Below are 144,179 nucleotides of genomic sequence, written 5' to 3' on the forward strand. Positions count from 1 at the left end.
AAAGCCAAGCTATCTCATCTTCAAATCTTCATCAGATTGGCCCCCGCAAGGCCGGACAAGCAGACAGATGAAAGAGGCGGGGGGTGGGTGGGAGTATGGAGGAGGAGGGTGAAGGGGGAGGGAAGGTGCAAGTGTAGCATGACAAGGCTATGAGCTGAAGAAGAGGGAGGCCGAAGGAAGGGGGAGGTGGATGTGAAGAGTAGCGGCCACCCCCACCCCCGTAGAAAACCCTAGAAGGATAAAAGTTTTTCCTAAACTTAGATGAATGCTGTTTTATGCATCTGGCCGAAATGGGCTTAATTAACGGTTGTTCCAATTTTTTCCGCACCACGTCATTGATCCAAAGACTATGTTTGGAAAGCCGGAATCTGAAGGTGGGATGAGAATACGATTATCAGGATTCAAATATCAAGTAATTCAATATCTGAAATAATTTCATTCGAGTATTTGAAGTAATTCAGTAATTTTATTCAATAAAATATTTATTCAACTCAACCTTTCATTTTTTCAAGGATGAAGCAAGGAATCCTTAGACTTTGGTCTGGTGGTCTGCTTCGGCTCTATGCATCGTAGAGCCTATTAGCCTAAGTGCTATTGCCCAATAGCTCGTGTCTTAGATTTTTGCGGTTTTGGTTCACTCTTGATTATTGTGATGTAATCTTTGCTTTCGGACTCTTGAAATGTATGAAATTTGCCATCGATCAAAAAAGAAAAAGCAAGGAATCCAAAGTTATCAGAGGATAGGGACGGATAAGATTCTCACATAATCTGATTTATAATTGGATGCACATTCTTATTCCGGCCTGTTGTTGCATTTGTGCGAGCCACACCAATGTTTGGTGAAAAAGGCCCGTAGAGCCTAGCTTGCGTGATGGTACTGCTCCAAGATCACTGAATAATCACTCCACAAATAGAGCACCCCATATGCTCACGCATGCTCTGGGCCAAAAATGGGGTACGAAATAAAGCACTCCACGCCCGCATGAAACTTGCTATTTAAAAGCAGATGATCCATGAGAAGTAAAGAACAAATCGAAAGCTACAAACCGCCATTTCAAATGTAACCAGTGAACTTAGCAGCTTTTAACTTTGGTGAGAGCATTCTGCTTTTTATGCCTACCGATCCTTTTCATCCCTCTCCTACTGCACTCAATTTCACCTTTCAGAAGTATTTTGGACGGTTCGGGTTTAGAAAACTCTTCTAGGAAAGAGGATTTTAGAAGATTCTTCCATGGAAGATGTTCTTTTAAAATTCGAACCATTGATTGTTGAGACGGATGATAAAATTGGGAGAGCGGTGAAGGTGAGCGGTGGGGATAACATTGCTCTTTTTAAAGAGGCTGCTCCTGCTTTCCTTAATCTACAAGACTACACGCCCAAAAGTATCTCTCCAAATGCTTTTGGATTCTCTCCAAATCCAAGCTATTGTTGAGCCTAATTCAATAGTGCTTTTGGGTTGTGCTGATTTGTATTTTTTTGTCGAACATTATGTTCCAAGCATTTTTATGGGGTTATCGCCAACTAATTAACCGTTTCAATGGTTTTGTTCCGTTAATGGAAATAAGTACTTATTTTTTGAATTAAATGTGACAAATGGTGAGAGAATGATCTATCTCGTAAAGTAAAAAATAAGTACTTAAAAAATAAGAATATTAACGGAACGGGCCTAAAGCTGTGCTTGAGGATGAGCAGTGAGTAGCTACTCATCTTAAAGTTTGTTACTCCACGTCTAGGCTACAAATGAATCAAATCGTTCGCAAAAGCTCAATGCTAACCTCGTTGTTAATGGTTTCAGCTTGGTTCAATAGTACACTACTAGATCCGAGCTTGGTTCAATATAATACTAGTACAACATTTGATTGGTTTAATAAAAAAAGCGAGCTCGGATTAGTCGTAGTTCGATCTGTGTAGATAAGCTTAATTTGTATGCATGGACTTAACTAAAACTCGAACACACTAATGCTTGACTCATTTGAATTCCTACTCTTGTTTTGGAAGTGTTCGGCAGATCTTAGCCGTTGATTTGTGAGATCAACGGCTCTGAAGGGTGAAACAGGCCTCTGTCCGGATTTCACTCGTACAGGGGATCTAGTCTCCAGTTTTGGCGGGTTGTCTTCAAATCTAAGGGACAGTTGAACTGTCAAAATTACTTTTGGGTACTATTCATTTTGCTTTTTGTCGAGCATTATGTTCCAAGCGGTTGTTCTAATCTAGTACTCCTAGTATTTAATTAACTTTAAAATCTTGCCCACGTTTACATGTTTTTTCAGGAAGAGTAAAAATTTCATTAATGAGAAGGAGATCGGGAACACAAATCTACCGTGTACATCTAATACAGTAAGAACGTACAAATAACTATTGCACACACAATACAAGAACAAAGTATAAAAAATATTAGGATGAATAAAAAAAGTAATAAAAACACCCATAACAAGAAGGAAAATGATTTTGGTATTTCATTTTTTTATATATGTACTTTAAAATTTGTCTTGTAGTGTGCTTTGAAAATTGTGCTGTGTGTATTTTTAAGCACTGGAATAACAAGTTTGGAGTGCATGATCCAAAAAAAAGAAGAAGAAAAAGTTTGGAGTGCATTTATGAAATAGTGGAGTGCCAAAATTAGAGAATTGATTTCCACACTCCCCTTTTATCCATCCAAACTTTTTTATCCACTTGAATTTATAATTTTGCCCTTTATTCAATACATTTTTTTACACATTTATAGATAACATTGTAAATTCATGTGAATAAAAAAAAAAAAAGTACGGATGAATAAAAAGAAAGTGTGAAAATTATTTTTCCAAAATTATTGGCCCAATAACAAATACTATGATTGAGAGATCCCTACACACCAACGAGCATTGATAATGCTGAAACCTGTCAGAGATGTGTATGCAAATAGAGGATGATAGACTCCAAAAGGTAGTTGAGCGGTTCCTCTAGCTAGTTAGTGGAAAGCAATGCTAGGTATACTCATAAAAGGTAATCCGAATGGGGAAATCAACTGTTCAAATTTATTAGTACTCCGAATGGAATAATCAACGATTCAGATTCACTGGTATCCCAAAAATACCTCTAATGAAAAAATTAATGGTTCAGACTCACTGTATAGTAAATTTGAACCGTTCATTTCTTTATTCAAACTATACTTTCAGTGTACCTTTTATAGGTAGGTAGAATTGTTGTTTTGAAAAAGACCGGGGGTATCTCTCAATTAAACAAAAAGTAGCACGCAATCGCAATCACCAAACACTAGACCTTTATTTAAGTTCCAAGCACTTGTACACAAAAAAGTCTAGGAAGGTAGAGGTAGCTAGGTTAAATTAACAACGGATTAAACCGACAAACTCCCAAAAAAATCCGGTCAAAAAGCAACAAGATTAACTCTGCCTCTTTTGTTTTTCCACTGATTATGCATGGGTTTCTGGCAATTAATTTTGACAATTTACAAGCCTTTTGTATTGAGCTCTTGCATGTGGAAAGACTTTTCTTATCTCAAAAGATAAAGAAGTGCTTAATTACTCAACTTTTTTTGTCAAATATAGTTGCTAGACTAAAAGGTCGGGTTTTTCATATACTCCAATTTAGTATTTCCCTTAAATTTTTAATTTGATTTATACTTTTTGCATCTGCCATTTCGCAGAATGAGAGAAAACAAAGAAATGCAGCGATATAATGCTGATGCTGTCGGAGCATCTTACCCGGAACTATTTATATCTATGATATTGGTAAAACTTCAATCTAAGAGCACATTCGTCCGTTAGTATCAAGATAACTTGATAAGCAATTTATTTTTTTTACTTGCTATAATGTCTGAAGTTCAAATATAGAAATGTTGTAGCAGTACTCGTTTTGCGTCATTTTCATACATTCCCAAATTCAGATTATTGAACTAAACTAGTTCCATTTTTCATTTTATCTTCTGTATAGATCAATTCATTTAGGTGACGTGGCTACAAATTAGGCACCACAAATGATTTTTGTCATTTTTAACTGCAATTTGACTCATCGAAAGAAAGTAATTTTACAAACGCTCTATTTGGAATTTGTGAAAAATGGAAGAAAGGAAGAACAATGATTAAGATGGAAAATGGGAGAAATTTGAAATGAAAATTTTACTGTGTTTTTAACTCAAAATTTTCATTCTCTCTCAAAACCAAATCAAGGAAAGATCTTTTATTTATTTTAACTTTCCATTATTTTTCATGACTTTGACAAATATAGCAACCGAGTCGGACCGACATAATCCCTGTAAACGGTGCAGAGCAGCCAATTTGGCTGCTCATTTTGACAATTGATTACTCGGATTTTAATCGAGCAATGGACAGTTCAAATTTATATGTGCTCAGATTCGATCTAAGCCGTGGTGAACTAACCGCTTTGCACCCGCTCGACAGAGAACTGCTAGGCAGCATCCTGGGTCTAGCAACCGACGGAGCGAATCGTAACATGGCCCTCTTGTTTGAGAGAGCTGCCACAGGTCGATCAAGACAAAATCCTGATAATGATATCAACGGTCAGATATATAATCACGCTAGGGCAGAACCAGGACTTAATTCTGCCCTGGGCTAATAAAAAAAAATCGGTGGGCAAAATAGTGTATATAATATGCATACGGTCAATTTCTAAGAAATAAGGCTAGCTTGTAATCCAATTCATGCATCACGCGTATTGGTAACACCATCATACCCTTGACCTCGCATATTGTGAATGTCCAGATTGTAACGAGTGATGACATCATATATCTGTTTATTAAGAGTTAATGCAGTGGTGTCTTTACCATGCACAATATAAAAAAAAAAACGCTCCTGTAAAAACTCTTTGACATCAAAAAATCTCAAAAAATGTTCCATTTTTTTGTCCCATTATAATTTATACCTAAAAGAGTAAGATTGTGAGAACCAACATTTTAAGACAACTTAAGCAAATTAGCTAGTGCTCTGCATCAACTGAATTAGTACAAATCTAAGCACACCAACTTGTGCTCTACATGATAAGAAAATACTTACGGAAGTCTTCCTGTTCGAGGTATTGACAACTGAAGTCATTTGGATGGTGGGTTGGGCTAAAATTATTTAGATTGAATTTTCCGTATAGAGTTTTTTTTTTGTTTTGTTTTCGTGGTAGCTAGTGACATGGGCTACAGCCCCTGGTAGCCTATGAACAGTTCCGCCCTTGTAATCACGTAGGTCCACTTGATAATAACACGTCGGGGATATGAAAAGAACAAACGGAAATCAGAACAGAGAGAGAGAGAGAGAGAGAGAGAGAGAGAGAGAGAGAGAGAGAGAGAGAGAGAGAGAGAGAGGGGCCAAAAATCAAAAAATGTTCCATTTTTTTGTCCCATTATAATTTAAACCTAAAAGAGTAAGATTGTAAGAACCAACATTTTAAGCCAACTTATGCAAATTAGCTAGTACTCTGCATTAACTGAATCAGTACAAATCTAAGCACACCAACTTGTGCTCTACATGATAAGAAAATACTTGCGGAAGCCTCGCGGTTCGAGGTATTGACAACTGAAATCATTTGGATGGTGGATTGGACTAAAATTATTTAGATTGAATTTTTCGTATAGAGTTTTTTGTTTTTTTTTTTTGTTTTCGTGGTAGCTAGTGACATGGGCTACAGCCCCTGGTAGCCTACGAACAGTTCCGCCCTTGTAATCACGTAGGTTCACTTGATAATAACACGTTGGGGATATGAAAAGAATAAACGGAAATCAGAGACAGAGAGAGATAGATAGATAGAGAGAGGCCAAAAAAAGAAAGAAAGAGACGCAGTTTGCTGTGTGCGATCTCATAAAACCTTCTACTGCTTGCTTTCATGAGTTGGATGGCATTACCTCCTTCACAAATAGTTTTGGACTTGGCCGCCACAAGTGTGACTTCAATTGCTTGGTGGGTTTGCTCCCTACGTAATTAAATAGGGTCCGATTCTGAGGGTTAGATCGCAATATAGTAATTTCTCGTTGATGATGCTTTCGACCTGATCGGTTAGTGGATTTGTTGAGGTGTGCGGAAATTGGCCCTGGACATTCCCGATCTTCGAAAAAATTAGTTTTGGACTTTTCAGCTCTATAATTGTCCTTCTCTCTATGGAATCACACCAATATTCTTTCTTGACAAGTTGTCTTGATAAGTTCTTTCTAGCCATGCATAGATGAAAAGGCTGAATACTAATTGTCTTTTCTTTTCTGGTCTATTGAATTGATACGCACCTAAGATTGCTTGATCATGGTGCTTAAGTCCGTTAGTTAGAAGTGCTTTTAGCTATTATTTGTCGTTTTTAGTCAATATTGCTTGTAAGGTAGTTTGTTAAGTGTTTCAGGCAAAACGCCCTTAAAAGGCGTATTTTGAGTGCAAAGTCAACCCCCAAGTTAATTCAAGAATCATCGCTCGGTGGAACTTGTGCCAAAGTGACCAAAGAACGAAGGCGAGGAGCATCGGGCAAGCCAACGGTCGTCGGGTGTCAAGATTGGGAGGCTGGCTTGAAGAACCAGAGATAAGCATTCCGTATCGATACGGATTTAAGGCGTATCGATACGCGTTTGTTACCTTTCCAAGCAGAGCTTCCCGTATCGATACGGCCATAATCTGTATCGATACGGGATTGTTACGGGAGATTGGCCTTTTCAGCTTAACGATGTGGTATCGATACTTTGCTTATTCTGTATCGATACGGAGAGCTTCCGGCCAGATATTTGTTGCTTTTTGGGCTTTCCATTTGTGGAATACTTGCCTTTTATAGTATGTTTTTAGATATTTGAGGAGAGAGAAACCCATTGTGTATAAATAGGGGTCTCCTCTCTCCCCTTTGTTATCTAGTTAATTAATAGCTTTAATTTTTCTTCCATTAATGTTCTTGAAGCTTTTCATAGTGTAATCTCTTAGAACTCAAGTAAGTAATTCTCGTTTGTTAATTTCTCGTTTATTAAAGTTGTTCCTACGGACTAGATCTTTTATAATATCAAGTTTGTTTTCGTTTTTATCGGTTAAAAGTCATGTCTCGTTTTTATGCTTTCTTTCATGCTTTAGCTATGTGTGAGTAGTTGATAGGCCAAGTCTCGGGGTAATCTTTCCCGAGGACTTAGGTGGTTATTTGGTTCTCAAACCTTCGGGCTTAAAATCTTGGTTTTCAGAATTTCATTAACCTAGCCTTTTTGGTCTAAGCGAGGCGTGTTAACTCCTTGGTATGAAGTTTAGTCAAGCGGTCTTGGCAAGCGACATATTGAGGGCTCGTGGCCCCCTACGTGTTAGATACATTAGCAAAAATAGGTTGATTTAATTCCGGTTAATCACATCTTTTGATAAACGTAGTCATTAAAGCTAAATTCTCCGGGCGTGAGCACGCGGTCGTGGCTCTCGCCTGAGTTATATTGAGAACCGGTAACGGCTTAAGTCAAGGGTTAGACGATCCTTAGACTTGCCTCCTTTTAGTTTATTAAGCGTTATCCTAGTCTTTTGCCTTGGCAATTTTCATCGTTTCAAAGCAAAACCAAGTTGGCCGTCTTAAACGCCACAATCCACCATATAAAACCTACAATCCAATTGAGCTACATTCGAATTCTCTGTGGGTACGATCCCGGACTTCCGGATATTATGCTACCAACGACCTAGCCCTACGCTTGGGGTATTCAACCTTATATTTGAAGGCGAGGTTTGAAGGCGAAGCATTTTTGGCGCCGTTGCCGGGGAATCTTAATATAGCTTATTTGGAGGTTCGACAAACCACTGTAAGTACTCCGTTTATTATTATTATTATTATTTTTGTTTGTGTAATTTGAACTCGACTTAGCGGATACCTCTAACCGAGCCACCAATTCGACTTGAGGTGTAACGAAGCTAGATTGAGCATCAATTGCCTTTTCTTTTATTGTCTATATAACGTGGTGGTGGCATAACCCCACGGAACTGTTTTGAGAAAAGAGGTGGCGGCATAGCTCCTCTAGCCTGTTTATTTTATGTCTTATCTATCTAATAGAATGACGGTAGCAAATTGGGAAATACCCCACAAGACTTTGCGGGAGTACCTTTGTCCCAATCAAACTTTCACACCCCACAAGACTTTACGGGATTACCTTTGTCCCAATCAAATTTTTACACCCCCATGCATAGCCACTCATGACGCTAATGTTTTTAAAAGTCGTATGACCATTACCAATTGGTTTGCTCTCAAGAAACAAATTCAAACTTTTGCTGAAAGAGAGAATGAGTCATTTTATGCATGTTGGGGAAGATACAAGGTCTTGCTCATTGCGGTCCCGAATCATGGCTTTGAAAATTTTCAAATTGCTAACTATTTTTATGATGGACTTTCTCACAAGAGTCATGCTTTCATAGATGTGTTGTGCGATGGTAAATTGTTTGATAAAGAACCCGTTGAAGCATTAGATTTCTTTGATCTATTGGCTCAAACTTTGCAATCTAGGGTTTTTGTTAAACATTTTCAAGAGTCCAATTCAAATGCCATGGAAGAGGAAATTGAGCCGCATATCTTTGCTGAAGATGTTAGTTTAGATTCTGACAATGCCTCAGAGTCTGATTGGGGTGGTGAGCCAAATGTTGAGCCTGATATCCAGTGTTCTCCCCATATGGATCCCTTTCTGTGTGACGATCCGGGGGAGAAACTTCTCATTGTTGAGGACACGAATGTGGAGGTAGACTTTTTGAATGCTCTGCTGAATGAGCAGGATGGGAAGAATGTGACTAGACCTGAAAGTTTGTCTCCTTCCTTTAAGGAGATACCATCTATAGAAATTTTGAACCATCCAAAAGTCTCGACTCTTGATGCTGTCACCCTTCATATTGAGTCTCCCCTATTGTAAGAGCTTATAAAAGTCGAATTGATTGATTTTCTTGGTGTTGACGAATTTGATTTGGTGTACCATCCTTTTATAGTAGATTTTGTCAATAGTCTGAAAATTGATTTAGTTTGGAATATGCATTTGGTGGAACTCAAGTTTATGAAACAAATTCGGCACTTGCTTTACTCCAAGTATTTATTCTTGTGGCATGGTCGAATTCAATTCTTGATAAAGAGTATAAATTTGAGTGGTATGTTCATGGTAATAATTTTTGATGCCATATTAAATGTTCGGAGTCCGCGTTTGGTTGAACGTACATAAACTCTTTCTTTTTCTCCCTCTCTTTTCTTTTTTCTTTTTCTTTTTTGATGGTCCGGTATAGCCACCCGTCTCTAGCTCTAAGTTGTTGCATGACTTGCTCTACGACACTATGAGTTGGATATGGGGAGAAAAGTAGTACCCGTGTAATCACGTGACGATTTGGTGGATTTAATTTTACTTGTCATTTGTTGGCGCCCGGATAACACGAGCCGGGCGGTACTAATGTCATTTGCTTCTTTGTAGGTAGTTGGTTCTTAAGTCTTTTGCAGGGTAAGCAAGCTACCATACCAGCCTTGGTGGTTTAGGTCTAAAAGCTAGGGTGAGTGAGGCATTCAGGAGCCCTAAGCATGGGTGCGATTACGTGTCGCGGTTGTAAGACCAAGAAAGCCCCGGCGATGACCTTGTGTGACTAGCTGTGGTTCCAATAGAGGAGCCGAAAGAATGAGCCTTGGAAGCAGTTCCAATGACGAAGGGAAGCACTGACAAGAAAGCCTCCAACTTGGTCGAGGTATACGGGGGTTGACATTCCTCCGGAGGTACAATCTTTTGTTCTTTCCTCTCAATTTTGTTGTTCTTCATGCTATGAGGACATAGCATCGTTTAAGTTGGGGGGAGGGGTATATATATATATATATATATATATATATATATATATATATATATATATATGCTATATATATGTTGTTGAGACTTATCAAAATTTTTGCTCTTGTTTGCAATTCTCCCTTGTTAATAGTGATTTCGCTTGCTAGACACTTTAATTATGCTCAATTGTGTCAATGGCAAGAGTCGTGTATCCCATTGAATTCGGTTGTATGTTTGAATCTTTGTCACAAGCATATACATGAACATTGATGAACAAGTTGAGCCTAAAAGTCAAGTCAAGTGTTGTGCATCGCTAGAGTAGAGATTCATTCTTAAGCAACCCATGCTTTTTGCTTTCATTTTCCGCATTTGCGTAAATAATATCTTTTGTTCATGCTTGAGTAGTGTTTATATCTCTTGTGCATCTTGTTTGGAGTTGTTAGCGTACTTAGGAAATGATTCAAGGCATTTTTGCTTGATTAAACCACATAAGAGTCACTTTGTCCTTATTTTGAACCATAGTCCGAGTCTCTTCCGTTGTGCAAACCTAGGTAACCGGATGTTCGGAGGGTTATATGTCTATAGTTTTCAATGTTTTAAGAAGGTTTGGGGGTGGTGTGAATGTGATAGAAGTGGTGGGGATGCAAAAAGGCGAAAATTGGTACATGATTCCTTATCTCTCCTCTCCCACTACAAATGTTAAAGCTCCAAATTTTCATCTCTCTCTCCAAGCCCTCAACATTGGCCCCTCAATCTATCTCCTTACAAATCTCACCTCAAATGACCCTATTCCTCAAAGAAAAATTAAAGAAATGCTATGAAAAAGCAAAATCATATCCGAAAGAAGATTGAATACTATGATGAGAGGATTGATGTAACCTCCGGGCAAACTTACATTCCGGATGAAAAGAGTCCGATGGAAAGGGGGAGCTCGAGGCTTAATGCCGTAAGAAGCCGGATGAGGATGACAAGTATGTGTGGTTGAGTCGGTGGTAGTAGTTTTTCTTTATTTCTTTTTCGCAATTTTGTTTGGTGTTTGGCCGATATGTGACCATGCCTTGGGTAGTTTAGGGTCGGTAGTGGCCAAAGGTAGTTGACCCGAGCTAGTATATGGCCACTACATTTTTGTAGTCCCTTTCTCTTTGTATCCAAGGTCGTTATAAGCTAATAAAGTCCTCCGTTGATCTTTTGGACGCTAATTAACTCCATTTGATGCATGATTGATATCTATTACTTTTTGAGTATGATTTGTTCCTTGACGTGCATAGTTGTGAATAATTAGCTTTCCTTTCGTTCTTAGTGCTCCTTCGATAGCATGCGTAGCTTTTTGTCTCTGGCTATTGCATTTACTCGCTAGCGCTTGTCATGGGATGTATCTTGTATCTCACTATGTGAAAAGTCGAATAAGAGTGTATCCTTGTGAGTTTTGGAGTCGAAACTCGTTGTGGTGCACACATGCTTGACTACTCTAATATGGCAAAGTTTGTTCATCCTAGTTCATGGCATGCTTGTGTGTGGATTGCATGTACTCAGATTTGAAGGGCTGTTTTGGACTCTTGCCTAGTTGTAGTAGTTGAGCATAATTTTTGTATCTTGAATCTTGGGAAGATTGCATAGCTTAGTTTAATATGTTTTGCTTTAGTTTGCTAGGGACTAGCAAAGTTCAAGTTGGGGGGTGTGATACGCACCTAAGATTGCTTGATCATGGTGCTTAAGTCCGTTAGTTAGAAGTGCTTTTAGCTATTATTTGTCGTTTTTAGTCAATATTGCTTGTAAGGTAGTTTGTTAAGTGTTTCAGGCAAAACGCCCTTAAAAGGCGTATTTTGAGTGCAAAGTCAACCCCCAAGTTAATTCAAGAATCATCGCTCGGTGGAACTTGTGCCAAAGTGACCAAAGAACGAAGGCGAGGAGCATCGGGCAAGCCAACGGTCGTCGGGTGTCAAGATTGGGAGGCTGGCTTGAAGAACCAGAGATAAGCATTCCGTATCGATACGGATTTAAGGCGTATCGATACGCGTTTGTTACCTTTCCAAGCAGAGCTTCCCGTATCGATACGGCCATAATCTGTATCGATACGGGATTGTTACGGGAGATTGGCCTTTTCAGCTTAACGATGTGGTATCGATACTTTGCTTATTCTGTATCGATACGGAGAGCTTCCGGCCAGATATTTGTTGCTTTTTGGGCTTTCCATTTGTGGAATACTTGCCTTTTATAGTATGTTTTTAGATATTTGAGGAGAGAGAAACCCATTGTGTATAAATAGGGGTCTCCTCTCTCCCCTTTGTTATCTAGTTAATTAATAGCTTTAATTTTTCTTCCATTAATGTTCTTGAAGCTTTTCATAGTGTAATCTCTTAGAACTCAAGTAAGTAATTCTCGTTTGTTAATTTCTCGTTTATTAAAGTTGTTCCTACGGACTAGATCTTTTATAATATCAAGTTTGTTTTCGTTTTTATCGGTTAAAAGTCATGTCTCGTTTTTATGCTTTCTTTCATGCTTTAGCTATGTGTGAGTAGTTGATAGGCCAAGTCTCGGGGTAATCTTTCCCGAGGACTTAGGTGGTTATTTGGTTCTCAAACCTTCGGGCTTAAAATCTTGGTTTTCAGAATTTCATTAACCTAGCCTTTTTGGTCTAAGCGAGGCGTGTTAACTCCTTGGTATGAAGTTTAGTCAAGCGGTCTTGGCAAGCGACATATTGAGGGCTCGTGGCCCCCTACGTGTTAGATACATTAGCAAAAATAGGTTGATTTAATTCCGGTTAATCACATCTTTTGATAAACGTAGTCATTAAAGCTAAATTCTCCGGGCGTGAGCACGCGGTCGTGGCTCTCGCCTGAGTTATATTGAGAACCGGTAACGGCTTAAGTCAAGGGTTAGACGATCCTTAGACTTGCCTCCTTTTAGTTTATTAAGCGTTATCCTAGTCTTTTGCCTTGGCAATTTTCATCGTTTCAAAGCAAAACCAAGTTGGCCGTCTTAAACGCCACAATCCACCATATAAAACCTACAATCCAATTGAGCTACATTCGAATTCTCTGTGGGTACGATCCCGGACTTCCGGATATTATGCTACCAACGACCTAGCCCTACGCTTGGGGTATTCAACCCTATATTTGAAGGCGAGGTTTGAAGGCGAAGCATGAATCACAAATAGGTTTGAGCTTTTTGGGTTTTGATTATATTTTCGCTCATAAAATTCTTCTATAAATTATGTTTTTCATATATTGTCCATACAGATTTTTATTTGTGGTTGAAAAGTTTTAGGTGTTTCTGGTAGTAATTAAGTTTTCAATGGGTATGTGAGTGAAAAAGTTATTGAGTTGGTAATTTTTTTTAGGAGTTTTTAAATATCCATCCTCAGACTTCATCCCACGTAAGTATTCATCCGGCACTTTTTGAACAGTTATGTTTTCATCCTTTCAGATGATGAATTACATATCTTACACTTTTAATAAGATATTCATAGGTATGTATATATTTCTTTTCTAAATTAGTGGGATTATAGTAATTAAGTTACCTAAAATCATGAGAACATTAATGGATAGAAATGGGGTACATTTTGAATTCTCAAATTTTCAAATCCTTAATGGAAATATTCTAAATCATTTTCTCTATTTAATTTTATGAATTTTAGTTAGTTAGTTTTTTCAAAACTAACTAAAATTCTTTCCATTCAATATGCACATCGATTTATGCACAAATCGCCATATTTTTCAAACCGGCCATGTTTTTTGTGAATTATCTATAAAATTTATTTCATGTTTGCAAGTTCGCCATTTTTTCATAGTTTGTTTCATCAAATTTAACATAGTTTATTTTTTCATGAATCATGACAATTGAGAATGACAACCATTTTTATGACTATTTTTCTGAAATTCAACATGTACATCGTGACCAAGCTCCATGAAAAAGAAAAATCATGAGCATTCTTTTTATGGCCAATCTACAAAATTACACACTTGGAAAACTCATATTTATCCCCTTATCGGAACCTGCCATGATTTTAAGCTTATGTTTATCCTAGAAATTGGAAATCTCATGGATTGGGGTCATGAATATTTTCTGCAAATTCACCATGTTTTATAATGACCATGCAAGGTAATTTTTGAAATCATGGAAAATTATTTGGACAGGTTACCATGAATCGAATCACCAAAATAAACCATGAAATACTTTTGAAACCCTAAAATAGGTCATGTTATCAATCCGAATGAATTTCTAGATTTTATATTTATTGTACAAAAATCATACAAATCTTACGACTAACGATCTTCAACCCGTCATCGCCGACAATCTCCTCCATGCCCATCTCCCCATCAAAATCGATCAACCCATCAAATCAACCATGGGTTGACGGAGCCGGTCGGGGATGGCATGATGGATGCGTCGGGCAGTGGTGGTCTCGATCAAGAGACAGATAGATCATATTTCACGATGGCTTGACTGTGCCGATCGGCGACGATTTGGTTGACGGCGACAACGGGCCGGAGGAGTTGGGCGGGCGACAGTTGCAGAGGAAGCCATTTGGGATCTTAATTTCAGCGGCAGTTGTCCTTCTTCCACTACCAACGACGTTCTGGTCGTCTTCCATTTGGGGGAAGGTTTGCATGTGGGCAGAATAAAATGGATATGTGGGGTTGTAAAAGGTTTGGCTGTAGAAGGAATTAAATGGATATGGAAGACTGGCGGAAATTTTGGGATTGAGAGGAAATCTTGCGCCGATTTTATCGCGGGATGGGAGAATTAATTTTTGGTCTAAAGGGACAATCTTGCTATTATGAAAAAATGAGGATGAAATTATAAGTGCAAAAAAATTGCCGGATGAAAACTTACAAATAGTGGCACTTGAGAATGATTCTTTAAGCCTCCTTTTTTTATTAGTGGAAACCTATGTAACATGGACATGGACACAAACACGGGACATGACAATTCTAAAAAATGAGAATACGGACATGGTGGGGGACACGCCACCTGTACAAATAAAAAAAAAAAAAAAATATATATATATATATATATATATATATATATATATATATACACACACATATATTTTTTCTTTTCTTCCATGTCTGTTGATGAAAATCTGTCCTATATGAATGTATAAAATTACCATGGTCCAAGACTCCAAATAAAGGCATAATTACAGTTTAACTCAAATATTTTTGAATAATTTCATATTAACCTCTCAAAATTATATATATATATTCGGGGCGGTTCCGGGGACCTTTAAAAAAATCTCTAAACCCCCCCAAGTTTCCGATTGAATTTTGATGATCCGAGTCGCTCAATGTAATCAGAACGTAATTTTAAGGGTAACTATAAGAATCAGCAAAAAAAATGACCGGAAAGGGCTTCATGCGAACAATTTTTTATTGAACTTTATTGAACGGTTCAATAAAAAACTGTTCAAATCAAACCCTTCCAAGTTATTTTTTTGGCCAATTTCTCGTGGGCATACTTAAAATCATGTTTTGAACACATTGAGCGGTTCGGATCATCAAAATTTGACTCCCATCCATGTATAAATAAATAAATATGTGTGTGTGTGTGTGTGTCTATATATATATATATATATATATATATTACATTTTGACTCCCTGGCGTGTCCCCTATCAAAAAATAATAAAAATTATTGGACAAGCCATGTGGTGTGTCCAATAAGTATTTAGGCGTGTTCCCGCCGTGTCCCCGTGTCCAATACGTGGACACAACGCCCTTTTGGAGTGTTGGTGCTTCATAGGTTGAAACCAGTTGGTAAAATGAGTTAAGTTTAGTGTTTTTTGTTAGTGAAAACGAGAATCCTTGTAAAGCGGTGCAGAGCGGCCAATTATTTTTCATGACTTTGACAAATATAGCAACCGAGTTGGACCGACAGAATCCCTGTAAAGCGGTGCAGAGTGGCCAATTCGGCTACTCATTTTGTCAATTGATTATTCGGATTTTAATCGAGTAATGGATAGTTCAAATTTATATGTGCTCAGATTCGATCTAAGTCGTGGCCGAATTAACAGCTCTACACCCGCTCGGCAGAGAACTGCCAGCAGTGGCGGAACCGGTATAGGGCAAGCGGGGTCACTTGACCCCGCTGAGTTCCAAAATACCTCTAGACAGGTATAGTTTTGAGGAGTATTTTGTAATTTTGCCCCCAACTATAATATTTTTCCCCAAAAAATCCCACAAAATTACATGTATTGTAGATATTTGACCCCACTGTAATTAAATCCTGGGTCTGCCCCTGACTGCCACGCAGCATCCCAGGTCCAGCAACCGACAGAGCGAATGGTAACATGGCCCTCTTGTTTGAGAGAGCTGCCGCAGGTCGATCAAGACAAAATCCTGATAATGATATCAACGGTCAAATATATAATCACGTAGATCCACTTGATAATAACACGTCGGGGATATGAAAAGAACAAACGGAAATCAGAACACACACACAGAGAAGCAAATCAGAAAAGCAGGAAAATGGAGTAGTAAATCCAAACTGTTTTCATTGGAATACAGAGAAATAATAAGCCAGAAAAAAGAAAGAAAGAGACGCAGTTTGCTACGTGCGATCTCATAAAACCTCCTACTGATTGCTTTCATGAGTTGGATGGCATTACCTCCTTCACAAATAGTTTTGGACTTGGCCGCCGCAAGTGTGACTTCAGTTGCTTGGTGGGTTTGCTCCCCACGTAATTAAATAGGGTCCGATTTTTGGGGTCAGGTCGTAATATAATAATTTCTCGTTGATGGTCTGCTTTCGACCAGACCAGTTAGTGAATTTGTTGAGGTGTGTAAGTTAGCATGGACATTCCCGATCTTCGAAAAAATTAGTTTTGGACTTTTCAGGTCTATAATTGTTCTTCTCTCTATGGAATCACACCAATATTCTTTCTAGACAAGTTGTCTTGATAAATTCTTTCTAGCCATGTATAGATGAAAAGGCTGACTACTGATTGTCTTTTCTTTTCTGGTCTATTGAATCACAAATAGGTTTGAGCTTTCTGGTTTGATTATATTTTAGCTCATAAAATCCTTCTATAAATTATGTTTTTCATATATTGTCCATACAGATTTTTATTAAAACCTCAAAATCCAATTTACTATTCATAAATCAGGGACAACTGCGATATTATCTAAACACATCTACAGGTTCTGATTATAATTCTCAATTTATAACAAAAAATATTGAAAAATTAATAGCTCCTCAACACACCTTAATATACAATTAGATCGCTCAGAAAAATTATTTGGTGGGTTGCGGTGCGCTCCAACACACTTATCCAACAAACATTTATGTGAGACCAAGTAGTACTAAGGTTACAGACCCTATGGAAATGTGTGGAGCATAAGAAGAGTATTGGAGCACCATGTGGCGGTACCCAAGACCCTGAATAATTACTCGATCGCTCATGGTCTTGAGTTTTGAATGGGTGTTTCCGGTAGTGAAAATTTTATAAATTTTTATTTGTGGTTGAAAAGTTTTGGGTGTTTCCGGTAGTGAAAAATTTATAGATTTTTATTTGTGGTTGAAAAGTTTTAGGTGTTTCCGGTAGTGAATAAGTTGTTGAAAAATGCATGTCAAGTTGTTTCCGGTAGTGATTAAGTTTTCGATGGGTATGTGAGTGAAAAAGTCATTGAGTTGGTAATTTTTTTTATTAGTGGAAACCTATGTAGCACGGACACGGATATGGACACGGACACAGATATAGACACGGGACATGACAATTCTAAAAAAATGGGGATACGGATATGGCGGGGGACACGCAACGTGTATAAACAAATAAATAAATATAATTACATATATACATATATTTTTTCTTTCTTCCATGTCTATTAATGAAGACATGTCCTATATGAATGCATAAGATTATCATGGTTCATTACTCCAAATAAAGGCATAATTAGAGTTTAACCCAAATGTTTTCGAATAATTTCATATTAACCCCTCAAAATTAAAAATATATTACATTTTGACCCCCAACCGTGTCCAATACGTATTTGGGTGTGCTCCCGCCGTGTCCCCGTATCCAATACGTGACCACAACGCCCTTTTGGAGTGTCAGTGCTTCATAGGTGGAAACCAGTTGGTTGAATGCGTTAAGTTTAGTGTTTTTTGTTAGTGAAAACGATATGATAAAATGCGTAGAGTTTTTTTTTTTTATATAGTGAAAACGGGGTACAATTGGAGGATGCTAAAGCACATGGGCTGCTGCCGCTGCCAAGCTTTTGGAAGTACATACAGAAGAACCATGCTTACAATTCAATGGACTCAAATAAATGGAGATAAAAAGATTTTTTGTTGGTTCTCCCAATGTAGAAACAGCTAGCTTCTTCAATCATCTGTACATTGAGAAGTTTTTGGGTGCTGGGCACGGGTCCCACAAACGTGCATGGTATCCCGTCGGCAATTCCAGCCATTCAAATCAAATTTTAGAAAGAGAAAAAGAGGAGAGAGAGTGGTCGGGTGAGATGGGAGAGAGAGAATAAATCTGGACCGTCCCAAGACTCCCAACATAGGTACGGCCACGTGGTATCCGCTCGGCACCCCAAAAATTTCTCCTGTAAATTACCTCCGTTAGAAAAAAAAAAAATTCTTCTGTAATTTGGCTACATCATCCACATGCGGTCTTCTCTCTGTCCCTCTGTATGTGTGTTCCTGTGGGCTTGTGAACAAAAGGGTCTGCAGCCTAACGGATGGTAGTATTGAATTGCAAGTCAATTTTTCCACCGTTTCGCTCGTTTTCAACGATTCGGTAATTCAATAAGGCAGGCATGCAGGAATACTCTCGCGTGAATTCTCGTTTGAGACAGCTTATCAGAAATTGGAATCCATCGTAATGACAAATTTCCATTATATGAGAAAATTAGATGACTAGACTTCCAACCACAAAGGGTGGTAGTTTTGTGGTTCAAAGCCTAAACATTCATGGCTTTGGTTTGGGTGGCCACAAGGTCTAAGGTTCGAGTCGTGCTGACAATGTCCCTCGACTGTGTTTGACTAGTTTTAGGCGAGGTGGTAGTTGTTATGGCTCTTTGGTCCCTTTCAAGGCTCGCTGTTTGTCTGGAGTTCCTACGATCATGCCTAGGAAAAAGTTCCTACGCTTGGTTGCTACCTTCTCACCTTTTAGATAAGGAAAAAAAGAAAGATGACCAGACTTCGACTGTTCATTTTCTTCGGACAAACATGATTCAACCAAGTCTTTGCGAAGTTTACATGGATTTATTTTCTCTCTCTTTATGAAGAGTTCTTGAGTAGTTTTTTTTTCTTATCGTTATGAGGACTGATGTTGCTGTAGTTGGGAATTTTTTAAGTGTTGGACATTATTATTACCCATTGCCCTCAATGTAATTCTCAACATGCTCGTAATTATAACTTTGCAACATTTTAAGTATCGTTCAAGCTGCTCAAGTAATAAAGAATCACTTTGTGGTGTACGTTTGAATGTTCTTCAACAACTTCAAAAGTACAATAGAAACAATGTTCTTCACCTAGTACTTAAGTTTGTGTTGGACTTTTGACCAATAGTAAAAGAGAGAGAGTTTTGTCCGGACTACCCTGACCACACATCAGCATTTTTTAGACAAACTCGGGAGAACTGCTGTCCAGCTTAGAACGGCGTACGGCACCGTTTCACCCCATCCCCCAATTTCAACCCTTAAGTCCTAGTTTAATTTGAACTGAGGAAAAATAAAAACCTTTGTTGAATATTTATTTTTTTGGGTCCTACAAAGTTTATTTAAATTGCAAGCAATTATTAAAATGTTTTTCTATGGGTTTTTGAAAAAAATTAGCTCAATTCGATATCGGTAAAGCTGTTTTAGAATTCGTAGGGTCTATTCTAGCCGATTACTTCGATCTGAACTCCTCATTTTATTTTGCTTGTCGAGTTTAAGATGTATGCAAACAACGAAATTGATCAAGTGTCGGTGACTATATGAACCCACATACGTTTCTTCATGAAATAATTTAATGGGTATGATTTTGAGTATAAACTTCAAGAAAATGTGTCTCACGCATATGACTACAAATATTCGATCAATGCAATTTTTTTTCAAGTATTCCTTACTCGATGAGACATAAAACAATAAAAAAAACATAGTAAATTAAACACTTAACTATATTACAACTTGGGCTTCCCACATCCACATCGGGAAGTTTGAGTTAGTGTGTATTAAAAGGGGTCTTCTTGCCATCACGACTCACGAGTAAGCAATTGCTCAGTTGAGTGGATTAAGTGGAATGACTCTCTTATCCTTTACTAAAAAAATCAAGTTCTTGGCCCACTTTCCTATGGATTAAGGGCCAAGCTCATGTAATTGGGCACGTCTGAAGGATGGGCGAGGCTTTTAGACTTGTGTTATGGGCTAGCTTCCTACATCAGGAAAGTTTGGGTTTTGGTGTGTGTGTTAAAAAGGGTTCTTTTATCTATCACTTGTCAACAATTAACTAATTGAGGGTTCTCTTACCCAGAGCCGATCCTGACTTTTCAGAGACTTAAAACAAAAATTAAAAATGAGGCCCTTTGGTTGGACGATTATAAGGGGTAAAAAAGTTTGAGAAGCTCCTGAAATTTAATTTTTTTTGAAGGTCTAAAGCGGTTGCAGCACAAGTCTTTAACTCAGGGCCGGCTGTGCTCTTACCTCTCACTTAACTATATTGCAACTTAAATAAAACTCGGACCTTAAAGTTAAGCAAGGGAAATAGAAAGTATTAGAAACACAACCCTTTTTTTTTTTTTTTTGAATGGAGAAACCCAACTTGAATTTACAGGGAAAACTCTTTTCCTTTCCACATAGCTATTATACAAACACAACTTTCGTAAATCATTTTTCAGAGGTGGCTCTTCTCGCCTTCGCCCAACTTTTTTGTCTAAATTTTTTTTCGTTATTTTTATTTTTCGCTATTTTTTGTTAAGCTTTTCGTCTAATTTTTGGGATTACTCATTCGTCTTGAAGCGAGAAATTAAAAAAAGTATAAGAACGTGGATTGATGTTGAAAAAAGTTCGTAAAAGACAACACTTTACACAAAAAAAGACAATTGTTAAAAAAGACAACAGTTTATAAGAATGCAAGCCATTATATAAAATATTGAGGAAAAAAAATTTAAAAAAATCAATGTTCTTCAAATTTGAATTTTCCCCAAAAAGGCTTAACGGCCACCTTGAAACCCACGTGGTTTGGAGCCAAAAACAGAAAAGTGGCTACGTTAAAAAGAACCGGGTGGTTGCAGCTGGCCGTTCCAGGCCCCCACAGACTCGAAAGCAGCGTCCGTTAGTCGTTGTGACGTTCGCCAAAGCAAGAAAAATTATTAGAAGCCCCCGGAGCATGGTCACATCGCTTCTCTTAAATCCTTGGAGTCTAGGGCTCCAAACAAACGAACAAAGTTGCTTGTGAGCAGTTCGTGGCTCAGTTCGGCTCGAATCGTTTAGTAATCGAGTTTGAGCTCAAGTTGTAATCTCGTTTTCTAATTGAGCCGAGCTCAATACTCAAAAGCTCGGCTAGTTACATAGGCTGGTTAAATAATTGGCCCGACTCATTTGCCGAGTTGAGCTCAGGCTGTTAAGCTTGTTTGGTTAATGGGCCAAGCTCGAACACTATAAAACTCGGCTCGTTTGCATCCATCACTAAATATTTCGTTCCCATTTGTCGGGTCTTGTTCTGTCCTAACTGGATAAAAATTGGATTATATTTTTTACTTGATAGTACTTTTCCATTATAATACGAATATTGTTTGATAAAAATTATTTAATTCCATTTAACAAAGTTTTTAAATTTACATAAAACATTGACAAAGTATAAACAATTGAAATTAACACAAACTCTAAGAACTCTAAAAAATGACTAACAAATTGGGACAAAAATTAGCTGGTACAGACTCTAGTGAGATTAAAGTCTCGGAACGACCACAGAATAATTTTACTCCTAAAGCAGACATCTTCCTCTCTTTCCCATTCCCCCAAGCATCTATTTATTCTCACCTCACCCCCTCCCAATTTCCTCACAACTCCCTCCCATTCATTCTCTCTCTCTCTCTCACACACACACACACACATTCTACCTGCTTTCCAAGTTTTGGAAGTAAAATGACTCTTCTTGGCCTTTCCATAGTGGGATTTCTCTCTCTATTTTCATGTGTTCGTGGGTATGATGAGGGATGGGTTGATGCTCATGCCACTTTCTATGGAGGCGGTGATGCTTCTGGCACAATGGGTATGTTAATTTCAACACAAATATCCACTTTAATTTCTCTTTGTGTCACCCAGTTTTGCATTGTGAGAACTGCAAATTAAATACACAATTTCAACCCAAATAGTTGCAGTTTTTAGAATCTGTTCTTTTTTTTTTTGTGTTTAGTTTTCCCAAAAATAAAAATAAAAAAATTCCATCGAAAACTTCTTTGATTCAGATTTTCAAGAGTTGTTTCCAAAGAATATTTAAAGAAAAACCCATTTTTTGAAACGTTAACTACCTTGTTTTATCAAAACCCACTGTTTTATAGGCTCACTTTTGCCGGTCCAGCTAAGATAACCGTAACCAGTAGTACTAGTTTCTCCGAAGCCCTAGCTAGGGCTAGTTTGGTTGATTGGTGCCTTTGCGCTCCACACAATTGACTAGAATTTGATTCTCATGTTGAGGTTCTTGTGACGTTTTTAATTTTCTTGCGACTTATTTAATCTTGGCGTAGATGGCCTGCTTATGACCGGATAGGAAAGGAAATTAGTTGAAGTGTGCGTAAGCTGGCATGAACATCTTTGACCGGCGAACCAAAAAAAAAGTAGTTGCTGCATTAATGTTACATACCCAAATTGCCCTTTATAACTAATTCGCAAGTCCCCATAACCAACCTTTTTGTTTCTTTCCTAGTTCTTGATTTTGGAACCTTGTGTGTGGTTTTGCAGGTGGGGCATGTGGGTATGGGAACCTGTACAGCCAAGGGTATGGGACAAACACAGCAGCCTTGAGCACAGCACTGTTCAACAGTGGCCTGAGCTGTGGGGCTTGTTTTGAAATCAAGTGTGTTAATGACCAAAAGTGGTGCATCCCTGGCTCTATTGTGGTCACAGCCACCAACTTCTGCCCACCCAACAATGCCCTCCCAAACAACGCAGGAGGGTGGTGCAACCCTCCTCAGCACCACTTTGACCTCTCCCAACCTATTTTCCAACAGATTGCTCAGTACAGGGCTGGGATTGTCCCTGTTTCTTACAGAAGGTTTGTATAATGCACTTTATAAATAATAATACTAATTCCGAGCAATGCTACACGTACAGATTTATGTCCGAAGATCTGAACACATGAGCTTGTTTGTTTTGGTATTTGAATTTTGAGTGGAGAGAGATAGAGAGAGAGAAATAAGAGTAATAATTGAGAGAAAATTTATTGAAGACCGTGCGTTGAGAGAGAATCAAAAAACCAAAAACTCAAAACGAACAAGCTCGTAGGTTTTTGGAACAATTAGACGACGGTTTCAACACATTTGTGTCTAGATCTATGCCCTCAAATTTGAGTATACGTAGTTTCCTTTAATTTCTGCAGTTAAAAGCATTTATGAACATGCACCGCAATCTATATGTTACTTTTTTCTTTGGTAAATAGGTCACAGCATCTTGTATGTACAGAAGTTGTGTCTTTTTGAGATTACCCTTATTGTAGGGTAACATAAAACCTAACTTAAACCCTTGTAGGATGTACCCATTATAGGTCTGAGAAATGGTTGGGGGTAAGGTTAAGGTTAAAATGGTATTTTTCTTGTAAATTCCGGCCCACCAAATTCTGTTGTGTGTTTATGGATGCATACATATTTTGCACATACATACATGGCTTGCAGCTGAAATGTAAGTAGCATTTTGTGAAAATATTGGCAAGGAACTTTAAAATCGTCATATTTGTGTCGCTCGTAAAATTTTGTGGTAAATTTGCTCAATCGCAGGGTATCCTGTTCTAAAAAAGGAGGCATCAGATTCACAATCAACGGCCACTCGTACTTCAACTTGGTCCTAATCACAAACGTCGGAGGTGCAGGAGACGTCCATTCCGTTTCGATCAAAGGGTCGAAGACTGATTGGCAGCCCATGTCCAGGAATTGGGGTCAAAACTGGCAGAGCAACACTTACCTCAATGGGCAAAGCCTCTCTTTCAAGGTCACAGCAAGTGATGGCCAAACCGTGGTCAATTACGATGTCGCCCCTGCTGGCTGGTCCTTTGGCCAAACCTTTAGCGGTGGGCAGTTCCCCTGAATTCGGGAACCCACCTCTAAACCTAGTAGTTCCTCCATATTAAATTGGAACTACCTAGTAGTAATAGTCTCGTTTTTTCCATTTTTCTTTTTTTAACTGATAGTCAAAGAAATAAGCAAGAATACTGCAGCTTGCAGTAATGAGACTCGAATCGGATCGGTCTCAATTGTACTAGTTTTTATGGTACCTTTCATTTTCAGAGTTGGGTTTCGGCAGAAAATGGGAGGGAAAAAAAAAGGAGGTATATTTCTAGGTGGTCCTTAGGGTAAAAGAGTCATTTTCAAAGGTTGGTTTGGGTCAAAAAATGAAAAGAAAAGGGTTTTATTTTATTTTATTTTAAGATGGCTCTTAAGGTAAAAGAGTCATTTTAGGAGTTGGGTTTGGGTTGAAAATGATATAAAAAGGGCCTTAATTTAGGGTGGGGTCCTTGTTTTTTTGGGTCATTTTATACTACCCCAGTTTGAGGTGACTATGGAGGTTTTGGTTTCTGTCTCTGAACTTTTTGGGGAAGGCAGAAATCAGGCAGTGGTGGATTCATCAAGTACCCGCCCCTTCATAAGTTGCTTTGTGCGCGCGTCATCTGTCTTTCTATTTGTATTTGAATTGTTGTTCATTTTCCCTTATTGAAATGAAGTCAATTGTAATCAGCAGTTTGCTTGCTGAAGTACTCTCTGTTTTACCGTTTTGTTATACTCCTATAGGTTCTGTTTTCTCTCTACGTCGCTAACATCGATCGATCCGATCTTAATTGCATCACCGTGCGTCAACCTATGACTCTACCTACCCTGATTTCCTTCCAACAACAATTTAGAATCTGTAGTGCGGGAGAGGACCGCAAAACCAATAGAAGATTTGCAATCTCGCACAGTCAACCTCTTTGTATTTGCTTCACTCTCTGATGTAAAACCGTGAACGAACAAGCTGAATTCTTAGGGAGAGGTATAGGTAAGAGGGACGGCTCTGTTCGTTGGCATGCTCGGGAGACACCATTGTTAGTAATTTATTTTAATCAACGGGTATCTGTAATCTTAACGTGGAGAGATTAATGAGTATTTAATATCATGGAGCTCATAATATAATTGAGATAAGGACGGGAGTGCAATTATAATTCTGTAGTGGGGTGAATTATAATTAGTGAAATAAGAAATAGAATCCTGGTGGGATTAAGTTTTCTTATTTACACTGGGAGCCCATACTTATTACTCCTTAGGTCCCTATCGTAGCCCTATATATACACGTTATGCTCTCTAGGTCAGGATGATGTTTTTCTATTATTCAGTAAATAGAGGTAGGCTTAGAGAGAGCAAACAGATCACGAAAGAGTCCACACTTGGTTCGTGTTTTAGACGTGCAGGGAATACGATAGAAGATCGTAAGGTACGGTCGAGCAGTATTCGTGGTTTATAGCAAGACGTGCTATAACAAGTTCAACCAGCGTTCGTGTCGTAGGGAGTTGAGGTAGAACCCTAATTCCGCTTTATAGGGTTTTACAATTTTTGTTGTCTAATCTGTACACGTCATTACTGGGTCTTGGGGATTCAGTTTCCCAACAACCATAACTTTCTTCTGGCGTGTAAGGAGCACAATGTATTTCACAAATAAATGCCTTATTCTCTTCTATTTTCAAAAAGGATTTTTTAAAAATTCCCTTTTGATTTCTCCTATTTCCAACATTTCACTTTCTATCTCTCTCTACTTATTACCTCTAGTATTTTTCAAATTTTTTTTAAAACACAAGCCAAACAAAGCAAAAATCAAGGGAAAAAAATCGAAATGGTCCCTGTAGTTTAGTGTTTGTGTCAATTTGGTCCCTGCAGTTTGAATTAGCTCGATTTACACTCTGTAGTTTCCATTTTGTTCCAATTTGGTCCAATTACTAACTGTTGTTAGCCTCCGTTAACCCTAGAAACAAATGGGTCCATTTTCTAGTGAATTACTGAACTCTTCCTTCTCTAATCTCGCAGACCTAAAGCTTTTTCCTAAAAAACAAAATGGAGTCACTTTTTTCTAAAAATCGGGTTCTTTGGCTGTTGTTTTTTTTTCTAAAATACTTAAATTATTTTTTCGATATTCAAGAGGTGACCAGACACACCTAAACTCTATACCCGATGGAGACTCTAAGTTTTTTTCTAAATCCCTTTTGTGGCCTGAACTATGGCCGGATCTGATTCTCCTTTACTCGGAGATATATAAACAGCTTGATGAAAGCTTAGTCTCTTTTTAAAATAAAACCCACTTCATTTTTTAAAATTCAAACATTTTTTAAAAATATCTGAACCTCTTTTATATAACACAAAACTCCTCACTTTTACTTTCTTTTCAAGAACCAAGTTGCAATTCATAGGAATCAGATCTCTTATTCAGGCCCTAATCCCTCTCACTCCTTCCTCTCGAAGGCGAACGAGACACGTTTCGGTCGAAGGTAAAATCCCAGGCGCAACAAATGGAGAATAGAAACTATGAAAAAAAATGGAGAATGGAACAATGAAGCTCTGTGTTTTAATTCAGAGGTATATTAGGATAAGAGGAAAATGACAAATTATGGTTTTAACCCTAGAAAAGGGGCCCATTCGTGTCTGGGGTTAACGAAGTCTAACGGCAGTTAGTAATTGGATCAAGTTGGAACAAAATGAAAACTACATAGTGTAAATCGAGCCAATTTAAACTGCAAGGACCAAGTTGACACAAATACTAAACTACAAAGACTATTTCGGGTTTTTTCCCCTAAAATCAATTGAGACCTACTTCCCCCCCCCTTCCCTACCCCACAACCTATTTCCACATGGAATTCGAAAATGATACACCCACCGAGGCTCCCCCACCACACGCACGCCGGGCCCACTCCGGCCACCGGACGGCCGATCCGAGCCGTCCAAAAATTCTAAAAAAAAAAATCGAGTGGGCTTATGCGAAAATTAACGGCATCCGATGTGTATAGGTGCTCGATCCGAACTTCCATTTTTAACGTCTTAGATCATCTGATTTTTGGAAGTTAGGATTGAGAACCTACATACGTCGGATGCTATTGATTCTCGCGAGGGCCCACTCGATTTTTTTTTATAGAATTTTTGGACGGCTCGGATCTGCCGTCCGGTAGCCGGAGTGGGCCCGGCGTGCGTGCGGTGGGGGAGCCGCGGTGGGTGTATCATCTTCCGCATTTCCACATTTACCCCCCCGTTCTTTCTTTCCTTCCAGTTTGGTTCTTTTTCTTTTCTCTTTATTTCTTTTTTTTTCCCCAGTTTGAATTACTCCTATTTTTCCCTTTTTAATTTTCAATTATTTGTTTCTTTTCCCATTTACCTCCCTTCTTTTTTTTTTGATTAACTGAAATTCTATTTCCAATTAAAATTGACTTTATACTTAATAAATTTGTATTATTTTAATTAGTTAATTAATTTTTTTTAACAATGAATTATGGTTAGTGGTAAATTTCGGTGTATAATTGCGACTATTTATGGGAGATGCTCTCCCCACTACGAACATCATTCTCAAATGACCAACTATCTGAAATTAAAAAGTTGTAGTCATCCATTGTTCTGCCCCGAATTTTTCACCGTGGCGTTCCTAAAATTTTTTTGTGTACATAGTCTGTGAGGAAAGCCTAAGTAACCATGCTACTAATCAAACTATTATTTCTTACATTTAAAAAATTTGTTCTTTCTTTCTTACACAATAGGTTCAAGTCTAATTCTAGGTTTTGTAAAGTAATTGAGAGAAAAAAAAATGTTTCAATTGATTATGTTTATCCGACTGTTTTTTCCCCTTTTTTTGTCCTTTATAGATTAAAAAATATAGTTACAAAAATAAGTGTTCCAATTTTTAATCCGTTTGAACCGGTGCAAAGTTGTTATTTTTCTGATCATTTCATCCTAAATGGTTATAACAAATTTTTTGCTCCAAGGCCTTTCAATGGACACCCTAAGAGAGTCTTGAAACTAAATAATGAGTCTTAGGGTGTTTGTTGAAAGGTTTTAAACCAAAAAATTCATTATAACCATTTAAAATAAAATAATAATAAAAAACGATCTTTGCTCCGATTTAACTGAATTGAAAATTAAAGCACTTAATTCTTGAATTATATTTTTAAATATACAAATGGTGTATTTATAGAAATTAAATAAATAAGATATAAGTAATTAAATAAAAAAATAAATTAAAAAGTAGGGGGACCCGCAGGCTCTGCTGCCCCCATGGGCATAGTAGCCCTTATGAATCCCCTAAAATGTTGCCGTTTTAGTTTTAAAAAAAAAAATCGAAACCAGCCATTTGCAATCCTATGGACTATGGAGTAGAAACGTGATTATAAGAGCCCTGGAGACAAAATTTGATTATGTTTCTTTAGAATAATATGATCAAAATAATAAGATCAATAAGATCTTCACACCCGTTCAAATGGATTAAAAATTGAAACACTTAATTTTTTAACCATATTTTTTAATATATAAACGGTCTCAAAAAATTAAGTGCTCAAATTTTTACTCCATTTGAATCGGTGCAAAGATCTTGTCAAAATAATCAAAATAACAATATCTTTGCACCGATTTAAACGGAGTGATAATTTGAACACTTAATTTTTTGAGACCAAATATATTAAAAAATATGGTTAAAAAATCAAGTGCTTCAATTTTTAATCCGTTTGAACGGGTGTGTAGATATTTTTATTCTGATCATATTATTCTAAAGAGACATAATCAAATTTTGTCTCTAAGGCTCTCATAATTACGTTTCTGCTCCATAGGATTGCAAATTGATAGTTTTGATTTTTTTAAAACTAAAACGGCAACGTTTTAGGGGCTGGGAGGAGTGCGGGTTTGTAATCCAGAGTGTGTGTAGGGGGGGGGGGGGGGGGAGCCGGGGTAATCTGGGAAAAGTGTAGAAAAAGTGCTGTGGGATCGGGGGTGGGGTGTGGGGGAATAGCAATTTACAATCAACTAAACTCGTTCTTGATAGACAAACTGGGAGTTTGAGAGCCCGTGTAAGTTGATGTGATGGGGTTCTAGGAAGGACTCTTGCGAAAGTGTACTTTTAAGTAATGACCTTGTAGAGACCATATCTATCTATACGGAGATGAAATTATGTCAAGGCAGTGGAGCCTTACGAGTTCAAATGGTACTTCGAACTGACCTTCGTAGGCAGGCCAATTACCAGAGAAAGGGAGAAGATTTGCCAAATTTTTACGAATTGCATCATCCAATTAGGCACAAAGTTGAACACCTTCAAGTTTGGTTGCTGAACTACAATATGAGCTAGAAGAACAGTTGCATCTATCAAAAGTTTGGGCTATAATTAAAACAGGTGATTTGGTGCAGGGCTGTTGAACGAGTAGGCTACCAAAATAATCTCTCATGATCGTTTTGGACTTGACTTTTATCAGAGCTTGCTCTTTTTTCTGTCTGGGCTAAAGAGGCAGCCTCTTATGCCGGTCGCAAGCCCACGATTCTTGATCCAAATCTGTTGACGTGAATCTTTAATGATCAAATCGTGGTCTGATAATTGGCTAAGTGGATGATATATAATTTTCTCAATTCGTATAATTCTTCGGGAAAATTCGCTCGGAAGGTCACAAATCCAATAACAGGTTTTCCATATTACTCCACATCCAGTTGATAAGATCGAATGTTCTACTTCTCCCTCGTTACATATCCTAATTCTATGGCTTTAAACCTCCTCCTTCATCTCTTCCAAATTCATGTTCTATTACTACCAGACAAACTAAGATGGTTTCGAAGTACAACAAGAGAACACGTATTGTTTTGTAGGGACTAATTATACGGGTATCGACGGGTGGGCAGAGAAATAAACTTCATCATCCATGTGTGGGGTTAGATAGCATTAAGGAGAAATTTTTCGGTGCTAGATGGGTACCACGTGGTGTCCGAGCCGTTCGATGCGATTTTGGACGGCTCGGATTTGGAAAGAGAAAAAAGGAGAGAGAAGGGATGAGAGGAGAGAGAATGTTTCAATTTGAGCCGTTCAAAAGTGCATCGGATGGCTCGGGAGTGCCGAGCGGACACCACGTGGGATATACCTGCTCCGGCAAAATTTCTCAGCAGTAAGTGCTTGATCAAAATTGGTTTGGTTTTTGTTCAAGCTTTGCAGCATGAAGCACTAGTGGATATTTGATTGAACTGGTTTTTTACACGATGTGCTACTAAATTACTATATTTTATAAAATGAAAATCTCGAATCATTTTTTTTTTTTAATCATTTGCGTGTGATCGGGATGAACCCCAGATGAGCTAGATATATTTTGTGTACCCTAGTCTATGCCCATAGTGGGATTGGTTTTGGATAGGGGTGTGCACAGGTCGGGCTGGACGGGTTTGACCCCGAACCCGATAGATCGGGTAACAAAAATCTTAGGCCACAAACCGAACCAAATAGGGGTAGGAACCGTCCGCGAATCCGATTTGTCGGGTCGGGTCAAAAACCAAATTGATCTTTATCGATTGGTTGGTTTTTGGTCATGTCGGGTAAGAAACGCACCACCCCGAACCGAAATATGATTTTTTAACAGAAATTGAATCCGTACCTGTCCAAATCACATGTTCGGCCCCGTTTGAAACCCTTCGGATCGGGTCGCGGGTAGGTGGGTTTTTTTGCACAGACCTAGTTTTGGGGCCTTGGGCTTGTGAAGTTCCTTCGCGGAAGCAGAAGAGAAAGGGTAGTAACTTACAAATTACAATCTATTTTTTCCTAACAAGGAAAAAAAAAATTACAATCTATTTTTTGGTGTCTTACAGGCTGAATTAAACTCAACTAAAAAAAGGGGAAACTAATTTTATTTGATTAGTTTTTTCCTAGTTACTTTATGAACCATGCTACTGGTACATACAATCTGTGCACAGATTGTGCACAGATTTTGTGGTGGGGCCCACTACGGGTCTCACACAAATGATCCGAACCGTTTATTAAATGTAAAATATTTTTTTAAAAGTCCTCGTAAAAAATCAACTCAATCTAATACCTATAAGTGCTCGATCCAATCATCTAAATTTTCATTTAGGTTTCTGGGTAATGAAAAGTTAGATGATTAGAAATTTAGAAGTACCTATAGGTATTGGATTGAGCTGATTTTTTGCAAGAACTCTAGAAAAAATATTTTACATTTAATGAACGACTCGAATCATTTGTGTGGGACCTATGGTGGGCCCCACCACAAAATCTGTGCACAACTTGTGCACAATTTATATGTACCAGTAGCATTTCGGTTACTTTATAGAGAAGAGTATGCATCAGCATATATGCACAAGTAGGTTTTCTTCCCTTGCATTTGTCAGTTTTGTTATGAATTTTGATCTCGAAACCGAAGTCTGAACGTGTATTCGGTGAACTACACAGAAATGCGTGATGAATAAGAGTGTTGAGGTACTACATGGCGGTGCCCCAATATACCATCAAATAATTTGGATTGGGGGATGATATTGTGCACATCAGGACCGTCCGTGAGACGGAAATCAATGGTTAGGATTGTCGAGACGGTTGGACGGTTGAGATTACATACAACAATGAGCAATCTAGACCATTGATTGCCGAGACAAATGGTCCGGATAGTTTATCAGATTTCATAAAGAATTGACAACTATATAGATATGTGGTGTTGAGTTTCTGTCTGAGCCAACCATATGTCATGCATTGATTGGACAGCAAGGATTCCAGATGGCATAAGGATCTTCCTACGTGGCAATTACCTAGGACCCACAAATCTTTCCTTGACCAACAGCTACAAAGAAATAGATTTGTGGATATGGCACCGAGATAAGAGGATAAGGAACACCAGATCCCATTGGCTAATCTGAAATTCACAAACCAAATCACAACCGTTGGATCCCAAAAATCTAAGCAAACCAACCATCACAATCCCACAACGAACACAGGCCACAAGTGTGCCAACTCAAATGAAATACATCAACCATATAACACAAAACGTTTTCATTTTGTGTCAACACCACCACAGTTAACAACCTTATACACCAGGAAATTCAGGCCGGGAAAGATGTCCGCGGTCAGCGCTCAGGCGTCCACTGCCGTTTTCCGGCCATCCACCCTGAGATCCGGTTTTCTTTCTGGTTCTTCCGGTAAGCTGAACCGACAGATCTCCTTTAAAACCGCGACATCTTCATCGCGTAGGTCATTCAGAGTCGAAGCAAAGAAAGGAGAGTGGTTACCGGGTTTGCCCTCACCAGCCTACCTCAATGGCAGGTAATTCTTGTTATTTTTATTAATGCCGGTCTAAGTTTAAAAATAAGTCGAAGTGCACGTAAGTTGATCCGCATATCCTTACTGCTAAATTAAAAGAAAAAGGAAAAACTTCTCTTAGTTAAACAACCGACTTGCATATGAACAAAAAATCCAACTAAGTTGCGTTGTTTGTTCTGATCCAGTCTACCAGGTGACAATGGGTTTGATCCACTAGGCCTAGCAGAGGACCCTGAAAACTTGAAATGGTACGTCCAAGCCGAGCTCGTCAACAGTCGGTGGGCCATGCTAGGCGTCGCCGGAATGCTACTTCCGGAAGTTTTTACACAGATCGGTATTATCAACGTCCCTAAATGGTACGACGCGGGAAAAGGCGAGTACTTTGCGTCTTCATCGACTCTGTTCGTGATCGAGTTCATCTTGTTCCATTACGTCGAGATCAGAAGGTGGCAAGACATCAAGTACCCTGGAAGTGTAAACCAAGACCCCATTTTCAAGAGCTACAGTTTGCCTCCCAATGAAGTTGGATACCCTGGAGGCATTTTCAATCCCCTCAATTTCGCTGCCACTGAGGAGGCCAAGGAGAAGGAGCTCGCTAACGGTAAAACCATATACCATACCGATCTTTTTAGACAAATGAACTTGACAGAGAACGATGTGACAATAACGTATTTGAAATCACGCGTCCTAATGTCGTGTGACTCTTTGTGCAGGGAGGTTGGCAATGTTGGCATTCCTGGGATTTTTGGTTCAACACAATGTGACCGGAAAGGGGCCATTCGACAACCTGTTGCAGCATCTCTCTGATCCATGGCACAACACAATTGTTCAAACATTTGGGGGAAACTAATAAATGATTGAGAAATGAAAGGAAGTTCTGGTTTGTAGTGTGTGTAATCATGAGTGAAATGGGTTTTTGAGTGTGTTTTGGGCTTCATTGTAAACAAGTACTATTGTTCAATGTACAGGGGAACTACTAAGAAGTCATTAACAATGTATCGCCTTTTTACTAGTATTTGCTCAACTGTAATATTACAAATCAAACTTCATTTGCCAAAAAAAAAGAAAGAAAACAAATCGAACTTTGTTCTCCCAAGCAACAATCTAAGGAATCCGAGGAATTCGATCTGTATCTAGACAAGGGAACTGATTATTTTGCGTAACTAGTTTCATTTTTGTGGTATAGAGTGTTTTTTTACATCAGACAACCGAACAACAAGCAACTTTCTCAGCCAAATAATGTGAGAAATGAAATACATGGACCAACTTACAACCGTGTATGATTGTATCTTACACTATACGGTTCACAGTTCGCTTACCAAGTTCATTTTTGGGTTATATCACAGGCTCCATCAAGCGGTACTGCAAAAATGAGTTTTTTTCCATCTGATAGTGATGCAAAGTGAAACATGGCATCATCAATAACTCTCCGTTCGAAGCAAGGCAGTGGTGGTGCAACTTGAGTTTTGCGGGTACCATTCTCGGTGCCTCAATGAACGGTGCAAGGGATGTGGACTTAATTTGGTTGCTGCAAGCAAAGAAAGAAAGAGAACATCTGATATGAAACCAACTGGAATGCATAATAAAGACACAAAGAATAACTCACCTCGAGTTAGCTGAAATGCACGAACCAAAGTGATTTATCATCTTAGATCAAATGTTCCAAACCCTAAGGGCTTGTTTGTTTGGGGATGTAAGGGTAGGATTAGAGATATAATGTTTTTGGCCCCAAAAGCCGGGAATTTGTTGCCACCGTTTTGGACAGGATGACATGGCTTATATCCCGCTGCCGGGATATGAAATCACATTGGAGGGGGTGGGATTACGTATCCCCTCTGTCAAAAGCTTATTGATGTGACCGTTTTGCAAACCTGTTTTGTCCTTGTGTGATTTGCACAAGGACGAAATTAAAATATGCATATCACAATCCCAACCACACCGAATTTGTTTTTCCTCCACCATTTCTATATCCCAGGGGATTATAAATCCCACCCATATCCCATGGTTCTGTATCCCATCTCTTTATCTCCAGGCAAACAAACGAGCCGTCAGACAAATGAAACTTTGTTTAAAGGACTTGGGATGAGACAGTTAAAAATATAAGCCATGTCTTCCCTAAATTCAGTCACCCTTTGTCAAGAAAATGATGCAGTATCAGAGAACTGAACTCAGTTCATGGGGTGAAGAGACAAGGCATAAACTAATTCACCAATATAAAATCTTGCAAATCTATTAGAAAAAGAACAGTGCAAAAAAAGAAAAAGAAAAAGAAAAAGAAGTTAACCTGTGAGAATGGGTTGCCATTGAGCATGGAAGTGGTAAAAGGCTCAGATGGAGGAATCCAAGCGTGATGAACATCGTCGTCACACATACGTCTTAGCAGTTGAAAATTGCTATTAATCTCATAATCAAATGGATTTCCTTGGAAGTTCATCTCTGAATCAGGCTTCAATTTCTTTGCATCCGGCAAATCGAGACCACCATACGAAGGGTATGGATATTGCTCATCGAGTTGTAGTCTCAACCATGCAGTGGTATCTTCCACTCCAGTATTATGACCTTGTATAGTACTATCAATTGCTGTTTTGCCAGATCCAAAATAACTGGAATACTTTGGAAGTGAAGGATCAGTAGAGCAATCCATATCTCTGAAAAAAGGGAAACATCATTGAAAACCTTTGTGAATCTGGACATCGGAACAAGGATTAAACTTTATGGATGCTGGTTTTAAGAAGTTAGTGGTTCCAAAATTATACTCTATAAACATACAAGCAACACAGACTCGCAAAACAGAAGACTTTTCCACGAAGGGAGATATATCTTAATATATTGAGGTGACAAATACTAGTAATGTTAAACCAAAATAGTTATGAGTAGTCCACACCTTGGAAGCAGAAAGTTTGGCTCTCCAGTTAACATCATATGTTGATTCTCATTATTTGGAAGCCACGACAACGCTTGGGATTCTTGCATAGAACCCATCATCAAGGGTAAATGCATACCATTCTGGAACTGTGAGGCAATATTCGTCCACATTAGATTTCATCCACATCACAACATAGACAAGTGCAATTTCCTACAAGCTAAAAGATTCATTACCTGGCTAGTGCATTCTAAGGGCATAAGAGGGTGCTTTGCGAAACTTCCCTACAAGATTAGATCGAGGACTAAGTATATTGTTATCTGGTTAACTTGATAATTCAAGAGAATGAACAAGGGGTATATAAATTATTTACAGATTTTTGAGTTATAAGTTCGCCAAGTGATTTACACATGATGTAAATGAGATGTTCTAAGCATTAAAAATGAGAATATGCCTACTAACTTGGTTTTCACCATCCACTAAAGTGACTGTTTACATGTCAAAATAACTGAAATTACGCAAATTTATGGTAATTCCTATACCACATATAATGCTTCCACATCCCTCCTCTCATATGGTGGGCCTCACCTTGTGAGCCAGGGCTGGTTGTCCATAGAAGCTGGTAGAAGTATCAATTTCCAAATTTTGCTAATCAAAACTTCTTAGGGTTCAAGTCCACAAAAATAATACTCCCTTCCTCCACTTTGTTTGTCCAGCTTTGAAATGTCAATGCCTTTTGTCCACAAACATATGTGTGTCTTCTTGGAATGGTGAAACTCCCAAAAGAAAATTTGAAATGTCAATACCTTTTGTCCACAAACATATGTGTGTCTTCTTGGAACGGTGAAACTCCCAAAAGAAACTAACATTTTGGAACTGAGGAGTATTAACATGGTATATTTGGGCAAAAACCAAGTAACCAACCAAACTATCCACAGTCCCAACTCCCAAGTTTTCCATAACTGTCAAGCTGTGAACTATGACACCATACCTTTTGCATCCGAATACGGTTGAGTGATTCTCTTAGCGAGTCTTCCATTTGGCTAAGATGTTCAATGTTGCCAATCTTGTCAGGATTATTCCAATAGCTGAAGCAACACAAAACAGAATAACAAATTACTTGTTCTGGCCACTTCACATGTATGCCCCTTGTTAAAGCATCAAACCAAAAACCGATTGGCAATGAGTGGCTTAGGCTCCTATCTTAGTTCGTAGATTGTAACAGAGTGATATTGGATAAGCTCAAGCACTTCCTCTACACGTACACTTTTTTTGGAATCAAAATCATCAATCAAAGGATAATATTTTATTGGGATCAAAATTAAACAAAAGAAGGGGGAACCAATCACTAAAGAAGAAATAGAGACTCATTCAAAACTACCTAAAGTCCTGCTAAATACCATTTTAACAATCAACAAGACCAAAAAGAAAAAAGCAATACTTTATTCATAAGAGGTCCAAATTTGCACCTCAGTCTCTTGTGAACTTCTGAAAGTTGAGCTTGTAGTATCTTTACTTGATTGGACAATTCCTGTCCACAGCAATTTACATAAAAGATGTCAGGAAAGAATCTTATTAGGATTCTAGAGGTGAATAACAACTCAATTTCTTCTTAAAATTGAGTTCATTTATAGCAAGGACAAAGTGCTCACCTCAACTGATTGAGTGCTGCAAGTATAAAGAAAAAAGAACATCAAATCTTTCACAAGGACTAAATACTTTAAGTTCTTATAGATTCGTCAAAATAATGATCACACACCTTGGACCCAAAAACGTTTGAATATTTACATCATGGTCTACCTTCTTAAAAGTTTTCTTCAGTGCCTATATTCCAAGCCAATATGTTTGACCGGGTGTTAGTCATACAAGCCAGAAACAAAAAGATAGTGAGACAATGGAGAAACATAAATTGTTTTGGAGAATGGTGGTATTAATCTTACTTCAAGGCTCTCCAGCTTCCTGCTCCAGTCAAATGAAAATCACTCAGCATCAATTAGTCCAAATAAATATAAAATAACATATTAGACATCAATAATCACAAATTTAGTGTGATTTTTCGTTACCTTTTCTCCCTTTCATGCGGTGTCAACTGCGCAAATTTCGCAATGACCTCTTCAAAGCTGCTGACCAAGGAAGTAAATACATGATTTTAGAACATAAAATGATGCCGTGCTGACCTTACTATTCACTTCATTTCAATAGAGAGAAAAAACTAAATTTGTACTATTCATAATGGGAATAATCCGACAACACTAAGTTTAGCTTACGCCTAAATTCAGAACAATAGTCATCATTTAGCTCACTCTGGACCTTCCCATTAAAGTGACTTAGAAGAGAACCAATTATAAAATATAGAAACAACAGTGTTCATAACATAACGTCCAGCGAAATTTCCTACTAAGTGTTCCCATGAGATAAAGCAGTAGTCACATGATCACATGTTCTTCACTCAAGCTGGAAGAGGGTTGAATTCATTACTATAAAGCATTACAACAATTTCCATGTGCATGACTTGATTACCTCCAGCAAATTAACATTTTCCCTGAACTACCAAAGAAGTATCTGCAACTTGATAGAATGTATGATGATAATGAAATAGAAGTCAAGCTGACCAAGTAGCTAAAGTTCATCTCATTGTCCTCACAAGCTATTGGTGTGACTTACACTTCGAAAAGAACCTAGCTCATTCCATCTCATACAACCCATCAGCTGGCAAAAGTTTCATGTCCCAAGCAGAATAAAAGGCTGTCAAACCTAAACATTTGTTAATGTGCTCAAGTTTTGCACCATCTCTTATTCCAACGTGTTGAAGATACATACTTCGGTGCCCTTGGGCGTCAGCATGGGCCAAGACGGTTTGACAGGTCTTTTGCACACCCCTACTCCATTAAGTAATGGGTCCCAAACATAGCGTACTTATCTGGGGTAGGGGAAGGAGAAATGCACTGCAAGCTTGTCGTTTTCATAGTTTATCAAAGTGAAGGATTTCAGTATTTAGACTTGTATAGGACAGGGATGAATCATCCTTTGTATCAAGGACCATTCAGGGATGTGTTCACCTTTTGTAACAAGTAGACCCATGATAGTTGATAAGTCTAATAGAAGTTCCCACTCTTACCGGTCGGTAAGATCTATTCTAACTTCAATTTTCTATCATCACATATGCACAGAAATAATACGGAAGAATTCACGGCCAACGAGTACCTGCGCTCCCCACGGACCAATGTTGGCTTCCCAGTTGGAGAGAACATCAGAAGGATAAGGTCGATGTCACATAATATCGATAATTCTTTAGCTTTCTTCAAGATGCCATTCCTTCTTTTTGAATACGTTATTTGCCGGTTGCTTGTGCTTTCTAACCTCTTTATCTTTAGCTTAACCCTCCCCATACTGCAAACAACGAGATATCAAAAGTACTGATGCCCTCTCAAACACTCTTATCTTTAGCTTAACCCTCTCAAACACATATCAAAAGTACATGTCTTTCAAGATCTCCAGAAATATCAAAAGTGCTTTGCAATAAGTACATATCATTTCTACGCTACTGTGATTATGCATAGGAATGATATGTACTTATTGCAAAGCATTATCTTTAGCTTAACCCTCTCAAACACTACGCCCCGCAGCATTTACGCCGTGCCCATACATTATGAAACCCCAAGATGACTCAATACAAATTGTCTTCAGTTTTACAAAATTTACGTACATATCTAGCCCTATAACCCATTTCAAGAAGTACCAAGAAAAGCATGGAATTTCAAAATTATCCACGAAGAAGACAAGCAATGATTCAATATATCTTTTTGATAGAACGCTGAAGCTATGAGATGTAAAATGATTTAATTGTGCTTCAGAGCCTAATTCAAGATATTGAAAACAGGGGTTAACTTATATGATTGGAAACCGAAAACCGGGGTTAACTTATATGATTGGAAAATTAAGTGAATTTCGTGATACCCAGAAAGGAAAATACGAAATATGATTATCGAATACCTGAATCAAGAATACCCAGCGGAAGATTTTCCAGTTTGCAACCACTCTAAACTCCAAACGATAGCTAGATTATAACGAGATAAACTTTAATAGGATCAAGAAAATTGAAAACTCGGGAGGAAACAATTCAGAGAGAGAGAGAGAGAGAGAGAGAGAGAGAGAGAGAGAGAGAGATTACGACTGGGCGAAGGGCTACGCTGTGATTGCGGGTGTTGAGACGAGCGAGAGAATCGGCGAGGTGTCGGAAATGTGAAGAGAGAGAGAGAGAAGCGTGTGCCGTGGGATCGCCGGACGGTCAGGGTTTGTGAGATTCCGACGGTCGGAGGGAGTCATAAGAGGTTAAGTTGGGCTGGGCTGTTTGGTTTAGAAACCGCCTTAAAGCCCATAAGTGGAGTTTTCTCCAAGTTTAGACCAGGGCCAAAATTATACTGAGAATTCCCAAAATTATTGTTCCCAAAATTATACTGAGAATTCCCCTATAAAAGGACCAAAACAAAGTTTTTTTTGGATATGATATTGATTTCCATTATGTGTTGTCAACGACATATATTTGCTTTGTTTTTGGTGGAAAAGGAGATATTCATATAGACTATTCCAAATATTCGCTGGAAAATACTGATTTTGGCCCGGGCCCTTACGGACCCTACGACGCCTAACCTATATAGATTTTGGCACCACGTGGCTATTACAGAGACCTCATTGCACTTACATCGAGACAAAATCTGGGACTAACGCAGAGTTTCACCATTAGGTGAATGAACATTCAAAGAACACTATCATAAATCTATTGGGTATATGTACTTGAAATATTTAAGACTATTAATGTAATTTAACGAAATCAGGTAGGGGCCGGTACCCCTACGGGACACTACATAGATTCGTCCCAGGTCGTGGTGTTTTTAAAGAGGTGGGTGGATGTAGAGTTGGAAGGTGGTGGAGGGAGGGGGTTAATTTTTCTCGTTTTTGGCATAGCGAGCCCCAGTGCTAATTAAAGAGATGAGAGGTTGTAGCATTCGATGGTAGTGGAGAGATGACGGTTGTTGTATTGGTCGTGGTGGTGGTGGAAATGGCGACTGTACAATGGTAGAGATTGGTTATGGTTGTAGTTGTAGAGGTAGGTTAGTGGAGAAAAAAAGGCTTGGGAAGTAGTGGTAGCGATGGCAGAGTGATAGTGGAGAGGCGGGGTGGTGGTATTGGTAGTGGTGGTGGCAACGATGGTGGGAGGGTAGTATAAGGAGAGTGATAGTGGAGAGGCGGGGTGGTGGTACTGATAGTGGTGGTGGCAACGATGGTGGGAGGATGGTGGTGGCAACGATGGTGGGAGGGTAGTATAAGGAGGTGGTATACAAGTATTAAGTAGGTAGTATGCTACTTAATCTTTATGAAACAATTTAACTTATATTTTAAGAGGGAAATTCAAATTTTAAGCAAAGAGAAATATGATTATTAAACCTACTTAATTGTTTATTGCTTACATCCAATTTTGAATTGGGTTATCAAACAATTCCTATGTTCTACAAAACATATACAGAAATTTAACCCAAGTGTTAAGTGACGACTCTATTGGTTCTTTTTTAATGATGATTTTAGGGGAGTGTATTGGATTATGAATTTATTAGGTCCTCTATACGGGTGTTTGAGGCCCCGTTCTACTTTCTCAATTAAGTACTTAAAAAATAAGGATCTATTTTCAAGTTTAAACATAATGAACTTATGAAAATAATTTTTCAATTTTTTTTGTAGGGTTTGAGATCTACTAAACAAAATCCATATTGTATATTTTTTTTAATTTCAATAAGCCTATTATTTTTAAGCTGAAAAATTTCAAATAAATACCTATTTTTTAAGAGGGTAATTCAGAACACCACCTGATTCGAATTTTGAGGGAAATAGATATATACTCTGGAGTACTACAAATGGCCCCCAAAATAGGGGTTATATGAAAGGGGAGGGGAGGGGGAGGGGAATTTGTTACTAGCAATTCAGTCCAAAGCTTAGTAATTGAAAGGACCATAATATCCTCTCGTTTGACCAAACCTAACCTCACCTCTCTCTCTACACTACAAACCCTTGGCTGTGAATAGGGCTGTAAATGAACTGAGCCATTCGCGAACTGTTCGAGGCTCGGTTCGGTAAGAACTCGTTCGAGTTCGATTCGTCTGCTAAACAAACTGAACCTGAACCTCAATTCTAGGCTCGTTCCGTAAATGAGCCGAACCTGAGCCTAACGGTATTCGGCTCGGTTAGGTTCGCGAACCTATACTTAAATTTAATTAATAATTCAATAGGGGTCTATTTGTAAATGTAAAAAATTTTAAGCTTGTATATATAATTCAATACTTATTTTTCTCCCAAATTCTATACGATCAATGAGAGAGTTTGGGTTCGTTTGAGTTTAATGAGCTGAGCCGAATTAAACCTGAGTCTTGACGAGCTCAATTCGAGCTTAGATTCGGCTCGGCTCGACGATTCATTTGAGTTTAACGAGCCAAACTCGAGCCAAGATGTTCAAGTTTGAATCGAACCCGAGCCGAATCCAAGCTGAACTCGAGCCAGACTAATATCTTAATGAACCCAACCAAGCTGAACCCGAGCCTTGAAAAATTTTAACGAGCCGAACTCGAGCCAAGTTGTTCAGGCTCGAATTGAACCCAAGCCGAACTCATACCTTGACGAACTCGAGCCGAACTTAACAGAGTTTGGCTCGATTTGATTCGTTTTCAGCCCTAGCTGTGAATGAGACCAAAACAATCTCAAGCCATCACTCCGTCGACGACGAAACTTCCATTGACTTGTGTATCGCTAATTTGACACACACGATGGTGTTAACTTAATATTAGAAAATACTTAAGTTATCATATTTTTGTTGTGTTTTATTTCTTGTTCAGTCTAAGGTTTTATTCATGTTTTCTAAATAGTTTTGGTTTTCTTACGGTGCATGTTTCTTTAATTTGTTTGGATTTTAGCATATATAAAAGAATATTAAGCCTAATTTTAGATACAATCAATAATGCATCAATAAAAGCAGAATTCTTGACGAGTGCGAGAAAAAGATCATACACGCATGTCCTAGAGCTTTACCTAAGCAATCCCCTCATTGACTCGGAGGTCAAGTTGAGGAATATTAGGCACTATTATTATATTCTCCAGGTCGTATTTTTTTACTTTTTGCAATTTGTTGAGTACTATACTTTCTTCAAGGTGCCATCATGATGAATTAAGGGCAGGGAAATTACTTAGTGCGATCGAGTTCATTTCATTTCCATAGACTTTCCATGAAAATGAGGTTCATTTTTTATTTTCTCGATCCCAACTTGTACGCCAAAAGAAAATATTAGTAATTAATTTGACTTAACTGGTGTTCCACTTTCTTTTTTAAAAGTTTTTTTTTGAAAAAGAAGGTTTTTCAAGCTCAAAAATCATGTGTTTACGCAAATAATTTTCCTACCAAAATATGAATCTTGTTTGATAGATCTCATCGAGATCTTTTAAACGGTGTAAAAAAATTAAAAAATTAAAAAATTATTTTTACTATATTTGAGCTTAAAAAACTTTCTTTTTTTAAAATTCTTTTTACTGCGCATCCGGAGCACTCCTTTAAAAGTCAATTACCTTTTGAAACTTTACAATATTTCTCCTATGCACTTCCACTCCATGCGACGTAGGTACCCCGAAATTCTATACATTCTTGTCAAGGTAAAAATGTAAAAATAATTAAAAAAAAGGAACCCAAATAAGATAAGAAAAACAAAGAGAGTCGTCCAAATCGATAAGGATGGAAGACGGTGCGGAATCGGAATGATCGGGTTTACTCCCTTTAGATGCGATCACCAAACGCTGAGTGCAATTTTGTTCACCATTCCTCTTATTGGTTGAGAAAGGTGTATGTCTCATCCGTGCAATATACTTTTTGGTTAGAATGACATCACTTTTGTGGTGGAATCCACACCGCTAATTTCAACCAATAAGAAAAAATATAGTATATATTCATTCTCTTGAATAGAGAGTGAATAAAACTCTACTCCCAAATGCTATGCTTATGTCCATATCCAGCTGGAGATATACCAAGAAGTTATCAAACCTTTACCCAAATGGATAACTATCACTTCATCACCACCACCACCATTACCACACTGCCACCATCACTACAACACCGTCGCCGCCGCCACAACCACAATGTCACTATTGCACAACTATCACTCCACCGACACCACTCACTGTCACCATTACACCATCACTCCACCGCCTCCACCACCACCACCACTCAATGCCACCGTTACATCACTATTACTCCACCATCACCATTACACTACTATCGTCAGCACTCCAACACCACCACCACTGCTGCCACCACTCTATCACCACTACCACACTACCACCACCACAATCATCATTCCACCATTATTATAAGTACATTGTGAACATTAGTAAATTAAGAGAGAATCAGAACTAAAATTAATTTATCTTTTTTTAATTCAGTACTTAATATGTTTACCAAACAACTTTTCAGCATTCAGTTTTATCAAACAGGCCCATAAGTTAGCAGAGAAATAAAGGCGTGGAGAGTAGTATATATGTGGTAGCGATGGCAGAGTGATAGTGGAGAGGCGGGGTGGTGGTATTGGTAGTGGTGGTGGCAACGATGGTGGGAGGGTAGGACAAGGAGGTGGTATACAAGTATTAAGGAGGTAGTATGCTACTTAATCTTTATGAAACAATTTAACCTCTATGTTAATAGGGAATTCAAATTTTAAACAAAGAGAAATATGATTATTAAACCTACTTAATTGTTTATTGCTTACATCCAGTTTTGAATTGGATTATCAAACAATTCCTATGTTCTAGCAAACATACACAGAAATTTAACCCAAGTGTTAAGTGACGACTCTGCAAGCTCTTGTTTAACGATGATTTTAGGGGAGTGTATTGGATTATGAATTTATTAGGTCCTCTATATGGGTGTTTGAGGCCCCGTTCTACTTTCTCAAATAAGTATTTAAAAATTAAGGACCTATTTTCAAGTTTAAACATAATGAGCTTGCGAAAATAATTTTTCAATTTTTTTGCAGGGGTTGAGATCTATCAAACAAGATACATATTGCATTTTTTTTTAATTTCAGTAAGCCTATTATTTTTAAGCTTGAAAATTTCAAATAAGTACTTATTTTTTAAGAGAGTAAATCGGAACACCACTTGATTCGAATTTTGAGAGGGAATAGATAGATACTCTGAAGTATTACAAATGGCCCCCAAAACTGGGGTTATATGAAAAGGGAGGGGAGGGGAATTTGTTACTAGCAATTCAGTCCAAAGCTTAGTAATCGAAAGGACCATAATAGCCTCTCGTTCGACCAAACCTAACTTCACCTCTCTCTCTACACTACAAACCCTTGGCTGTGAATGAGACCAAAACAATCTCAAGCCATCACCCCGTCGACGACGAAACTTCCATTGTCTGTGTATCGCTAAGCTCAAGACACACATGATGGTATTAAATTAATATCAGGAAATATTAAGTTATCATATTTTCTACGTTATATTTCTTGTTTAGTCTAGGTTTTTATTCATGTTTCTCTAGTTTAGGTAGTCTTAGTTTCTTTACGGTGCATGTTCTCTTAATTTGTTTAAGTTTTTAGTTTTCGAATTTTGTAGACTATATAAAAGAATGTCGAGCCTAATTTTAGATACAATCAATAATGCATCAACAATAAAAGCAAAGATTTCGGCGAGTGTGAGAAAAAGATCACACACGCATTTCCTAGAGCTTTACCAAAGCAACCCACCATTGACTCTGGAGGGCAAGTTGAGGAATATTAGGCAATATTATTATATTCTCCAAGTCATGCTGTTGTGATTTACTACTATTATATTATATTATAGTAGTAGTATTCTCCAAGTCATACTTTTTTAACTTTTTGCAATTTGTTGATCATGATGAACGAAGGACAGGGAAATTACTTAGACCCGTTCCGGAAAGGAAAATAAATATTTATTTTTTAAGAATGTAATTTTAAGCTCAAAAATTATGTGTTTATGCAAATTATTTTCCTATCAATATAGATCTTGTTTGATAGATCTCATTGAGATCTTTAATACAGTGCAAAAAAAATTAAAAAATTAATTTTTATTTATATTATTTTTAAGTTTGAAAATGTGAAATAAATATTTATTTTTTAAGAAGGTGTTTTGAAACGGGGCCTTAGTGCGATCGAGTTCATTTCATTTCCATAGACTTTCCATGAAAATGAGGTTTACGCGGAAGTCCTCTTCCATTTTTAATTTCTTTTCTCGATCCCAACTTGTACGCCAAAAGAAAATATTACTGTAGTAATTAATTTGACGACTTAAAGTCAAATTACCTTTTGAAACTTTACATTAATATATTTCTACTCTGCAATTCCGCTCCATGCGACGTACGTGCCCCGAAATTCTATACTGTATATTCTTGTCCAGGCGAAAAGGATAAAATAATTTAAAAAAAAAGAACCCAAACAAGATAGAAAAACACAAAGAGAGTCCAAATCGGTAAGGATGGAAGGCGGTGCGGGAATCGGATCGATCGGGTTTACTCCCTCTAGACACGATCACCAAATGCTGAGTGCAATTTTGTTCACCCTCCCTCTTATTGGTTGAGAAAGGTGTAGGTTTCATCCGTGCAATACGCTTTTTGGTAAGCATGACATCGCTTTTGTAGTGGGATCCACACCGTTAATTTCAACCAATAAGAATAAGGGTAATATTCACCCTCTTAAATGGAGGGTGAACAGAACAAAACTCAACTCCCATGCAAACGCTATGCTTACATCCGTATATATCCAGCTGGAGATATTGAGAAGTTATCAAATTAACCTTTACCCAAATGGACAACGATCGAATATATACAACCTACGAGCCAACCCAAATATTTAGGAAGTACTTAGCTGTCGTATTTTCTACGTTATATTTCTTGTTTAGTACTCTAGGTTTTTATTCATGTTTTCTAGTCTAGATAGTCTTAGTTTCCTTACGGCGCATGTTTCTTTAATTTGGTTTAGGTTTTTAGTCATCAAATTTTGTAGCCTATATAAAAGTATGTTAGGCCTAATTTTAGATACAATCAATAATGCATCAATAAAAGCAAAGTTTTTGGCGAGTGTAAGAAAAAAGATCATACACGCATTTCCTAGAGCTTACCTAAGCAATTGACTCGGAGGTCAAGTTGAGGAATATTAGGCAGTATTATATTCTCCAAGTCATGCTGTTGTGATTTACTACTACTACTACTACTACTTTGATTGGCTGGGACGACAGTAACAAGACTCTTGTTGATAGTGAAGGGTGTATGGAAAATGCTTCTACGTTCGTTTTTAGTGTTTTAATTATTTAATCACAGTGAGCTTGATGAGGGTATATGCTTATGTGTGGTATTTGGCTGAATGTTGTGTAGAGAGTTCATAAAGGTCAGGGTAACCACCCCAAAAATTAGGGTGCATGTGCTTATCCAAAAAAAATAAAAAAATTTAGGGTGGATGCACGGTATGTACTTTTGATTTTGAGCCATAAAAACTGTATTTTACGACCTCGGATTTGAACACCCAAATAATTGTATTCATATTACAAGCAAACTGGTCTCGAATTCTCTTCTTTTGCTACAGACAAAGTCTGTTTTAGAGTAACAATAGGGGCACACAAGCCCCCGACTCCCTTCAAAACAATGTATGCGTAAAGTAGCTGAAATCTTTCATACTCCTTTTTAAACTAAAGTTACTTGCATGTTTTTCTCCGATGCAAAGAAATTAAGCATGCACCACATTTGGAACCGACCAAGTTGTTATTTATTTTATTTTTTGTTACTTTTTGCAATTTGTTGACTATACTTTCTTCAAAGTGCCATCATGATGAATTAAGGGCAGGGAAATTACTTAGTAGTTAGTGCGATCGAGTTCATTTCATTTCCACAGACTTTCCATGAAAATGAGGTTTACGCCGAAGTCCTCTTCCATTTTTTTATTTTCTCAATCCCAACTTGTACGCCAAAAGAAAATATTAGTAACTAATTTGACTTAAAGTCAATTACCTTTTGAAACTTTACAATATTTCTGCTCCGCACTTTCGCTCCATGCGACGTGCCCCGAAATTCTATACATTCTCGTCAAGGCAAAAAGGATAACATATAATTAAAAAAAAAGGAACCCAAACAAGATAGAAAAAACAAAGAGAGTCCAAATTGGTAGGGATGGAAGACGGTGTGGAATCGGATTCATTGGGTTTACTCCCTTTAGACGCGATCACCAAACGTTGAGTGCAATTTTGTTCATCCTCCCTCTTATTGGTTGAGAAAGGTATAGGTTTCATCCGTGCAATATACCTTTTGATAAGCATAACATCACTTTTGTGATAGGATCCATACCGTTAATTTCAACCAATAAGAAAAAGATGTAATATTCACCATCTTAAATGGAGGTATGGCTGTTTACCAATTTTTCCCTCGATCGAAATCGATAGAGATTTCGGAAAACAATGCCAACAACAAAAATAAGGGCGAATGCGGCTATGTCTCCACAAGACGGATCCGTGGTTCCACGCCGTATTTCAGAACTTCACTGGAAGAGAAATGGCAGTCGAGTCAAATGTGACATTAAGAACGAAATTGAAGACAAATGGAAGAGACTTCTGTTAATTTTCAACAATTGATCTATCGCCGTAAGCGACACATTAAAGATCCTAAGTTAAGCTTAGATTATGAAATTCTACTCCTACTCCTAATTATAACCCGAATGGGTTAGTAATGCCAAAAATTAAGAAAAATAAAGATAAACTTTGATTTGTTGGAGAGAGATTATAATGAAGTCTTAAAAGATTGTTTATCGAAAACAACAAACGTAGGAAATAACTTCCTAACTTCTCCAGTAGTCTTCATTTAATCCTTTGCTTCCACTTGTCAAAATAACTTCCCACTTTCCTTCAAATGTGTAGGAGCATGACAAGTGTCATTTTAACTTCCACATGTGTAGGGGCAAGCCAAGTGTCCTGCATGCAAATAACAATAATAAAAGAAATACTAATACTAGTTCTAATATTAATAAGAATACTTAATAATAATAATAAAATAAGATGATTTTCATAATTGCCACCTTTCGGTCGATCATCGACAGACGGTGAAATATGGTGTAAACAATGGCGTAGCAAAATCACACCCTACCCGTACTTGACTAGATATTCTATTATCCCATGTATATCTGCTGCCATTAGGTGAAAAATCGGGTAATACCCGTCTCCAAATGACTAGATCAGATCAAATTGGGTATTCATGTATACGGATATAATTCTCGTCCCTATAAATCGAGTAAAAGAAGGAGAGAATAAAGAAAAAAGACAATAAAGAAAACCTATAATTAGGTTATTTGCACTCGTGTATCGTTCTGCTATCTTAGGGCCGTAAAGGGGAGACAAGCTTTTCAAAGTTGAGGTTGCTCAAATCTTACATTTAATTAACCCCCGTGAATGGATTAATTGTGTTTTTTTTTTTTTCAATTGTTGAGGAAATTATTTACATCATATATGAAGAATAAAAGACAAATTTAAGACACTATATTAATTATGAGAGTTTACGAGACAACCAAACCCAACAACTTAATAAATACAAAAAATAAGCCCAATGTAGGATAGGAACAAAAAAGAGCGGAAAAGCGCATCTAAGAGAAAAGGATCCACACGCAGGTGGAGAGATTCAAACTTCTGATCTTTTAGTGAGATGCAATAGTCCCGACCAACAGAGCTAGCTTGCTCCAATTGATTGATTAATTGTGTTAAACGAATATTGATAATATAAGCACAATTAGGAGTACTTTTGATACCAAAAATGCAAGAAGAGTAAATCTTTACAAGAATTTAATTAAGTTCTTGTAATGAATGTATAATTTTAAATTGTTATACTACTGTACTATTTGATCAACAAATTTATACTAATATAATTTGACTTTTGAAGTTGATTTATCTTTTTATCCTTCTTTTCGTGCTGATACGTGAGGGCCCTCTTTGTCGGTGATTAGCATAAAGAGAAGTGAACCAATACCTAACTCCTCTAATCTCTATGCTCTTGATCAAACCAACCCCCCACCTTCAAATTAATTAAGGCCCCGTATTGTTAAGATTCTTATTTTTTAAATACTTATTTTTCGTTTTACAAGATAGATCATTCTCTCACAATACATCTTCTCTAATTTTTTAAAAAGTACTTACTTGAAAAATAAGTATTTTTATTTTAGTTAATGGAACACACCATTATTTTAGTTAGTGAGACAATTAAACAATTAAGAAGTAAAGGAGTGAACTTTTGGCTCTTTTTTTAAAGACTTTAAAAGTAATGATCATGATGCAGAGAGAGAGCTGCACATTAAGCAGACATGCATTCTTTTGTGGCCAGCCAGCAAAAAAACATTTCGCGTGGGAAGTAGACAGATCTTGTTACTAATATATTGTATTTTGTCACAGTATAGTTGTGGAATCGTGAATTAAATTGTGAATCGTTCCGATTCGGTATTATTAGTTCTAATGTAGATGAGCAATTTAAATTTATGCATTTGGGTTACAACACTACGTAATGTTAATGAGTTTTTTAGGTGTATAGAATTATAAATAAAAAAAGCTTGCATTTGGGCCATCGATGATGTACACCTATGTCAAGTCACAGTTCGTGCTGGTAATGTATTATTCACTACTCCATTACCATGCATTCATATCATGGTTTACTCCTTACCCCACATTCTCTATCCTGTCACAAAAACAAACAAACCAACACCCACAAACGTCTCCATTGCATGCCAACCACCATACAAAAAACTTTCCAGCTATTATTACCTCAAAGAATAAAAAATGATACCGACATGAACAGGGACGGAGCTAGGATTTCGTAAACGCGCGCGGAGGCCGGATTATGAACAACAAGATTTTGAAATTTTAAGATTCGAAAATCTTATAGTTTGTTTGGTTTAGATTTCGAGCGGAGTTTTTGGGATTATCGGTGGAGAGAAATAGAAAGACAAGTGAGATTGATAATTGAAGAAAAAACCTATGGGAGACCATGAGCAAAGAGAGAAATTAGATTTTGGGACCCAAAACGAAAACATTCTTAAGCATTTAAGTGTCTAAATAAACACCCAATACAAAATAAAATTCTTAACAAATAAAAAATAATTAAAATTTGAAAAAAAAAAACTCTGAAACAACGCAGTGACCGTGGCCCCCATACGCCCACAAGTAGCTACGTCTATGGAAACGAACGAACATGAAGAGTTCCGCATAGATATTTGTTCGAAACCCGATGTGTAAATACCTCCACGTCTACCATATAAGTAACTCCACGTCTACCATATAAGACTCGCGTGTATTCACGAATGATTCTGGAAACATCTATATCCCAATACGTATGTGTGCGCAGCATTGCACTTGCTATTTGGTGGAAACTCAACCTCACTTTCCCAGTAAATTAATGCTGTTTTGAAAATCTAGTCCATGGGGTATGATGAACCTCACACTTGTGTATCCCCAAGGATCAACAGAGATCTCATTGTAGATCCGATAGGTCTTGACTTAAATTACTAGTAATTTGGTTATGAGCTGTCCCTCCACTTGAATAGTCATGCCCATCTAATTTTGTTCACATTTTGACTTCTTCTTCTTTTTTTTTTCCATCATCATCATCATACCTTCCACTAAAACAATGCCGTAAGTTTAATGATTTTGAGACGGAGGGATTGACCTTCAGGCTAGTGACACACCCATTTTACACACGTTTTACCGTGTGTGGTCCTCTCGAAATATGCGAGAATGTGCATGTGGCCGAACTTACGTGTCTTGTACGTGTCACCAAGACGCCACATAGAATATTCAGACCGGTTGCCGAGTCGTTCACATGGGCCAGTCATGTACCTCTCGATTGGCCTGCTCGTCGAGCTCCCCTCTCGATCGGCCCGCTCGTCGAGCTCCTCGTCTGGCCTCATGGGACGGTTGGGCTGAGCGCACCGTCCGGCTCATGTGCGCTCGACCCAAGCAATCTCCAGCGAAAATGGGGGTTCCCTGTGGTGCCATGCCCAATGGTTAGTCGGCCCACTACACCTCTATTGTGCACACAGCCACGCACAAAACAACAACCATTTTTGTACGGTTCACATTTCACACGCAATCACATCATATTATGTTGCTCTGAATGATTTGTTTGGAAATTCGTGTAAACAAGGGCCTTTTAGTCAATTTAATTTAGCAGAAACGCATCCTCAATAATGCTTCGCTTGCACCAAATATCCAGACACGGATCCATGCGCATGAAATTGTTCCATGCCGGCGAGTTCTATAGTCATTCATAGAACCTAAGCACGTACACCAGATGATTCTAAAGACATCTGTGTCCAAATTTGTGTCCGAACGTTTAATTTGTATCCCCACTTTGTTGCTACAGCCTTTTTGACTTTTGCCATTTGATAGCAACCCCCAACATTCCACTAATTCAAAAAATCCGTCTCCAATAAGAATGTGCATATAAATAGGGTGCTCTCCGGCCTTTTATTAGACAGCAAAACAAACACTATACCAATAGCCCTAAACAAGTGCCATAGCAATGCAAGCCTCTCTGCTTCGTCCGCTAGTGGTTCTTTTATGTATTTCTTCACTTATTTGCTCGAATGCTGCCCCAGTTTCGAGTAATGAATCCTCTCTCTCTCTCTCTCTCTCTCTCTCTCTCTCTCTCTCTCTCTCTCTCTCTCTCTCTCTCTCTCTCTCTGTTTCTTCTTCCTCTGTTCTTGATCATGAAAATTACTCAATTTTATGTGCAGGAACAAGAAATCTAATGCTTCTGCCTGAAGTTTATCGAGTTTCGGGGAATGCCTACTTGGTATTTCACTGCTTCCATGATCCAAAGCTTAGTTTCGGATTAAGTAGTGCTTCTTACATCATGATTCTGACGAGGATTTTTGTGTGTGTCTTTTTTGGTTTGGTTCTCAGGAAAACAGAGGAGAAAGATTGAAGGGAGAAAGGGTGGTTATTGGAAGGATGGACGTGGAGCTGCATGATTATCCGGGGTCAGGGGCTAATCCTCACCACACTCCAATTCCAAAAACAGGGAATTGATTGCTGATAAATAGCTAGTCTTTACTTAGCAATTACTACAACTTAATTTAGTGTGTCTGTATCAGTTACTACTTGAATTAAGAGAGAGAGAGAGAGAGAGAGAGAGAGAGAGAGAGAGAGAGAGAGTAGTTGTATAATTGGAGTGGATTTCAAGCACAAAATGAGAGTGCTTTATAAGTTCATGTATTTCTACTAATTCTCCCCAGCAGTTCATAAAGCTGACTTTGGTAATGATGGAATTACGTTCTACTATTTATAACTCCGGTGTCTAGTCCTACTTACGCAAATGCGTTATTTCTCAATTACCTTTCTGGTTTTTGGTAGTGATTTTGCACCACTCGTTTGTATTTCTGCACTCCTTTCTGTTTTCCAAAACACGCTAGGCACGCGTCTAAGTTTACATGATCAATTTTTGCATCTCGTCTCAAGTGATAAGCGAACCCTTTTAAGTAGTATTGTAAATCTTACCATCATTCGTGAGAGAGAGAGGATGTAAGAATATAGGGTAAACTTAAGATATATTCAAAGCATTACTTTTTTTGTTTTCGTACATGTGAACATTCTAGAATATTATGTTATCAGTTTATTTTAGTAGAAAATAATTTCGGCACTCCAATTTTTTATAATGTCACTCCAAAATTTATCTTTTAATGTGTCTTGCTATGTATAATTTTTACACTAAAAAATAAATTTTAGAGTGTCATCATAAAAAAGTAGAGTGCCAAAATCATTTTCCTTTATTTTTCATCACATTAGAAAGATAATGTAACCTCAGATGCATGATTGACAACAAACAAAAAAAAAAAGTAGGTAAAAAAAGAAGAAGAAGGAAAGTTCGAAAGTCATTAGTATTTTGTTTGTGTTCTCTTTTCATACGCAAGCTCCAAATTTGGAACATGGGCCTTGAACTGTTGACGAAATAAGGCCCAGTGGAGACTTTAGTTTTGGGGACCAGTGTGCACTATGTTGTTTCTGTTTAATTAATTTACACTGTGCATGATTTTTTTTTTTAATAATCGGATTTCCGGGTCAGCTTACTCGCACATGTACTAGTTCAAGTTCCTCAAGTTAACGACCAAACGGACTCTTCAGTAGCTACAAATAAATAGAAAATAATTTGCACATGAATAAATAAGTAGAACTGACACAGCCAGGGTTACCCTAATTGTAAGAGCGAGTGCTAGACTTAGGGAGTAATCCCCTTAGTCTGGGGTTCGATTCCCCACCGGATGAGTACCTTGATATTTTGAGCGGGAGGCCGCGGCTGGTGTGCTATAACTAGCTCTCCTCGAGATTTGGGTTGCGTAATTGGATCTACTTAGTGACCTAACTGTAAGGCTGTTCCTCGGTTTTTTTAAAAAAAAAAAAAAAAACAAAGGTAGTACCGCCACTGGTTGGTGCAAGACAACTAGATTGAGATTCCAAAAAGGAAGTCAGAAGTTAGGTAAAGAACTTGCCTTATATGTAAGTTCAACTAATGTTTTTAGTGGAGGAAAGTGGATTATGTAAGGAAAGCACTTTCTCACCACTATCTTTCCACTGCATTTTGCGATTTTGGGGGCTTGACAAGTATAATTCAAAAATTATTCCCATTAGTTGGGTAAAATAGCATGATTCCTTTTCGCGAATGAAACCCTATTCTACTTGTTTGATCAATCGGTGAAAATGATTTTTGAAACTACCGGTCCCTACCATAAGGTCCGTATAAGCTATTTTGTCAATTGTCTCACTGTCTGTCACGTATAAACATATGCATTCATAAAGTGATAACTTGAGAAATTCTTATTAAGGTGTTCATGAAAATCAACTGTGCTGGAGTTATTAAATGATAGAATATAGGGTGACGACTCCATGAACTTCTTGTAGTGAGGCCGGATTTTTGGAGAAAAAAAGAAAGGGTAAAAAACAGAATTTCGTTATTTTGACGCTCAGAGGTTTGTTTGTTAGGACCACGTGTGTAACAATTAAAGGAAGTAAAGAAATACGTCGACTCGGCTTCCTTAAAACCTACAAAGTATATTTAGAGACAATAACAATCTAAGCAAATGCAAGAAAACAAACTTTGCTGATCAGAAAAACATACAACGAAGACTCAAAGGTCTATAAAAATCTATGCAGACTACAAGGAAAAGCCACCAAAAGAGAAGTTATTGTTTAAGAAGCCATCTTTTTCTCACACCGGAAGTGGCCGTATGGTAAGGAGTGTACATATATCTACATCAAACTAAAAGCCCATTCCCGGCGATGTCAATGGTTGTTGCCGCCACTGCTGCTGTAAACATCTAAGGATCGATCCGCTCTTTTGATGGCTTGAAAAACCGCCAAACGCCTGTTGTGGGCCAAAGTTCATCGAAAGTCGTCGGGACATAATAAGACCAAACAAGAAACATGCATTCACCCACTAGATATTTCTCTCAAGCTCACAAAATTAGATATCAAACCTAGATTATTAGGGCAAGGTCCTAGGTTCAAGTCTTACCATAGAGTCTAATTTCCTAACCCCTTAAGTTAAAGGGACTTTGGGTGGGTGGGGGGGGAAGCCAAACAAGGAATAAGTGAAAAACGAAAGGACACGACGTACAAAAGCCTTAATTGAAAGAAAAAGGACCCTAGTCCAAGGATTCCTGTACAACATGTCCAAAACTGGTGGTGTTTCCAGCCATGATCCCTCGAATGATGAAGTTAGTCAAAGGATGTCGAAGTGTCTTAATTACTGATGCTTTGTAAATCAGGATTATTACGAGGTGTGTAACTTTGGAAGGTGGTGTTATGCTAGTAGTATCCGATATGGATCCCCTGGCCTGCAATTGTGTGATCACAAACATAATTCAATCATTCCTTCACATATATCGACTTATTCTGCTTAATAAGTCATTTGACTTATTTTTTTGTTTTTATTCAAAATATTTTTCACATTTAGTTAGTTTTTCATCAATTTTTTTTAAGGATTATTGCTGCGTAGTGACGAGAGGAATCTAAAAAATAAAAATTTACGATCAAAACCTAATTTCTTTGAATAAAGACAAAAATTGGCTTATTGGCTTATTTTTGTCTTTATTTAAAAAAAAATTGGGTTTCGATCGTATTTTCTTACTTTTTAGATTCCTCTCGTCACGACGAAGCAATAATCCTTAAAAAATTGACAAAAAACTAATTAAATGTGGAAATTTTTTGAATAAGGACAAAAAAAAACCCAAATTACTTATTAAGCCGAACAACTTAACCATAATAAACGCAAGATAGATATGGTCATATATCCTCAAGACTTTTGCTACCATGATGAATTTTGTTAATCATAAATTCTATCTGTTTAATTCACTAAATTTAACAAAATTTGTACCAAAAGTAATAGAAATCAAAGAATTTATCACTTTTTTTTTGGTACACATCAAAGAATTTATTACGTTAATAATACATAACTGTGGAGTATTTTTTGATTTTTGCAACTTCCAAAACACACTTCCAAGTTCCAAGTTAAATTCCATGCGAGACTTAAGGGCGGTTTGGCAAAACTGAAATAAACGCTAAAAAATTAAGTACTGAATGCTAAAAAAATTTTAAGTTGAGAAGTTGTTTAATAAACATAGTAATCAATGAATTGAAATAAATTTTGTTCTATTAGTTATTGGAATTCTCTTTTAATTTTATTGATGGCCACCATGTATTTGGGGTAGTAGTGGAATGGTGATTGTGGTGGCGGTGGTGGAGTGTAGGAGTGGTGATGGTACTAGAATGCCATGGGAGTGGGATTGGTGGTTGGGATGGTGTAGTGACGACGATGGTGGTGAAGTGGTGGTGGTAGTAGTAATGGCGGCAACGGCATAGTATTTGTGGTAGTGGTAGAGTGATGATGGTACGTAGTGGCGACAATGGTTGGAGTACTGATAGTGGCGGAGTGGTGGAGGGAAAGGTGGAGATGGTGGTGGTGACGACAATGATAATGGCGGTGGTGCATAGGAAATGACTAATGTCGGCACTCATGAATGTAGTTAGAATTAAATAGCTCAAAGTTGCTTAATTTTTATCAACTTTTTAGCAATATAAAATGTGGTTAACAAATCTGCTTAATGACTTACTACTTAATTCTTTCGATTTTAAGTAAATATACACGTGCAAACACAACATTGGTGATCTATAAGATATCTTGAGCAAAGTAGTCACAAGATGCAGATAGAAAAAATATTTCCCCCACCAATAAAGTAAACTAACGTGGATTAAAAAAACGGTATACCCAACCCAAAAAGTAAAATAACGTGGCACAATTCTAGCCACTTTTAACACATCCAAAAATCATAAACTTGCACCCTTTAAAATTTCGTACTGAACTAAGCCAATTGGCTAAACTTGCACTCTTTAAAAAAATATTGAGTAAAGATAAAAATCAGTCAAAAAGTCAAAATTTTTGACTTTATTTTTGAAGAAAAATGGTGTGGATTATAATTTTTCATTTTTTAAATTGTTCTCTTTGATACGAATCAATAATTCAAAATAATTTGATGTCAAACTAACAAATGCGAATTTCATACTTTCTCCGTATCATAATATTTGTTCGGTCCGCAAAACGAGAACTATAAAATAATGTATTTTTTTCAAAAAAAAATTTAAAATTTTTTCATAAGTTAAAAGAACTCGTCAAGATCTAGTAAATTGTTGAATTTTTTTCCAACTTTTCTTACAAAAATTGTATTATTTTTACGTCTCTGTTTTGCGAACCGGACAAATATTATGGGACGAATGGAGTGATATAAAGACAAAAAATAAGCTACATTAATTAACTTATTTAGCCAAAACACCATTCAAACCAAAATCTACTGGATAATTAAACACCACTCACTACCCTCTTCCTATTCCGCCCATAATGTCCTCCCTCGCCCTCAACACCTTCGCCCGCCTCCGCCACCCCCCCACCGCCGCCAACCACCGAACCACGGCGGAGACCCACCACACCATCTCTCTCCCCAAACCCATCTCAACCCGCAAGAGATTCATCGTGAGGGCGGGAAAATTCAGCCCGAAAGTGATGACCGGCCGGAACCTCCGCGTCGCCGTAGTGGGCGGCGGCCCGGCCGGCGCGTCTGCCGCGGAGACCCTGGCCAGGGGCGGCATCGAGACCGTCTTGATCGAGCGCAAGATGGACAACTGCAAGCCGTGCGGCGGGGCCATACCGTTGTGCATGGTGGGCGAGTTTGACTTGCCACTGGACATCATAGACCGAAGGGTCACCAGGTTGAAAATGATTTCGCCGTCCAACGTGGCGGTCGACATCGGGCAGACGTTGAAGCCCGACGAGTACATTGGAATGGTCCGCCGTGAGGTCCTCGACGCCTACCTCCGCGACCGTGCCGCCACGGCCGGCGCCAACGTTATCAACGGCCTGTTTTTGAAGATGGATGTGCCGAAGGAAACCGGGCCGGGTTTGGATGCGCCTTATGTGCTTCATTACACGGGGCAAGTAGTCCGACAGTTCTCAGGAGCACAATTTAATAACACAATTCCGTCCGAGCACAGATTGTGATAAGAATTTACATGCATGCATGCGAACGGTTTTGAAAACAACTGTAGCTGAAGTTGTGTTCATAGACTTTTTATAAGAAGGAAGTTGAGGAACTAAACATGCAATCATCACTATTAGACCCCTAAAAGGAAAATCTAGTAAAAAAGTTTAACCCAACAAGGTAAAGATCGATCATTTTCACCCCCTATTTTATTTTCCACTGAAATTTTGAGTAAAAGCTTCATTTGTTATGATGCACTCAATGGGCAAGTTCATATTTGAGCTTAAATTTAAATAAAAGCTTCGTTACTAACATAGTTGTAAATTAAGAGAGATAAAATGGCTTCCAAGAATTTGAGTTGCTTTGATTTGGTGAAAATTTTGGGTGAAACTAATTTGGTTTGAGTTGAAGTTAAAGGCTGGAGTTAGATGTAGGATACTTCACTCAAATTTGATTCTATGTTTTAAAAAGTGTAAGGAGATCTAGATGGTTTTAACATAACAACCTATAATAGTAGCATTGGAGATGTGTACATTTTAAGAATATTGAGATGTACTCAAATGAGTTACTACTATATGTGTAATTTTACAGGAGTCAAAAGTCTACAAATCAAGAAATTCTGGGATTTCTAAAATTGAATTCATAGGCTTTGTTATATTTGGAGACGATTTGCTGGGAGTTCCCTCGGTCTCATATTGCCCATCTCCTATTAAAAGTCGTGCAATTTTCGAATAAAAAAATTAAATACTTTCGAGCATTATTTTTAAAGTATTTCACGAGCTCTTAATATGAGGCAAAGAAATTCAAAAAAATATGCTAGGGTGTAATTTAGGATTTTTTTAATATCAAAATTGCATGTGTTTTGGAAGGGGTTCTCGAGACAGAAGCAGCAGCACGCTCGATTCGATTCGAGTGAGAGCAAATATGTAGCGATTCTATATATTGCCTCGAAGTCCGATTCTTTCTTCTGTTTTGCTACAATTTCCCAACAGGTACCACGCGAAGACCGGCGGGGCGGGAGAGCGGCGGACGTTGGAGGTCGATGCCGTGATTGGCGCCGACGGGGCGAATTCTCGCGTGGCAAAGTCGATCGGGGCGGGGGATTTCGAGTACGCGATCGCGTTTCAGGAGAGGGTTAAGATACCGAGCAAGAAGATGGAGTACTACGAGAATATGGCAGAGATATACGTGGGCGATGATGTGTCGCCGGATTTCTACGGTTGGGTTTTTCCGAAGTCGGACCACGTGGCGGTGGGGACGGGGACTGTTGCTCATAAAGAGGATATTAAGAAGCTTCAGTTTGCTACTAGGCGTAGGGCGAGGGATAAGATTCTTGGTGGGAAGATTATTAGAGTTGAAGCTCATCCGATCCCGGAGCACCCCCGTCCGCGGCGGATCTCCGGTAGAGTTGCACTCGTCGGTGATGCTGCTGGGTATGTGAAAAATTTATACTAATTGTCTTACCTTTTAGTTTTACCATGGAAAATATGATTATTGTTTTAAATTCTTATCACCGACAGTCGAAAATCTCACTTTTCTATCATCATTTTTTTCAGTTTTACCGTTTGTTTATTGTTGATCTGAACCGTTCATCTTGTAGATTCCAAAATTCTATTTGTGATACTCCTATTGATATTCGATCAAGTTTGTTTTTTAAATGGCACTACTATATTATACTGCGGGTCTTAGAATATGAACGGTTTGGATCACAAGAATATGCATTTGGTAGAGCTCATAATAAACGATGATAAAAAAGTAAGATTTTACACCGTCGATGAATAAAGCTCGTACATCATCATCATATAACCATCTCAGGAGCCTTTGCATGATTCCATTTCCATTGGATCCTAGCTCGAGCCCTTGGTATATTGGACTAGCTACCATCGCACTTGATTTTGTAACTCCATTTGACCTTGACTTGCTTTAGTCCTTATGATCACGTCATGCATACGTACATATTCGAGAACAAAAATAAAATAAGACCCATATTTATGACTCTCACATCTATTACGTGTACTTGAGATTAGGCGTGTGAAAAAATTCCATCACGCTGCGAATTCAATTCAAACCGAAAGGTTTTTCAATTTTTTAGTAGTATGATTTAGTCATGGTTTTAAAAAATCAAAAAATCTTGTTATATAGTTTAGTTTGTGGATTCACGTTCATGGTTATAGTTTCAAACCAATCCGAACCGTATAGTACATATATATAATTAATTAATTATGATTCACCAAATAAATATGGCAGCCTTAGTTAACTACTTTTCTAATTTATTGATCCTATTAAATTGACTGCAATATTAAGTTTTCCTTCCTTGTCAAGATAACTTAGACTAACCTTTTATATGTCACAACCTATTCCTAATATCCTATGATTGTTAATTTATTATTATACACAAAAGCACATGAGATCATTAGATTAGTCAACTTGCACGGCCCAATTTCTAAATCTCTCTAAATTTCTGCACATAAGGGCCTATTTGGATGCAGCGAAGGGGGATTATGATATCCCTCCTCCTAATACGTGGGTCCGTGCATATGGCGTGGTTTGAGAAGTTCAAAACTAGGGTGGATATCTTAATACCCCTGCTCCATAATCCCTCCTAATACCCCCTGAGGGGGGTTTACACATGGCTAGGGTGGGAGCCGACTATGTGGAATCCCCCCTTATAATACACCCTCTATCTTCCATTCAACTACAAAACAACCTTATCCCCCCATTTTATACCTCATCCAAACCATGTATTATTTAATCTCCCCATCACATCAATGTGGACCCACCCTTCTTACATAATACCCTTTACTATCCAATCCTCCCTTCTTACATAATACCTCCAAACCTAATACATCATCCAAACGAGCCCTAAAAACCATTTCCAATTGTTATTCCTATAATTCCTTCACTATCAAGGATCCAAGAATAATTACCCTTAACTTTCTATATAGGAAAACTTATTCCTTTTTTTTTATAAGCTAACATGGTAAATACTTTAATTATCCTAATTTATCTTCGTAATTTTAAGTACTTTAAATATTTTTTAAAGACAATAGCTTAGTTCAAAGCAAACTTTACTTTAAAATCGAAATCAAACCGTATTTTAATGATTTTGATTAGTTTGGTTCTATGTCTTTTGTGAATTGGTTTGATTTTTCAAATTCCTAATCCGTATGTATTGATTTGGTTCTTGATTTATTATAAAAAAAAAAAACCCGAATCAATCCAGACAATGTTCACCTCTATTTGAGATGTAGTAAGTCCAATAGGCAAAAACCAAACTATTAAAACACTTTCGGACGGGTGAGATTGTTCACCTCCGTGAAAGCCTTCTTTATGGAGCCTCCGTAAAGAAGTTTTTCTCATGGGAAAGACTACAATACACATTTTTTATTTGGGTGTGTATCATATGCACCCCCAAAATATTAATATGAATCGAATTGCTAAAAAATTACGAATCGTATACATATTACGAGATACACCAAAATGTTATGAATTATAATGAAAATGTTACGAATCGTACTGCTGAATGGTTATGAATTCTAGAACAAAAGTTACTAAACACACTAAAATATTGTGAATGAACCATAAAATAGATGCATATGGTACACCATTTTAAGGAAGGTGTATCGTAAACTTTCCCTTTTCTTATTGATGATGAACATAAATACAAAAATTATGTTGCTCGATCTCTTAATTAACTGTATATAATCTTACAGGTACGTCACAAAGTGCTCTGGCGAGGGGATATACTTCGCAGCCAAGAGCGGGCGGATGTGTGCAGAGGCAATCGTGGCAGGCTCGGAGCACGGGAAGAGGATGGTGGAGGAAGGAGACCTGAGAAAGTACTTGGAAAAATGGGACATGACCTACTGGCCGACGTACAAGGTGTTGGACGTGCTTCAGAAGGTCTTTTACCGGTCGAACCCGGCACGCGAGGCGTTCGTGGAGATGTGCGCGGACGAGTACGTGCAGAAGAGGACATTCGATAGTTATTTGTATAAGAAGGTGGTGCCGGGGAACCCGTTGGACGATTTGAAGTTGGCTGTGAATACTATTGGGAGCTTGGTTAGGGCTCATGCTCTGGGCAGAGAGATGGAGAAGATCAGCGTATGAACGAGAATATAAGGGTGTTTGTTGTTGTGATCTCTGTTGTTGTTTCAATATTGGTTGCGAAATCGGGAATTGATAATGCCAAAACCCTTTTTGTTCATGCCAAAATTCATTCATTGTATGACTTAATTGCCCTCCACTACATCACTTACTTCACAAAATACCCTTTAAAATCCCATAACTGTAATGCGTTTTCCAGTTCCACGTTTCAAGCAAAAAATGCAAGGATTCGTGAGCAAATTCTAGAGTTAATTTTAGAAGAGAAGCAAACAAAAATTAAACATTAAGCAAAAATGCAAGTAACAAGCAAAACTAGAGGTAATCTGAGAAGAGACGTAAACAAAAATAATCCCTGAGATTTGAAGGGACATTTTCGTAAAGTAAGTAGTGTAGTGAAGGGCAATTAAGTCATACAATAAATGAATTTTGGTAGGAACAAAAGTGGTTTTGGAATTATCAGCTCCCATAAGGAATCCTAGAACTGAGACAACATTAAAGAAGCAGAACGGGAAATTACAGTATACCATACTACGATAAGCCCATAACAAAAAAGTAGAAGCAATATGAAGCATGAGAGGTGCTATTCACACAGACAAAGGGGGCACAGATCGTGCACAGATCTTAATGTGGAGCCCACTATGGATCCCACGTAAATGATCCGAGTCGTTCATTAAATTTGAAACATTTTTTCAAAGGTCCCCACAAAAAAATCAGATCAATCCGATACCTATAAATACTTGATCTAATCATCTAACTTTTCATTTAACTTTGAACTGAATGAAAACTTATATGATTAGATCGAGTACTTATAGATATCGAATCAAAATAATTTTTCACGGGAGCCTTTGAAAAAATGTTTTAAATCTAATGAACGGCTAGAATTTTTTGTGTAGGACCCGTAGTGAGCCCCACATTGGGATCTGTGCACAATCTGTGCACGTTTTGTCTGTGTCAACAGACTTACGCATGAAGCATCGTGTAGCTATTGCGTCAAGAAGTATCTTCAATACCAATTACACAAAAGATGGTAATATAATATTTTTTAATATTATGTTAACATTTTCCCTTAAACTCAAATAGATCTATCAACTTGGATTTAAAAAAGTCAAGAGAAACTTGGAACATCCAAGCAAAAAAAACCCAGGAGAGCCAAAGAACATCCAATCGCTCAGCGACTTGTCTGTCACCTTCACGTGCATTCGGGTTGCAAATGAGAGGAAGTGTTAGACTTGTCTCACATCGCCCATTGAAGCCATCTAAGCTGGTTAATAAAATTTAGAGGCTGCTCTACCTATGGCCAATTGATTTTAGGTTGAAACCCTCTACAAAAATCTAACAAATTAGAAGGAATTTAAAGAGGAGGTTGTGTGTGTGTGTGTTTATTGATCTTTTGAGTATGGGACCGTGGAGTATTCCTCTTTAATAAATTCCTTCTAATTTATGTAGAAAGTATGTCCACACAGACATTATATGCACAGATTGTGTATAGGTTTTTTTGTGGGGCTCACATAAACGATTCGATCCGTTCATTGAATATAAAATACTTTTTCAAGAACCCCGTGAAAAATCAGTTTAATACGATACTTATAGGTGTTCGATCCAATTATATATTGAACTTTTCATTTTCTTGAAATCTCAACGAAAAGTTAGATGATTGGATCGAAAATTTATAAGTATCGAATTGAACTAATTTTTCACAGAGACTCTTGAAAAAGTGTTGTACATTTAATGAACGACTCGGATCGTTTGCATGGAACTTATGGTAGACCTTACAAAAAAATCTGTACACAATTTGTGCACTTTTATCTGTCTGGATGGACTTGTTCTAATTTATGCAACTTCCAAAACACACTTTCAAGTAAAAATTCATTGCCGGACTTAAAAATTCAAATATGTGCGTGGAAACACCACATTAGTGATATCTTGAGCAAAGTATAGTCCCTAAAAAACAAAAAGGTAGTCCCCACCAAAGAGTAAGACTAATTTAAATTTTTTTTAGTGTCGGGTGGGTACCACGTGGTCCCTGCTTAGTGCATACAAGCCATGTATTGCATTTCTTGACAGCTCGAATTTGAAGAGAGAGAAATTGAGAGAGAAAGTGTTGGGATGAGAGAAGATGAAATTTTAATCTGAATCGTCCAAAAGTGTATTGAATGATCCGAATGTACCGAGCGAATACCACGTGATGTAGCTAGCCTAAAAATGAAGCTGTATCACAAAATTGTACCCCCACTTTTTTTTTTATCTTTCCGTATCGCTCCATGTATAACTTCCCGGACAAAATTGTAAAAACATGTGAACTCAACTGCCAGTCTTGCCACTACCCACGTCCCCGATCGATAAGTTTCCCCTTCAGCCACGAAACCTGTCACTCTCACGCTACAAATTACTTCATCCGTCTCGATTTGTTTGTTCAATCTCAGATTTTAAACTTATTAAGAAAATTAAATCTGATTCATTGATTTGAAAATTTACATAATTTAATCCATTGATTTTAAAATTAGACAGTCAATTTAAAACGTGTATAAATAAAAAAAGGAAACAAATAAATTGGAACGAAGAAAGTTACACCGCTACAATGGCTTTAATTTCCTTATTTCCCCTCCGTTGTACTACTTCCTTCCTTCCACGTTGTATATACAAGTCGATCACTTTCTCCTTTTTGGCCTAGGCAGTGAGGAAGAAACTCCTTTTAACAGGTCTCCCTGCCATTTTTGGCCTTGGCTGTGAGGAACAAACTCCTTTAAACAGGTCTACCTGCCACTTTCCCTACTTCTTTTACTTAATTTCCATTTTCATTGACAAAACCAAATTTTATGTAGCCTACATGTGTGTCGTAGTGTCTTCTTCTCCTTCAGAACTCTTACAACAGAAATTGTTTGTTTAAAATAGATAGTACTCCGTAGTAGTACTGTATTACGAAATGTTCCCAAAAATAAAATAATAATAATTTCAAAATTATTTTTTGTTGGTGTGTAGAAGAGACTTGTACCATACTACCATATGCAGTGTACAAGAGATCGACTTTTATGCATGGAAATTTTGACACCGACAAAAATAATTTTAGCATTATCCAAAAAAAAATATTGGTATATATATTACTCCATTCGTTCCACTTTAAATGTCTCTTTCGGCTTTTTGTGCAATTTTAAATATCAAAAAAAATATTATTTATTTTAAAATACCAAATTTCTACATATTATTATTTATTGAGTAATTTAATTTGATGGAGAAAAATCAAATAAATGATTTCTGTATGGAACATTTAAAGTGAGACGAGAGAGTATAAAATAACTCGAGGCTGAATTAAAGGTACTTATTTTTTGAATTAAAGATAGTTTATTTGTAAGAAAATGATTTGTCTTATAAAACAAGAAATAATTACTTAAAATATAGAATCTCTTAACAAAAAGGAGCCTGAGTAGAATTCATAGGCTTTGTTGTATTTAGAGACGATTTGCCGGGAACTTATTAGCAAACTCAATTCGAGTGAGAGCAAATATGTAGCGATTCTATGGTGTGCCTCAAAGTCTAATTCTTTCTTCTGTTTTGCTACAATTTCCCAACAGATACCACGCGAAGACTGGCGGCGTGGGAGAGCGGTGGACGATTACGAGTGGCAAAGTCGCTCAGCACGGACGATTACGAGTACGCGATCGCGTTTCAGGAGAGGATTAAGATAGTGAATTTGTGTATATCTCTTTGTCTCCTATATCATACTACTAGCGAATGCCCGTGCCCGAAGGCACGGCTCGAACATTCAACACACGCAAATTAAAACTAAACAACAAATTTAATCAACTAAAGCGCATAGAACAAATTCAAATGCATAAATCTTGATCAAATCAAAAAACACCATCCAAAACACCGATGAAAATAAAAAAAATGATATACATTAATGAAAATGCATGCCTCGAGGAGACATCTAAAAAAAGAACATAAAACATTTCAAAACTAAAAATCTTCAAGCATATTGATCCTTTTGAGCTTCGAGCCTTCTTGATCACAATCTTAAAAAAATAGGTAAATGACCTCATAAATCATGGGATTCGGCCGGGGAAAAAATATGGGCCATAATTTTGATAGTTGATTTGGATGAAGTCTAGTGTAAGATGATTTTGGTAGAGGCAGAGCTTATCCTATTTGGCTTATTTCAATCCCTTGTAAAACGTTTTTCTTCTTCTTTTCCTTTTATAGGATTCAAGGTTCTATTGTATCTAGAGTTTGGTTTTCTCGAAGTACCCTTTGTCAAGTTCTAATAAAAATTTGTTGCTTATCAAAAAAAAAAAAAAACCAAACCCTCCAATACAAAAAATAAATAAATAGTAGTACCTCGAATTTATTTGTATTTCCATTACAGCACTCACACAATCAACGGCAAATTCAGAAATCACCCATTTGTATTTCGGAAATACTCACCCAATCAACGGCAAGTCTTTACAATCAAGTCTTTAAGTCCACCCAAATCAACTACAATTGGCAATTTCTGAAATTTCGAAAATCATTACAGTCTGCAAATATGGATTTTTAAGTCCATAATTGAATAATGTCCAACCAATCAACTACAATCGGCAATTTCGGAAATTTTGCCGATTTCAAAAAAGCCAGAGGAAAAAATGTCAAAGTGGCGCACATATTTATAGTCCATTTTTAAAGAGAGGTTAGCACTTGCCACAAATCTAGACCATGACCAAATGAACTGTATAACAGGGAACATAGAGCAGGAAATGCCTTTCTTCTGTTATTATATAGATGGTTTCGTGACTTAGCGGGTGTTTGGAAAGATAGTATCTTCCACTGAAGGACCATATTCACCAAGGAAATAGAAAACAAAACCAACCACCCACGTCCACATATTATTAGAAAATGCATACAGACAGAGGCTTAAACAGAAAAGTAAATGAGAAGGTAAGCTCAACGCTGATCGAAAACACTCTTGATAAATTGATGTGGTACTGAAAACATGAGTTAATACCAACCAATCTTGCAAATAAAATTGACATACCAAAACAAAGATTAAAGAGAACACCCTACAATCCAAAAAAAAAAAAACCTTAGTAGTACCTCGAATTTAAGCTTGATGCAGATTTAGAATACGATTGCGAAGAGAATTGACACACCAAAACAAAGATTAAAAAGAAAACCCTCCAATCCAAAAAAAAAAAAATAGTAATACCTTGAATTTAAGCTCAACGCAGAATTTCTCTAAATATATTTTTGCTGATCTTTCCTGTAGTAAATATTAGAAAGTAAGAAGAAGGTAGAAGAAAACAACAAAGTTAGGAATAACATAAAAGACCTAAGGTTGTCAAAAAAAAAAATCTATTATCTCACACTCATATTTTTTCTCCCAATATTCGGCAAAAGAAACCCTATATGAGTAAAAACCGTTCAAGAAAAAAATCGAACTTGCATGAGAACTGGAAAAAAAAATCGTTCAAGAAACTCCCAATTATCAGTAAAAGAAACTCAATATGAGTAAAAATCGTTCAAGAAAACAACAAAATTAGGATTAACGTAAAAGATCCAAGGTTGTCAAAAAAAAAAAATTCTCTCACACTCATATTTTTTCTCCCAATATTCGGCAAAAGAAACCCAATATGAGTAAAAATCGTCCAAGAAAAAAATTGAACTTGCATGAGAACTGAAAAAAAAATCCTTCAATGTTTGAATCCCTTGCATGATAATTGAAAAAAAATCGTTCAAGAAACTCCCAATTTTCGACAAAAGAGATCCAATATGAGTAAAAAACTAAAAATCGTTCAAGAAAAAAATCAATCTTGAATAAGAACTAAAAAAAATCAATCTTGAATGAGAACTGAAAAAAATCCTTCGATGTTTTGAATCCATTGCATGAGAACTGAAAAAAATCGTTCAAGAAATCAAACTTACCTCAATATCGGTAATGGTCGTTCAAAAGTTGGAAAATGTGGAAAACGTATGCCTGTGACAAACAAACCATAAAAAAACGTGGACTGGCTTGGTTAATAGAAAATTTGGTAAATGTAGTAACATTATTTCGCGAAATAACAAGTAATCAATTACCCAAAATCTCATTATCTTTTAGAAGGTATATTCCTTATAGCTTTCCACGCGCCTATAGCTTTCCACGTATGATTCCTAATTTTCAGCTAGGTTAATAGAAGTTTAAATCTTATGTGATAATAAAATAGGAGGTTTCCTTTAGTTTCGAAAATTTGGTAAATGTGGTAACATTATTTTTCGGAATTATAGAGAACCAATCTCAGCAGAAAATGTGGCATTATAGTAGTAAGCATCACTTCCCAATTTATCGCTAGGTTTCTTATGCTGTAATCTCAGTCGTAGAAAAAATATATACCGATCCTATGATCCAAAATATAGGAGAAAATAGGGAATTTGAAAACCATCCTGTTATATTATATAGATTTGAACTAATAATAAACAATTCTGATGAAAACGGACGTTACCGAGCCTACGTATCAGGCCTGGTCACTTAAACGGTTCCGATTGTGACTGTCTCCTCGAGCGCAAAACATGAACTGAAAAAATTTCCAAATCTGGAGGGGGAATCTGTACTTGCAGGAAACCTTGGGGGATTTCAGTGATATTTACCTCTAAGAAAAATCCACTGCATTATCCACGATAAATCCCCACCGTCCATTCCCACAATCCAACGCTCAAAACCCCCAAAATATCACAAACCATATCCACCAAAATTACATAAAACAAACAAAACTTAAAGAACTCTCACTCCCCTCTTCCAACTCCCACCCAAAATGTCCTCCCTCGCCCTCAAAGCCTTCGCTGGTCTCAGCCACCGCACCACGGCGGAGACCCACCACACCATCTCTCTCCCCAAACCCATCTCAACCCACAAGAGATTCATCGTGAAGGCGGGAAAATTCAGCCCGAAAGTCACCGGCCGGAACCTCCGCGTCGCCGTCGTGGGCGGCGGGCCGGCCGGCGGCGCCGCCGCCGAGACCCTGGCCAAGGGCGGGATAGAGACCGTTTTGATAGAGCGCAAGATGGACAACTGCAAGCCGTGCGGCGGGGCCATACCCCTGTGCATGGTGGGCGAGTTCGACCTGCCGCTGGACATCATCGACCGCCGCGTCACCAAGATGAAAATGATTTCGCCGTCCAACGTGGCAGTCGATATCGGGCAGACGCTGAAGCCCCACGAGTACATCGGAATGGTCCGCCGTGAGGTCCTCGACGCCTACCTCCGCGACCGAGCCGCCGCGGCCGGGGCCAACGTCATCAACGGGCTGTTTCTGAAGATGGATGTGCCCAAGAGTGCCGGGCCGGGTTCGGATGCGCCTTATGTGCTTCATTATACGGGGCAAGTGGTCCGACAATTCTCATTCCTCCGTTCTCTTTCTGTCATCATTTCATTTTATATAAATTCTTAGGAACACAATTTTAGAACACAATTTGGGACACAAATTGTGTTCAGAATCTACATGCATTGGACTGCTCTGAAAGCAGTTGTGGCCGAAGTTGTGTTCCTAGGCTTTTTATACGAAGGAACTAGGATCAATGCTATATACCCCGACAAATTACCCCGAAAAGATAAATCAATGGTTCAGATTCTCGCATCATCTGAGCCATCGATTTCTCCTTTTGGGGCATTTTCGGGTTAATTGTTCCGGATACTCAGAATTATTGTTGCAGTATGTATGTGGGGAGCCCACATGTGATGTGAGTCTTTGTGGTTCTGGACTTGTTGAACACCTAAAACGAGAATCTAGTAAAAAAGCTTAACCCAACGAGATAAGAGCATCTCCAGCCCTTACTCAATGTTCCACCCAAATTTGACTGAAAATTTGAGTAAAAGTTTCATTTGTTATGTTTGCACTCCAATGGACAAGTTCAAGTCTAAGCTCAAATTTCAATAAAAGCTTTTATTAATGGCATAGTTGTAAATTAAGACACAGAAGATGGCTTCCAAAAATTTGAGTTTCCTTTGATTTGGTTAAAAATTTGAGTGAAACTAATTTGATATGTGTTGGAGTTAAGGGCTGGAGTGAGATTCTGGATATTTTACTCAAATTTTGATTCTAAGTTAGAAATGTTTAAGGAGATGGCCTAACATGACAGCCTATAATAGTAGTAGCATTGGAGATGTGTAAATTTTTAGAAACAGAAGGGGATATACTACAATTCTGATGTACTCAATGAGTTAACTAGTCAACAATCTACAAATCAAGGAGTTCTTGATTTCTCAAGTAGAATTCATAGGCTTTGTTGTATTTGGAGACGATTTGCTGGGAACTTATTAGCAAACTCGATTCGAGTGAGAGCAAATATGTAGCGATTCTGTCGTGCCTCGAAGTCTGATTCTTTCTTCTATTTTGCTACAATGTCCCAACAGGTACGACGCAAAGACCGGCGGCGCGGGAGAGCGGCGAACGTTGGAGGTTGATGCCGTGATTGGCGCCGATGGGGCGAATTCTCGTGTGGCAAAGTCGATTGGCGCGGGGGATTATGAGTACGCGATCGCGTTTCAGGAGAGGATTAAGATACCGAGCGAGAAGATGGAGTACTACGAGAATTTGGCAGAGATGTATGTAGGTGATGACGTGTCGCCGGATTTTTACGGTTGGGTTTTTCCAAAGTCGGATCACGTGGCGGTGGGGACGGGGACTGTAACTCATAAAGGGGATATTAAGAAGCTTCAGTTTGCTACTAGGCATAGGGCGAGGGATAAGATTCTTGGTGGGAAGATCATTAGAGTTGAAGCTCATCCGATCCCGGAGCACCCCCGTCCGCGGCGGCTCTCCGGTAGAGTTGCGCTCGTTGGTGATGCAGCTGGGTAAGTGAAAATTTATAATTGTCTTACCTGTTTGTTATCTCCTTTTTGTTTTACCATGTAAAATATGATTCGATGTGATTCTTGTTTGCATTAATGTTTTGTCAAATGTATAATCAACAACAATCGATATAGTGACATACTCCGTAGAAGAATACGGACTCCAATTTTCATTACTCTAGAGAGCGAAAGATCAGAGGTGTAAAATGTTAGATAACTATAGGTATAACTTTAATGTTATTGTCATATGAAAATGATGAAATGGAGATTGCACATGGTGAAACCTAAGTTGTTAGAACCATAAGTAGATAGAACCAGGTTGAAATTACGATCATCAAGGTTTGCTTTTGGCACTGTGTCTTTAAGATAGATTCGTCTGTCGCTCTTTGGACCTCGTTCATAATCCGTTCAAATCAGGATCACAATCGACATGTCTTGCAAACCAAACTAATGAGGTCTCAAATGAATGTTCTAAAACTATTGTTTCCAACACGAAATGTTTTTAAGACTATGGACTTCTGCTCTCTATCACGATAAGTTTAACAGGAGAGACTACAATGGAGAGCAGGAACCAACTCCAGCAATTATAACTTCTACTGTTCTACATTCCAGTCCTAACTGTAGAAACATTACGATTGCATCACTCATTCATAGTCCAACAAGGAAAATAATACTCGTACACATGACTTACAAGATCACAGATCGAAGTAAGACTCGTACACATGACTTACACATACATAAAGGTGTACTTGATGTGCGGATATTAAGTGAGTAGCCAAAATTGGTCATCAAATGTGTATCGAGCTAATTTAATGCACTCTTTTAAACTCAATTACGTTTACAATATTTACTGAACTATGTTGCCCACTCAGTAATAATTATCCATTTTACAGGTATGTCACAAAGTGCTCTGGCGAGGGGATCTACTTCGCGGCCAAGAGCGGGCGGATGTGCGCTGAGGCAATCGTGGAGGGTTCAGAGAATGGGAAGAGGATGGTGGAAGAAGAGGATTTAAGGAAGTACTTAGAAAAATGGGACAAGACCTACTGGCCAACGTACAAGGTGTTGGATGTGCTTCAGAAGGTCTTTTACCGATCGAACCCGGCGAGGGAGGCATTTGTGGAGATGTGCGCCGACGAGTATGTGCAGAAGATGACATTTGATAGTTACTTGTACAAGAAGGTGGTGCCAGGGAACCCGTTGGATGATTTGAAGTTGGCTGTGAATACTATTGGGAGCTTGGTTAGGGCTAATGCTCTGAGGAGAGAGATGGAGAAGATTAGCGTATGAAGGAAAATAAGGGTATTGTTGTTGTAATCTCTGTACCTTGTTCTCTTTTAAGAAGCAAACTGATGGAATCCGAATCAGTTGCGAAATCTTTCCGCATGCGGAATTTTCTGGATTTGGAAATGAGGAGTCATAAAAATTGTAATGGTGGTGGTAGGGGGTTATATAGGCGTGGAGTGGGAGTCCATATGGTTGTATGCAGTTTTCAATTAATTCTGAAAATTCTAAATTTGTTGATTTTCTAAATTCATTTTGTCTACAGAATTCACAACTGGAGCTACAAATTTTGGCTGGAGTAGGAAAGATAACTACTTGGTCATTTAGCATCTTGTAAAACCTGTGAACCAGTGGAATGCAGGTTTTATGTCCGCTTCTGTTCACTACAAGAAAACAGGCATTTGCCGGCATTTTCAAAACGCCGCTATAAGACTGAAAAACACCGGCTAAATGTTTGGCGATGTTTGTTGGTACCGTCAGACTATGATAGGGGTCGGCTAAATGTTGGTGCTCGTTGGTATGGTTAAAGTTGATTTCCCATGGAATATTTACAATACAGTTCAATTCCTAACTCAAGATTCGTGTTTTGATTTCGTTGTCATTTTCAGGTAGGCAAAAAATGGTCGAATGGTCCAGGTTTTGTTCACCTGGCCAGAAAATGCAGGCACTCTGTTTGTCCTTGTGGGCTGTGCACATCCTGCAAACCTTAATGTGCACAGCCAACACCATACTGTATGTGGAATTTGTGAACGTATTGTACGAAATAGCTGTTTTGGGGGTGTTCATAACCCTGTTTTCCTTCGGATCTCTTGTTTGGATTTGGACAGAGCTGAACCTTCTCTGGCCGTCATCTGCAAGACAGAACACTGTTAGTGCACAGCCGACCGTAGTTAGCCAGAAGACGCTCCGATGCTTAACTCAGTCTCAGTGAACGAAAACTCTAGGAGTGAATAGTAATGTCGAATCTCTCTAAGATTTGGAGTTGTACTTTGTATAAAGTGACTTGACTAAAGGTTCCAATTAAGCTCGTGCTAGGCACGTGCCATAACCGCTTCTTGGTATGACATTATGACGTATCGTCGGTATCGAGTGCCACGTGACCCTCCTCTATCCACTTGAACCCTCCGTCTTCACTTGGATCGAATGAGACTCTCTAAGATTTGGAGCTGTACTTTGTATAAAGTGACTTGACTAAAGGTTTTAATTAAGTCCATGCTAGACACGTGTTGTAACCGCTTCTTGAAATGACATCATGATGTACCAAGTGCCACATAACCCTCCGGTATCGACTCAAACCCTCCGTCTTCACAAAGACCGGGATTAGACCTCATCCGATCCGGCCAGCCCGATCTAGCCCCGTAATTGCACGGACATAGACTCATACGTGACATTTGACAAGCCATGCACCCATTATCAGCATGCTGGCCCAACATATCCGGGATGGCTCAATTAGAGCTGAGCAACGGACACGAGACACAATAACACGACACGAACCGGACACGAAGTTAGCGCGTTAGGGTTGAACATTTCTGACACGAAACACGAAAATGACACGACTCGAGAACACGAATTCTAAATGGGTTGGATTCGGGTTGAACACGCGAGACACGAAATTGACACGATTAACACGGTTACTAATCTGTGTCACCCATTAACACGAACGTATATACATAATATATGGTATATCTGTAATTCTATATAGAGTTGGGCAACAGACACGATAACACGACACGAAGTTAACGGGTTAGGGTTGAGCATTTCTGACACGAAACACGAAAATGACACGACTCGAGAAACACGAATTCTAAATGGGTTGGGTTCGGGTTGGGTGATTTGTGACACGAACCCGACTAACACGACACGAACACGACCCGACACGACCTGTTACCCAAGTCTAGGCTCAATCACCCAACGCTTTGGGCTGCTAACTTGCTAGGCCCAATATGCATGTTGTTTTGGCCCACTAAAGGTGTAAAGTGGACAAAACAAGTGGAAAATCACGGAAAGCCAGTTACGGAAAAGAGAGCTATATCACGGTGATCACATTTTGAATACTATACGCATCAAATATGCATTGCTAGAAGAATATGTTTCGCTTTATGATGCACATTCTATCAATTTATATGTGATACTTTATATGATACTCGAAATATGATAATTAAAGTATTATTCTAAAAAAAAAAATTAGGTGGTTTTTCTGAAACAATGCATGGTTTCAGGAGATCTTTATGTGCAATTTATAAAGGCAGGTGTGTCCGGATTTATGTATATCTATTTGTCTCCAAAATCATACTGTTTGAACACTCCTATCGATTGCTCTCGACTACACCATTTTCGCATACGTGTGGAGCTCATCTCATAATTAGATGTGTGGAGTTGATATATATGTGAGAGGAGTGTGGTCAGGAAGTGTTCGGTAGGAGTGTACGCAGTAGAATTGTTGCTATTTGAACTACCACTAAGCAAATTCTGACACAAAGCGGACGTTACCGAGCCTACGTATCAAAGCCTCGTCAACGGTCTATCCGAGCCTCCCTATATTCATGGAAACACAAATCCGAGCGAATCATAGACCCCAATTCTCCAACCCACCACAAACGTGATTTCCAAGAAAAAGACGGTCGCGACTTTCTCAAGACTCTTTCAACACCCCCTCGTAAACGCGATTCATTGATTGCATTTTTCAGGTACTGCTTTAGATTGGATTGTTTTGAACGCGTTTCAAAATTGGTTGTTTCTTCGGTAAGAATTCGTGTCTAATTGTCCACATTTGCGTTTTTTTGGTTCTTTATTTTGTTCTTATCTGCACCGCATAGACAAAGTTGAATTTTCCGGGCTATTTCAGGTTTAATTTTGATCGGAATATCTGTTATTCCTCAGATATTTTCTGGTTGTTTCTTGGTAGCGAGATTTGTTTGGATTTCCCCCAACCTGACAGTTTGGGAGGGTGCAAGTGAAAAGATGGATCTGTTCAGTTTTCAGGATTGAAAGATGTATTCACATAAACGAGCCTATGCGGGCGTGTTTGCAATAACTATGGATATAGATTTTAGATTGTAGCTTCAGATTCTGCTACAAATTTTAGATTTAGGATTTTAGTAGAAGTTGAGAAATGTGTTGTTGTAGCTGCAAAATTATGAGAACTTCATTCCTTTTTTAGAATTTGTGTTGCGGAATCCCAAAAGCTACCCAAACCTAGCTTTTGGATTTTGAGAATTTCATTCTTTTTTTAGCTTTTCTGAGTCTGTCGAATCCGAGAATCTGTTATCTAGAATTTTCTGGCAAACACTCTAAACTAATTTTGAAAAGCTAGAATCTCATAATCTGCAAAAAAAAATCTCACAAACACGCACTATAACCAACATTTGGCTTCCTTGGACTATGTTTGGTAGGCGAGAAAGGGAAGAGATAAGAACAAATATTGAAGAAGGAAGAGAAGTATTTGGATATGGTTGATTTCTCTTGTTAGGCTGGTAGGATAGAGCCCAAAGAAAGAGCAATGAAATTGAATTATAGCTCCACTCCACTTTCGCGGGTGAGCACCCCCCACAGGCTACACCTGAGCTGTTGAATGTGGCGGGCACCGTGAGAACAATCTGGGTAGGGCTTACCTTTACTACCCAGAAGAAGACCTACATTTACGGGTACCCTCGTCCCTCAAAGAGATGATTAGTGAGAGGATGTACAAGGTCTCACCGGTTCTATGATAAGAGGAGACAATACCTTTGGATATTAGGTTTCCCACTTTTTCTCCTAATTGTCCTGTTCAGTATGAAAGAGAGCCTTTTGCAATGTTTTAAGGGCTTTCTTTCCCTATGTTAAATTTTATTTAAGTAATTAACCTATGATTTTTGGCTTTGATTTGGGGGCATGGTTCTGCAGCAAAACAGGTATAGGGGGCCGAGAGCAGCCACTTTGTGCATATTGCCAAAGGTTAGATCTGTCTCCAATCCTCCCCCGTCCATACCCCCAATGATTGGGGACTACATGGGTTCTGTTATTGTTGTTGTTGTAATTAACCTATAATTTTTCAAAGATCTTCTTAAGGTATTATTTGAGATGCGGTTCATTGTTGTGACTCGTGACTATATAAATTGTTTGATTTTAAATGGGCTCATTAATGGTTTTTGGTGATCAGGGTTTCTTTTGGTCTAGAATAGTGATGGGAGACCATATGGTTTTGTGTGTTGACCGCCTCATTTCACCTGAATCATTCCAAACACTGCAAGGGGTGGAGGCCCCAAAATCATCTGGTGGGGGTTCTTGCCATGACATGCCCAATCCTTCCACCTCAATTGATATGAAGGATGTAGAGGAACATGGTGGAGTTGATGAAGAAGAACCGCTTATTCAGATGGTGGAGTGCCGCATTTGCCAAGAGGAGGATAGCTTCCAAAATCTTGAGATCCCTTGTGCTTGTAATGGCAGTTTGAAGGTATCTTGTCCTGAAGTTTTTAGATCCTCAATTTGTGGGTCGCCATGTACTCTGTAATGTGTAATTTCAGTCTCACCAGGAGTTTTAACTTTTTTTAGCTTTGAATGTCAATGGCTATGTGTGAATTCTTCTATGGGCATGACCACTGAAAACTCTTCAAAAAAAGATGTTATGTTCCTCCTTTTCCTTTTGTACTCATGAGGGCTTTCAGTGGACATTATACTGCAAGAACCATTTAGCATCTGATTTTGGTATGTGTACAGGTTGCTGTAAATTGTAATAGCCTAGCTGTTTTACAAGGTTAAGGCTGGAGATGCCTACATCACATTATACTCATACTTCTTTTTCAATTTTGTACCTTGTTTTCCTGCTTTTAAAACTTGATTAATTTTAAGAATTATTCGGCACCTAATCTGCTCTATGTGGTGGTCCCAATTTTCACTTGATTGATAGGTCTGTTTGGGGAACTCACAAGTAGATAACCTTTTCTTGGTGATAATTTGGATAAATCTGAAACTTTACAAGGAAAGTTAATGGATGATGCATGCGGTCTTGGTATTTGTTGGAGTGAGCGGAACCTTCTAAGTGGTTTCATCGACAATATCTTCCATTCAACTTATAGACTAACTCCTATGTTAATTGGTAGCATGCACATGCATCAGCATACTGTTTAGGGTACAAACACAAATGGCGACATCCACCTTCATACATGCCCTTAACCACATCAATGTTCCCTTTTATCACACTCTTTCTCTCTAAGACTCACCATATAGCATCTCTAGGCACCTTATCATAGGCTTTTTCTAAGTCTGTGAAAACCATGTGAAGATCCTTCTTTTTCTCTGTGCATTTTTTTACTAATCTCCTTAACAAGTATATTTCATCTACAAGGCATAAATTCAAACTGATTCTCCGATACTATTTCCCACAACTTAATTATATGGCTCATCAATTTAATACCTCTATTATTATTGCAACTTTTATTATCCCCTTTATTCTTCTACATAGGTACTAGGATACTCTTTCTTCACTCATTAGGCATCTTTCAATTTTTTTTGATGAGGAATTAAATATATTAGAAACAAGGTATTAAGGGAATGCCACTGAGATACAAAAGAAGGCCACAAACAAAAAGGCCCTATACACTACCAAGAGAATGGAAAAAATCAAACCAATTTATGAATTGGTCAAGAGAAGGATTACATTCCCCCTTGTCCCAACTATACAAGCTATTAACCAAAAAGCTTTTTATTCTAAATAAAGGCTTTTCCACCCCTTCAAAACATCTCATGTTTCTCTCCCACCATATTTGACATGCTTTGTTCTTTTCCCCACCCTAGCACCTCTCCACACAATTAGAAGTTCCATGATATTCCTTGAAATAGCCCATTGCAACCCAAACGAAGAAAACACCAAAGCCCAAAGCTCCCATGCTACCAAGCAGTGGATGAGGAGTGATCAACCGTCTCTACATCCCTTTTACACGTACAACATCAGTTGACAAAGATGGTCAGGCATATTTCAATTTGACTGACATAGCTTTGGCCACCCCTTAATGACATTCTATTTGAACATTTTTGTTCTAACCCAAAGTTGGATTAGATACCTTCATTCTTGTTTTCATGGATTCTTAATATCAACAGTGGATATGTCTAGATCTGCTCACATAGTCGACTTTAGTAATTTTTTTATTTTTTTTTGATGTAACAAAATTGTATTTCTTCAACTTGCTTTTTGTACCCGACGAGCAAGGGAGGGGCATTTTTTTCCCAATGGGAGGCCTGGCATAAGATGATCCCCTCCATCCAATGCCATGTAATTCATTCACGGTTGGCACAACCTCCTATAAACTCCTTTTGCAAGTGTCCTAAAGTTTCAAATGTTTGTTTATGTTGTCTTTGGGTATGTTTATCTTAGATCAACGGCTAATAACTTTGCATTGTCCAGTTTGCACACAGGAAGTGTGTCCAGCGATGGTGCGATGAGAAAGGAGATATAACTTGTGAGATCTGTCACCAGGTATTGCTATCTTCATGTCCTCTTTATTTACTTGTTTATTGTGCTGCAGTGGATTTAATTCTGTTAATATGACTGGTAAATGACAGTTTGTTTACATTCAAAACTATTTTTCTTTGGTGGTTGAAAAACTAGCGTTGTTATAAACTTGTCAGGGCCATTCATAAGGTGACCGTGGTATGATGGGCAATGGCAAAAGTTTTTCAGTAAAAACACAAGTAAAAATCTGTTGACAAACCCTTATAGCAGCTACGAAAATTCGTTGCCCATGTAAGTGTATGCATGCTTGAAACCGTTGTAGTTGGTTAGGAAGCATGAATCCCTTGTTTTGATTCCTTTTTCTTCTTTCCCCATTTTTTGATTGCTTTGCAATTATGTCAATCATTTCCCCTACCATTTTGCAAGAAAAGAAAAGGAAGTGCTTCAGCTTGGTTCTGTTGGTAAATCACACACTTGGTCTTCACTAATTTGTTTCTTTTGGATAACTGCTTCAGGTTGTTTCTTTTAGTGAATTGCACTAATTGTCTTTACTAATTTGTCTCCTTTAGAAAATTCTCTGTTTTTCTATAAGGAATACAGTCGTGCTTTGTAACATATGTTGGGTCAATGCAACTTGTAAGATGTGGTGTTTTTCTGTAGTTTCTGATTACGTTTTTCTGACATACAGCCGTACCAACCTGGTTATACTGCCCCTCCACCTGTTCCTTGTTCAGAAGATATTACCATTGATATCAGGCAAGTTTAAGCTCATACTGTTGTGGATTAACTGTTGTGTTTTATTATTATTGAAGATATACACCGTCTTTGACATTAAGCCAGTCAATTGTGAATGCAGTTGTGTTTAAGAAACCATTCTTGGTTGAGAAACAACAAGTTTGATGGCTGATTAATAACTTTCTATGAGAATGCTTAGTGCTGTAGAAGAAGCTAGAAACCATCAATTAGGAGGTTCACCATGTTCGCATTGATGAAAACGGAAAGTAACACATATCCACACGGACCGCACCAGGTTCAGCGTAATTGGAAATGTTCTCTGTGTGCCGGGGATCACCATTTGAATTTTTTGTCTGTGTGAGAGCACAATATTTCTCTCATGTTTGCCCTTCCACTTCCTGTGGTCCAGTCAAATCACTCCTTGTTGGTGCACTCACTGGTCCTTGATACCTGTCCGGCTGTCTCTATACTATTTTAGATAACTCTGTCTAACCTACTTGCAATTTGTGTCACGTCTAGCTTCTCTTGATGCTTTATATTTAGGTTATTTCCCTTCCTTTTTTTCCTTTTCTATGCTGCATATATCTTGCACGCAGATATTTCTTGACAATCTGAACTTTTTTTACCACAAGGCATGTATGCTTTTTTGACTCTCTTTACTTTGTCCCTCCATTCTATATTGGTTTGAGAACTGCTAATTTGTCTTGACTAATGGGTCAAATCGATTGTTTACTATTGTTAGTTCTCTGCAGAAATGTTGGAACTTTGACTAATCACCCGTTTCCATGTTTGATGCCTTTTTTTCCTCACAGTGGGGTTTGGACAATCTCTGGTAGTCCTTTGGACTTGCATGACCCACGACTCTTGGCTATGGCAACAGCAGAACGACATCTTCTAGCAACTGAATACGATGACTATGATGCCAATGCAAGTGGATCTGCATTTTACCGTTTTGCCGCTCTGATTGTAAGCTCTTGTAACCGTCTCATGTCCATTAGTAAAGATGGACACTAATAATTCTTATTTCGTATTTATCATTTGTATCATGCAAAAATGGCGATGAAGGGGTTCATTATTAGTTGGCCAGTAGGAAGGAATGCTATGGGTGCAGCTATTCAGTGTCTTCTCCTACATGTGTTTTGTACTTTTGTTTCAAATTATGTTTGTTTACTGGCAGTTAATGGCTCTTCTACTCTTGAGGCATTCTCTAACCATCAGCAATGGTGAGGATGATGATGATGCTTCCACCTTTATCTCTGTAAGTGGAGTTTCTAGTATGTTTGGCCCTACTATATGTTTTCTGTGGTTGCACTAATACATAGAGTTGTTCACTCTGGACAGCTGTTAGTGCTGCGGGCTGCTGGTTTTCTTCTCCCATGCTACATTATCATCTGGGCTATCGGTATATGGCAGCGTCGCAAGCAGAGACAGGTTAGTGGAGAAACTTCTGAAAACATTTTGATAAGATCATTAGGGGTGGTTGCAGGAACAACTAAATGCTTCTCTTCATGTTGGAAAATGAAACTGGAGACACGTTGCATAGAAGGGTACATGTGTTTGATTTCCAAAGTACTGACAGGCAGTTGACCATATGTGGTAGTAAAACAGTTGTTGCTTGCATAACTAATCGAATTTACAACCAGTAACAATTTTGCTGGCCATTGATGAATCGTTGGAATTTAGACCAGTGGTGGTTGTGTTTGTTATTTGAGTTCTGAAATGTTTGGTTACGTGTATTGTGTATACATGCTAGAGATGCCCACATGCATTTGCAGTAGGTTCGTTTGGTGCATGGAGTGGGGCTTTGGAAGGGTATAAGAAAAGGGTGAGTTTTCTAGGTACACTAGAATGAAGGTAAGGAAGGGGACGAGGGTGAAATTTTGGGAGCATGTTTTGTGTGGTGATGAGAGGTTGAGTGATGTTCATCCTTATATTTTGCAATGGGCGGATTATCTTAAGATGGATGGGGGAGGTGCAGGATTTGGAGTTGGACGAGTTGGTGGCCCTTTTTGGCAGGTTATTTGACATGCAGGGCTTGGGGGTGGGGGAGATTCCTTGAGGTGAATTCTGGTGGCAAATGGGTCTTTTCGGGTGAAATATTTTTGCCAAGTCTTGGTTGGAGGTACTAATATATACTTTTCTTGTAAAGCCATTGGATGCACTCATGCTCCAACGAAGGTTCCTTTCTTCGCATGGTGTGTGGCTAAAGACAAGATTCTTTAATTTTCACTTGTCATAGATAATTTTATTTGGCGTAGGAAGTTTATTGGTAATCGATAATGTTTGTGCTTGAGAGATGGGGATTAGTGGGCTCTTGCTTATTCACTGTCCGGTTGCGAGGGAGCTACAGGCTACAGTTGCATGGTGGGACATGTGGGTTTTTGGTGGTAGAATAAATTCATATATGATTCGGGGCTAGAGTGGGTAGAAGACAGAAGCATTGGATTTTGATCCCGCTTTACTTGATGTGGCTTTTTTGGAGAGAGAGGAATATGAGATATTTTGATTGAGTGGATTTGCCTATGTTTAGGCTTAAGAGTTGTTTCCTTTTCTAGTTAGCATAGTTGGGAGTCGAGGGAATGGAATCCAACTCTTGACTCTTGACCAATTTCACAATATGATAGATTTTTTTGGAGTTCAACGTGGCGTACAAGTACAGGGGGGTTTCCTTTCATTGGTTTTAGGCTTTTGAATGTGCATTGTCTTTCGTCCTTGGTCTTTCTTTTGTATGTTGGTGGCATCCCTTAATGCCTTTTCTATGAAATTTATCGACTATCATAGATATGTACAGATATTAAATTTAAGCTCACCAAAAACTGATTCTTGAGTCGTAAGCTTCACAAACGAAATGTTACAATTTTCTAATAAGCTTGGTATCTACGAATTTGCAAAACCAAATTATGCTGTTGCTACACAAAAGACTCACGCTTGGTTGGAGTGGATGCTGTAAGCTGTACACTGTGAGGGAACTTATATGGACTCACCACTGGCATGCCAGAAGTCTTATCATTTCAAAGAAAAGAGAAACATCTCTCCAGAAAAGCTATTGACTGAATAGTTGTGGGTGGAGAGATGGTGTCCATATACTACGGCATGGTGCAATTTCTAGATACCAATTTGGCCACCTATCTTCCGCAATCATGTAATGACAAATTATTATCTATGACCAATAACATTAAAAAGCATTATATTTTTCGGCTTTTACTTGGTTTATCTCTTATCTTGAACTTTGCTTACAACGATATGGTGGTCTTGTACTCTTCTTCCAGTATTGTTAGCTACACCCATCTTAGTTTGGTGGTGCCTATTTACCCAAACCCCAAAGATAATTGCAAACATTCTGTTAATTTTCATCATTAAAATATAAATGAAACAGATATCATTTGTCATACTTGTCCTGGTTTTTCTCTTGGTATCCAGTCATATCATGTGTTTGACATCACAATATGAGGACAAACCTGTATATGTAAGTGTCTAACAAGCAACAAGCTGATACAGACGCTGGAGGAAGAGACATCGTATCCGATTTGACTCTGGATTTATCCACTCTACCTCGATCATTTGTTTACTTCGTGTATTTTGGTAAATCAGGAAGCAGAAGCAGCAGCTGCAGCAGAAGTTGCCTTCGTGATACAGGGAGTGCAACGCAGGGGTTTGGAGTTTGCAATACCAGTGGGACTTGCACCACCACTAGGACCTCCAATGAGTCCCCTTCAAGAGCCAGTTCAGTAATGTGGTGTCCTCTCCAACTCTGTTAATAAACGACTGCTGAAGCATATAGCTACAGCTTGGAAATTGAGTGTACCCGTGTTACTCAGTACACTGGCAGCGAGACACAAAATTTTAGAACATATATCTGACTGTTGACTTGTATTTTAGCTCGGCTACTCCCGAAAAAGCTGAGTTAACTTATCTTGGTTTCATTTGAACTATATTGGTGTACATAACTACACATATATTCGGAATCAGAGCAGCTTCTATTCCTGCTTGAGGAATAACGTTTTCTTCATTTGGGTGTTATTTCACGTGTGACAGCAAAGTAGGTTCGATCGTATAAACTGTTATCATACCGATTCACGATATGGGTTACTTTGTACTTTAAAAAGCAGCAGAATAGCCCGATCGAAGAGAGAAAAAGAAGCAGCAGCAGAATGCTAATTGAAAATGCTACTCTTTCTTGTGATTATCTTTGCATCCGCTGCTTTATGTCTGATCTGATTAACCTTTCGTTCTTCATGCTGTTCTGCTCGTGAGTTTCTGGTGACCCGGCAATTGTCTTCTTTTAGTTATCTCGTATTATCCGATTCCATTAGAATCTCGTTCTGTTACATTAAGCTTGAATCCACTTTTATGTGCGGTTGGTATCTTGTCGGCTACACTTTTTCGTTCTTTTGTCGAGTATCTTTTCTTTTTTATGTTAAACGAGAGGCTAAGTTGTAGGTTGAATTTTTCAGAAAAATGGTATCAGGAGAGTTCAATGTTCTTTTTTTTTTTTTTTTTTTTGACCAAAGATAAACTGCATATAGACGAAACATAACTTTACAAACGCATTAATGCCGCCCTAGCTTTAACATGGGCAGCTTTAACGTCTAGTCTACAAACTTTAACAACTTTTACAGCACTAAACTTAGAACACAAAGAACAGAAATCAGAAAGAACAGCTTGAACATCATAAGGGGCACTCTGCCGATCTACAAGCCCTTGGACAAACACTGCACAATCTGTCTTCATGCAAATACTATCCATTTTCTGTCCGAGTGCCTAATGTAACACCATCAAATCTGCTCGAATCTCCACAAAAGAAAGCAGATAAAGCCCTGCATTGTTCACACTGATACGGCGAGTCCTCGTCACTTGATTCCAGTACCCAAGCCGCAGCCCCTTTATGAGACTCAACTAACCAAGTCCCGTCCGTGACAAGCGTAACCCAACCTGTATAATTCTCCCCAAACCCAGGCTTTGAATAATAAAAGCTAAGGGGCTGGCTCATAGCACCCCCTTCGTTGACGTTTCTACACCTCACCACACTATTCCTTTGAGAAGACCTGAAAACACTCATAAGGCCTGAAAAAGAGTGTAAAACATTATCAATATCTACATTAGCTCCTTTAAATAACACATCATTACGCGCACACCAAATCGACCACATAACGAGAATGGAGTCCTGGATCAACTCCTTGTCGGGAGCTTCTTTGAGCCAATGACTAAACCATTCATTAAAACCAACTGGACTTCCTTTCGAAAAATCAAAACCCAAATGAGAAGCTCTCCATACTCTAATTATAGACATCACGTATCCAGACACCATGCATGATCCACATTATGCTCCATAAAAATAAAACAATCATCCGCAAACATTAAATGGGAAACACGAGGGGAACAAGAACTTACCGAGATACCTCTGCAAATGTCATGAGAAGCAAATTCCTCTAACCCATCCGAGAAAGCTTGAGCCACCAATATAAACAAATAAGGCGAGAGCGGATCCCCTTCAGAATAAGTCAAGAGTAATTTAGTAAGACCGCCTTCAGAATAAATTAGAGCCACACAATAGCGCTAAGTTAGTAAGTTAGGGGCTGTTTGATAAAACTGAAAACTGAAACTGAAAGCTGAAAAATTAAGTACTGGAAACTGAATGCTGAAATTTTTAAGCTGAAAAGCTGTTTGATAAATATATTAAGTACTGAATTAAAAAATGATGAATTAATTTTGTTCCAATTCTATCTTAATTTACTAACGGTCACAATATACTTTTGGTAATGGTGGTGGAGTGGTGGTGGGGGAGTGGTGGAGGTAGTAGGAGTGCTGGTAGTGGTGGTGGTGGAGTAGTGATGGTAGTGGTGGTGGAGTGGCGGTGGTGGTGATGGTGGTGGAGTGGTGGAGGTGGTGGTAGGAGCGGTGGTGTGTGGTGGTGTAATGATGGTAGTGGTGGAGTGGTGGTGGTGGTGGTGGAGTGGTGAAGGTCGTGGTGGTGGTGGTGGTAGTGGAGGAAGTGGTGGTGGTGGTGGAGGAGTGGTGGTGGTGGTGTAGTGATGGTAGTGGTGGGGGAGTGGCGGGGGTGGTGGTGGTGGTGGTGGTGGTGGTGGTGGTGGAGTTGGTGGTGGTGATGTGGTGGTGGTGGTGGTAGTGGAGGGAGTGGTGGTGGTGGTGATGTGGTGGAGGAGGAGTGGTGGTAGTGGAGGTGGTGGTGGTGGAGTGGTGGAGGTGGTGGAGTGGTGGAGGTGTTGGTGGAAGTGGTTGTGGTGGTGGTATGACGGTTGAATGTAAGTACACAAAAATTCAGCCAGAATTAAGTAGCTCAAAGCTACTTAATTTTTTTCAACTTTTTAGCTTATATTTTAAGTGGTACTTAATTTGTTAAGTAATATGAAATGTGGTTATCAAACCTACTGAATCACTTATTACTTAATTGATTCAGTACTAAGTGCTGAATTTAGGTTATCAAACAAGCCCTTAGTCTACAAGGACTCCTCCGAGGGAGGATCAGGAAATATCATTGGGCTATAAGTCTTTCGGCAAACCGCAAACCATCTAGAGGTTTTTTTTGGGTGATCCGCCTTCTAGAGTTTGATCGGTCTTGATTTAGCTTTCTTCATTATTGATCATTTTTCTTCATCCTTTGTGAACCGTTCTCTAGTATTTTGTCTAAATTTTATTTTGCAACTCTTCTCGACCAAATAAACCGAAACAATTAATATAAACTAAATTTGAATATATGTACAAAGGACAAAAATTAAGCAAATACGATGGGTTCTTTTGTGTTTTAACCAAAATAAAAATATTTACAAAAAAAATCATTTCACTTTTTTTAGTCCAAACTCGGGATATAATGGAGTTTTCAAACATTTGATTCCCTTCTCTCCCCTCTATTGGAATTTTTTTTCTAACATCGGAATTTTTTTGCCCACTTCGGATTTTCAATTCGAGTGGGAAAAACCTTCATCCCGCCTAATTTTTTGGACAATCAGGGTCAGCATCACATTGGGTGGGTGGGACACATTTTTTGCATATTTTTTATAAAAATAAACAAGATTATCGTAGCATCTTCTTTTTCTACCACTCTACCTTAGGCTATACAAAAAATGTGATGCCCCGTTGGATGTTATCTCCCTTTCATTGGTAGGCCACCTACCTTGGAATTAGGGCTGGCTCTAAGATTCTCAGAGCCTAAGAAGAAATTGTGAGGGAAAAAAAAACTCATAAGGAAAAGCGAGGCCTTCTAGGACTTGAATCATGTACTAATTGGATAGAAAAATTAAGTTTTTCTACCGGATTAGCTATGCCATCTGTTATGTAAGTGCTATATTGAACATATATTACACACATACGTTGTTATTTCTATCTGGAGCCTTAATTTTGAGCCAAAGTTCGGGGCTTAAATCGACGGCCTCGTTTGACTTAGCTAAAAGCCGGCCCTGCTCAGAACCTTTGCGTAAGGACATGCTCTCCTGCCCTTGCCTTTATTTCCATCATCTCTATTTCTTAGTATGTTTTAGAGAGTTTATTAACAACTTTAATGTTTCTATTTCTTGAAAACAAAAACACGCAGGGCCTGTCGTACTTATTTATTTTTCGGAGAAAATATAATTCTTGCGAATTCGGGATATGTTTTTTATTTTTATTTCTTTAATTCTAAAATGGGTCATCTAGCTTCTAAACAATTCTCATGGTAGGTCCATTCATCATTTCATAGAGATGAGAATCACTTGTACAAAACCTTAATTTATTTTTGCAGACTAAGGCAAGAAAACATGATTAGATGTGTGTGGGGCAATTGCATTTAATATAAATACTGAATAATTCAAAAAGAATAAATAAAGTACTATGTGTTTCCTTGGATTCTAAGTTCTCATGTCACGTGGGTTGACAAGAAAATGGAGTCATCGTACCAAATAAATTAATGTTATTGTCTGTGTAATTCCTGATAATTTTTCGAGACGATAACATGTGATATTATAGATTCAAAAAACAACACACAAAAGGAAACTTCATCCCTAAACAAGAGATTAAGAAACCAAACAAGAGTTTAGTTTGGTCAATACAACACTTTCACGTAGCTAATTAAAACCGTACATACTTTAAAAAAAAAAATCGCACCAATTAAAATATCTCAATTAGTTCTTTTAATTGAGATAAAAGAAATTTAAAAAAATTATGCACCTAAGTGCTTTAATTTTTTTTCCAATAAAAAGCCAAAATATTTTTGTTCTTGTAATGGATTCAAATGGGATGCAGAGAAAATAAAGAACACCTCATGATCATTAATAGTTTGGGTTTGAATTGAAAAAGGAAGAAAAATTCAGCACTCCAAACATGCATGGAATTCAAGGATGGTGTTGTGCAATGGTGTGCGCAGCATCATGCTGCGCACCTCCGAGCCGTTGGATCGTGCGTCCGACGGCTCGGATCTCATCTCGGTAATGAACGGCTTTCAGTTACAAGCTACAGAATTGGGTATTTTGAAGTTAGAATTAATTTTTGTCTATGTATTTAAATGATTAATCAAGATTTTATATCGATACAAATTTTTGGAGCCCCCACCGAAATTTCTATTGCAATACCATTATCTCCCTTGAGAACAATATTAATCCATTCTGGCTAGCTGGCCTATATGTCTAGCTTCAATTATGGAGCCAAAAATGCTAGACAAGAACAGATAGGGATATCGATATTCCACAACCATGAAGGGCAGGGAACAGATAGGAAGTATTATCATTATTTTATATACCATCTGCTCTAGATCGTTTGCATATATTTAAATATCGGCCACTACGTAGTGGTTTTTTTGGTCGATACTGTTACATCTCGTTATACCACTGTTACCCAAAATTCACTCCAATACCGACTGATTCGCAATACGCATTGCTTTAGGTCTGATTTTTTGATCACTTCAAGATCCGCTGCGGCCGCTACAAGTACTCAGGCACCAATTTGTTTCCTTTTAAAAAGTTTCACGATCTTTACACCTGATTCCCGCTACGTCTATAATTTGATACCCCGTTACCCAATCCACTGTCGCTATTTAAAACCTTAGTCCTTTGAGCCTCGTGTCATGTCAGTAATACACGACATTATTACCGGTTCATATCGATTGGTCAGACATGTTGCTCAACTAATTATAAAAACTTGGTTTCTTATCATTCCGGTATCAATGCCAATTTCACCGTTCACTCATGGAGCTCCAACATTAAACTGGTGTTTTAAATATTTCTTGGCCGTGAAAAATTATTTCTGGCTGCAAATAATTACTTCTCGCCGCAATGTATTGAACTCATGATTACTACGCACGATTCTCTTGTGTTTTACATACCTCTTGACCGTGAAGAATTACTTCTGGCCGCAAATAATTACTATTGGCCGCAACTAATTACTTGTGGCCGCAGTGTTTAGGTCGCGTGATTACTATACACGATTCTCTTGTGTTTTACATGCTTCTTGGCCGCGAAAAATTACTCTTGGCCGCAACAAACTACTCTTGGCTGCATCGAATAACTCATGGCCGCAATACTATGCATGATTCTCTTATGTTTTATATGTCTTGTGGCCGCTTCGAATTACTCTTGGCCTCATCGAATTATGCGGCCAACAGTAATTCTTCGTGGCTACGAGTAATTAGTTGCGGCTAATAGTAATTATGTGCGGCCATGAGTAATTCTTCGCGGCCAAGAGTCATGTAAAACACAAGAGAATCGTGCGTAGTAATCACACGTTCAATACTTCGCGGCAAGGAGTAATTTGTTAAGGCCAAGAGTAAATATTTGCAGTCAGGAGTAATTCTTTTTGGCCAAGTGTAATTTATGCTAAATAAAGATATATACTTGCCAAAATTGATATCATGCTGGTGGAGATCGAACTCTAAACCAAAAACATTTTGTGTCCAACTCCATATACTGCAAATTTAGGCTCCATTTGTTTCGATGTAAAATGTTTTACAATATAAAAATAATTTATGTAAAATAATTTTTCAAAAAACAAACCTCAAACTTTTATTTTCCAATGTTTAGTTGGCACTTGAAAATATTTTCAGAAATCAACAAAATAGTGCAGAGGGGGAGGGGGGGGCCTTAAATGGTGAAGATATCTGAGAATATTGGAATTGAACAAAAGTAATTAGAACTGACAATTGAAAAAACTGAGCAGTGAGAATTGCAGTAGAAAGCAATAGGTTCATTTTGGAAAATAACATACGGAAGATTTAAGGGTAAGTTATTTTCATCCAATTGATGGAAAATGTTTTACATGTAAAATATTTTCCTAATTTTTTACACAACCAAACACCGAAAAATAGGTAAAATATTTTACCGAAATACATTTTACGTCTAAACAACCGGAGCCTTAGCCACTTTTCAAGATGCATAGATTTTGCTGTGCGACTTATTATAACATCTCAAGTTTCAACTGCCATTAGCTATGAATAGACTCTGAATTAGTTAGAACTTAGATGCTAATACTCTATTCTATTCGATCAAAAAACTCACTGTCAGCTCTTACAGGGCCAGTTTATGCGAAGATTTGCTCCACCTTTTAATTGGGTTCTCCGCAAATTAGCAGTGGGATTGAGCCCCATGATTGGTGGAGGTGTGCGAAGATCGATCTGGACACCTGTGTGAGTTGTCAAAAAAATCCTAATTTTTTTTCCTCATTTTCCCAGATGCCCATACGTCTTTTATAAGACTTCAAATTAATCTCTTTGAATTACGAAAAAAATGGTTTGTATGCGGGAAATTATTACAAACAGTAATTTCCAGTAAATAATTGATTCGTACAAATTAATCAACAATATACTGTATGTTGGGTTTCATAAAAAATGACATTAATTAATCATCACGAACACAAAAGCTAATTACCAATGACAAAATTAAAGGAGCGAGATTAAAACACCACTTCAAATTTACTTAATTTCCTTAATTACAAATCCATTTTGTTTGACAAGGGCAATCATTAATTTACGCAGCCCACTATAAATCTATACAACAACAATCTCAAACATAAAACCGGGAAAAAAAAAACTATAACCAAACTTTCACATGTAAATTTAGTAAGTATACGAGCCACTTTGATCGATCTCGACACAATTACGATGCTAGAAACTAATCAGAAGAGTCACAAACTACCTCAGTTTCCACCTCCCTTCTGTGGAAATTCCGATGGCAACCACAAGCGGCGCATATTAGCGCCCCTGTCGTCCCCTCCTCCCCACTCGCCATGAACTCCCTGCACCCATCCACCGCGTGCCCTCCAATGCTGGCGGCGTGATTTTTCTGACACTCTACGTATCGAACGGTCTGAACAGCTGAAGCGCTGGCGGTGCTTTTGCGGTTAGATTCATTTCTTCTCACTACCACTTGGTGGTTCTTCATAATATTCTAACTCTAAAATTCTCCTTAGCTAGGAACAAGAAGATGGTATCAATTGTGGTGTGGAAAGATGGACCGGGGGGGGGTTGGGTTTGAGTAGGTTGACAACAAAACCTACCCCTAGAATGTATATTTATACTAGTGAGTGACTAATGAACTACCACAAGAGAATTGCCATATGTGGTATTATTTTAATCATTTTCCCTCTCTTTTTAGGTTTACTTTAGTGCAGGAGTTCTTTAGGGGCCACTCACGCCTACTTTAGTCTCCCACTTTGTAATTTAGTACTCCAACATCACGCACAATGATTTTTTTTTTTTTTTATCATTAATTCTCCCTTGTGGCGGAGAAATTTTTGGGTGTAGAGCGCGTATCACTTGGTAGCACTCATTGGTGATCTTGGTCATCCAAACATGTTTTGGATGGCCAAGATTTATTCCCTCTCTCTCCCCTCACCTGACTACTCTCTTTCCTTTTTTCTCTCTGAAATTCGGATAGTTTAAGACACGTTTGGACGACTGAGATCGCCGATAGCCGATAGGATACCATGTGTGTGGTACCCACCTGACACTCAAAAACTTCTCCTTGTAACCTGTTTTTTTTTTGGTAAAAAAAAAAAAGAGCATTGTAGGAGGGTTTCATGCTATGTGTACCAACGAGATTTGTAGGGAAATCGTACCGACCGGCCGCGTCAGGCCGTCTTTGGCCACTCGAAGGCTGATCCAAGCCATCCAAAAATTCTAAAAAAAAAACTGAGGGGCTTTTATGAAAAAAAATGTGTTTAGATCAAGCATCATACACATATCAGATGCCGTTGATTCCCGCGTAGGCCCCTCGGTTTTTTTTTAAAATTTTTGGACGGCTTGGATCGGCCGTCCGGTGGCCGGAGACGACCCGATGCGGCCCGTCGGTACAATTTCCCTACACACGGTCGGTATGTATATCATTTTCGACAATATCCCCCCAATTTTGCCCGAAAGCGAAAACAAGAGAGAGGAGCTAAAACAAGCAGATTTTCCGTGGGCTGTTTTTTTTGGTCAAAGGCAAATAATCCTGTGGGCTGTTTGCTCGATCCATAGAGAGTGGAATTTTTAAAAAATTTGCAGTGCAAAGAAAAAAGTTACAAGGATACTATGGTCATTACAATAAGATTCGTTGTCACCTTACGTGGTACTACTACCCTTCTTTTTTTGATCCGAAGGTACTAGTACTACCTAGTTCCTCTTCAAAGTAACTATGGGCAAAGTATGACCGTACGTGCGGGTCTCGTAGTAATTTATTTATTTATTTATTTATTTGTAAATTTTCACAAATTAACCTTTTTAAATTAAGAGCAAAGAGAATGAGGGGTGCTATGTAAAATTATCTCCTTAAAAAGTTGAGACTCCAAATAGAACGATCAATATGGGACATATATATTATCAAAAATATATCGGTCTTACTATTGTTAGCCCACTGAGCTGACGATAAACACACTAGAAAACAAGAAAAACGCCTATTTCTGTATACTTTATATATCTTTTAATACACATTTACACACTTACTCAACCCATGGGGCTAATTTTAGAATTTTCCAAAATATATACAGTGTCCTTTTTTTTTTTTTTTTTGAATTTGTAGTGATTGATTATACAGCATATAATTTGTAGTGTGACATGATGTCCCCCACTATACTCAATGAGTTCTACCTAACAAGCGGGAAGTTTGACCAGATTCATTCATACCAATACACGCGAGTACTATATATATTGTATAGAATTTGAATGGAATAAACACAACACATGATTAAAAGAAAATTAAGAATAGATTTAGAACTTCGACGTTGAATGTTATGTACCGAAAAAGTGCCTGCAGCAGTACGAAGAGAATTTTGTGCAATCCTACGACCAAAACTGCGCAGAAACAGAAGTTGACACTTTTCATGATGTCTAAACACTTGGCTACCATTCCACCTGCGCGCCTTCCTGCTGGCATTAATCTCGTTATGCTCGTGGGTGGGTGACTAGGCCGAGCATCATGGTTCTGCAGACGTGTCGTGCTTTTATTGGTTGACATTAAGGTTAGGAGGAGACAGAGAGAAGAACCCAGGCGATGGCCCTCATCCATACATAAGCCATGGGAAAACCCCAGAATTGTCGTTGGAAATGATCGCCCAACCGCCTTGCAAGACTTTGGACCACAATCGGCCAGATGCGTTTTGCAATTATCTAGGTTGATTTACGCATACTTCAACTAATTATGGCAACCGGTTACGCTGTTCATTATCAACGGGCCTCAATTAAAATTGCAGCAAAGTTCCATATGAACTGTTCCTAAAGAAATTAATAGCACTTCACAGCTTTTAAACTTGAGACCTTGAAAAGAAAAAAACTCCTAAATCTCAAGACTAAGGACCAGACGTGAGCCCATATGATTAGTCAAAGTACGCGTAAGCTGACCCGGATAACTGAGCTATCGGAAATAAAGGAAACACAATATATCATTTCTACCATTAAATTTGTACACCGGTTGATTTGTTGTGGATTGACTCATTCCATTGGTTCTGCTTATTCTGTAGGTTGGATCCGAAATAATACTTACAGATTAAGGGAAAATGACGGCCAATGAAGTGTTTTGATAATTAATACCTGCCAATGACATTTTCAGTGTTAACAAATGTTTTCAGCATGTTCATGGCGGGTATTAATTATCAAAACACGTCATGAGCCGTCATTTTCCCACAAATTAAAGATAGGTTTCTGCGGCCCTTTTCTTTGACTTTAGAACACAAGATGAAGTGTAGACGAGGACAATGACTCTTACGTCTCACTGAAAGGTCAGGAATTCGAGTTTTCCCATCTGCGTGTAGTCATCTACCCATTTCCAAATTCCAAATTCCCTAGCCTCCTAGTCCTACCTATGAGAAGATAAACTAAACTACTCTGGTTTTTCAATCGCATCAAATTCAGCGCTGTGACAATACATCCACTAAATAAAGCAAAAACAATATTATGTTGGATGCTGTCTCCGGTATTCAAAATTGGAAAATTCATTCCAACTATTTGTCCCATTTCATTGCATGGATATATAGTTAGTCAAGAGCTCCATGATTAATGGATGCACACCATTTCCAAACAAAAACAAAGTGACAAATTAAGCACACTCCATATATATGCAATCATCAATAGAAACGAGTGCACGAGTTGATTTGACCAACAAATTAGTAATAATTAACTGGAAGAGGGGAGCTGGTACTATTTGTGAATGAGTTGGGGACATGATAAAGGTGTGAAGAGGGGAGGTATTTGGAAGCTGGCTCGGATACCTGCCAATATTTATATATCTATATATAATGTGTTGTGAGGATATTGATTTGGTTACTTTCCGGATCCTTCTCGCGACATGGATCCGAGAAGGAAACTCAAAATAACATTTTTAGCCAACAATAACATCAAAATAACATTTTTAGCCAACAATAACATCAAATTGATAGTATATTCTAGCAATGGTGTTTCAAAGGTGCCAAACCATTTTTAACACAAAAACAGCCTAGCTAGGAGAATATAGTTTTATTTCCCCATATCAATGTTATGTTGGTAACCTAAACAGGTTGAAGCAAACCAATGAAACAATCAGTCAACACCTAACTACTTATTCAAATCAAGGGTGCCAAGCCATTGATTTGGTTACTTCTCCGGATCCTTCTAGTGAGATGGATCCGATCTCCCTTCGTCTCTAGATCACCAACACCTTCAAAAGCAACAATCAGTCAACGCCTAACTGCTTATTAAATGATGCCATGCTTAACGCACCAAATGCCACGCACATAGTCAGACTCCACGTGGCCGAGCCATGCGACCTGGTGCCCATGTTCCTAATTGGCTGCAGAGGCACTTCAGGCCGAACCGTGCATGTCTATTGCACCCGCCATATTCCACGGGCAAACTCAAAATTACATTTTTAGCCAACATTAATAACATCATGATTTTGATAGTATATTCTAGCAATGGTGTTTCAAGGGTGTGCCAAGCCATTTTTCAACACATAAACAGCCTAGCTAGGAGGATATAGTTTTATTTCCCCATATCAATTAATGTTATGTGAGTAACCAAAACAGGTTGAAGCGAACCAATGAAACACTCAACATAGAAAAGTCTGATGTGGATTGTGAAGAAAAATGACTGATTGGAGGGTAGGATTTAGGGAAGATGAGACATTTAACTTGTTTCTCACCAACCCTACCAAATTGTGTGGCCTAGGAAAAATACCTATACGGCAGGAAAAAATGGGGTAGGATCTTTTGTCTCCAAATCAATTTTTTTTTTCTCCATTTTTCAGTTCAGTTTCTCTGTCCATTTGTTTGACTTGTTCAGCTGGGAAAACCCTTACAGCTTGATTGATGCGACATTGGCCAACTAGAAAAGATTTCTTTGGTATAGAGCTTAAAGACTAAGACTTACCAAATTAAGTTTTCCACTTACCAAATTAAGTTTTCCACGTGCGCTCTTAATTTGTTATCCTTTGATTTCCATTTCTATACAGAAAAAATGCTAAAAGCTCTCAAGTGTTGAAAGAACATTTGCGAATACAAGGCCGGATCACAATAAAAAAATGAGATTATAATGTGGCGTTTTGACAGCACATTTTATACTTTATACGACGATCGGTGCGAGGCTAACCCCTTTGTCGTATTGTTACTAGGCACAAAGGCAAGGAATGATGAGGTACAAGTGTGGTAGGTCAGGTAACCATTGGTTGCCCATCCGAATGGGTGTACGTACGGTGCTTATATATAAATAGGCCATGCATGTTGTAACAATCCAGTTACCTTAAGAGGGCACGTTGAATTCAGACTTTGATGTATCTTGAAGGCAAATTTATTATAATCCGGTGTCAAATATCGTCCTTAAAAAAAGTGACCCAATAAGCGTCTCAAATTGACTTTTTGTTCCGAAGTGATTGAAAGAGGATATAGACAATGAGCATCTGCCCTTAATTGCATATATCGGGTGGTGGAAGGCCAAAAGGCCCATCAATCAAATCCTCTACCACCAGCACTTAACCTCCTCCGTCCTTTAGCCTTGCATTTAAAGATTCTTTTGGTTATTTGATAACTCCGGCATCCATATCAGTTTTCGCACAACTCAATTAATTTTAGGAGTCTTAATCTCACCGTTCATTTGTGGGAAGACCAATTACTATAAATGGAGTAGAGTCCCGTATGGTCTGGCCACAAAAAAACTGATAGAACCCAATTAAAATTGGAGGAAAACACCGAACTTAAGATCTTAGAAGGTAACGAATCCCTTGGTAAGATCTTCAATAAATTTTCTTTATCTATCTATCTTGATTCATTATTCTCAAAATCCAAACCCAACAAGACCAGAGATTCTTTTGATTTAGCTAACGATTTTGGGCTATGCCCCATTCTAAAGAAATCCTAACCCTTTTGCTCTTCCACGCTGAGAGGACCATGTACCCAACCCCACCACTCACATTTTCTTCATTGTTGTTATAATTTCAATTGGGTGGGCCCAATTAAGGTCATTTAAGAACAATAACTAAGTGCTTTGAGAATACTCTAACACTCACACAACTGGTGTAAGTTTCATTACTAACTGTGTGACACAAATAATACTAGAGAGACAGATTGAAGCATGTCTCAAAAGTACCGAATAATCTCACTAATTATAAGGTATAGTTGGATTTGGGCATAACCTTTATTTCTTCCTCTCTCTTTTTTTGGGGAAATTACAGTAAGCCCCCTCCAACTATACCTCGGTAACGAGTTGCCCCCTTCATCGTTTAACTCGGACACTTAACCCCCTTCATCGTTTATCGCATGACACTTAAGCACCGTTCGTTAGTGAGCCGTTATGAATTTAACGGAAGAAGGTCATGTGAGCAGTACATGACCTTATTAATGACAGGTCATGCCCTTATAAATACATTAGTGTTCCAAATTTCAATCCGTTTAAACCGGAGGAAAGATTTTAGTTTTCTGATCATTTTATCCTAAATTGTCATAATTAAATTTTGACTCTAGGACTCTTGTTGATTAGTCTTAAGAAAGTCGTAGAATCAAATATCTCTTAGGACTAATCAACGAGAGCCATAAAGTCAAAATTTAATTATAACCATTTAGGATAAAATGATAAAAAAACTAAAATCTTTCCACCGATTCTAACAGATTGAAATTTGGAACACTTATGTATTTATAAACCTCTTTAGACAGTTTATATATTAAAAAATATGGTTAAAAAATTAAGTGTTCCAAATTTCAATCCGTTTGAACCAGTGAAAAGATTTTAGTTTTCTGATTATTTTATTTTAAACGGTCATAATTATATTTTGGCTCTAGAGCTCTTGTTGATTAGCTTTAAGAAAGTCGTAGAATCAAATATCTCTTAGAGCTAATCAACGAAAGCCATAGAGTCAAAATTTAATTATGACCATTTAGGATAAAATGATCAGAAAACTAAAATCTTTCCACCGGTTCAAACGGATTGAAATTTGGAATACTTAATTTGTCAATCTCTTTAGACAGTTTATATATTAAAAAATATGGTTAAAAAATTAAGTGTTCCAAATTTCAATCCGTTTGAACTGGTGGAAAGATTTTAGTTTTCTGATTATTTTATCCTGAATGGTCATAATTATATTTTGGCTCTAGGGCTCTCGTTGATTAGCCCTAAAAAAGTCGTAGATTCAAATATTTCTTAGGGCTAATCAACGAGAGCCATAAAGTCAAAATTTAACTATGATCATTTAGAATAAAATGATCAGAAAACTAAAATCTTTCCACCGATTCAAACGGATTGAAATTTGGAACACTTATGTATTTATAAGGGCATGACCTGTCATTAATAAGGTCATGTACTGCTCACATGACCTTCTTCCGTTAAATTCATAACGGCTCACTAACGGGCGGTGCTTAAGGGTCACGCGATAAACGATGAAGGGGGTTAAGTGTCCGAGTTAAACGATGAAGGGGGCAACTCGTTACCGAGACATAATTGGAAGGGGCTTACTGTAATTTGCCCTCTCTCTTTTTTGTCACAGCTTATACATCCAGTAGGGGAGTTAGGGAATTAGTAAGTTAGTTCACAAGAGGTTTAAAGGCTATTCATAACCTTTATTTCTTTAGTTCTGTTTTCTTTTGTTAATCTGCTTTACCGGTTTTTTTTTTTTTTTTTGAGACCAGACTTCATCATTGTTATTTAAAATGCATGGGCCGAAGTAGGGTTATTCAAAAAAAAAATTTACTTGGTGTATTGGGAATACTGTAATACTCACACATCGGACGACTTGTATAGCACCAACACACATTAGAGTGACGGCTTGGAGTGTGTTTCAAAAGTATTGATGAAATGAAAAGCATACTGGGGTGCTAATTAGAAAAGGAAGATGGAAGATTCGATGAGTGATGGAGGCGGCGGTAGTCTCACGAAGCACCTGCAGTTTTTCTCCCCAGTGGGAAAAACTCGAGGAAAAGCCCCATACAAAACGGAGTCCTAGACCCGGCCTCCGCACACATTTTCGTTATTTCCGTTTTTCTTTTCTTAATTTGCTTTATCGGGTCGGGTTTTTATAACAAGGACTTTTGGTACTATAAGCGTGAAACTGCAATCCAGGCTGGGCTCGCTTAACACATGTGATCGTCCTATTGGGCCTGGGAGTGCTTTCTCCCGTGAAGAAGAAAAAAAAAATGCTATTGGGCCTACTATGAGCCCAATCGACTACTACAACCCCCATTCTACTACAGGTATAAAACAAAACTTATTTATCGCTCCAATACTCAAGTAGTGTACTACTCTTTCAGTTCCTAATTGATAATCTAATACGAAAAGATGTATAATTTTTAAATAAAAAATACTAACGCACTTCCGTGAATAACTTGTAAAATTTATCGATACCAAATTAAAGAGCTATATCAGATCTTTAATTCAATGTCGAGAAAATTAAAATATTACGGAGTATATGCATGAAAGTTCTTATTTTTTTATTTGAAAATTACAAGTCTTTCTGTAGAACTATTTTTTTTTTTTAACAGCGTCTTTCAGTAGAACTATTGGGCTATCGTTTAGGAACGGATGGAGTTTTTGTTTTGCTATTTTGGAAAACAAAAGCAGTTTAAAATAGCACGGCGTTATTTCGTGCGCCATATAAAATTTGTTTTATGTATTCTCAAGTGAAACGGGTTTTCCTTTCAAAAGTAAAAAAATGAAACGGGTTTGGGCTTAGACTTTACTGCTCATTTGTTGAAGGTGGCCCAGCTTGAAACTGTAAACTAGTGAAAATGGGCTAACCCAAACGGCCCAGCCCACCAGACCCATTGCCACCCTTGATACAACACCTTCTTCACGAAATCATTTCAATTTATCTCTTCAATTTTTTTTTTTTGTCAATCTATAGGATGGAATGGGGGAAGGGGGGTGCTGCAATTCGCAGCGATGAGACTCGAATTTAGGCATTTTACCTGGTATGAGAGTGTCACAACCACTAGGCCAACCCCTTGGTCTTGTTAAAGGATATTTCGAAAAGATGTTTTTGTACAAATTAATTTTATATCTTTATAATACTCTATATAAACTGAACACAAACACCATACGTAATTTTTGTGCATTATCCATTTATTACTCTCTCCATTCCAAATTGCTCAACGTTGTTGGACAACCGTGCATTTTGCACACACACAAAAAAGTATTATAGCATGAATTTAACCATCTTGTCTTGAAGATAGACGAACCATTTTTAACTTCACAAAACCCTAGTGAAACACGTTACAGGAAAAATGAATAAATCAACACTCTTGTCTATTGAGGATAGATCTGTTTTTTTTTTTTTTTTTTAACCAATTATTCAATGCCCTTGGAATACGACAACGTGGTGTCCCACATGCAAGACCCTTCTTCACCACATGTTGTACGTGGGGTCCATGCACTTTCTCTTGGGCTTTGCAACATTAATGTGTGGTGGAGAAGGCTCTAAAGCACCACGTGGCCGTGGCCCGGGGCATAGAATAATTTTTTCAACTTTACCCTGTATAATAATAATTCAAGAATAGACATGATTTAAATAAGTGATAATCCAAGAATAGACATATTTAAATAAGTGAAAGCTAATTGATGCTCACTGGTAGCATATGGGGAGGGGGACCATATTAAATTCCGCTTTTGTAACGTATGATTGCCCCTGAACTTCAAGTTTTTTTTTTTTTTTTCCCCTATTATTTAAATTTGAAATGAAATGAGGAAATTATTCAGTGCTCTTGTATTATTCCCTTCTTTCCCGGATTAGATACTACATTGAATCATATATATACTTGAATGTGTAGGAATCATAAAGCTTAACACTGAGATGGTTGTTGCTACGTTACAAATTAACTGACAAGCAAAAAGGCTGGATTTTAGTGGCTTATTCCGACTCCCAAATTGCGGTGAAGCTGTTCAACGAAGGTGCTCCTGGGAATCATCTCGAAAGCCATATCATCATCAACGACGCAAAAATTCTCATCAACCGTATGGGAACCACCATTTCCCACGTCTACCACACGAAGCAAATCAATTTGCCGGCCACCTTGCATGCTCGTGTAGGGGCTGAACATGAGGAAAACCTAGTTGTAATTGTTGATACTCCCATTTCAATTAGGGAGTACATGCTTAGGGTCTGTCTAGGTACTAGACAGGTTCTAGACTAAGGCTGTGCTTGGCCTTCTTGTTTTTGTAGTTTCTCTTTGTATTGCACGTTTGATGCGGACTCTTTTGTCGGTTTAATGTTATGAATTTCCAATTTACCCAAAAAAAAAAAAAGAATCCAACACACGTTTTTTGTACCACTGTTATACTAGAAATATTGTTTCTGCCGCCACCATTACCACAACCATTACCTTACCCTTCAATCACCACCACGCTGATAACATTGCCACATTATCATGACTGAGATTGGCTCAATTAATACTGAAGAAATTAAGTGACGACGTACTGTCATCATGTCATGACAACCACCGCACACGATTGCCATAAAACAACCAATGTTGCTATCATCGATCGGCATTTTCTCATGTAACCAATTCCATCGACCACCAGTACTCCACCTCCATTTTCACTACCAAACCTCACCATGACAAGACCACCGCCCCACCGGTGGATGGGCCACCGGGGTATAAATAGTGAATGACTCTAATTGAAATATGGTAAATAAAGTTCAAATCTGAATGCGTTTTTTCACATAAAGTGAAATCCAGCACTTTAATTTTAGTACATGCAACACGGTAAAAATTTCGAATTGTGTTTTCAATTCTTGAGTTCTATTGTGTATGTTTGGTTCGATAGAATCAAAGTTAAAATGAAATAGTCATTCCAATGGCATACCATTAAATGAAGGAATAATCAATCAAAATGGAATCACTGTTCATTTTAGTAAATGAATTGTCATTTCACTAAAACAATAAAGGAATTGCCATTTCCATTTCTTTGTCACTCCAAAATTACTAATGTCGCTCCAAGATTCACTATTATCATTCCAAAAATTACTATTGCCATATCATTCCATTGCAGATAAAAATGGCTACTACTCCTAAGCACAACTAAACTTAGGAAAGGGAATGGATATTCCAATCTCATTTTCTTCAATTCCATTCCATTGTTAATTCCATCCTGTCGAAATAAACATACCTTAATAGTTTTTACTTTCCAGTCTCCATTCGATCCCCTCCGGTCCAATCATCATAATCCAATATTTCTTGTTAAACTCATCAATGTTGTACCGTACCTAGCAGTGAACATGAATGCAAAACATAGAAAGTCATCTCGATCGACATCGCATGTACGTAATTGAACAAGTCAAGTATATCATATCAAGAAACCCTAATATATAGCTACCTCCCTAGTACCACTTATACAGTACAAGAAAACCAGCTGGGGCATAAATATTTTTGGTCCCATATCCATGTGGAGTAATGGGTTTGGGGACCAAAGCCAAAGCCAAAGCCGACCTGTGAAATTCTTCATCACATTATTTGCTCAAAAATAGTACAGTTTTGTGTGGCATATACAGCAATGCAAGGTCATGTCTTCGAATACATGCATGTGATTGTGTCAACTTTTATTGATTACAAATTATTAGTATTATTTTCTTGGGAAAATTTTTTATTTATCGGATAGAGATATATAAGTTTTGAGATGCTAAAGTAATAGTTGTTTAGAGTATTTATTTAGAGCTGGTCCACCCATTGATGATATGTTGATTGCAAATTAAAACCATAATATGGTAAATTTTCTTGATAAAATTCATGTTCATTGGTTTTTTTTTTTTGGTAATGCAGGGTGTCTCGGGCCAGCTTGCGCGCAGCTCAGACTAACTCTTATAGTCCCACCTACAGGCATTTCACACGCTTACGTGTGGGGTAGGGTGAGGTGAGGTAAGACAAACTTGTTTGCTAAGACCGGCAAAGTCGTCTTCTGTGCAAAATTTGATAGGCTTTGCCAAATTTATCACATCACCCCAAGCCAACAAATCTACATCAACAAATGAGATGTGTTTAATTCAACAATCTGATATGGTGGCAATTAAAGTGGCACCTAACTGGTGCAAAAATATTGATATTAAAAAAAAAAAAAAACACTCTAACAAGCCAAAAATGACACTATCAAACACATTTTGATACTAACAAGTAGATTTCGTCAACAACAAGGAGTTGGCATGGCGGCTAATGCCTAAGACTTAGAAGTTTACTTCCTCTAAAGGTGTCAAGTTTGAAATCTCTCAGGTGTTATCAAATCCTCGATTAGGGGCCAGTCCATACAGAGCATTTTCTTGGGCTTTAAGTGAGTCCCCTGCCAGTGCAGGGACGGACCTAGGTGGGAGCATGCGCCCACACTCGAAATTAAAAAATATATATTTTTATATTTTTGTATAAATTAACATAATTATGAAAGTGGCCGCTAATATCTAAACATACACACTTACATATATCTCAAAAATACACATATAGATTAGTTTTATGCCTAAATTTTATCATATGGTACATTTTAATTGTTAGCTTTCTGAGCTGTTTGTTTATTTGGAGCTATTCTTTTTTTATTCTTTTTATTTTTAACCGTCTAGGATAAATATTTTAAAATAAAGTCATTAACAAAACTAGTTCAATCATTCTAAAACTTGTCGATGGTCATTTAAAACATACTTTAAAAATTTTGTTTGAGATTTTGTACTCATTTTTGCCTAATCTAACTTAAAGTGCGCGTTATAAATTTTGGTAGTTTGTAATACATGCGTTAATTTTGTACGATCTTAATGTGGTTGACTTAAAAAAATGAACTTTTGTCATTATGATTAACATGTGCCCCCACTAGACTATATTCCTCGATCCATCCCTACCAGTGGACAGTGAGTTTATATGTTCCCTAGGATCAGTCGACATGCGCGTAATTCAGCTCGCTTGCACACATTGCTATTTTAAAAAAAAAAAAAAAAAAACAAGCAGACTTGGTCTTAGGGTAAAAAAGAAAAAGTTGAGAAAGTGCTGGCTGGTTTCCTTTCTGGGAAAGAACATGGGTTTTCATAACCTTCTGCACCATATGCCAGCTGATCGAGGATCCATTACTGCATCCAGCATGCGCACAAGCACTTAAATGATTGTGACTTGTGAGTCTACACACACACAATCTATGCATAGATTGTGTACAGATTTTGTTGTGGAACCCACCACGGGTCCCACACAAATCATCCGAGCCGTTCATTAAATGTAACAAAAAATTTCAAGGGCTCTCATTAAAAATAAGCTCAATCCGATATCTATTGGTGCTCGATCCAACCATATAATTTTTCATTATCCGAAAATCTAAATGAAAAGTTAGATGGTTGGATGAAGTACCTATAAATATCGGATTGAGATTATTTTTTACGGGGACCCTCAAAAAAATATTTTACATTTAATGAACGACTCAGATGATTTGTGTGAGACACGCGGTGGGCCCTAAAACAAAATCTGTGCACAATCTGTGCACGATTGTCTGTGTGTAGCAGGACTCTTTGTATTCCAATGAAGCTTCCTATCAAAGTGGGATTATGGCTTTTTCTCTGTATGTAGTTATTGTACCAATCTTTTACGTACGTACGTGGCTATTCTAATTAGCTAGCTCCATTAATCAGTCTGTCAAGAAGTACAACGGTGCATGCTCTCAATGAATTCCCTAGCTGCTGTTTCGTGGTTGCAATAGAATCCGTTTGTTTGTCCGGATATCAACGGAAGGGATCGATGTAAAATACATCATCGAGACACATGTATGAGATGGAGATATAAAATCTCGTTTCAATTGGGATTGTGGCATGCATTTTATATTTTGCCCTCCTTCCAAACTATACGTTTGGTAGAGACAAGGGGCAAACTATTAATTCATGGGATTACAAATCCTCGCTCATACATACTGTAAACGGATATCTTAATTCTGAAGATCATGTAACCCCATCTCATGATTTTGTGACACCAAATACGGGATTTATCATTTATGGAACTCGAGTGATTACATCTCTGTAGGGAGGTGTTCCCGAGCAGAGACATTTATTCGCCGAACACGTGATGTTTAGGAGTGCAAGGTGAATACGACGGGATTCATCGCCGGGCAGTATGGTGAACGGAAGTACGGATCAGTAGCATGGAAAGTCATTGATCTGTGAAGTCTGTTCGACTAGTTAAAGGTCAATGGCAAGTGAAGCCAGTGGCGTGAAACTAAGCTGTTCGGCACATAGTGACATTCTTATTACTGCTTGGACCAGATTACATATGAAGTCATTGGTCCAGGCAGCCTGATCGGCAACGAGATTGCCAAACAAGGAAACAACCCCAAATTAATTGTTGAAACATGGGGAACATTCTGGAAGAATCCAGAGTGTTGTTATTCCATTAAAGGAATAAGATCCCATGAATAAAGGATCTGAGAAAGATACCCAATGAGAATGGGATGTTCGGCCAGTAAAGGAAAGGAATCCTAAAAAGGACTCTTTTCCATTAAACTGATAAAGGAAACGAGAGTCCTTGATATCCTTGGTTTCCTATACGAGTTGGGAGTCCTATGGAAACAGGGATGCTTGGGAAACAAGCATACACGAGATCTATAAATATGAGGTGAACCTAGAGGAAAGAGGTACGCAATAGACTGCATTATTATTGCTTTCCTACTGATAATTAGGGTTTTTGTTCTTAGTACGTGATACTAACAAAGGCATCGGAGGGCCTTTGCCACGAGAGGCAAAGGTGCACTCACCCCCTGTCTATTTTGCAGATTAGGGTTCAGACGTCGAGCTAGGGTTCCGGTGAAGAGGCACGAATAAGCCGTTGCAATCCAGTTGAACCGAGCCATCAATTGTTTTCATCCCCCTACAATCTCCTATTCCGTCCCTAAATCCTCCAAGCAAACAAGCCCTTGGAACAGTTTTCAAAAGACTCGTTCTTTAAGACATTTGTAAGAACATTTGTTAAGAAAAACCCATTTTCAATTTAAAGAAATCGAGAAAAAATGAGTTTTTATTTTTATTTTTTTAGCAGAGGGCAAGAGGGTACGTACGTAAGTGGTAATATTTTCAAGAAATAATTTCGAGAAAGTTAAATCATGAAAAAGGAGTACTTTGCATGCCCAGCAAGCGTCAACTGGTGAAGGTACTCATGGGGGACTTATGGCCTCCTCCACTGCCTTTACAGTGTGGGTAACACATGGGAATTAGGTGGGTGGTATTTACTAAAAGGATGAATCTCTAGCTCTCTCAATCAAAGAGTAGTCCAACTTGTTAAAAGGGAGAAGAAGAAAAAAAAAATACATAGATATAACGACAGAAGTCAATCCCCTCACATGATGTGCATGCATTTACTAGCCAATTTGCATTTTCCCAATGACAGACCTGCGGCAGGCTATGGTGTTTCCCCCTGATCAATTCAAATATCTACCCACTGGTGATCTGAATGAGAGAGCTAGGTCGGTCATGATTAAGATTGAAGATCCTCGTTACATCAATGTTGGATTAAAATATTGTCTTGTGAGCACTTGATTAGAACTACTATCATCTTAGATTTTTATTTTTTTTTACTGATAATCGGGTGTCAGAACCAGTTTGGGCATGTCGGCTATACTAAAATTGCATGAGTTAGGCTTTCATCTTAGTTAAAACTGAAATAACATGAGAATTAACCCCTTGAGTATGGAGACAAATTAACCAAATCTAAAGTTTTTGCTTCCACAAGAGGGTATAGCGGCTCGGGTTGTTACTCGGTTGCATGTTTGGAAGCTATGCGATCGATGGGCAAAACGGAACGACATTGCCCAAATTACCGATTACACAGATGCCCTCGAATTGGTTAACGTATTGTGAAAGTCTAGGGCTGCTAAACGAACCATACAGCTCGAGCTTGGCTCGACTTTCAGCTTGTTCAAACTCGTTTATAAAAAATATAAGTCAAGTTCAATCACGTTTTTTTCCGTCTATTTATGAATTCAAACCAAGCTTAAGCATATGGGTGTTTGGCTCGATGGGCTCGTGAGCAATGGGGTCATTCCGTAAATACTAAAAATATAGGAGTAGATTAATAAATATCTCAAAATATAAGATATGAGCGGCATATATTTTACAGTACTCTTGCATCCAAATAGAAAACCTCCTATGTGTCTTGGGTGTGTTTTGTCTCTTCTTTCGGTTTTTGGCCCGGGTTGGCTTCTTGTCATTCATGGGTGGTTATTTTCCCTTCTGGTTCCTAGCGGCATGGCATATGATTGTCAGAGTTCTCTTTGCTCTATTTGATGCCTCCTGCTTTAAATCCTTTTAATCTTTGTAATCTATTTTCAAAGATTAATAAATTTTCTTTGCTGTTCAAAAAAAAAAAAATAGAAAACCTCCTATGTGAGATATGGAAATTTAGGGTTACATTAAATCCTATATAAATCTTCCATGGAGCAATTCAAAGGGTTTATTGAGAAAATTTGGAGCTACTATCACATTTTTCTAGCTAGGATTTTTATTTAGTTCATTTCATCTTGGAACTTAATGAGTTTAAGCTCAAGCTTGAAAGTTTGAAACTTCACGAGCTTAAGCTAATGCTTGGAAGCTCGAGATTGACTTGCATATTTCACGAGTCAATTCAAGATTATCACGAACACAAAACTTCAAGCTCAAGCCAAGCTTGAACACATGCAACAAAGAATCGAGCCAAGCCTGAACAATACTGTGCTTGGCTTAATTATTTGGCTCGATTAACACTCCTGTGTAAAACATATCAAGTGCGGGCCAGCTTACATGCACCTTGACTAATCTTGGAGAATCAATCCAACCGTCAACTAACGTGGGTCCTAATTGAAGCCAGAGCAAAATTCGGTATGAACTAGCCCCATTAATCCCAAAGGAATTGATAGCAAATAAGGGATTTCGAACAAAAGACTTTAGGAGGGAGCAAATCTTATGTCCAATAAGTACATAATTGAAACACATATTGACAAATAAAAAAAAAAGGTTCCAATTCATTAGTAGGTGTGTTTATTTCCTTTTTTCAAAATAAAACGTATTCCAATTAGATCATTCATTTAGCTCCATGTACTATGTGTTATTTGAGTTAATAAATCTTTTTTCCCTTAAAAAAAAAAAAACTTATCTCTAATATATTGGACACAAGTAGAAATGGGCAAAAGAAAGCTTTACGGCTATGGATGCCCGGATTCGGGGTGCTGTAGTGCACCCCGTGTCGTGTGCGTGTAGGACAGCACACAATCGTCAGTCTTATCGATCAATGGTTTATATTAAAAATCAATTATGACCGGTAATAAATGATTCTTAACGGTCATAATTAAAAATCATATCTCAATTATTCATTGTCAAAATCAATAACTTATGTGCGCCTTACAGAGTGCCTTGTACTATAGGATTTCCAAATTCATGGATGTCCACGCAAATAAGTGTGTATCATTGGATTGGATTGGATTTAAAGTGAATTATAGGGAAAAAATCAGCAACTTGAGCTAAGTCTATTTCATTGCCGACAAATGTGAAAGGTTAAGATGGGACAATAAAGTCAAATCCCTTCATCCTCTTCTTCTAGAAAAACACATCACAGTGATTGAGAAATCTCTATTTGCATGCTCATCCATTTCTACTACCTTAATTTTGTGGTGAGCATGGACTAAAATATCGGCCGCTATGTAGCAGGTTTTCGGTTCTTCAGTACCCCTGTGCCCCGCTATACCAGTGTTATGATTTCATGAACTGCTTGTTTTATCCAATTTTTTGCCTGCTTCACAATCGCTACAGTCGTTTCACGTGCCCTAGCACCAAAAATAATTTTAAAAAAATTCATGATTGGAGACACCTGACTCTCGCAACGTATCATTCGATACTCGTGCTATAGCTACGTAGATCACTACCATAATTTAAAACCTTGATGGTGAGTTTCCATTTAATTTCAAGCTTATTTCAATCAAACCGATATATACACTAAATAAAGAGTACTGACAATGCTACGCGCACAACCAACACAACGGTTGTGCACCTAATTTTGACCGTCCAAATGTGTTTGGACAGTCTAAATTTTAAAAAAACTCTTCCAGGGAAAAGTTTAACCTTTTCAGGAAAGAGTTTGAGCGAATCCTGACCATTTATTACAACAACGGATGGCTAGAGATTGATTTTGTATAATAGTGTTTTACACGACCGTTGTGCGAGTATCATTTTGGAAACAGAAACAAAGAAAAATTAACATTCTGATGACGATATCATTTGGTCCATGACACAAAGAGAACCACCGTACCGAACGGGTAAACTGAGTCCTCTAGGGTTGAAAATAAAATGAAGCTTTTAGAAAAACAAAATAGATATCGAAAGGCTATTAGAAAAATAATAAAGGCTATTAGGAAAAGGTTTTTCCAGTCTATTTCTCCTCGGAATGTGAGAGGTTTTCAAGACTATCTAGCCCGCGAGGCAAGATTTGCCGTGTCTTCAAGGATTCGTTCATTCAGAAGCGGATAATTCCTTTCGATATCGGTTAAACTTCTCGATGGATCTCTTTTCTTTAGAAGTTGTCTATCTTAGTTATGCTTATTGTATTCCCTTATTTATCTTGTAATCTTCTAGCATAGTTTTAAATATCGGCCGATACGTACCGTATCGGCCGATACGTACCGTATCGGCCGATACGTACCGGAATTTTCGGCTTCCGATACGGATATTGGCCGATATATCGGTGAGATTGAAATTCACAGGCGTATCGGCCGGTTCCCGATACGTATCGGTCCGTAACCGATATTTGGACCGATACGGCCGATACGGCCGATACGTATCGGTGCTGAAAAAAAAAAAGAAAAGCAAAAAACAAAAAACTCCTTCCACACAGCTTTTTTCACAGCTTTTTTCACAGCTTTTTTGCAAAAATTTTGGATCTTGTCTTGGAAAATAAGTAAATGTGATAATTAAGCCAATGTTTGGGGTAAAAGTATATTTTTCAAGTTTTATACATGTTGCTGATGATTTTTAAAAATTCACGACCGCGACACCCGATTCCCGCGACGTATCACCGATATGTCCCGATACCGATATACCGCGACCGATACCGCGACGGCGACCGATACCGCGATTTAAAACTATGTCTTCTAGTTCTTGTTCGCTTGTAATAAATTATTTTCTATATTGACTCTTTGTTTATCTATGATGAAGTTCATCTTTGATGTAAAAAAAAAAAAGACTATCTAGCCTACTAGACATGCTTATTTAGCCTATCTAGCCATGCTTTTTTGTGTGTACACTATGTGTGGAGACAAGTGTACATTACAATGAGGCCGCAAACGAGCCGAGTTTTGTCAAGCTAGGCTCGTTTAATAAACGAGTCGAGCTCGAACTCGAGTTTTTGGTTTGTTCGGCAAAAGTTTGGCTCATTAAAGGAGGTTTGGCTCGATTACTCGTTTAGTAAATAACTAAGCTCAATTCGTTAAGGCTAAAGTCTAAATTTTTTATTCGTTTAGTAAACAAGCCTATGTACGTATAATCCTTTCGTAAGATCTTCTGCTTGCACTCGTAATTTTCACACTGCGCATACAAAAATGTCCTAGCCACATTGTTTTGTTAAGAACTCTACTTAAAAATCCCCAAAACAATAAGTGGAATCATTACACTAGAAAGATCTATGAAGAAAAAGCATACCACTCCGACATTTCAGTTCTGAATTTTAGCAAATAGAAGTGACCATAGTACATACAGATTATACCAAGCTCCAAGCAAGAGCTGCACAGAGTTCCAAAGTAATCTAACTAACCGTTCCGCTAAACAAGTCAGTTGACTTATTTAGCCGAACGGACAAGCAGTACATTACATGAGATTTATTATTAATACACCATTCATAGATATACTAGTTGTAATATACACTTTCTGCTATTCCAATACTTGAAAGATCACATTTTCCTGCTCAAAGCTAGAAACAAAACCTATCAGGCTGTATTTGGATCTTGTACTTTCGGAGCGATATCCGAGAGGAAAAGAAAAGCAAATTGATAAGAAAAAAAATTAACTTCTAAAATCGATTTGTTTTCTTTTTTCCTCTCGCGAGTTCCTCTGTCCGCACTCCGCAGATAAAAGATCCAATGACAGCCTCGGTTTCAACCCTAAAAAGACTCAAAAGATAACAAAGAAAATACCCAGGATCTAAAACAAAACCCCCCCAAACTCAAAACAATGTCCCATGATCATCTTCTCCCAAAGACAAGTCCATCATTAGGTGATCATCACCTTCTACTTGTGCAGCACCATCATCAAACAGCCAATTCTCTAGAAATGTCAGAGGGACTTGGTTGTCCAAGTTTGGCTTCCTTTCATGCCGGAAAAGGGCATTTCCGGGTGTGAAATTTCGAGCCTCGTCACAATTGGAAGAACTGAAGCAGAAATTAATCGAGTCAAACCCCTCCGCGGTTGCAGTGGTTCCTTCACTAGGGCTAGAAAGATTTCCCATTGGGTTATAGAAGGAGTTTTGGGTGGTAATTTCTGAGCTTGTTTGAGATGATTTGGATGAACTCTTCATCCAACTTTGAAGCAACCTAGCTATGTTGTCAGTGCTGGATGCATATGTGGTGGATGATTGGGCAGGATCTGTGGAAGGGCAAACTGGGTAATTGACATTGGATGGTTTTAGGTCAGGCAAATTATTGGTTGATTTGTCTAGGGATAGAGCCTCACACAAGGCCTGCTTGGCCGTGTGGATGTCTGTTTGGAGCCTCCTCTCCCACTGACCCTTGGAGGTTGATTGGGAACTGGGTGAGAGCCCTTCCAGGAAATGACCGTCTTGCCCTTGAACCTTCCTGAGCTTTTTCTTCAGATGGGTGTTCCAGTAATTCTTGATGTCGTTGTCTGTTCTCTCTGGTAGGTAAGAAGCTATTGCAGCCCACCTGCACTCATACGGTTAAAAAAAAAAAATTAATTGGTTTGCAGTACAAAAATCTCACTGGTAAATGAAGAACAATAGGATACTCTATACGGGGAGAAATTTTTCGGTGCCGAATGGGTATATTTGACGTGGTATCCGCTTGACACATACAGGCCGTTCAAATACAGGGGTTTGAAAATTTTAATTTGATCCAACCCTTCTCGGGGAAATAATAATGCTATGAATGAATTGACTTGAGATAAAATATAGGTAATCCTCTCCGGTCTCGGACGGTCCTATTCACGTCATTTATGAGTCCTTCCGGAGTTTAAATTTGATGATTGAAACTCTGCAGGATCCCCAGCCATAAAATGAACGTGGATAAGATTCAATATATTAAACTTACACACTTCCTGCCCTCTTTGATTGCAGTTTTCCTAACCCATGTTACAGAAAGATACCTACAGCTATGTATAAAAATTTCATTTTGGAGATGAAAAAAAAACAATTCAAAACTACAACCAAACAAGGCCTTGACTTTTTATTGCTTCAAAATTCATCATCCAGTATGGCCATATCGCTTTGAATTTTTCTTTTTTCTTATTTATGCTGGTATCGTACCATTTCGGAATTAGAATAAAAAATGAGCTTGTTCACAAAAAGATGATGCGAAGATTTTAAATAACAGTATCGGAACACATAACGACAATCGGAAGTATTTTAACAATACATTAAACGGGGATCGGTTGTTGCGGTCGTGAATTTTTACCTGTTGCCGAGAAGGGCTTGGAGGTGGATGATCATTTTCTCTTCGTGATCAGAGAAGTTGCCGCGTTTGATGCCCGGCCTCAGGTAGTTCGTCCACCGTAGCCGGCAACTCTTGCTGCATCTTAGCAAACCTGATCCAAAAACACAAAGACAAAGGCCAAAACTGTGAATCTTTTGCAACCAAATCACACCCAAAAAGAAAAAAAAAGAAAAAAAAGAAGAGAGAATGGGAAAAAGATGACTTTTCTTTATCTGGTAGAGACGGTGATAGAGCTGTACAGTATTAAATACACTCTTTAATGATGAAACCAACTCACACCAACCCTCCGTTCAAAAAAAAAAAAAAAAACTCACACCAACCCCAAAAAATTCCAATATATATTACGTTGAAGGCGGTAAATCAGCCAACGAGCTTCAAAAATATGTTTCAAAAAGCTATTGTAATTTGTTTACGAGACAAGCCGATCTCATAAGATTGTTAATCGGGTCGATTCATAAGACTATCCAGCTGAATAATAGATTATTGAAATATAGTTGGGAAATTTAACAAGCTTAGAAGATAAAAAACAAGGTGGTTTTGTTTATATATTGTTTAGAGTGGAACTCGAGTAATTTGGTTCATTTGAATAGGAAAACTGATCATCAGAAAAATCATTGGAATCATGTTTAGTTACCTGTATTAGAAGGAACGCCTCTCCAATTCCCAGGACCATGGTTTTGGATATAAGTAACCAAGACTATGTCTTCTTCAGGAGTCCATGGCCCTTTCTTCACACCGACTTTATCACAACAAGGTGGTCTTCCCATTTCTCTCTCTCTCTCTCTCTCTCTCTCTCTCTCTCTTTCCAAGACTTCTTTTTCTTTGCAAGAAATGTTGAGACAGGCGTCCAAGGCATGGGTACCCTTTGTTTGTGACTTTATATATATAGAGATAGAGAGAAGAGGAGAGAGAGAGAGAAGAGACCAAGGTGGTGATGGACGCGGATCCTCTATCCTGATTTTCCTGTCCGAGTCCTCTGTCCCACACTTACCCTTTTGCCACGTAGCCACACCAAACATCCATCCAACTTCCCTCTAACTCTGTAACATACCAGTTAACTCTATTACTTACAAAACTTTCTGTTACTTACAACACTTTCCTTTGTTGAGTTTTTATTTTTGATTTTTATGGGACCCATTGCGAGTTTATAAAGATGATTTAAATTACAAGTTATTCTTAAAATACTTTTTTATGGGTTCTTGAAAAAAAAAAAAAGCTCAATCCGTTATCGATATGGCTCTTTCAGGATTCGTAGGCACCCTACGAATTCTTTAAGTATTCCAATTTTCAATCCATTTGAACTTGTGCGAAGATCTTATTTTTCTTATCATTTAATCCAAAAAAGTCGTAATGAATTTTTGGCTTTAAGGCTTTTCAAAGAACACCCTAAGACTCTTTATTTAGTTTCAGGAGTTCTCTTTGGGTGCCTATTGAAAGGTCTTAGAGCCAAAAATCCATTACGACCATTTAGGATGAAATTATAAGAAAAATAATATCTTCGCACCGGTTCAAACGGATTGAAAATTGGAACACTTAATTTTTTAACTATATTTTTTAATATATAAATAGTATAAAAAAATTAAGGGTTCCAATTTTCAATTCGTTTGAACCGGTGCGAAGATCATATTTTTCTTATCATTTCATCCTAAATGGTTGTAATGAATTTTTGGCGCCTTTCAACAAGCACCCTAAGATTCTCTTAGGGTGCCTATTGAAAGGATTTAGAGCCAAAAATTCATTACGACCATTTAGGATGAAAGGATAAAAAAAATAAGATTTTCGCACGAGTTCAAACGAATTGAAAATTGGGGCACTTAAAGAATTTGTAGGCGCTTACAAATCCTAAAACAACCATATCGATAACGGATTGAGCTTTTTTTTTTTCAAGAATCCATAAAAAGTATTTTAAAATAACTTACAATTTAAATAATCTATATAAACTCATAATGGGTCCCAAAAAATAAAAAATAAAAACACAACAAAGGAAAGTTTTGTGCGTAATAGAGTTAACTGTATGTAACAGAGTTAGAAGAAAGTTGGATGGGTGTTTGGTGTGGCTACGTGGCAGAAGGGGAAGTATGGGACTGGGGACTCGGACAGGGAAATCAGCACAGAGGATCCGCGTCCGGTGGGGACGACGCTGACCAAATCAAGAAGAGGAAACAATAAAAGGGGGTATATCCCGAAAGAGTCAAAAGTGGACAGCAAGAGCCATTAACTCTCTCACTCTTCAAAAAGTCAGCTCTGTGCTTGAGAGAGAGAGAGAGATGGATCCGTTCACTTTGCAAAACCATGTGGCAATCAATGGCGTCACTATTTCTGGCTTCATTCGCAAAACCCTAATCCTATTATTATCACTCTAGTTAAATGATATCCATCTATATAAAATAGTAATTGAAAATTTCTGATTAGTAAATTTGAAATAAAATATTAATTGATGCTCGTGTTGTCTTTGCAAATTGTTTTGCTAGGCCTATATATGTGTGTCTCTTTTGGTATAGATCAATTTTTGTACTTGTAGGGCTGAGTGAGTCCAGGGTCACTTGTTACTGTGTAGTAGCAATGGCCGATTAAAGGCATGCTAAAAGTCCGTGTGAATTGGCCTCATAAAAATTTATATCAACTTTTTTTTTTTTACATTGAACTTCAAACTTAGGAACGAGCAAACTAGGACAAATTTAAGCTATGACCATCCAGCTAACTCATTTGGAGTTGTAAGTTTGGATGTTTAGTAGACTTTTCGCTTAATTAGTCATTCATGTGTATACATATCTACTCATAAATTATCATTCTTTTTTTTTTTTGCTCAGTAAAGAGAAATATTTTATAAAACTCGAAAGGGTATATCGAGGGGAAATGCAGATGAGCTAAAACTTACTCACCCACAAAACAAAATAGAAATAAGCATAAAATTAGAGCATCCAACCGAAAGTTAGATGTTACAACACCTCAAGCTCGGATTAAAGTTTCAACTTGCGAATTCCATCTAGAAAGCCCTTAAAATCTTTCACCGAGTACACCTTGATTTCGAACTTTGTTTTCATCCACATATTCATAGCCACCCTAGATAAATTATCATACTCATTTAAAGGAGAGGATATCTATAATTCTTTTCAAGTTCGCTGGTTAAAATAAATAACTTGGTGAGACTTCTTTGAAGTATTTGTCTTTGCGAGGATCCAATGAAATGAAATATGAAATGTCAATGTCAATGCACCATATTGATTTCTATTTTTTCAAGCTTTCATTGAAATAATAAAAAAGGAAATAAGTTAGGCAATCAATATTCGGTAAATAAAATAATCAAAAACTAGTTGTACAATCCCCCTTTCTAAAACTCCTAGGATAGAATAGATTAGAATTAACGAATGACAAAAACAAAAAAAACAAAAAGAAGAAGAAAAAGCTAGCCTTTGTGAATAATTTCAAGGGTGGTTCGGTAATTTACAAATTCCATTTAATTGTTGTTTTAATTTCTAAGAACGGCGGTTATGCATTAACTAGGGAAATTAAACCTGGTTAGCTACCTCGTTAACATCATTTAATTTGGAAGTACTTTTTTGCCATACTCATCATCTCAAAGGATCCACAGATTCTTCAACTTCTCATAAAGTTACATTGGTAATGATTGATACTTTGAAATCGTAATTGAAAACAAATTAATTCAAGAAAATATATTTTATTTTATGTAGAATACAAATGCTTACACTTTTCTACATAAATTTTTTTAACCCACATGAAAAGTAAACAAAATTGTACAGTAACTTTCTTTCCTAAAAAATTATGTTGGAAAGTGATTTACTATTAAGGAAGGTTCAACGAAAAACAAAAACAAAAACAAAAACATCAAATTATCAGACATATATATATTGGCCCGAAGAAGTGAAAATGTGGAGGAAGAAAATTTTGCTTTGAATTAATAACCCTGGTGTGAACTCAAATATTAGGGCCGGTCAAAAAAAAAATCTCGAATATTAGGGGTCTCTCTCAAGTCTATTTCTATGTTTAAAATAGTATATCCTTGTTGATAATTGGAAGCAAAACAACAAAAAGAAAAAAAAAAAGAAGGAAAGAACAAAAAACAAAAAAGGGGGGGTGGCCACCGTCAACATTTAAGGTAAGATTTGTCAGACTTGGTCGTAACGGTGTTAACACCGCATCGGAAACGTTTAAGTCTTTGTTTTATGCTACAACCCGAAATCCGTATGCGATGCTTCTCCATCACAGAACAGAGAGAGAGAGAGAATCCTATGGCCACCGTCTTGCACCACCAGAAACGCGGGGCCCTACGGATTTCGCACGAAAAAATTCGAGTCATTTAAAAATTTTAAAAAATAATAATAATAACAATAACCGAGTGGTTCCGTGGAAATTCAGCTCAATCCGATATGTGGAGGTGTTCAATTCAACCTTCCCGTGTAATAAGAATTTATTTTATGAATTAATGGGGATGTATTGTGAAAGAATAACATGTCTCGTAAAATCGAGAACAGAAATGCTATGGACAAAGAAAATTTATCCCGAAACTATCCAAAAAAGATCAACTAATGGTTGAGATTCACTTTGATGTGTGTGATACAATCATCAAAGTGATTCTCAACCATTGATTGCTGTTTTCCCTCCATTCCACTTTGTTTTATCCTTTTTTTTTTTTTTTGAGACGTCCCAAAATGATGTGTTTGTTTCAAAACTTTTCAATTTTGAATGTTCATATTATCCCTCATTTCTCTCTCCCAAATTCAAATTCAAATTTTGAATTTGATCTAAAAGGAAAATGGAGCAAATTAATGACCTGACAAAAAAGTTGACAAAAGTCATAAGTTACAAAAAGATAAAATGATAAAATTGACACAAAGATAATTCAATTATGATCTTTCTTTAAATTACGTGAAAATTAAAATAGGGGCAATAAAATTGGACGAAAGAAGTACTTAAAAATAAATAAAAATCTTAGTTTTTTTTTTTATCCTAAATAAAAATCTTTGTTGAACCGGCTTTAGTATTGACTATTGCGCGCAGAAGCCGCACATTAATTGGGCATTTGGGCCTAATTAATGAATTGGGCCGTCGACATGAATTTAGGAAAAGGATAGCTTTTAGATCGTGAGAAGTTGACTTTACCTCTTCTTCTTTTTTCGAACGGCAAGTTAACTTTACCTCTTGAAGTTGAAGCTTATGAAGAGTTCCCCTTCCGCGGTAGCGACTATGACCGAATCACGGATACTTTCATCATCTGAAATAGGGCCATAAACAAAGCGAGCACCTCGCGAGCCTGGATCAGCTCGGCTCATTTGACAAAACTCGTTGAGGGTAGTTCGACTCGATTAAGAAGGCTCGCACTACAACACGAAAGGGCTATGACGAGAAAATATGGTGAGGAAAATGGATTTCCTTGCTAAAAGTATATTATTTACGAGGAAATTCAATTTCGTCGCCTTTTCCAGCATCGCTAAAAGGCCTTTTCTAGCGAGAAAAATAGATTTTCTCGCCAAATGTAACCTTTTTGCGAGAAAATCTTTTTTCGTCGCCAAATGTAACTTTTTGACGAGGAAATATTTTGTTAGCTGTTTTAGGATTCATTCATTTTTGATATATAAGTCATTATCAATTATATTCCTATGTGTTTTGTAATATCACAATGGTATGACATAATAAACTATATAGTGCAATACCATAATGAAATTTATTAAAATAAAAAAGTGATAAACGGAAAAAAATAGGTTTCCTCACCAATCGCATTGAATTGGTGAAATAACCTCATATTTGTCAGAACATCTACATAAAAATACATTATTACATATTTGTGCAATCATGCTGTAAAGATTTTTTTTTTTTGTAAACAGTTTGTTGATTTTTATTTAAACCAACTTAGGTGATTCTAATGGCATTCCTTTATAACCATGTCAAGTATTAATTTCACATGCAATTTTGCAAGTATCATGGATATTTTTATTTATACATATACATATTGTGTGTGTGTGTGTGTGTGTGTGTGTGTGTGTGGGGGGGGGGGGGGGGGGGGGGGGGGGGGGTGGGTTTAAAATTTTAAAAAATTCGTTAAAGATTAAAAAATTTAAAAAGTATTGTCTTTAGTGCTTTTAGGATGATCTTATATGAATATTTATAAATTTTGTTCATATTATTATAGCGATAATGAAAAAGACTTAAGAAAAAACTACGAATCTATAATACCCTTTGTATTTGGCAAAAAAAAATGTCAAACTCACTTTTAAAATTAGAAAATGAGAGTAATGCCTCTTGTCATTCATAATCTGATATTAAAATATTAGTACTAAGTATAAAAAAAATTTATCCCGAAAGTGTCCCGAAAAAGCAATAAGTGGTTGAGATTCACTTTGATGTGCGAGGTCCCACACATCAAACTGAATTTCAACCACTACTTGCTCTTTTTGGGGCACTTTCGAGGTAAATTTTCTTTGTCCCTAACATTTCCGTAGACATATATCTCGAGCTTTTGACGACAAAAATCTCATTCCATAAAATCTAGGATAATTCCATCAAAAAATTAGAATAATAATACATATTATTAGTCCTTCAAAAGTTGTTGTTAGATAAAATTGTTGTGCTAGCAAAAAATTAAACTTGTTCAAATAAAGTTCAGGCACTATATATAAGACTACAAAAAATAGAAAGGCTATAATTAATGTTGAAGAAATTAATTTGGAGAGGTGAAAGAGATAATAAAACGATAATATGTAGAAAAAGTTTCACCATTTTCACCAGAATTGCTACGGAAGAGGACCAAGGTTCGATTACCGGGAGCCGCAGAAAAAGCAGAGAGATTGCTTCCGTTTCGGATTTCTTTTTGTTTAGCGAGGAAATTTTGTCCTCACCTATTGTTGGTAGTAATAAATTTGTAGCCTATTTGACGACAAATGGTATTTGCGAGGAAAACATTTAGCGAGGAAAAAATTCCTTGTAACTGTGTCAAAATAGGCGAGGAATTTTCTTTTCCTTGCTAATACCTTTTGCGACGATGTTTTGGCGAGAAAAACTGACGAGGAAATTTTTTCGCGCTAATACATTTTGCGAAAAAAACATATGCTTTGACGAGGAAACTAAATCCTCGCTATAGCCCTTTCGTGTTGTAGTGTCGAGCCGAGCTTGAACTCGAATTTTTGGCTCGTTTTTTTTTTTTTTGCTCGACAAATGAAACTTTTACATAAACTCGAAAGGATACATCGAGGGAAAAAGAAGAATAAAAACAGACACATCAAGACCATCCAACAAAAAGTTGGAAAGCAACAACACCTCACCAGGTACTACTAGGAAAAATGATGGCCCAGGACGTGTTTTGATAATTAATATCCGCCAAGGACAAGCTAAGAACATTTGTTAATGCTGAAAATGTCCTTGGCGAGTATTAATTATCAAAATACGTCATTGACACGACACTGTTTAGAACACGCAGCTCATGGCGTGGAATTTTATTAGGTGACAGGTGTGTGTGTTTAATTTTGTTAGGCGTAAAGCTCTTTCGTTGTGCTGAGCAAAAAACAAAAAATGTTAATGGAGTAGCTCATTGCTTAACTACTAAGGATTTTAGAATATGTGTGTATGTGAGGCCTACTTCCTTTGTGAATATGTGTGTATAAGTGTTTGTATATTTATATGTGATTGTAAAATTATTGTAATACAACAAAAAGGGCCGAGACGGCTGGATGTCCCATTCTTTTTGGCACCTCTGCCCGACGATGGTCTCATTTTCATGACTAATTCAAAATGCAATAGAACTTTTTTTTCCACGAAGTGGTTGCATAAATGACAATTGTATACAAAAATACTATTCTAGTATTGTTTACAGGTTTTTATGTTTCCACTAACAAAAAAAACTAAAAACATAAAGCACTTTACTATCTTGTTCCACTAACAAAAAAGTTTCGGCATTTTATCATTTTGTTTCCACAAACAAAAAATTTGTCAACAATTTTTTTTTTGTTACAGTAACTTTACTCACAAACTCATTAACAACTTATTCACTGTCGGAAACAACTTCACGTTTCTCAACAAATAATTCATTTTTCAACCACATATAAAAATCTACAAAGTTTTCACTACCAAAAACACCCCATAAACTGAAAGTTATAGTACTCGACTTTTTTAGATTTTATCTTTTTTTTTAAAAAAAATTGGCATATGTTAATTTTACGTCAAAGTTTCATAAATTATTAGTTTGTCATAACGAGATTAATCGAAAACGTAAAAATTTATGACATTTACCATTTTTTAAATATCGAAGAAAAAGGTTACTTTTCTGATTTTTTATTGGATATGCTTGAAAAATGTTGGGTAAATGTCATAATGGTTAGTATCTCGGAGTAGCTCATTGCTTAGCTACTAAGGATTTTGGATGGAGGAACACGTTTACGGTAAATGCCCGCATGCCATTAGCAGAGGCGGCTCCACCTTAGGGGTTCCATGGTCAACTGAACACCCGAACAATTTTTTTTTGCTTAGAATACATATAAAATTTATGGGGCTAGCCTATTTATGAACACCCAACGTAAATGTCAATGAACACCCAATACTAAAAGTCTTGAACATCAAGCATAAAAAGAATTGAACACCTAACCAAAAACACACTCAATCGTAACCCAATTACAGTCAAGCAATTCACATAATTCATATTTGAATCATAATAAAAAAATTGTCAAAAAGAAGAATCTATTAGTGTAAATATTATGCTCTCTGTGTTCTCTCTCCATCTTTTTGTTGATGGTCTAAATGTATTAATTTCGCATTCATGACAATAACTATTTTTTTTTTATCTAGTTAGCTTATAAAATTACGGACAAAGCTTTAAAAAAAATCAACTACATTGCAAATCCCGTTAACTTGAATAATATTCATTCAAATTTAAGATTAAAATAGAAAATCTCATGACGTTATTCTAAAGAATAACATATTTTCGAGAAGGTCAACCCCAACATACTCGCTACAATTTCTTTCAAAAAGGTTTTAGTAGATTAATATTCTGATTAAACGTTGGCGCAAAATATGAATTCGAAACACTATCTATTATAAAATACAACTTTAAAAAAAATTGTTAAAAAAATAGTATATATTTTTAAGTTCTTATTTTGCCTCGTAGTTCATTTTTTTTAGAATAGAGATCATGCTTTTTCACTAGTACTATTTATACAACTATATGAGATTCTGTACATATATTATTGGTTAATAAATCAACTGGTAGAGTTAAGGTAAATTCTGAACACCCTATCACAAATTTCTGGAGCTGCCACTGGCCATTAGTATTTTGAGCCACAAAATCTCATACTTGACTGCCAAATATTTTGTATGTTGAACCACAAGAATTCATAAAACACCACCACAAAATCTCATAACTTTGAGGAACCATTTTCACTTTGCGCAATCATTTTAGACCAAAAAATTCATATATAAACAATAACAAAGTCTCATATATCGGGCCGCAAAAATTTATACGTAAGTCAAAAAATTCATAAGGGTGTACAATACACATTTTTCATAAAATGAGCCAAAAATACTCATAAAAATGAGCTACAAAAATTTTTAAAGGTGGCATGTACTGGAGTTAATTTACCCGTTTTGGAGATACATTGTGTGAAGCTTACCTACTAGCTAGCTAGTTTGGCTATCCAGTCCTCTATTTCGTGGATACTTTTGGTTATCAATGAAACTCTTAGACCCCATTTGTTTTGAGATTTTTGATTTGGATTTATAAGTGATGAGTATAGAGAGAAATAAAGTAATAATTAAAAATTTGTGTAATGATTAGAAAGAGATAGATAGAAAAATGAGAATCATGATTGGAGAGAAATAAGATAATGAGTAGAATCCAAAACCATTAAACGAACAGGGTCTTAGGGCCTCTTTGGGAGCCAGAATGTGCATTGTAATTGTGCATTTTTTAACTTTTTCCATTTGGAAGCCAGATTGTGAGAATGGATTTTCTCACAATGCATTATGTAAAAACATTTTAGAGGCACAATTTGATAATCAGCCATGGAGGAGCTTCTTCAATCTCTTACTAAATTTTTTTTTCAAATTTACATTGAGCATTATACTAAAAATACCCATTCATAATCTATTTCTAGATTTATCTTCCAAATACTACTCTGTCGCAATATCTATTCTGCACATACCTTACAAGCACTCTACCACATTCATAATCTATTCTGATTGCAATACAAAACCAATAACTCAAAATCCAAAAATCAAAATGCAAAATTAATTAGGCTCCAAAACGAGCCCTAATCTTTGGACAAAAAGAAGGACAAATACGTCTACAATTTTTAAATACCAAATGTTTTATTTTGTTTTCTTATTATTGATCATTATTCATTACTCCGACACACATTAAGACAACTATAGAGGAGAGAGAGGACGAGGAGAGGAGAAGAAGGGGGGAAGAAGCGAGGTAGAAGTCGTCAGGAAGAAAAACGGGGGCCCTGCTGTCTACGAGGGATGGCATTGGACACCAAACAGGTCTTAGGGAGAAATGACATTATATGAGAACGATGTCATTCCACAGGAGCACCCATGCCGTCCCTTGTGGTCAGCATGGCCCCCACTCTGTCAAGAAAGGGATACAAGAAACAACAATGCTACAATCACATACAAACACTTACACGCACACACTCATAAAGAGGGTGGGCCCTCCAAACACTCGATGTGTGCAATGTATGTGGGGCCCACTTTCTTTGTGAATATGTGTGCATAAGTGTTTGTGTATTTGTATGTGATTGTAAAGTATTGTAATACAAGAAAAGGGGCCGGGACGGCTGGATGTCTCATTCTTTTTGGTACCCCTGCCCTACGATGGTCTCATTTTCATGACTCATTCAAAATGCAATAGAAGTTTTTTTCCACCAAAGTGGTTGCATTAATGACAATTGTATACGAAAATACTATTCTGGCATTGTTTACAGGTGTTTATGTTTCCACTAATAAAAAACCCTACAAACGTAAAACATTTTACCATCTCATTTCAACTAACAAAATTTTTTTAGCATTTTACCATTTCGTTTCAACTAAAAAAAAAGTTGTCAACAAATTTTTTTTAGCTATAGTAACTCTACTCACAAACCCATTAAAAACTTATTCACTATCGAAAACAACTTGACATTTCTCAAAAATTTATTCACTTCTCAACCACATATAAAAATCAGAAAATTACAGTACTTGACTTTTAAAAAAAAAAATGGTATATGTTAATTTTATGTTAAAGTTTCATGAATTATTAGTTCTTCCTAACGAGATGAATCGAAAATGTAAAAATTTATGACATTTACCTTTTTTTCAAAATATCAAAGAAAAATGTTTACTTTTCTGATTTTTTCTTAGATATGCCTGAAAAATATTGGGTAAATTTCATAATGGTTAGAATCTCGGAGTAGCTCATTGCTTAGCTACTAAGGATTTTGGATGGAGGAACACGTTTACGGTAAATGCCCGTATGCGATTAGTATTTTGAGCCACAACATCTTATACTTGATTGCAAAATATTTCGTAGGTTGAACCACAAGAATTCATAAAACAACACCACAAAATCTCATAACTTTGAGCAACCATTTTCACTTTGCCCCATCTTTTTGGACCACAAAATTCATATATAAACAATAACAAAGTCTCATATATTGGGCCACAAAAATTTATAAGTAAGCCAAAAAAATTCGTAAGGGTGTACAATACACATTTTTCATAAAATGAGCCAAAAAAACTCATAAAAATGAGCTACAAAAATTTTTAGAGGTGGCATGTACTGAAGTTAATTTACCCATTTTGGAGATACATTGTGTGAAGCTTACCTACTAGCAAGCTAATTTGGCTATCCAGTAGTCTATATCGTGGATGCTTTTTGTTATCAATGAAACTCTTAGAACCCGTTTGTTTTGAGATTTTGAATTTGGATTTGGATTTGTAGGTAATGAGTATAGAGAGAAATAGTATGATAATTGGAAATATGGGTAATGATTGGAAAGAGATAGAGAAAAAAATGAGAGTGAGACTGAAGAGAAATAAGATAATGATTAAAATCCAAAACCCTTAAACGAACAAGGTCTTAGGGCCCCTTTGGGAGGCAGAATGTGCATTGAAATTCTGCATTTTCTAACTTTTTCCGTTTGGGAGCCAGATTGTGAGAATGGATTTTCTCACTCTGCATTATGAAAAAACACTTTAGGGGCACAATTTGATAATCAACCTCAGAGGAGCTTTTTCAATTTCATTTTGATTTTTTTTTCTAAATTCACAATTTATTTTGAGCATTATCCTCAAAATACCAATTCATATTCTATTCTGAGATTTATCTCCCAAACACTACACTGTCGCGATATCTATTCTGCACATATCTTACAATCACTCTACCACATTCATAATCTATTTTGGTCGCAATACAAAACCAATAACTCATAATCCAAAAATCAAAATGCAAAATTAATTAGGCTCCAAAATGAGCCCTAATCTTTGGGCTAAAAAAGGACAGATATGTCTACAATTTAAATACAAAATGTCTTCAATTTAAATACACTAAACAATGGATGTTTAGCGTATGTGGGGCCCACTTCCTTTGCGAATATGTGTGTATAAGTATTTGTGTGTTTATATGTGATTGTAAAATTATTGTAATACAAGAAAATGGGCCGCGACGGCTAGATGTCTCATTCTTTTTGGCACCCCTGCCCTACAATGGTCTCATTTTCATGAATCATTCAAAATGCAATAGAAGTTTTTTCGCCAAAGTGAGTGCATTAATGACAATTGTACACAAAAATAATATTCCGGCATTGTTTACAGGTGTTTATGTTTCCACTAATAAAAAACACTAAACGTAAAACATTTTTTCATCTCGTTTCCGCTAACAAAAAAAATTCAGCATTTTACCATTTCGTTTCAACTAACAAAAAAGCTGTCAACAAGAATTTTTTTTTTACTAAAGTAACTCTACTCACAAACCCATTAAATACTTATTCACTATGGAAAGAGATAGTGAGAGTAATGATTGAAGAAAAATAGGATAATGATTAGAGTTCAAAATCCAAAATTCTTAAACGAAAAGGGTCTTAGGGCATCATTGGGAGCCAGAATTTGAATTGTAATTGTGCATTTTCTAACTTTTTCGGTTTGGGAGCCAGATTGTGAGAATGGATTTTCTCACAATGCATTATGAAAAAATATTTTAGAGGCACAATTTGATAATCAACCTTGGAGGAGCTTTTTCAATCTCATTTTGAATTTTTTTTTCCAAATTCACAATTTATTTTGAGCATTATCCTCGAAATACCCATTCATAATCTATTTTGAGATTTATCTCCCAAACACTACTCTGTCACAATATCTATTCTGCACATATCTTGTAAGCACTCTACCACATTCATAATCTATTCTGGTCGCAATACAAAACCAATAACTCATAATCCAAAAATCAAAATGCAAAAATAATTAGTTTCCAAAATGAGCCCTAATCGTTGGGCTAAAAAAAAGACAGATATGTATACAATTTAAATACCCAATGTTTTATTTTGTTCTCATTATTGATCATTATTTATTACTCTGATACACATTAAGACAATCATAGAGGAGAGAGAGAGGACGAGGAGCGGAGAAGAAGGAGAGAGAAACGAGGAAGAAACCGTTGGGAAGAAAAACGGGGGCCCTGTTGTCCATGAGGGACGACATTGGGCACCAAATTGGGCTTAAGAAGAAATGACATTATATGAGAACGGTGTCGTTCCACGGGAGCACTCATGCCATCCCTTGTGTGCAGCACGACCCCCGCTCCATCAGGAAAGGGATACAAGAAACAACAATGGTACAACCACACACAAACACTTACACGCAAACACTCACAAAGGAGGTGGGCCCTCCACACACTGGATGCGTGCAATGTATGTGAGGCCCACTTCTTTTGTGAATATGTGTGCATAAGTGTTTGTATGTTTGTATGTGATTGTAAAGTATTGTAATACAAGAAAAGGGGCCGGGACGGCTAGGTGTCTCATTCTTTTTGACACCCCCACCCTACGATGGTCTCATTTTCATGACTCATTCAAAATGCAATAGAAGTGTTTTTTGGCCAAAGTGGTTGCATTAACGACAATTGTATACGAAAAATACTATTCTGGAATTGTTTACAAGTCTTTATGTTTCCACTGACAAAAAACACTAAAAACGTAAAATATTTTACAATCTCGTTTTCACTAATAAAGAAATTTCAACATTTACCCATTTCCTTTCCACTAACAAAAAAGTTGTGAACAAATTTTTTTTTTTTTGCCATAGTAACTCTAGTCACAATCCATTAACAATTTATTCACTATTGGAAATAATTTTATATTTCTCAACAATTTATTCACTTCTCAACTACATATAAAAATCTACAAAATTTTCACCATCGGAATCTCCCCCTAAACTGAAAGTTAAAGTACTTGACTTTTTCTGTTTTTATCTTTTTTCAAAAAAATTTGGCATTTGTTAATTTTGTGTCAAAATTTCATGAATTATTAGTTTGTCTTAATGAGATGAATCGAAAAAATAAAAATTTATGACATTTACCTTTATTCAAAATATCCAAGAAAAAGCTGACTTTTTTGATTTTTTCATGAATATGCCTGAAAAATGTTAGGTAAACGTCATAATGGTTAGAAACTCGGAGTACCTCATTGCTTAGCTACTAAGGATTTTGGATGGAGAAACACGTTTACGGTAAATGCCCGTATGTGATTAGTATTTTGAGCCTCAAAATCTCATACTTGATTGCCAAATATTTTGTATGTTGAACCACAAGAATTTATAAAACAACACCACAAAATCTAATAACTTTGAGCATCCATTTTTACTTTGCGCCATCATTTTGGACCACAAAATTCATATATAAACAATCACAAAGTCTCATATATCGGGCCACAAAAATTTATAAGTAAACCAAAAAATTCGTAAGGGTGTACCATACACACTTTTCATAAATTGAGCCAAAAAAACTCATAAAAATGAGCTACAAAGATTTTTAGAGGTGGCATGTACTGGAGTTTTACCCGTTTTGGAGGTACATTGTGGGAAGCTTACCTACTAGCTAGCTAGTTTGGCTATCCAGTCCTCTATGTTATGGATGCTTTTGTTATCAATGAAACTCTTATACCCATTTTGTTTTGGGATTTTGGATTTGGATTTGTATGTAATGAGTATAGAGAGAAAAGAGTAATAATTGAAAATATGAGTAATAATTGGAAAAAGATAAAGAGAAAAATGAGAGTAATGATTAGAGAGAAATAAGATAATAATTTGTAACACCCCGACTTTTAGAAATAAGACGCTAGGAAGAATTATAAGAAAATAACAATAAGCTAGAGTAAGAAGCTAATATTTAGTGGGCCGCTTTCTGTTAGGATTTAGGGAGATTCGTAACTCAAGGTTTATGAGAAAATTAGAGTATTTTTCTGTCTATGTGTCAATTTTTTTTAAACTTTACAATATAGCCCTAACCTTGTTAACAAGCCTCACAACACAAGAGTAAGGCACGAGTACCTACGAGGCGGAGAATTGTAAAACAGAGTAATTCGGAAAGAGTCGGCATCAGATTAAAAATCCCTAGATTTTGTGAGATTATTCTAGATATACCTAGAAAAGGAAGATTATTCTAGATATTCTTAGATATACTTGGATTTTCTCTAGATTTTATTAGATTATATTAGATAATATAAGATTATCCTAGATATTAAAAGATATGGATATATCTCATTAGATAATTCTAGATCTTGTGGGATAATATTAAATAGATATACTTGGATTTGATTAGATTCATTAGGATTTGTTTTAGATTCTATTAAGATATTATTAGATAATGTAAGATTTGCTCTAGATTTTGTTAGATAATAATAAGATATGATTAGATATGTTAGACCATTCTAGATGTTATATCCCACAAGTATAAATAGGCTCCCATATTACTTCACCTACACACACTACACTTGCACACACGGCACACACACTACATACATAGCACTCAGCTAAGGAAAAGGAGGAAAGAAAAGAGAGAAAGAAGGAAAGAAAGGGAAGCAAGAAAATCAGAAGAGGAGGAGAAAGAAAAATAAAATAAAAGACCTAGTACGATACAGTAAATTACGGATGCAAAAAGGTGAGTTACGAATATACTCTGATTACATAATATTCTTTCAAAATTATTTTTTTGAATATTCTTGTTTTTTTGAAATGTTATGTTGAATAAGTCTAGATATCTATGTTATATATAAATTTTGCAAAATGGATTTAAAAACGAACATGAGATTAATCTAAAAGGGAAAAGTGAATTAAACCTATTGATGTGATATATGGGCAAAGAGCTCTGCTGAGCTAGGTGTAACTTGGCGCCTATCGATTGTGGATAAGGATACGTCCGGGTATCCCTTGGATTTGATCATTTCCTTTGTTTTGCGCATGCTGGGATTGCTCCCCGGGCTACCGGATATACTACCCATGATGGATCTCTTTCGGTTTAACAGTTTTGAGCCTGAAAACTGTCTAGATTCTGAATTTTATGATATATAGATTTGAAACTTTGCTTCATTCACTCCGATATATGGAATAACGCCTCAAGCGTAGGGCTTAATACGTCAGTTGAAGCATGATAATCCGGAAGACCGGGATCGTACCCACGGGAATAATTAATACGGCTTTGCTGGATTTGTAGATGTAAGCTCGGGTTTTCGGCTTTTAGACAGCCAACTTGATTTTACGTGTGCAGTGGAAATTAAAAGGGCTAAATTGAAAGGCGAAAAAACTAAGATAAAAAGCAGGTTAGATCTAGAAATTACTAACACTCACGACTCAAGTTAAACTGTATTTCTCACCCAATTACGCGGTTCAGGATACACAATTAAGGTTCCCAAATCGAAAAATAGAATGGTTCGATTACCAAGCTAGCTCTAAAATTTATTTAGCAAATGCCTCGTGCGTCAGAGCTCCAAGCATCATGTGTGGTAAGTAGGCGGTGCTCTAACCTACACATGATCAAGGAGATTAACACCTTAGCGATTTGACAAATAAATCCGAACCCCACATCGATTCTCAAGCCAAAGGTTTAAACTTTATGGTGAAAAACGCAATTCTACTTGAACCATGAGGTGCTAATCACCTTATGACCTAACCTTGGAAAATTACTCACACATATCTATTGAGATAGGAGCAAGCAAAAATCTACTTAGCATAATTGAAATAACAACGCTAGAAGAAAATTAAATTAAACGATAGATCGAAGGATTTACTACAATTTTAATGAATATGACAATATCAAAAACTAATTAATTAAGACAGAAAAGTTAAAAATTCAAAGCTGAAAAGTGAAGAATAATTCAAAATCCAGATCTAGATCTAAAAATTATGCAATCAAATCTATCTATTTGTTTGTACAATGACATCACGGGCTTTTATATCCGCTAAGTACTCGCATAGAATATTCTTCAAGATGCTCCAAAGACGCCCTCCTAAAGCCCTCGGCATCGATGGAGAAGGACTTACGCTGCTGCTAAAGGCCTCAGCATCGATGCAACATCATACTTCCCATCGATGTCGAGGTGGGCAAGGAACTGGACCTCTAAGTACTTCGGCATCAATGGATCATTTCCCTTCCCATCAATGCTGAGCCTCTTATCTTCAGCTCCATAGCTCCCAGTAGCTTCCACAGCACTCAATAGCTTTCACATCATCTTATTTTCATTCTCTAAACTTAAGTAAAGATTGCATTTTAAATATTTCTTTTACCTTTTCTTTACTTCAATTTATTTAATGAAAATAAGGAAGTACCCCCCATTTGAAAATAATTGTATTATCAGAATTTTGATATTTCAATCAAATCAAAATGTTGACCCCCAGCTTTTAGTATAAAACAGAAAACAACACGATTTTCTATAGATAAAATGACTCAAAACATGACCTTATTCTTTGAATAAAACCTTGCAAATTTGAAGTTGCTCTTAGAAAAATTCAAGGATCAATTACCGCCATTTTTTTATCTCGAAAATCAATACTTTTTCGAAAAGTCATTTTTCTATACTTAAGACAGATTTTCAGGGGCCGACAGGGTCTTCATTGGTTCATCGGGTACTTGAACGCATTTGGACCATCCATGACGTCAAAGCATGCATTATTCACACGATTCACCTGAAAACATTAAAAAAATACCTTACGTGTAAAAGTAAATAAAAACAATTAAATTTACGATGAAATTGAAGAAAACTAGATAACTAGCACACCCTACATTGCATTATCGGGTGCTTATCAAACTTGCGTTGTTGAAAGTATATAATTATTGAGTTTGGAAACTCATATTGCTCGTTGAAAGGTTCATGATTATACCATGTTTTATTTGATTATTCTCATGCGATTATGTAACCTTTGTATATCGTAATTTTCACTGAAATGATTTTATGGCGACCTATTTCAGATCACAGCGAGTTAAGGTGGCTCTTTCAATGATGGTGATTTTTTATTGACGTGGCTATCAAACATTAGACAATGGGATTCACACTGTTCTATAGGTCGCGTTATGAGATTTTTAATAGTGCCTAGATTTGGATCCATAATTGTAGTCACTGAAACACCATTAGCGAAGTTTGTATTCGGGATGCACGATAGCCAACTCTGAATGTATATTTATAAATTCATGCTTTCGCTTATAAAATTTTAAATATATTAAATTGGGGGTTTAAAAGGCCTTGGGTGATTTCATTTCACTGGCCGGTCATGTATCCTCCAGGTTGGGTCATAACATAATTAAAGTACAAAATTCAAAAGCCTTAAACGAACTGGGTATTAGGGCCTCTTTGGAAGCCAAATTGTGAGAATGAATTTTCTCACAATGCATTATGAAAAAACAATTTAGAGGCATAATTTGATAATCAACCTTGGAAGAGCTTTTTCAATCTCATTTTGAATTTATTTTTTCTAAATTCAAAATTTTTTTTGAGCGTTATCCTCAAAATACCCATTCATAATCTATTTCTAGATTTATCTCCCAAACACTACTCTGTCGCAATATCTATTTTGCACATATTTTACAAGCATTCTATCACATTCATAATCTATTCTTGTCGCAATACAAACAAATTACTCATAGTCCAACAATCAAAATGCAAAAATAATTAAGCTCCACAACGAGCCCTAATCGTTGGGCTAAAAAAAAGACAGATATGCCTACATTTTAAATACCAAATGTTTTATTTTATTTTCTTATTATTGATCATTATTCATTACTCCGATACACATTAGGACAATCATAGAGGAGAGAGAGAACGAGGAGAAGAAGGGGGACAAGCGAGCACTACAAGAAAAATTACCTTGGGTGACGAATGAAAATCGTCACAAATAATATAGGTGACAAAAAAAAAATTTGTCGGCTAAAGGTTGTCGAGGATTCCTACCTCGTGACGAAATCTATTTTTCGTCACCTATAGTGTCTTTTGATGACGAAATATTTCGTCACCAAAAAGTGAATAATTGGTGACGAAATTTTTTTCCTCACTTATTGTGCTATTTGACGACGAAAAAATTCGTCACCAATGGGTCACATCGGTGACGAAAATTTTCGTCACCAATATAAGTAATTGGTGACAAATTTTTTCGTTGCAAAAGACGTTTTTATATGGGAAAAAAATCCTTCTTTCTTGCTCCTACTGGGTTTCGAATCCGAGTCCCTTGAATTTTTCGTGCAAGCTCCGACCAACTGCACCACATACACTTTTTAATAATTATTTGAAATATCTAATACATAACATATATGTTTAACATGAAAATGTATTTCGAATGTAATTTTGAACCTTTAAACAATAAAATTAGCAATTTTGATAAACATAAAAGTTGTAGGCAATTGAGTTATTGTTCAAATCCAATTTGAATTATCTCAATCGGAGTTTTTAGTAAAGAGTTATGTCCGAAATACATTTAGTGACAAAGCACAATTCATAAATTTCGTCACGAAAGGTACCCATTTGACAACAAAATATATTTTTCGTCGCTGAAAGCATTAAAATAGTGACGAAATTATTTTTCGTCACCAAAGTTAAGCATTTGGTGACGAAAAAAATATTTCGTTTTTAAATTGGTCTCATTTGGCAACGAAATATATTTTTTGTCACCAAATGATTATCTTTGGTGACGAAAAATAATTTCGTCACAATTTTTAAGATTTCAGCAACGAAAAATGTATTTCGTCGGCAAATGAGTACCTTTGCTGACGAAAATATTTTTTTCGTCGCTAAACAAGTATAATTAGTGATGAAATTATTTCGTCACGGAAGTTGTCAAAATAGTGACGAATTTATTTTTTCGTCACCAAATATACTCATTTAGTGATGAAATTAAATTTCGTCGCCACTTTATCGTCACCAATGTTCATTTTTCTTGTAGTGGAGGTAGAAACCGTCGGGAAGAAAAACAAGGGCCCTGTTATCCACAAGGGATGGCATTTGGCTCCAAACAGGGCTTAAGGAGAAATGACATATGATAACGGTGTTGTTCCACGGGAGCACCCATGCCATCCCTTGTGGGCAACACGGTCCCCCGCCCCGTCAGGAAAGGGATATAAGAAATAATGCTACAATCATACACAAACACTTACACGCACACACTCACAAATGGGGTAGGCCCTCCACACACTGGATGTGTGCAGTGTATGTGAGGCCCACTGCCTTTGTGAATATGTGTGTATAAGTATTTGTATGTGATTGTAAAATTATTGTAATACAAGAAAAGAGGCTGGGACAGCTGGATGTCTCATTCTTTTTAGCACCACTACCCTACGATGGTCTCATTTTCATGACTCATATGAATTTTCTCACAATGCATTATGAAAAAACAGTTTAGAGGCATAATTTGATAATCAACCTTGGAGGAGCTTTTTCAATCTCATTTTGAATTTATTTTTTTTAAATTCACAATTTTTTTTGAGCGTTATCCTCAAAATACCCATTCATAATCTATTTCTAGATTTATCTCCCAAACACTACTCTGTCGCAATATCTATTTTGCACATATTTTGCAAGCACTCTATCACATTCATAATCTATTCTTGTCGCAATACAAACAAATAACTCATAAACCAACAATCAAAATGCAAAAATAATTAAGCTCCACAACGAGCCCGAATTGTTGGGCTAAAAAAAAGACAGATATGCCTACATTTTAAATACCAAATATTTTGTTTTGTTTTCTTATTATTGATCATTATTCATTACTCCGATACACATTAAGACAATCATAAAGGAGAGAAAGGACGAGGAGAGGAGAGGAAAAGAAGGGGGACAAGCGAGGTAGAAACCATCGGGAAGAAAAACGGGGGCCCTGTTATCCACAAGGGACGGCATTTTGCTCCAAACAGGGCTTAAGGAGAAATGACATATGAGAACGGTGCCGTTCCACGGGAGCACCCATGCCATCCCTTGTGGGCAACACGGTCCCATGCCCCGTCAGGAAAGGGATATAAGAAATAATGCAACAATCATACACAAACACTTACACGCACACACTCACAAATGGGGTAGGCCCTCCACACACTGGATGTGTGCAGTGTATGTGAGGCTCACTGCCTTTGTGAATATGTGTGTATAAGTATTTGTATGTGATTGAAAAACTATTGTAATGCAAGAAAAGAGGCTGGGACAGCTGGATGTCTCATTCTTTTTAGCACCCCTACCCTACGATGGTCTCATTTTCATGACTCATATGAATTTTCTCACAATGCATTATGAAAAAACAGTTTAGAGGCATAATTTGATAATCAACCTTGGAGGAGCTTTTTCAATCTCATTTTGAATTTATTTTTTCTAAATTCACAATTTTTTTTTTTTTGCGTTGTCCTCAAAATACCCATTCATAATCTATTTCTAGATTTATCTTCCAAACACTACTCTGTCGCAATATCTATTTTGCACATATTTTCAAAGCACTCTATCACATTCATAATCTATTCTTGTCGCAATACAAACAAATAACTCGTAATCAAACAATCAAAATGCAAAAATAATTAAGCTCCACAACGAGCCCTAATCGTTGGGCTAAAAAAAAAGACAGATATGCCTACATTTTAAATACCAAATGTTTTAGTTTGTTTTCTTATTATTGATCATTATTCATTACTCCGATACACATTAAGACAATCATAGAGGAGAGAGAGAACGAGGAGAAGAAGGGGGACAAGCGAGGTAGAAACCGTCGGGAAGAAAAACGGGGGCCCTGTTATCCACATGGGACGGCATTAGGCTCCAAAAAGGGATTAAGGAGAAATGACATATGAGAACGGTGCCGTTCCACGGGAGCACCCATGCCATCCCTTGTGGGCAACACGGTCCCCCACCCCATCAGGAAAGGGATATAAGAAATAATGCCACAATCATACACAAACACTTACACGCACACACTCACAAATGGGGTAGGCCCTCCACACACTGGACGTGTGCAGTGTATGTGAGGCCCACTGCCTTTGTGAATATGTGTGGATAAGTATTTGTATGTGATTGTAAAATTTTTGTAATACAAGAAAAGAGGCTGGGACAGCTGGATGTCTCATTCTTTTTAGCACCCCTACCCTACGATGGTCTCATTTTCATGACTCATATGAATTTTCTCACAATGCGTTATGAAAAAACAGTTTAGAGGCATAATTTGATAAATAACCTTGGAGGAGCTTTTTCAATCTCATTTTGAATTTATTTTTTCAAAATTCACAATTTTTTTTGAACGTTATCCTCAAAATATCCATTCATAATCTATTTCTAGATTTATCTCCCAAACACTACTCTGTCGCAATATCTATTTTGCACATATTTTGCAAGCACTCTATCACATTCATAATCTATTCTTGTCGCAATACAAACAAATAACTCATAATCCAACAATCAAAATGCAAAAATAATTAAGCTGCACAATGAGCCCTAATCGTTGGGCTAAAAAAAAGACAGAGATGCCTACATTTTAAATACCAAATATTTTATTTTGTTTTCTTATTATTGATCATTATTCATTACTCCGATACACATTAAGACAATCATAGAGGAGAGGAGAGGACGAGGAGAGGAGAGGAGAAGAAGGGGGACAAGAGAGGTAGAAACCGTCGGGAAGAAAAACGGGGGCCCTATTATCCACAAGGGACGGCATTAGGCTCGAAACAGGGCTTAAGGAGAAATGACATATGAGAACGGTGCCGTTCCACGGGAGCACCCATGCCATCCCTTGTGGGCAACACGGTCCCCCGTCCCGTCAGGAAAGGGATATAAGAAATAATGCTACAATCATACACAAACACTTACACGCACACACTCACAAATGGAGTAGGCCCTCCACACACTGGATGTGTGCAGTGTATGTGAGGCCCACTGCCTTTGTTAATATGTGTGTATAAGTATTTGTATGTGATTGTAAAATTATTGTAATACAAGAAAAGAGGCTGGGACAGCTGGATGTCTCATTCTTTTTAGCACCCCTACCCTACGATGGTCTCATTTTCATGACTCATATGAAGTTTCTCACAATGCATTATGAAAAAACAGTTTAGAGGCATAATTTGATAATCAACCTTGGAGGAGCTTTTTCAATCTCATTTTTGAATTTATTTTTTCTAAATTCACAATTTTTTTTCAGCGTTATCCTCAAAATACCCATTCATAATCTTTTTCTAGTTTTATCTCCCAAACACTACTCTGTCGCAATATCTATTTTGCACATATTTTGCAAGCACTCTATCACATTCATAATCTATTCTTGTCGCAATACAACAAATAACTCATAATCCAACAATCAAAATGCAAAAATAATTAGGCTCCACAATGAGCCCTAATCGTTGGGCTAAAAAAAAGACAAAATATGCCTACATTTTAAATACCAAATGTTTTATTTTGTTTTCTTATTATTGATCATTATTCATTACTCCGATACACATTAAGACAATCATAGAGGAGATAGAGGACGAGGAGAGGAGAAGAAGGGGGACAAGCGAGGTAGAAACCGTCGGGAAGAGAAACGGGGCCCTGTTATCCTCAAGGGACGGCATTAGGCTCCAAACAGGGCTTAAGAAGAAAAATAAATGTACTAAAGACAAAAAAAAAAAAAAAAAGGAGTCACAGCCAAAGATAATTAAAAATGAGGTTTTGAAAAGAAAATAAAGCATAGTGAAGTCTGAAAAATAAGATACTCAAAAATGAGTTTTGAGAAGAAGCTAAAACATAACCAAGTCCAGGGGTGGCCAAAGCACTAGGCCATTAAGGCGTACGCGTAGGGCCTCTAATTTTGGGAAGCCTTACTTTCATGCATGCACACATTTTCACTCCCCAAAAATGAGTTCAATTGGTTGAAAAAACCCCTCATCGAAGATAGAAGGCCTCCATAAAAAAGATCTTTTTTTTGTCACAATTGGTCATATTTCAGATTTTATGAAAGATACTAGAATTGCATACGCTAATTGAGAACTATTTCTTGAATAATAACTTTACATCTCCAAAAAAAAAAAGAAGACGATGAAGAAGCAAAACACAATTTTCAATTAAAAACAAAAAAAAAAATATTAGGTTAAAATGTTTAACATCAACTAGCTAGGTTTGGGCTCTCACTCAGGTTTTGCAAGGCCTCACGCTCATATGTACGTCTTAGGCCTCAAGATGTTAATCTAATTATTCTCATTAGAAAAATAATTTTGGCACTTTAATTTTTTATGATAGCACTCCAAAATTGATTTTTTACTTTGCCTTGCTATGTATAATTTTTTCACTGAAAGACAAATTTTGGAGTGTCATCATAAAAAAGTGAAGTACCAAAATCATTTTCCTATCTTCTTATAATACTACTATAACTTCTGCCGATAAAAATTAAAAAAAAAAAAGATTTTTTCTTAGACCTCCAACGAGGTTGGGCCGCCTCGGGCCAGGTCTTCTAGAAACTAGCTAGCCAAGTGTGAGGTGTGCATTTTGTTGTACTATCTATCGCTGTTGCTGATTAATCCAACGAAATTAATAACCTCCCTCTGTTGCTGATTTTCATTTGTAACTGAAAACGAAATGGATGCAATAATGGGGACAGCAATACTAATTGTCTGTGTGACGGAGAAAAACAAGCGCAAAGACTTTGTTCTTGGACTCTTTTTTCCAATGAATCACCTTAAATTTTTGACATATTTGTCAACTTTCTGGTCTTGATAATAACATATTATTATTATTACTGTGATTTATTGGCCGGGAAGTACTGGATTGGCTTGGCCTTCTTCTTCTTTTTTTTTTTTTTTATAACCAGATGCATGTTCGGGTCAGTTTGTGCGCATCTAACTCGACTAATTCCGATTTCCGAGACGCTGAAGGTAACGACCGGGTATAACCCTCAGTGGCTCCAAGGCTTGCAATATTTGACCTCCATGGAAATGAAACTTGTGATCTCATAAAAAAACACTTATTGTTTTCTCATAGCCACTTAGTCAAACCCTTTAAGATTTATGCCCGTGCACTCTTGCATCATGCACTCATAAAACATACTATACGGGTTGCGAACAAATATGTACCCACACTACGTACGGACTTGTTAAAAAGGAGTATGGTATGATGCTCGATTTGATTATTTGATATTCACTTTTTAGAATCCGTTGAGCACATTAGTTACGCAACAAATTATATTGATTGGGTTTGGTACGTATTCAAAATACATTATATTGATTGGGTATTGTTTTGATATATTTCCGGAATATAGATCGCTTTTTTTTATTAATATTACGTTCATAGAACAAAAAAAATACAAAAAGAGAGACATCTCCGTCAAATTAATCTCTCTCTCCAACTCTATCTCTCTGATGGATGTTCGGTAAATTTGTAATTTTATCGAACCGAATGATGGAAAAATGATATACAACGTTGCTTTTACATTTACTTACATTACTATAATAATCGTAAAAGATGACAATTTAAAAGTGTCATTAAACGTAAAAGATGACAGTTTTGAAACTATCATCTATGGAGCTGTCATTAAAAGTCTGAATGTTAAAATGACGGATTGAAACTGTCATTAATATCTATAAAGATGACGTTTTATAAACGTAATTGAAAGTAAAATATGACAGTTGTGAAACGTCATTGAAGTGTTTTAAAGTCGTCATATTTTGTAATGTGAAACGTCACTGAAGTGTTTTAAAGTCGTCACGGCGCGCTCTCGCCCAATATAATATTGTTCACTTTGAACACCAAATCCCATCAAACCTCCCAGTGAGGTCACCCATCTTAGAATTACTCCAGTGCGAGCACGCTTAACTATGAAGTTTCAATTGGCTTTGGCACCTTCATAGCTGTAAAAGTCCTTGTACAATAGAGGATGACGATACATTATTTATAGCACACAACTTACACTTCACCAAGCAATGTGAGACTACCCTCGACCCTTCTGCTCACCGATCCGACAGCCCCTCGCACGGGTCCCAACTGCTCTCAGACCGGTTGAGCACTACTTGGAACTCCCTAGGGGCAGGGTGTCACAATCTCCCTCACTTAGAAACACACGTCCTCGTATGGGGTCGAAATTCTGTCTTTACATTTTCGGTTGATACAGGCTCTGATACCATATGTAACGACCCACTCCCGATTTGAAACTTCAAAGCAATGACACTCATAGATGGCACTGTTTTCTCCAAAAATAAATTTTTGTTCTTCATTGTCACTTATAAGAGAAACCGACATTAAAAAGAAATAATAATTATGTCACTATTTTACAAAGTGACATCATAAATATATTAGACCACAGTTTAGGAGAAATTGACATTAAAAAAAATAGTTATGTCACTATTTTATAAAGTGACATCATAAATATATTAGATCACAGTTTAGGAGAATCTGACATTAAAAAGAAAGAATAGTTATGTCACTATTTTAGAAAGTGACATTATAAATATATTATATCACAGTTTTTTAGATAACTAATATTATTTTTCTATTGCAATATTTTTAATTACAATTTTTTTTAAAAACTGACATCTTTTCACTTTTTCAAGTGTCATCTTTTAACAATATTGTAGTAGTGTTACATCATGGTTTTTTTTTCCCAAATCGATAGAAGAGATCATTTTACATCATATATGGAGTATTATAAAGTACAAACCCGGGACACTACAAAACTGTGAGAGTCCACGAGATAACTAAACCCAACAACGCGACCAATAAAAGAAGTAAGCCCATTATAGGGTAGAAACAAAGAAGGGAAAATGATGGCCAAAGACGTGTTTTGATAATTAATACATGCCAAGGACATTTTCAGCATTAACAAATGTTCTTAGCTTGTCCTTGGCGGGTATTAATTATCAAAACACGTCCTGGGCTGTCATTTTCCCAACAAAGAAAGAAATGAAAAGCCCATTAAGGGAAGAGCATCTACACATGCAGGTGGGGGGATTCGAATTCCTGACCTCCTAATAAGATGGAAGAGTTATGGCTAACTGAGCTACCCACACTAATTAGCTTGGAATTAAATTGTGACATGACTTGAGGCAGAGTAATTCGCTCTTGAAATATTACCAACAAATTTCGTTCACCTCCTGTATGACGTCTTGTGTGGCATAATTCATCTCATTATTCTTGAAAAACGATGGATCCCGCATATTTCGCTCTTGAAATATTACCAACAAATTTCGTTCACCTCCTGTAGGACGTCTTGTGTGGCATAATTCATCTCATTATTCTTGAAAAACGATGGATCCCGCATATTTCAGTATGTGCATGTGAAGACGTAATCAATGATCGAAGATGTTAGGCAATGTATCGGGCGGCATATATCAAACTGTATATAATTTACATGCGGAGTATAATAATGCGAAATATAGTAATATAATCAAATATAGTATTACAGTATCTGCATGAATTGTGTGTGTGAACACAAAAGATACGACACGACACGTGTGGTGAATAAAGTTTAGTTTGAATGTCTATAGCAAATTAATTTGCTTTGTCCCCAGACTAATGGCCCCATAAAAGCCAAAAAGAGTAGTAGCTTTCTTCAATCCTGGGATATTTTCTTAGGACTGAAACTGAAATGGTCTCTCCCTATGTGACACCCCGCTTTCCGACGGCCGGCGGTACTGCAGGAAGCGTCCGGACGGAAGGGGGCAAGTCATGGTTTATAGGAAAAGATCTCTCTTACTTGTACAAGACCTTTTAAAGCCGTGAGGGCGGACCAAAGCGCATAGGAACTTTGCAGTTATGCGTGCTCATCCTAGAGCAATCCAAGGATGGATGACTCCACTGGGAAGTCTATGTGCTTTGGGCATCCAAAGCGGACAACGTTGTACAAAGATGGAGCGGATCATTACACACGCACTCTCTCTCATCGCTGGATATCCTTTTTGAGGATTAAATCATCAGTCAGCACCGACACTACTGGAAAAATAGATAAAGATCTTGGTCATTTGGAGTTATCTTTCACTTTTAATCTCGTATTTAAAACTTAAAACTGTGGTCTATTAAGGTGTAACTAAAATTTCATATCTTTTAATTATGGGATAGGACCATGATTAAAATTCATTAAAACCATGACCAAAAAGGTAAAAAATCGTGATTAAAAATGACCAAACCGTTACCTTTAAAAACTTAAAATCTCAATTTTATTGTAATACCGTGATTGTTTAGAGAGAAATAATCTCAGTTTTAGAAAAAACCGAGGTTAAAAGAGGCATTTTCCTATGGGAAAAGAATCCCACTTTTTTTTCTCTTTCTTATTGGGTTTCGAACCCAGGTCTCTCAAGTTTTGGACAGAAGCTTCAACCAACTGCACCACACACACATTTTAATATATAATTAAAATATTTATTTATAACATATGCGTTTAACATTAAAATATATTTCGAAAGTCATTTTTAACCTTTAAATATTAAAATTAGCAATTTTGATAAACATGAAAGTTGTAGCCCTTTGTGTTATTGTTCAAACCCAATTTGAATTATCTCAATCGGAGTTCTGAGCAAAGAGTTATGCTTGAAATACATTAGGCGATGAAATGCAACCTCATAAATTTTGTCACTAAAGGTACCCATTTGACGACGAAATACATTTTCATCGTCAAAAGTGCCCCATTTTGCGACAAAATATTTTTTTTTTAGAATGGTTGGGAGTGAGAGAGACGAATGAGAATAGAGGACGGAATTTTGGAAGTCGATCGTGACATTCATTTTTTCAACTTTTTCTATAATGAAAACTAAAGAAACGAGATGTATTTTCTAACTTACGATATCAATTTCTAGATAATTGAGATTAAAAGTTCTTTTTATCTCGATTTTTCTAAAACAAGATATATTCTTTCATATAAAATCTCAGTTTTTCGAAAACAAGATGTAAGAGTAATGAACACAACTGATTCTAACTCTGAAGAGAAGTCCACGTCAGCAGCTTTGACCAGTGATTAGTTTCAGTTTTGACCAGTGTTTAGTTTGTTAAGTTGGTTAGTTAGTGCTAGCTTGTGTGGTTAGTCAGTGCAATGGTTAGTCAGTGCTTCTGTTGTATAAAATCAAGAATGACGCATGGAACTGGAAATCCAAGAGGTGGAACTGAGAAACCAGGAGGTTGAGTATTCCTGTAATAACAAGTACGAGGTGGAACTGAGAAACCAGGAGGTTGAGTATTCCTGTAATAACAAGTACGAGCTGAGTGACTGTCTTTCCCACAGATTTGACATGCTGGCCTTAGAAATGAAAGAAACCCCTGAGCTCTTGGTCTATTTCTGTTGTTGTTATTGTATCAAGGACCAAATGAGGAAAAATAAGATGGTTGAGGAAAATTCTGTGGTGGTTGAAACATGGAGACTTGTGGTGGTTGAAAGAACTGTGGTGATTGGTAAGAGAGAGGTGTCTGGGATACTGGTGATTGGAACGATTGTGGTTGGGATACTTGAGACTGGAAATACTGTGAGGATTATGTCGGAAAAGATTGTGCCACAGAAGGAGAAACACCAGTCGCAGAGCCATCTTCGGCACCAAAACCCTCAGTAATCTTACCCCCTTGAGAGGAACTACTTGCACCAGAAATGTTGAGATCTTGTAGTTTCTATGTTGCCACAAACACACTACTAGTCCATTTGCTACCTTAAACTTGTGAGACTGTTGTTCTTCTGCCTCTAAAATGGACACAAGTTCATGAAACTTTAAGTCTACATGTGTACGCAGAGTTTGTTTCAAGGAATTGAACTCTGCCTCTGTTAAACCGTTAATCGTATGAAAAACAAGATCATTAACATCCACCTCATAACCAACAGCGCTTAGCTTTTGTGCACAGATCTTGATATCATCAATATACTGTTCCATTGTACCAATCTTTGTGAAATTAAACAGCGTTTGTTTAAGTTCATGAAGATTTGACCTAGATAGAGAATTGAACCTGTTCTCTAGACTGTTCCATACATCGGAGGCGTGTTCTTACCCTAACATAAGAGGTAAGGTTGTAGAGGACAATGTGGCAGTTAAACATGAAAGTAACTAATTATCGATAAGAGTCCAAACAAGAAAAGCAAGATTTGTGATCAGATTGTTACTTGTATTGCGAACTTGCAGAGGTGGGTTACCTTTAAAAGTGGAGCCAATAGAAGCCAAATCGACTATTTTCTTGCTAGAGGTACAGACCGCTTGACATGTAAGGATTATAAGGTTATTCCCAAAGAGTGTCTAGTGGCACAACATAGACTTTTGGTGTTAGATATTTGTCTCAAGGAAAATAATAGAAGGAGAAAGGAAACTAGATGCCCACGGATTAAATGGTGGGGCCTAAGAGGGGAGAAACTAGACTTATTCAAGGAAAGAATGTCTCAAGAAGTACGGTGGGGAGTGTTAGGCGATAGTGACAACATGTGAAATACGATAACTGACGGTATTAGACGAATATCGAAAGAAGTTCTTGGCGAGTCAAAGAGAAAATGTCCAATTTCTAAGGAGACATAGCGGTGGAATGACGAGGTTCAAACCATGGTAAAAGCAAAGAAGGAGTGCTTTAAAAAGTGGCAAAATGATCGGAATGTGGAAAATTTTCAGGGTTATAAGCAAGCTAGCAAGGAAGCTAAGAAAGCCATTAGGAATGCTAAGTTGAAAACCTATGAGAACTTCTACGCTAGACTCGATAGTAAAGATGGAGAAAAGATTATTTATAAACTCGCTAAGCTACGAGAAAGGAAAGCTAGAGACGTCTTTCAAGTTAAGTGTATAAAAGATATTGATTCGGTGGTGTTGGTGAAAGATGAGGCGATCAAGGATAGATGGAAGTCGTATTTCGATAAGTTGTTAAACGAGAAACATGAAGGAGGCCTTGGTGGGGAGGAAGTGTATGTACCTGGCGAGAACATAGAATTTGAGTTTTATCGGAGAATACAAAAGTTTGAAGTGGTTAAAGCTTTGAAAAGGATGAAACCGGGTAAGACCCTAGGACCAGATGGTATCCCTATTGAAGTGTGGAAAAGTTTAGGTGACTTGGGGGTGACTTGGTTGACGAAGTTATTCAATAAGATTATTATGACTAGGAAGATGCCCGATGAATGGAGAAAAAGCACCTTAGTACCTATCTATAAGAATAAAGGGGATATTCAAAGTTACAACAACTATAGAGATATTAAATTAATGAGTCATACGATGAAGTTGTTGGAAAGAGTTATTGAGAATCGCTTGAGGATGGTGACTAAGGTGTCAGAGAAACAGTTTGGGTTCATGCCAGGAAGATCAACCATGGAAACTATTTACCTATTAAGTAGATTGGTATAAAAAACACAGAGCAAAGAAGATGATCTCCATATAGTTTTTATAGACTTAGAAAAGGCTTATGATAGGGTGCTTAGGGACATCATATGGTGGGTTTTGGAGAGAAAATGAGTGACCAAAGGGTATATCGAGGTGATTAGAGACATGTATGAAGGTGTCGTCACTACCATTAGATCATCAGTAGGGGAAACAAGTGAATTTTCAATCACCGTTGGATTGCATCAAGGGTCAGCCCTGAGCCCATATCTCTTTGTCTTAGTTATGGATGAATCGACTGGACAATTTCAAGAGGATATTCCATGGTGTATGATGTTTACAGATGACACTGTCCCCGTAGACGAAACCTCTAGAGGTATTAATACGAAACTAAAAATTTGGAGGAATCATTAGAGTCAAAGGATTTTCGGATAAGTAGGAGTAAAACTGAGTATATGGTGTGCAAGTTTAGTGGTACCAGTAGTGCGCATAAAGAAAGAATGATGATCCAAGACCAGGAGATACCAAAGAGTGATCATTTTAGGCATTTAGGCTCAATTATTAGTAGAGATGGAGAGATTGCTGATGATGTGACCCATAGGATTCAAGTGGGATGGCTCAAATGGAGAAGCACTACTGGTGTACTATGTGACAAGAGGGTACCCACAAAATTGAAGGGAAAATTTTATGGAATTGCCATAAGACCAACGATGCTTTATTGGACAGAATGTTGGTCTATTAAGAAATAACATGTGAGCAAAATGAGTGTAGAAAAAATGAGAATGTTGAGGTGGATGTGTGGTAAAACTAGACGAGATAAGATTAGAAATGAAACAGTTCGTGAGATGGTAGGTGTAGCACCTGTGGAGGAGAAGTTGAGAGAAAATAGGCTAAGATGGTTTGGGCATATCTACCATAGACCAAAAGAAGCAGTAGTTAAGAGAGCGGATAGGATAGCTCTAGGTAGCAATGTTACGGGGAGGGGTAGACCTAAAT

At 37.3% G+C, this 144,179-nt stretch overlaps 7 protein-coding genes across 14 annotated transcripts; 5 read left to right on the plus strand and 2 right to left on the minus strand.

Annotated features, from left to right (window-relative positions):
* Positions 1 to 21,641: 21,641 nt before the first annotated feature.
* On the plus strand, positions 21,642 to 24,608 carry LOC131311690 (expansin-A15-like). The gene is made up of 3 exons (XM_058339232.1): positions 21,642 to 21,914; positions 22,604 to 22,916; positions 23,635 to 24,608. The coding sequence occupies exons 1-3, from the start codon at positions 21,788 to 21,790 to the stop codon at positions 23,939 to 23,941; spliced, it is 747 nt and encodes a 248-aa protein (XP_058195215.1). The 5' UTR covers positions 21,642 to 21,787; the 3' UTR covers positions 23,942 to 24,608.
* Positions 24,609 to 31,525: 6,917 nt separating this feature from the next.
* LOC131311589 (chlorophyll a-b binding protein P4, chloroplastic) lies at positions 31,526 to 33,152 on the plus strand. Of its 2 annotated transcripts, XM_058339084.1 has the most exons (3): positions 31,543 to 32,143; positions 32,326 to 32,741; positions 32,854 to 33,152. In XM_058339084.1, exons 1-3 carry the CDS (start codon positions 31,938 to 31,940, stop codon positions 32,988 to 32,990), a joined length of 759 nt encoding a protein of 252 aa, XP_058195067.1. In that variant the 5' UTR covers positions 31,543 to 31,937; the 3' UTR covers positions 32,991 to 33,152. The 2 variants fall into 2 exon arrangements, with proteins under 2 accessions (XP_058195066.1, XP_058195067.1); XM_058339083.1 differs by having other exon boundaries at positions 31,526 to 32,143; positions 32,326 to 33,152.
* A 135-nt stretch (positions 33,153 to 33,287) lies between these two features.
* On the minus strand, positions 33,288 to 39,432 carry LOC131311588 (agamous-like MADS-box protein AGL65). Of its 5 annotated transcripts, none has more exons than XM_058339082.1 (13): positions 39,175 to 39,432; positions 38,997 to 39,060; positions 38,208 to 38,393; positions 37,067 to 37,126; positions 36,944 to 36,962; positions 36,763 to 36,827; positions 36,656 to 36,671; positions 36,473 to 36,534; positions 35,995 to 36,091; positions 35,240 to 35,287; positions 35,025 to 35,152; positions 34,425 to 34,743; positions 33,288 to 33,668 (listed from the first exon to the last, which is right to left on the minus strand). In XM_058339082.1, exons 3-13 carry the CDS (start codon positions 38,390 to 38,392, stop codon positions 33,657 to 33,659), a joined length of 1,011 nt encoding a protein of 336 aa, XP_058195065.1. In that variant the 5' UTR covers position 38,393; positions 38,997 to 39,060; positions 39,175 to 39,432; the 3' UTR covers positions 33,288 to 33,656. The 5 variants fall into 5 exon arrangements, with proteins under 5 accessions (XP_058195065.1, XP_058195062.1, XP_058195064.1 ...); XM_058339079.1 differs by having other exon boundaries at positions 34,425 to 34,788; positions 38,997 to 39,042; positions 39,175 to 39,431; XM_058339081.1 differs by having other exon boundaries at positions 34,425 to 34,788; positions 37,067 to 37,123; positions 39,175 to 39,430.
* Positions 39,433 to 56,920: 17,488 nt separating this feature from the next.
* LOC131309926 (geranylgeranyl diphosphate reductase, chloroplastic-like) lies at positions 56,921 to 61,818 on the plus strand. Its single transcript, XM_058336639.1, has 3 exons — positions 56,921 to 57,548; positions 58,588 to 59,028; positions 61,309 to 61,818. Exons 1-3 carry the CDS (start codon positions 56,959 to 56,961, stop codon positions 61,703 to 61,705), a joined length of 1,428 nt encoding a protein of 475 aa, XP_058192622.1. The 5' UTR covers positions 56,921 to 56,958; the 3' UTR covers positions 61,706 to 61,818.
* A 6,587-nt stretch (positions 61,819 to 68,405) lies between these two features.
* LOC131309927 (geranylgeranyl diphosphate reductase, chloroplastic-like) lies at positions 68,406 to 72,029 on the plus strand. The gene is made up of 3 exons (XM_058336640.1): positions 68,406 to 69,026; positions 70,059 to 70,499; positions 71,390 to 72,029. The coding sequence occupies exons 1-3, from the start codon at positions 68,461 to 68,463 to the stop codon at positions 71,784 to 71,786; spliced, it is 1,404 nt and encodes a 467-aa protein (XP_058192623.1). The 5' UTR covers positions 68,406 to 68,460; the 3' UTR covers positions 71,787 to 72,029.
* A 2,220-nt stretch (positions 72,030 to 74,249) lies between these two features.
* On the plus strand, positions 74,250 to 82,954 carry LOC131310967 (uncharacterized). 3 transcript variants are annotated; one of them, XM_058338250.1, is made up of 9 exons: positions 74,250 to 74,467; positions 75,663 to 75,713; positions 75,919 to 76,215; positions 78,163 to 78,234; positions 78,899 to 78,966; positions 79,758 to 79,911; positions 80,123 to 80,203; positions 80,287 to 80,376; positions 82,537 to 82,954. In XM_058338250.1, the coding sequence occupies exons 3-9, from the start codon at positions 75,943 to 75,945 to the stop codon at positions 82,675 to 82,677; spliced, it is 879 nt and encodes a 292-aa protein (XP_058194233.1). In that variant the 5' UTR covers positions 74,250 to 74,467; positions 75,663 to 75,713; positions 75,919 to 75,942; the 3' UTR covers positions 82,678 to 82,954. The 3 variants fall into 3 exon arrangements, with proteins under 3 accessions (XP_058194233.1, XP_058194232.1, XP_058194234.1); XM_058338249.1 differs by lacking the exon at positions 75,663 to 75,713 and having other exon boundaries at positions 74,251 to 74,467; XM_058338251.1 differs by lacking the exons at positions 74,250 to 74,467; positions 75,663 to 75,713 and adding an exon at positions 75,803 to 75,827.
* A 26,520-nt stretch (positions 82,955 to 109,474) lies between these two features.
* LOC131311564 (myb-related protein 306-like) lies at positions 109,475 to 112,354 on the minus strand. The gene is made up of 3 exons (XM_058339058.1): positions 112,107 to 112,354; positions 111,434 to 111,563; positions 109,475 to 110,686 (listed from the first exon to the last, which is right to left on the minus strand). Exons 1-3 carry the CDS (start codon positions 112,237 to 112,239, stop codon positions 109,972 to 109,974), a joined length of 978 nt encoding a protein of 325 aa, XP_058195041.1. The 5' UTR covers positions 112,240 to 112,354; the 3' UTR covers positions 109,475 to 109,971.
* Between the last annotated feature and the right edge of the window lie 31,825 nt (positions 112,355 to 144,179).

The sequence above is a fragment of the Rhododendron vialii genome, chromosome 12a (assembly GCF_030253575.1).
Source record: "Rhododendron vialii isolate Sample 1 chromosome 12a, ASM3025357v1".
Taxonomy (NCBI): domain Eukaryota; kingdom Viridiplantae; phylum Streptophyta; class Magnoliopsida; order Ericales; family Ericaceae; genus Rhododendron; species Rhododendron vialii.

What these genes read in the sequence shown, in the direction of transcription:
- LOC131311690 (XM_058339232.1), top strand. Translation starts at nt 21,788, where the DNA reads ATGACTCTTCTTGGCCTTTCCATAGTGGGATTTCTCTCTCTATTTTCA. An exon ending in TGATGCTTCTGGCACAATGG is followed by an intron (nt 21,915 to 22,603) that starts GTATGTTAATTT and finishes GTGGTTTTGCAG; the next exon opens with GTGGGGCATGTGGGTATGGG. An exon ending in GTCCCTGTTTCTTACAGAAG is followed by an intron (nt 22,917 to 23,634) that starts GTTTGTATAATG and finishes GCTCAATCGCAG; the next exon opens with GGTATCCTGTTCTAAAAAAG.
- LOC131311589 (XM_058339083.1), top strand. Translation starts at nt 31,938, where the DNA reads ATGTCCGCGGTCAGCGCTCAGGCGTCCACTGCCGTTTTCCGGCCATCC. An exon ending in CCAGCCTACCTCAATGGCAG is followed by an intron (nt 32,144 to 32,325) that starts GTAATTCTTGTT and finishes GTTCTGATCCAG; the next exon opens with TCTACCAGGTGACAATGGGT.
- LOC131311588 (XM_058339080.1), bottom strand. Translation starts at nt 38,392, where the DNA reads ATGGGGAGGGTTAAGCTAAAGATAAAGAGGTTAGAAAGCACAAGCAAC. An exon ending in TTGGTCCGTGGGGAGCGCAG is followed by an intron (nt 37,127 to 38,207) that starts GTACTCGTTGGC and finishes TTCCTTGGTCAG; the next exon opens with CAGCTTTGAAGAGGTCATTG. An exon ending in CCAAACTTTCTGCTTCCAAG is followed by an intron (nt 34,789 to 35,024) that starts GTGTGGACTACT and finishes CCCTTTTTTCAG; the next exon opens with AGATATGGATTGCTCTACTG.
- LOC131309926 (XM_058336639.1), top strand. Translation starts at nt 56,959, where the DNA reads ATGTCCTCCCTCGCCCTCAACACCTTCGCCCGCCTCCGCCACCCCCCC. An exon ending in TATGTGCTTCATTACACGGG is followed by an intron (nt 57,549 to 58,587) that starts GCAAGTAGTCCG and finishes ATTTCCCAACAG; the next exon opens with GTACCACGCGAAGACCGGCG. An exon ending in CTCGTCGGTGATGCTGCTGG is followed by an intron (nt 59,029 to 61,308) that starts GTATGTGAAAAA and finishes ATAATCTTACAG; the next exon opens with GTACGTCACAAAGTGCTCTG.
- LOC131309927 (XM_058336640.1), top strand. Translation starts at nt 68,461, where the DNA reads ATGTCCTCCCTCGCCCTCAAAGCCTTCGCTGGTCTCAGCCACCGCACC. An exon ending in TATGTGCTTCATTATACGGG is followed by an intron (nt 69,027 to 70,058) that starts GCAAGTGGTCCG and finishes ATGTCCCAACAG; the next exon opens with GTACGACGCAAAGACCGGCG. An exon ending in CTCGTTGGTGATGCAGCTGG is followed by an intron (nt 70,500 to 71,389) that starts GTAAGTGAAAAT and finishes TCCATTTTACAG; the next exon opens with GTATGTCACAAAGTGCTCTG.
- LOC131310967 (XM_058338250.1), top strand. Translation starts at nt 75,943, where the DNA reads ATGGGAGACCATATGGTTTTGTGTGTTGACCGCCTCATTTCACCTGAA. An exon ending in CTTGTGAGATCTGTCACCAG is followed by an intron (nt 78,235 to 78,898) that starts GTATTGCTATCT and finishes TCTGACATACAG; the next exon opens with CCGTACCAACCTGGTTATAC. An exon ending in ATGCTTCCACCTTTATCTCT is followed by an intron (nt 80,204 to 80,286) that starts GTAAGTGGAGTT and finishes CACTCTGGACAG; the next exon opens with CTGTTAGTGCTGCGGGCTGC.
- LOC131311564 (XM_058339058.1), bottom strand. Translation starts at nt 112,239, where the DNA reads ATGGGAAGACCACCTTGTTGTGATAAAGTCGGTGTGAAGAAAGGGCCA. An exon ending in AGGCGTTCCTTCTAATACAG is followed by an intron (nt 111,564 to 112,106) that starts GTAACTAAACAT and finishes TTTTTGGATCAG; the next exon opens with GTTTGCTAAGATGCAGCAAG. An exon ending in CAAGCCCTTCTCGGCAACAG is followed by an intron (nt 110,687 to 111,433) that starts GTAAAAATTCAC and finishes GTATGAGTGCAG; the next exon opens with GTGGGCTGCAATAGCTTCTT.